The 144,179-nt window shown below is 46.2% G+C and overlaps 1 protein-coding gene across 1 annotated transcript; it reads left to right on the plus strand.

Annotated features, from left to right (window-relative positions):
- Nucleotides 1–23,566: 23,566 nt before the first annotated feature.
- On the plus strand, nucleotides 23,567–76,747 carry LOC146343644 (uncharacterized). Its single transcript, XM_084860205.1, has 6 exons — nucleotides 23,567–23,693; nucleotides 40,066–40,157; nucleotides 57,690–57,764; nucleotides 70,432–70,568; nucleotides 72,583–72,680; nucleotides 76,526–76,747. The coding sequence occupies exons 1-5, from the start codon at nucleotides 23,578–23,580 to the stop codon at nucleotides 72,628–72,630; spliced, it is 468 nt and encodes a 155-aa protein (XP_084716331.1). The 5' UTR covers nucleotides 23,567–23,577; the 3' UTR covers nucleotides 72,631–72,680; nucleotides 76,526–76,747.
- The last annotated feature ends 67,432 nt before the right edge of the window (nucleotides 76,748–144,179 follow it).

The following is a 144,179-nucleotide window of genomic DNA, read 5'->3' on the forward strand; positions in this document are numbered from 1 at the left end:
ACTGACTGCTCCTGCCATGAACTTCTTTCTCTATGAATAGATAGCTCCCTGCTTGACCATTTGCCTGTTCATTGGCTTCCCCAGAGTCTGACCCAGCCGAAGAAGGACAAAGTGGTTTGTACAGAGCAGGAACAATCAACATGTGTCTAGGGATGGGTGAACCCCCCACCTCCTGTGTCTGCCCTGCTTGCTGGATGCCTGCCAATTACCTGACCCTGTTTGGCATTCCAGGCATGCCACTGGACAGTCTGTGGGTGCCCCGCAAGCCGTGCATGGCTCCTCTTCTTCCTGTGAACCACCGTTTTGTGTAGAAATTGTGAGTAAGCTACCTATGTAAATCGTGATTTTGGAAAAATGGTGGCTGTAAATAGCACCTTTTACAGAAAACTGCTGGTATAAATGGTCTAATTTGACCATTTACACCTGTAATTTTGCATAAATGGTGCTATTTATGGCTGCCATTTTGCAGAAATCCTGACTTACGTTAGTAGCTTACCTGTGATTTCTACACAAAATGGTGCTGATGGGTAAGTGCAGATCCCTGAGCTTGCTCGACTCAGTGTGCCCTGAGCTGGGCAAGTGTGGGGATCTGTGGACTGGCATCTGGGGGGGGGGGGCTGAGCTGCTGAGAAATCACCAAGCTCCAGTCCCAACCAGCTATCCTCCAACATCCCTACTTGTGTCTTCTCAGTGCGGTATTGTCCAGATAGTGGACTAGGGGGCGATTTTGCCATGCCAATGGATTAGCCAGATGGCCTAACAAAGTTGGCACCATCTTGCAGCTGGGTCTTCAGTTCTGGAGAAAATGCACCAAGGCAAAGCATTACATAGAAATATGTACAGTTGCATATTACATATGTGTTACATTGTTGTTGTTCAGTCGTTAAGTCTTGTCCGACTCTTCGTGACCCCATGGACCATAGCACGCCAGGCCTTCCTGTCCTCTGCTCTCTCTTACACACCCCATAACAATATTGCAGGGTCCCTGTATTTGTATTCCTCTTAACATGAGAGAAAACCAAGCCACTGCCAACACTGATGTGTTTATGGGGAGTGCAGGTTCTGAGCTGTTTCTGCAAGCTGAGGCCTTTTTGCACCAAGCACGCTCTAACCTAATTAACAATGCAGTCCTATGCATGTCTACTCAGAAGTAAGCCCCATTCAGGTTAAATGGGTTGAACTACCAGGTCAGTGTGTATACAATTCCAGCTAGAGATGGGAGAACCAGGGAAGCTTAAGCTCGCTGAAATTCTCTGAACTGTACAAAGCTCGGTTTGGGTCACTCTTGTTCTCATCTGCAACCTGTTTTTCAGTTCATTCCAACTGTGCATTTTTAAAGTTCAAGTTTTGTGAATGAGAATGCAAGTTCGGGAACATTTTTGGGGACCATGCACTCCTGTTCGTGTTCTCATGCATCCCTAATTGCAGCTTCCCTATACCTGATTTCTGGAAAGTAAGCCCCATTGAATTCAGTGGTGCTTACTTCTAAGTAGAAATACATAGGACTGTGCTACTAGTTTACCATTCCATTTCGGGACTATCACAATTTTCAGAGCTGGACTTTTTCATCATGCACCCAAACATCCCCACCCCATTTTTGTTTAACATCTAGATGAAGAGTTTGGATGAACTTGAAAATGAGCTCAATAACTTTGTGACCATTTAATTGTTCTTAATAAATTATTATTTAGAGAGGTTTCCCCCCCCTCTCTCTAATGGACTAATATTTCTACCTGCGTATTTAATCCACTTGGAACTCTCTCTCTTACACCTTGAACATGGGCACCTGGAGGAGGGCCTCAGATGAAGATTTTAGTGTCCAGGTAGGTAAATTTATTAGACTGGTTTAATTAAAACATTAGATTTACTAGACTGATAACTCATCATTTGAAGACCTCTTAGCAGCGTCATGACATCCAGTGGGGGGTTGTGGTTAGAGTGTTGGACTGGAACTGGGAAGATCTGAGTTAACCTACCTCACATGGTTGTTGTCAGGATAAAATAGGAGGAGGATCATATATGCTGCCTTGGGATCCTTGGAAGAAAAGGCAGGATATAAATGCAGCAAATAAATATGGCTATTGGATTCCATGCAGTGCACAACGGGACAACTTCAAACAGTCAAGTTCCCCTTTGTTCCTATCACCATGTGAATGCAAAGATCACCATTCCTTCTGAATAAGATGGATATCTGAATCCACCCAATGGGAGTGACTCATTTGTTCATTATTCAGCAGAAGCAGAAACAGCAGTAACTGACAATAGTGTAGGGTACTCTCCAATTAAATGTGTACATCTTCAGAGCTGCCATTAAGATGACTTTTCCCTTGTTTCCAATTAATTAGATTTCTGCTTCTTCTCTTTTTTTGGCATTCCTTTTACCTCCTGTTCAGTCTATCTGGACAGTCTAGGCCTGTGTTGGCACAGATCAAGCTCTGTGATTCTGGATCTGAAAACACTGCTAAGCCTGGCTTCTGGTTCCTGTCAGTCTGGATTGCCGAGTATCATCATGCATTCACGCACTCTCCCATACGAGCAGCAATACATCCCATCGGGAGCAGCAACATTATTGGAACCAGGCCGAGGTCCCCAACTTTTGGTCCTCACAGCTTGCCTGCCAAAGCTTTTATTTAAAGATCTATGGTAGGCATTTGTTCATTTGGTGGTGTAATCACAAATAAGGATAATACATGCTAATTGTCTAGCATTTCCTCAAGCGCATTGGGGACTTGTCTAGCATGTCCTCCACTCACTTCCTAGGCACTACCTGGAGGTGAGTTCGCACAAGTCCTCTACGACTTGGGACCAGCCTATCTGAAAGACCAGCTCCCCATATATGAGCCTGTCTGGGTTTTACAATCTTCTTTCAGTCCCTCCACCATTGGAGGCATATTTGGTGGAGACACAAGAGTCGGCTTTCTCAGTGGCTGCTCTCGGGCTCTAGAACTCCTGGCTGAGGGAGACTAGGTTAGCTCCCTGTCTGTTCTTCCACCAGCAGGCAAACTTTTTTTATGCGTAAAAACGTAAGCCTTTGGCATGTAAGTTGGTTTGTTTCTGAAGGAAGGCGGGAGGGGCCATAGCTGTGATAGAGCATCTGCTTTGCATGCAGAAGGTTCCAGGTTCGATCCCTGGCTTCTCCAGGTAAGGTGAAGGAAGATTCCTGCTGAAACCCTGGAAAGCCACTGCTGCCAGTCAGGGTCGACAATACCGGGCTAGATGGACCGATGGTCTGAGTCAGCACAAGGCAGCTTCCTATCTGGTTGTGTGCTGTTTATTTCTCTGTTTTGGGGCAGGGGTGTGTGTTTTAAATTGTGTGTTTAATTGATTTTCTGAAATGTTTTAAACACGTTTCTGGTTTTATTGGAATTTTATTATTGTTTGCCACTTTGAGTGCCATTTTTGGTGGAAAGGCAGGATATAAATTTAATAAATCAATAAGTAAATCCTTTCACCTGGTGAAGAAGCAGCTATATGAAGCTCAATATCTATGAAGGTCCATTTAGGGTACAGTCCTATTGGATCAATAACCATTAGGCAGAAGGCTCCATGGGTATATGCATTACCTCCTTTTTGTATTAATTGTGTCCATACATGGACAGACATCTTTTAGGTGCATGGCGGAGAGAGAGATGTGTTCCTGCCCCTCCATCATGCAAAAGGATCAGCCAGTCAGGTAAACACAGCTTGAATTAAGACCCTGTAATTCTTATAACAAACCCATAAACTAAGCCAGCCCTGCTGTCCTCAAAAAAACAGTTAGGGATAAGAACATGAACTGAGGGTCACACCTTGTGAAAAAAAGGATTGGACACTGAGAGCATATACAAATATCAATGCATAAGTTCCATTATAATATTATAGTGCCAACGATGTTCTGAGCACCTGAAAATCTGAGCATGTGACACTTCTTTTGTGCCGGTTATATTGGTTACTAATTCATTTCTGGGCTGATTTCAAAATGCTGGTGGTTACCTTTAAAGTGTTGAATGGTCTGGGCCCACGTTACTTAAAGGACTGCCTTCACCACCCATACAATTCTGCATGTATGCTTAGGTCACTGTCAGCAATTCTGCTCATGTGCCTACCAGTTAGAATGGCTAGACTGGGAACCTCCAGTTATGGAACTCCGTTCCTGCTGCTATTCACCTTAGACTTCAGCATAAGAATGCTTAAAAACTTATTTGTTCAACTGCCAGACTCCTAAGTAGGCACTTAATATATGTGTTCCACTCTCAACAACCCCAGACTTCACCTAATTTTCTCAATTTTGATCATGCTGTATTTATTTTAAGCCTCTGAAAAGTGGGATATGTATGTTGAAAATATATTTGTGAGCTGTTTTTAACTGATTTTATTGTACGCATGTATTTGAAAAAAAGTAAGTATTATTTCTCCCATCGAGATTCCCGATCACATTCACATCTGCTTAGCTTTGGTAATGCTGTAGTCTAGTGTCTGGTGTTCCCTGACCTTTTAATGGGTTGGTGGTGGTGTTACTAATGGAATTGCCCATTCCATGGTAGTTCACACTTCCTCAACTTACTTGCCCTCCTGCTGATGTTCCCTGGCAATGTGAGTGTTGGGTGTGCTTTAGAGGAGACTTTCAGTTTATGCTGGTTAAAGATGAGGTGCAGCACACCAGCTTGAAACAAGTGCTTGACCAACATGTCCCAGAATCCTTTGCAACAGGCAGAGGTTCATCAGTAGGCCAATCAATGAAAGGCTTCCATGAAGGCAGAAAGTTTGAAAACCACTGATCTAGATATATTTTCAAGCACATCTTTAATACATGGTGAGTCCCCACCCCACTCCCAAAGGTTTAAGACCAGTGTGGTGTGTCTGGCAATTAAGCAGACAAAGTGATGTTACAGTATATTACAAATCTTAAGCAGTCATATCCAAGGTAATGGCTTTGCCCATAATGATTTGTCATGCAATTTTAGCTTCAAAGCTCAGCATTAATTACAAACAAGAAACAAATCACACTGTTAAAACATACATTACAGACAAATTATGCTCTCAAAATAGGTAATTTACAGCTTGCAAACAGTAATTGATAAACCTGAAAGCGTTCCTAGACATCATTTGGAAAGGCAGAGCTGAATCACAGGATAATTTAAGGCCACTTTGCACAGTCACTCTGGCTGTGGCGTGGTGGGGTATGTCCCAGCCCCAGCCCAAATGGCACCCTCCACATGGCGAACGGGTTGTCAGAGGTGTTTGTCACAAGCACAGGTCACAAGTTTGCACACCATGGCTTCCTCAACCCTCAACAGAAAGGTTTGCATGTCAAATGTCTGGCATCATGGGATGGGAGTCACATGGTTGCCACTCACCCATAGTGCCATCCCATGCTGCTCCAGTAACATAAGGTTGTAGTGTGTTGCATGCATGTGTGCACCAGGGAAACCATTATATAGGGCAGTGCTATTTAACCTCAAGCCTGTGGGCCAAATCCGGCCCTCCTGGGGTCCCAATCCAGCCCTTCAAGGTTCCCCAGCTGGCCACATCCCCTTTCCCTGGCCACACCCGCTTTCTGCAAATTGTTGGTTTCCTGCCCCCCCCCCCCATTCTAAATGGTTGAAATGGCTCTCCTAAGGCTTAGTTACTGACAGGAAGAGCTTCAAGGCAAAATATGCTGGTATTTTTCTGGTATCTTGCCCCCACCCCCTTCTGCCTTCAGCCTCACACCACTGCAATGTGGTACTCCCCTGAGAGCTGCTCCAAAATTTAGTTCTTCCCATTTATTTTATTTATTTATTGCATTCCACCCAATAGCCGAAGCTCTGTGGATGGTTCATAACAATTACAACCCTAACATACAGCATGATAAAACATAATTTAGAAGTTTAAAACTATGGTATAAAGCCAAAAATAAACATAAAAACCAGCAACAGTATAAAGATTTAAAATACAGTAACCGATTTAGAAACAACAGAAACTGAAAGACTAAAATGCCTGAGAAAACTAAATTCCTATGTGATCCTCCTCAGCCCTTCTTTCTACACTCATAGCCCCCCTTCCCACATACATAGATTCTGAGCTGCATCTCTAAGGTTCTATGCCTGTGGTATGTGTGAATACCGCAAACACATGGATGGAGCCAGCCACTCATCCATGTGGGAAAAAGTCCCAAGAAAAATCTTGGGAAGAAATCCCAAGAAAAAGCAAAATGCTGTGACACCATCTTAGATCTGCAATTATAAATACAAGGAAAAAATAATAATGTATTTCATTTGTATTTATTATTACATTTATATCCTGCCTTTTTCCCTCTTACTAGGAGCTCAAGGCCTATATGGACCTCCTCCGCTCCATTTTATCTTCACAAGAACCCTGTGGGGTATGTCAGGTTGAGAGTCAGTGACTGTTTGAAAGTCACCCAATGAGCTTCATTGCTGAGTGGCAATTTGAACCTGGGTCCCCCAAGTCTCCGTCCAACGTTCTAACCACTCCACTGCACGCTATATTTCAGACAAGCTAACTAAAGCCATTACGGCAGCAGGGTTTTTCACATGTTAAACCGCTTCAGACAAGTTACTTCCTCTAGATTCCCACCACTTGTTGATGGAGATGTATGTGTATGTGTGTGTATATATATGTATGTATATATATATATATATATATATATATATATATATACACACACACACACACACACACACACGTGTGCACACATACACACACACCCCATAGTGGGAAGAGGGAAATGGCTGTGTGAATCAGCCCGAAAAGGATGGCTCACGGCATGGTCTGGAGTAGAAGTATGCAGTGCATCAACTGTAAGATTCAGCTCTCACCCCAAATTGGCACTTCAGAAAATAGCCTGATTCTGCTCAGACTGATTTGGAGGCTGTCTGCTTTGACTCAGACACCGAACCTGAGTTGAAATTCAGAAATCTGAGGCTTCATGCCACCTGTTGACTGTCATGAGAAATTGAAAAATGACAATAGCTTGATTTATGTTTGTCAGATGTGGATGGGATTTGCAGGCATAGTAGCCCCTTCAGAGGATATTAAATCTACCAAATATCATGAAAAGAAGTGCAGTGGTGTTTGTGCTATGCACCTAGGGATGGCAGCAGAGTCCAGTTGGGGGCTTGATCTCGGCAGATTACCGCCAGCTCGGCACCCCAGACTGGAGTCCGCCAACAACTGCACTTGCTTGACTTGGTGCGCGCTGAGTTGGGCAAGCGCAGCGGCCCCCACAGCTCCAATGAACCGCCATTCTGCACAAAATGGGCAGCTTGGCCTTTCCTGTAGAGGCTAATTTTACATAAATGACAACCATAAAGAGGCCCATTTACTCAACATTGCAGACGTATGTGGTCTATTTAGAACATTTATGCCTGTAATGTTGTATAAATAGACCCCTTACCGAAAAGGCCAAGCTGCCCATTCTGTGCAGAATGGTGGCTCAATGGAGCAGTGGGGCCGCTTGCCACATGCCCATGGACCACTCAGCAGGTCTCCGCATGCAGCGAGCAGGGTCGAGCAAGTGGCAGGTGTTGGGCACATGGCACAGATGGGGATCAGTTTGTCCATACCTATATGGGCCTCTATGTTTTGATTTTTTTTTAAGGGAACTGCCATTAACTTTAATTTCTTGGCAGAAGTGGATGAAATTTGCAGGGATAGTTTCCCCTTCTAAAGGGATACAGCCTTCCCAGTTTTAATGCAGAGCACTTTAGTGCAGAGAATTTTGTACGAAAACACATTTACATGTTGATGGTGTGCAAACAAGGAAGTCTTTATCCCCCTATGTTCCTTGTTGACCATTCCTCTGAAAATGACAGATATCACAGAAGTGGCCTTAAGTAAGAAACCTGAAACGTTTCAGAAGAATTGGTGCATTGGTTTATGTGGAAGGGGAGTCCTCAAATGGGGGGCGGGGAGATTTGCTTCCTCCCACCATAGTATGTGTGTGTAAAGTTTGTCTCTGATATATGCCATTTTCACACATGTCTCCAGGCAAGAAACCTGAAAAGTTTTAGATGTATAGGTGCAAGAGGTAGGGAGTTATGATGATTGAAAACCAGATGAAGGCTTTTTTCCCAGTTAAAGCTGGTGGCATTGAAAGAGTGTCCCATCTCATGGTCCCACCTTTGCCCTCCCTCAGTGCAGAGTGATTGGAGAACCCCTAGTAAAATGTGCCCTATGAGAAGAAGGTGGACCTGTCAGTCATGGACATGGGCATGATTTGAATGTTCAAGTACACCAATCAGTGCAATTACAGTATTCCTAGAGCCTAAATGTTAATCCAGTCCCTGCACATGCACATTTCAAAGACAGAGGTTGGGTCCAGACTTAGTCATGGTTAGAGTAGACCCACTGAAATCAACTGGACAAGTTATTCTTGATTTCAGTGGGTCTACTCCAGATCCAGCCCAGAGATTCGACAATTTCTACGGGCTGCATGTTCAGTTTTCCCTACAATTAGAAAGCATTTCTGAATTCCCAGCCCAACTTTCCTTTGCTAGGACATGAGGAGCCTCCTTCCCCCCACCCTTGTCCTTTCTACAACAGCCCTAGGAAAAAATGCTGACAATGAAATTCATGGGCCTGAAGCAGTTTGTATTTTGTAAGCCTGTAGGAGAATTTCATTCTTGCTTGCAAAACATACCCGGTTTGGAGCTCTGAACACAAGTAGAAGCATGTGTCTGCTGAAAATATTTGCAAATTGTCAAATGCGTGCTCATGTTCATCTTGTTCCCAATTCCCAGTCTGATTTGAGCAAATTTCCTAATTTATGCAAATTTCCTCAGTAGATGGACTCAGCCCTACTTTAGTCTATGGGGGAGATTTGAACAACTGTGGGAAGATTTGTGCAAGTTTCCCATTTGTGCAGAGTGAGCAGCAGTGGGATGGTGTTCAGAGTACCCTGGCCATCTTGAACATTGCTCATGCATGCACCCATCCCTAGTTTTTTAGGACTGGAAACTTCCAGCTAAGAAACCACCATCCCTAATGTAGAAGGATGTCCCTCTTCTATGTCAATGGACATACAGCAGGTATTTATTTATTTATTTATTTATTTATTTATTTATTTTTGCTGGTTGGAGAAAGGAAACACAGTTGTCCATCAGGCAGACTTGGGGAAGTTCCCAAAAGAGGTTTGAGAGGGAGGTTCAGAGCATGGCAATAAGGGAGAGGGCATTATTGGTGGTGGCCCCCAGTTTTGGAACACTCTCCCCAGTGAGGTCTGGCTAGCACCAAGTTAAGCCTTTACTCCCAGGCATTTGACATTTGCGGGTTGGACTCGATGGCCTTGTAGGCCCCTTCCCTCCCTACTATTCTATGATTCTATGACACCATATGATAAGTTTTTAACCAGTCCCAGGATTTCTGTTGTTGTGTGTTTTGAATTGTTTTTGTATGTAACCAGTTTTTGTATGACATTTTATTAGGGATGTCATGGGAGTTTGAGAGGGGGGTGGAGTCCAGCAGAATCCTCCCTCACTTGGCCTCCCAGACTCAAGTCCACAGACCAGCACGCTTCCCCGACTCGGGGCGCACCAAGTTGGGCAAGCGTGGAAGTCTGTGCTGGTCTGCTGAGCTGCCATTTTGCATAAAAATGGTGGCTTGTTCTTTTACGTACAGGGCCTTTTATACAAATGGTGGCTGTAAAGCAGCCATTTTCACAGAATTATAGGCATAAATGGCCCATTTACGCCTGTAATCTTAAGTAAATGGCTGCTTTACAGCTGCCATGTGCATAAAAAGCCCTTTACGTAAATGAACAAGCTGCCATGTTCATGCAAATTGGCAGCCCGCTGAGGGATGGGGCAGCAGCACATTGCTCACCAGGTGCCCTCGGACCACTCAGCAGCTCACCACACCTGGCGAGCAGGGATGGCCAAATGGCAGGGGCCCAGCAAGCAGTGCAGAAGGCAGGCTTGGGCGAGTCTGTCCATCCCTATGAAAGGTTTTAATCTTTCATAAATTGCCTAGACAGCTTTTGCTATTGGGCAGTATAGAAATGTGATGATAGGGGTGTACGAAACCCACTTACCGTTCCGGTTGGGGGCGTCTGCACTGGGGGGGAGGTGATCCGTCCCTCTCCCCAGAATCCTGCCCGGCCAGCTCCACTCTGCAGCAAGTCCATGGAGCTGCCGGCCTGGCCCATCCGCAGCCAGACTTCTGTCTGCTGCCGGGCTGTGGCTGCAAATGGCGTCCGGTGTAGGGGACGCCATTTGCATCCCTACTGTTGTCGGATGATAGGCTATGTAAATATTTACATAGCCTATCATGGCAAAGAGCAGGGATGCATATGGCGTCCCCTACACTGGACGCCATTTGCGGCCGCAGCCCGGGGCAGCGGATGGACAGCAGCAGTGGATGGACCCGGACCGGCCAGCAGCAGGAAGGGTCCATCCGGCGAGGATTTCGGGGGGGAGTAGTCCGTTCTGCCAGGGACTCCGGGGGGGGGGATCCTAAAGAATCCGGCCTCATTGGAATCTGAGGCGGATTTCTCTGCCATCCCTAGATGATGATGATGATGATACGACTCAGGAGGAAATTGGTGTGACCATCTCTGTTTAAAATGTAGCCTGCCACGACATTATGCTCCATGTAAAAAAGAAAAAGGTGTGTGTGTCGCTAGCTCCCAGAGAGCTATCGACAGACTGAAGCTTCCTGCCTACTCAGCTGCTGGGAGTACTCAGGCCACCCCCCCCCACACACACACAATGATCAGTAAGGTCCCATGGCAAGTGATGCTAGCAAGAAAAGGAGTCCAAGATGGGTGGGAGCTTTTAAAAAAAGAAATTCTCAAGGCACAATCACAAGCAATTCCAACAAGAAGAAAAGGTGGAAGACAACAGAAGAAGCCAATGTGGCTTCACAAAAAGCTTAGGGATGACCTGAAAACAAAAAAGGACAAATACAGGAAGTGGAAAGAAGGCCAAGTAACAAAGGAAGAGTACAGGCAAGTAGCACAGAATTGCAGGGATGGCGTCAGGAAGGCTAAAGCTGAGAACCAGCTGAGGTTAGCAAGGGATGCTAAAAACAACAAAAAGGCTTTCTTCAGCTACGTGCATAGTAAAAGCCAGAGGAAAGAAATGGTGGTTCAGCTATTAAATAAGGATGGCAAAACGATAACAGATGACAAAGAAAAGGCAGAGGTGCTCAATTCCTACTTTGGCTCAGTCTTCTCCCAAAAGAGGGTCTATGACCCCCCTGGCAAAGGCAAAGTACAGGCTGAAGGGGCAGGATTGCAGCTTGAGATAGATAGGCATATGGTCAAGGAACACCTAATTACTTGGAATGAGTTCAAATCTCCAGGGCCAGATGAACTGCATCCTAGAGTAATAAAGGAACTGGCAGAAGAACTCTCAGAACTACTGTCTATTCTCTTTGAGAAATCATGGAGGACGGGTGAAGTGCCAGATGACTGGAGGAGGGCTAATGTTGTCCCTATCTTCAAAAAGGGTAAGAAGGAGGAACCTGGGTACTACAGACCAGTCAGTCTGACATCAATCCCTGGGAAAATTCTGGAGCAGATGATAAAGCAATCCATCTGTAAGCACCTTGAAAACAATGCCGTGATTACTCGAAGCCAACATGGATTTGTCAAAAACAAGTCCTGCCAGACAAATGTGATTTTATGTAGGGATGTCAGAGAATTTCACCACAAATCTCGGGGAGGCCGAATGCCAGCGCATTCGGCCCCCTGAAATGGGTGGCGAAATGGTCTGCCCCCCCTGCCCCCCCCCGGGACGGGACTTACTTTGGGTGAATCTCCCTGGCGGTGGCGGCTCCGGTGGCAGTTCGGTGGCGGTGTGGCGGTGGCGGCGGCCGGTCTTCTGACTGGCCACCGCCACCGCCATTTCCAAGTTTAAAAAAACAAAACAAAAATGTGATAGGCTACGTAAAGATTTACGTAGCCTATCACAGCTAGATTTTTAAAAAATACCGTGATAGGCTACGTAAATGTTTACGTAGCCTATCACGGCTGAGTTAAAAAAAACACAAAACCACGCGTACACAAATGGCGATTTGCATTCCTTATTTTGGCATGTCTAGTCTACGTAAACATTTACCTAGACTACGGCGAAAATAAGGGGAACGCAAATAGCGTAGACGCTACGCTATTTGTGTTCCCCTTATTTTTGCTGTAGTCTATGTAAATGTTTACGTAGACTAGAGCTGCCAAAATAAGGAACGCAAATGGCGGCGCCCATGGGCGCCACCATTTGCGTACGCGCGGGTTTTTTTTTTTAAACGCAGCCGTGATAGGCTATGTAAACATTTACGTAGCCTATCACGGCTGACTGCAGGGATGCAAACGGTGGCGGCTACGGCCACCACCATTTGCAGACCCAGCTGGCCAGGATTCGTGGCAGGAGGGATGGGGTGCCTCCCCCCCAGCCAGAATTTCAGGGGGGAGGGACAGGATGCCTCCCCCCCAGCCAGAATTTCGGGGGGAGGGACGGAGCGCCTCCCCGCCATCGCGAATCAAATTTTGTAAAAGGTAAGTGACTTTTGTACATCCCTAAATCAAGTCACCTCCCTTGTGGACCGTGGGAATGCTGTAGAAATCATATACCTTGACTTCAGCAAAGCTTTCAACAAAGTGCCCCATGATATCCTGATGAGCAAACTAGTTCAAAGTGGGCTAGATGAAACAACGATCCGGTGGATCCACAGTTGGCTACAGAATCGGACTCAAAGAGTGCTTATCAATGGGACCGTCTCAAACTGGGGAGAGGTAACGAGTGGGGTACTGCAGGGCTCAGTCCTGGGCCCAGTGCTCTTCAACATTTGTATTAATGACTTCGAGGAGGAGGTGCAGGGAATGCTGATCATATTTGCAGATGTCACAAAATTGGGCGGGATAGCTAATACTTTGGAAGACAGAAACAAAATTCAAAGTGATCTGGATAGACTGGAGCACTGGGCAGAAAGCAACAGAATGACATTTAATAGGGATAAATGCCAAGTTCTGCACCTAGGAAAAAGAAACCAAATGCACAGTTACAGGATGGGGGATACGTGGCTCAACAACATGACAAGCGAGAAGGATTTTGGAATTGTTGTCGATCACAAGCTGAATATGAGCCAACAATGTGATGTGGCTGCAAAAAAGGCAAATGCTCTTTTGGGCTGCATTAATAGAAGCATAGCTTCCAAATCCCAGGAAGTACTAGTTCCCCTCTACTCAGCACTGGTTAGGCCTCATCTGGAGTACTGTGTCCAGTTCTGGGCACCACACTTTAAGAAGGATGCAGACAAACTGGAGAGGGTTCAGAGGAGGGCAACAAAGATGATCAAGGGACTGGAAACAAAGCCCAATGACGAGAGACTGAAAGAACTGGCATGTTTAGCCTTGAGAAGAGAAGACTGAGGGGAGATACGATAGCGATCCGCAAGCCCTTGAAAGGTTGTCGCAGAGAGGAAGGCCAGGATCTCGTCTTGATCATCCCAGAGTGCAGGACACGGAATAATGGGCTGAAGTTACAGGAAGCCAGATTCCAGCTGAACATCAGGAAGAACTTCCTGACTGTTAGAGCAATACGGCAATGGAACCAATGACCTAGGGAGGTGGTGGGCTCTCCCACACTGGAGGCGTTCAAGACGAGGCTGGACAGCCATCTGTCAGGGATGCTCTGACTTGGATTCCGGCATTGAGCAGGGGGTTGGAATCGATGGCCTTGTAGGCCCCTTCCAACCTTACTATTCTATGATTCTATGATTCTATGTGTGTGTGTGTATGTGTGTGTAAGAAACACAGAAATAAGGTAGCCCCTCAAGAGGTGTGTCACAAACAGATGGAAGGAGTCAATGCAAGTCAACCTTGGAGATCTAGAATGATTTTGACAGGTTACTTGGCATTTCATTTTCAGCACCATGGAGAGCAATCTCAAAGCTCTAGCAATCTGGGAATGATGGTTGTTCATGTCCTTTGCCATCATCTTGTATCTCTTCTAGATATGGTGATTTGCAGGTTCACAAATGGGTTTGGGTTCCAGTTCAATGGAATGAGTTTATCCACCCAGAAAGCTTCTGTTATTGGGCAGTATAGAAACCTAAATAAAATGGCTCAAAGTAAAACTAAGTTGCTAATGTGAGGGAAACAGCTGAGGCATTAAGGCTTCTGCCTGCCCTAGGAAGAGACATGGGTTTCTTCCTAGGCCCGGGTAGATAGATTAGCTGATTAAAGTCAGGATGTGATCACAAGGCAGTTTCTGAAATAATTACTTTATTAAAATTGAAAATTGAAACTGCATTGATTTTTAGGAGGCTACTAGCCACATTTCCCATGAGGGATATGCAGATCCCTTTCTGGGTTGTCACTGAATTTTGCTTAAAGTGAAATTTGAAATGAAGTATTTGGAGCTTCCTTCCTCCTTGAGCAAGACAGCTGAGGAATTTTCATGATGACTTTAAAAAGTGACTGTTGATACAAACAACCCAATGGACCTCTGTACTGGGTCAAAATGCCAGATGTACATATCCCTTTGCATTTTAAAAAATGGAGACCTTTCAATCTGTGTCAATAACATTACTACAGTTATTGTGAGGTGTACAAATAGCAATTTTGATAAGTGCTGTTAAAACACACAGCGTTTCCCAATATAATTGTGAATAAACCCACCCTATAAACTGTCTGGTCAACTTTGCCCTTTTCAAATGTACTCTGAAATGTTCATTACTTTGCTGCACAGAACAGGACACTTATGTTCATTACACTTCCAGTTTCTCTGCAACGATGTCACATGTAAACTCCAGCCTCTGGGTTTCTGTGTCCTGAAGGGCTGACCTATCCCTTGGGCAGGAGCATTGTAAAGGCTGTGTTTGGGATGTGACCTTTTAGCAGTTGAATTGGAATCACTGGAAATGTGTGAATCCTCAATCTGTCAATTGTTTTCTCTCAGTTTCTTATTTTTCCTGTCTTAAGTTCAGTTTGTTCTGAACTTTGAGAATTTTTTTTTAAAGTTCACATCAAAATTTGTATGCACTTTTGTTATAAGTGGGATCCCTATACTTATACCCAGCAAATATTTCCAAAAAGTAATGCTTTGTTTCATTAAAAAAAAAAAAAATGAGGGGGGGGGGTTCCTTTTCACCAAGAATATATTTGAAAAGGATGCAACTTCCAATTAATGAAGGCAGGTTCGGTTTTCCAGATCTAGCTATGTATCATCTGGCCTATTTGCTGACCTCTACAAAATTTTGGTATTTTCCACTCAGATTATTTATTTATTTATTGCATTTATATCCTGCCTTTTTTCCTCTTGCAAGGAACCCAAGGCGGCTTACATTATCCTCCTCCTCTGCATTTTATCCTCACAACAACAACCCTGTGAGGTAGGTTGGGCTGAGAGTGTGTGACTGGCCCAAAGTCACCCAGTAAGCTTCCATGGCCAAGTGGGGACTAGAACCTGGATCTCCCAGCTCACTGATTTTCTACCTTGGTCAGTGTTGGAATCTTCTTGTCTGCAGCCTCTCTTAAAATGGATGGCATTAGGTTCTTGGCATATTAAGGCAGACAGAACTCCTACCACAATTTTGGCAGTTAGAGAAGTGTGGCATATAATGTCATGTCAATTACAGTTTGACCCATTTTCCCATGCTAAATTGACTTTATGGGGAAATCCAGATTTAAGAACTGGAAAGAAAATGTTTTTATGGCAGACCTGGACAGATAAAATGAACTTTACCCTGGAACAATTAGTGGGGGTTGATAATGAGTTCTTGTTATTTTCAACTTTGTGAGATCAATTTGATTTGCCTTCTACAGCAGAATGGCAGTACTTGCAACTGAAACATTTGTTGGTATCTAGATTTGGTCCTGCTGCTTTTACTGCCTCGGAGTCTCCTGGAAATACTAATTGAAGCTGATCAGATATATCGACCTATGATTCATGTTTATAAATATTTATTATCAATGAATAAACATAATACAAGGAGTTTACAGCAGGAATGGAACAGGGAATTGGAACATCCTATTTTGTTTAATCAATGGACTGCTTTTTTGGCATCTGTATCGGATATCTCAACAGATCTTCAGTTATGCCTTATTCAGAAAAACTTTTGTTTCAGGTCTATTGGATGCCACAATGTCTTTTTAATAAAGATTTGTCAAATTCAGCAAATTATTGGAGGTGTAATTCAGTCAATGCTTCTCTTATGCATATGTTTTGGAAATGCCCAGTAATTGCCCCCTTTTTTGGAGGAAGTTATTATATGGACAAATTTTGTATTGGAAAGCTCTTTAATATTTACTGATGTAAATGTTCTTTTAAATTACTTACCTGTTTCTTGGGATGTAACACATGGTCAGCGTAAATGATTTTATGCACCCTTTTGGTTGACAAAAGACTGATACTACGAGAGTGGAAGGATAAAAGCTCACCACCCATAATGCAATGGACGGAAGATTTAAGAACACTAGCAACATTTGAAAGAGTGGTATATAGGCATTACTTGCAAATGGACTTATATGTGGATATTTGGTCTGCTTTTATGGAAATTAAGGTGTAACCTGTCCTTTCCCCCTGCCCTTTTTTAACTCTTTCTAGAATATTATAATAATTCAAAACTGTGGGTTTTAGAATGTTGTTATACTTTTTTTTCTTTTTGGTATTGTTATGTTGTTTTTTCTTTATTTTGTTTGTTGAAATTCACAATAAAAAATTGACAACAAAATTTGTATGCATTTTTGTGTGCATCTCTCCTAGTGCACACATTTTCCTAATATAATGCATTTTAGATGTTATTTTCAGTAAAATATGCTTGTTGAGTGTACTTTTCCATAATATACACATTTCTGTATTCAATTTTGATTCAAGAACTCCATTGCAGAATTCAGAGAAATGAGAATTGCAAAGGATATCTGAGTTTTGGTTTGCGTATTGGTTCAAAGTGCAAAACGAGGTAAGTTCTCATTAAAATGTGAACTGAACACATTTCTCCCCATCCCTAGAATCCTGCTCCTGAGAAATTATGATCTAAAGCTGCCTTTAGATTTGTATATGTAGCTAGATCACATGAAGAGTTAATAAGATAGGGAGGGAGGGAGAGAGAGAAAGAGGTTGTACTTGCATTGTTCTGTAAAATAAATGAGTGGCCCCAGGGAGTATTTTTACTTCTTTTTTGTCATGTGAAATTCTCAGATCTGAAAAGTTAACACAATTTGAAAGGCTCTTTTATTTTCCCTGTCAGTTACAAGTTCAGACTGCTTCTATGCATGCCAAGCAGTCAAACCCAAATTTCACCACCTGTTCTATAATTCTGGGTATAGACAGGGTATAGCTCTATTCCATATGGGCAATGTGACTCTATGAAGTTCCAATCCGGTGTAGTTATATGCTTAAAAAAACAAAACAAAAACACACACATTAAACCTCAAGAGTTAATCATCCATCTGGGTGTAATCATTGATTCCATTAAGCCTTATGGCCTTGTCAGATTATCAAACATTTTAAACAGTGCTATTTTTTCCTCCTCTCAACAAGAAAAAGAATTTGATAATGAAGGCCACAATTAGATCAAAGTTTTGAGCCCTGTTAGAATTTTCAGTACTCTTTGGCTACTTGCACAAAGGATGCTTAAATGGTTTTTGAAGTTTTTATTTTATATGCCCACATAAATACATGGTATTAACCCAAAGGGTATATTCCTTGATATGCCATGTCCACCATTTTCTATCTGGGAGAGGCCTTCAAAGCCCTAAATGGTTTGGGTCGAGGTTACTTGAAGAACTGTGTTCACTCAGACCAGCTTGCCCGCACTCTGAGATCAACATTGGAGGCCCTGCTTGTGTGCCCACCTGGTCAAGCAATGAGGCTGGTGGGCACAAGAGGTAGGGCCGTTTCAACAGTGCTCCCCTGCTAGTGGAACTGTGTTCCAACTGATGTCTGCCAGGCCTCACCATTACAGGCTTTCAAGTGGGCCCAAAAGATGTATTTATTTACCTTGGCTTACAACTGAGTTAGGACTGTATTGGGTGCCATTGTGTATATGATGTTACCTGATTTTCATTGTTAATTTTGATTTTATTGTTGTTTTTTATTATTGTTTTATAGTCCTTTATGGTTTTTAATTTTGTACACTGCCTAGGGTGGGTTTTCCCTAAAATGCAGCTTATAAATATTTTAAATAACTACATCCCCCCAGGATGACAACCTTGATACTTGCTTACTCTCTGGCAGTGGTTTTCAAACAATGGCCCAGGATAGGGTGGGGTTCCCCAAAAGCCTACGAAGATGTTCTTGAGGGAAAAGATTATTAGTGGCAAGAGGAACTGCCTAAGAAGAGACATTTTATCCACCATTACCAGTCTTCCCCTGAGTAAGTAGAGGGTAAGTTTGGGTGTAGTCAAATGTGCTGTCAATTTACAACAGCCTTTCCCAACCTGGAACCCTCCAAACATTTTGGATTACAACTAGGATGCTGGAGAAATTTGAGACAGACTAAAATGAGCTCAGATTTCTAAGAATCCAGCCTGCAGAATCCGCTGCAGACTGACTTCCTCAGGCTGAGCGGAATCTGTGGACTTGGGGACTTTTTTTTTTTTCCTTTTCCAAAATTTATGCATATTTATTTGTAGGAAAATATGCAAGTTTCTGCTGAGACTGGTAAATACACGCAGGAAAAAGCTGAATAGAATTGGGGATGATACACTAAATGCTATGTACCAAGGTAAATTGTGTAAATTCTTGTGAACTCTCTTATGGAATTATTTGCATATTTTCTCGCATAACGAAAAACATCGAATCCGTCTGTGAGCAGACGATAGAACAAAAGGTGCCTGACAATCCACAAAAAACAGATGGAGTGGATTTTATACAATCCATACATCCCTAACTACAGCTCCCATCACCCACATCCAGCATGCCCAATGGCCCCATCTGGTGTCTGCTGGGTTGGGGAAAGCTGGTTTACAAGGAGCAACAGCTATCTGTGATAGACCTCATTGCTATCCCACACAACGGGATTATACACCAGGAAACACATATCAGAGTCCTCTACAACACACAAGGATCCTGTGAGAGGCAACTAAACAAAAAGGTTTTTTTTTTCTGAGAGCAGGATGTTTGCTATAAAATGATATAGGATATAAACCAGGGGTGCAGAACCTCAGGCCTGGGGGCCAAATCTAGTCCACCTCAGCTCCCAATGTGGCCCTCTGTGGTTTCCCAAAAGACCATGCCCCCTTCCTCCAACCCCTTTCCCTCAACCACTAACCATTTGGTGGTCTCCCGGCTTTTGTGCAGTTTTTCCCCATTCTACAAGGTTGCAATGCCTCTCCTATTTTGGCTCCTCCCACCACTGGGATGTGGCTCCTGAAAGCTTCTCCATAGCAGAATTCAGCCCTTGGGCTGAAAGAGGTCCAGCACACCAGATACAAGCAGTGATCCTTCATGGACATTGTCAAGGCATTAGCCTTAATGCCTGGTCCAAGTGATCTATGCATGATATTTCGTCACACTGGGCACAATCTGTAACTTTCTGCCACAACATGTGGTTATAGTGATGAGCTCAGAAGGCTTTAAAGGGGTGGTGGGGATAGACAAATTGATGGGAGGAGGAGAGGTCTGTCAACAAGGATTAGTCTTGATGGATTAAGGTGCCCAAAGGTCCAGACGCAATACGCTACTGGACACCAGTTGTTAGGGGTCAGCAGTGGGAGAGGCCTACTGCTTTCAAGCCATGCATGTGGGATTCTCAGAGGCATCTGGCTGGCCACTTATGGGAAACAGGATATTGGACTAGATGGGCCATTGCTCTGATCCAACAGGGCTCTTCTTTTTTGTTTTGTTTTTCTACCAGAAGAACTGTTCTAAATATGATGTGTGCTACCATTTACATAAGGAGACTGCAACATCATGGGCTCATCAGTTCAGCTACTGTGTCTTGTTAGCTTAACTAAATTTCACACTCCTCAAGGAACAGCATTTTCCCCTGAAGTTATTAAAGAGTAGATTTCTTTTAATTAAACTCATTTGCATGTCTAAATGAGATGTAATTGCTACCATTCATTTCCCTAATACCTCTCTTTGATTGGAGAAAAGCAACTTTTGTAATTGCTTAAAATGGGACTAAGTACTTCTTGCTGGTTTGTACTATAAGAAAGTCTTTGAATCAAGGGAGGAATAATGAAAGAGATGTTGGGATATTACCAGCCTTCCCAGAGCTTTGAAATACTGTGATTGGTCAGATGCCAGTTAGAAGTAGCTTAATCTCAACATTTCAGTGAACATGTGATGCATGCCACCTTTTGGTTTTCATGTCCTGAATTTCAAAACTTTCAGACTTTGAACTTCCATGACACACAAAAAAAGCTCATAAAACTGTGTTCCACCACTGTTTCTCAAACGTTTCTGTGGTTGACTGGAAAATTAAACATTTGGAGTCTCTAATGTGTATATCGCTTTGGAATGTCAAAGCTACACACACACACACACACACGTGTTGTGCTGAAAATTTCTCCATTTTTTTCAACCATTCCCATTCAATTTGATAGAAGAGAAATTGCTTTCGAAAAGAAATTCAAAGGTGGATAAATTTTAGAGAAATTCTCATGGGTTGAGTTTGGGGTTTGGGGTTATTGGGCTTACCTTCCTTCTGAGGTGGCTGAGGAATGCGCATGAGTGACCTGTCTGTCATTGTACAATAATCTCTGTGGCAGCCTGTAGCCTACTCGGCTTCCAGCACTTCAGTGAAAGCCATCGTGAGGACGCCATCGTGAGGCCATTCCTCGCATGGGGCTTTTTCAGTTCAGAAAGTGCAGGTGGCTGGGGAGGCTGCAGAGCAATTGAAAGATGTATAATAGAGAGAGAAAACACACACAGCACCCTCAGCCACCTCTCAGGGATTAGGTAAGCTCAAAAACACCACCAAAAGAAATTCAAAACAGTTGATGCTGATGCCACCTACACACACTGCTACTCCCAGCCATGTTTTTCCCCCTTCTCCAGAGTCTTCCTTTTCATGTAGTGCCGGGGTGCAGAACCTCTTTCAGCCCAAGGGCCAAATTCTATTTCAGAGAAGCTTTCAGGGGCCACATTCCAGTGGTGGGTGAGGCCAAAGACAAAAGGGGGCTGGGCAAAAAAACCACACACCCAACATAAGTTAGTTTAAAGCTCTGACTGCCAGTAACTAAGCTTTAGAAGAGGCAGTTCAACCTTTAGGAAGGGGCAGGGGGACTGCACAGACACTGGGAAACCACCAAACAATTGGTGCTTGGGATAAACAGGGTGGGGCCTGGGGAAGGGGATGTAGCCACCTGGGGAACCCAAGAAGGCTGGATTTGGACCTCTGAGCCTGAGGTTCTGCACCCCTGCTGTAGCGGCTGTAGGTCCCCAATGTACTTACAGAGCCATACATTAGACGAACATAAGAAGCGCCATGCTGGATCAGACTAAGGGTCCATCTGGTTCAGCATTCTGTTCACACAGTGGCCAACCAGCTGCCCATGGGAAACCCACAAGCAGAGCATGAGTGCAACAGCACCCTCCTGCCCATGTTCCCCAACAACTGATGTACACAGACATGCTGCCTCTGGTACTGGAGGTAGCACATGGCCATCAGAACTAGTAGCCATGGATAGTCTTCTCCACCAGGAATTTGTCCAACCCCCTTTGAAAGCCATCCAAATTGGTGGCCATCACTACATCCTGTGGTAGTGTAATTATGTTTAACTATGTGCTGTATGACGCCACTTCAAGACACTACTTCCACCCCCCCATTCCCTATTGCCGCTAATAGCAAGCTACTTTGGATTCTGTTCTCTAACCCCAGCATCTTACAGGAGGGAATAAGGGTATGCAACTGTGGTTACTAGGAAGCATGAAGCTTCTGGATTGATCAGCCCTGAAATAAACATGAAATGCCTGGTTCCTCTGCCCTTGCCTGGTCAACAGGGCAGAATATTTTGCTTGCTAGCCCTTCACGCGCCAGGTTCTCCAGCTTAAGGCCATTGTTCCAACTCCAGCAATTGATTTCATGACCCCTCCAGGTTTAGATGTGGATAGGGCTGCTTATGCTCCCTCCTGACTGTGACTTGGAAATACCTCATATATCCTGAGTCCAGACTTCGAGTTATCTGGACCTGGACCAATATCTAAAAAAACACATATTGTTGAGTTGGAAAAAAGTGCAGAAAAGGGCAACTAAGAAGATCAAGGGGCTGGAGTGACTCCCCTATGCTGGGAGGAGGATGCAACAGCTGGGATTGTTTAGCTTGGGAAAAAGGAGGGTAAGGGGAGACATGATAGAGGTGTACAAAACTGAGCATGGTGTGGAGAATGTGGATAGGGAGACATTTTTCTCCTTCTCTCAAAATACTAGAACCTGGGGTCATCCTATGGAGCTGATTGGTGGGAGATTCAGGACAGATAAAGGGAAGGCCTTCTTCACACAGCACATAGTTAAACTCCTAGTCCTGATGGCTCTATGCTACCTCCAGTATCAGACGCAGTATGCTTATGTATGAGTTGCTAGGGAACATAGGAGGGAAGGTGCTGTTGCACACATGTCCTGCTTGTGGGTCTCCTGTCAACAACTGTTTGGCCACTGTGTGAACAGAATGCTGGACTAGATGGACCCTTGGTCTGATCCAGCAGGCTCTTCTTATATTCTTATGCATTTGGATTTCTTTGCAGCATACAGTATGTGTAGTGCTGCTGTGTGATGGGAAGGCATCATTTGGGCATAATTCATAGTACTGTCTCCCCTGCCCCAATAAGCATCCATGCTCTTGCCTTTGACAAACTGAACCGAGCTCTTTGAGATTTGCTGTGGAGGCGGAAGTGTCCCAAACTTCCAACAGCTTCTTAATGGCCATTTGAGGGGCATCAAGTAAAAGGCATCCATGTATTCTGATAGAAGTACTAACAGATGTTTTTTTCTCCTGGATAAAACATGATTAACAAAGACCCCTTGGCCGGGAAGCATCAGTTCTGTTCAGTTTGCTTTCCATGCAGAGAACTGTAAAGGTACATTAAAGGCTGACGGTGAAGGCTGTGGGGTTAATAAAGCCAGCTTTCCAATTGCCATTAAGATCACTTAAAAACCCATTCCATGAGATGGTTGTGTATCTTGCCCAAGGGGGACTCTTAAAGCATTGTGAAAAGCATTTAGGGGGAGGGCAGCATGGGAAGGACTCCGCCAAAGGGTAGAAGATGGGGAGACGCTGATAAGAAATAGATTTCCAAATGGCTTTGTTGGGATGGGAAGGGGTAACTCACTGGTACCCATGCTAAAAGGATTTGTGCCTCCGCAGTTGTTGCTTCGTAGTGTCCAGTCTCATGAACTAGTTCAGGCTAGGGATGGTGCAGGTGCCCGGTTGGGACTTGAAGCCCAGTGAGAAATCACTGGCTCAGCCCCCCAAATGCCAGTCTGCAGACCCCAGTGGCTGCCCAGCTCGGTGCACAGGCATCCGCTCCCTCATGGAGCACCGTTTGCCACTCAAACAGCTGCTCATTCCTTTCCATAAGAATGCCATCTACACAAACGGGGGCCTTAAAAGGGCAGTGTCCACAACATTACAGGCATAAATGCCTGAAATGTTGTAGACATTGCCCCTTTAAGCCCCCCCCCTTTGTGTAGATGGGATTCTTATGGAAAACAATGAGCAGCCATTTGAGTGGCACATGGTGCTCCGTGAGGGAGCGGATGCCTGCACGCCACTGCCGAGCACCCCTGAGCCACCCAGCAGCTCGCCCCATGCCGCTCGCCTGGGTCAGGTATGTGCTGGGGATTCGGCAAGCACTGCACAGGGCAGGCACAGGGCGGTCCATCCATCCCTAGGTCAGGCCTGCATGACTTGTGGCACTGCGAGTCAAGTCCAATCCACCAGCAATCTAATCTTAGGCACGAATCAAGACCTGGAACTTTAATGACTTCCCAGCCAGGCACTGTAGATGGTTGAAAACAGTGGACTGTGTTTGACTTGGTGGGCAATTAGCGATACAGGCCTGCAGCACATGTAAATTGGGTATTGTCAAGGGTAACTGGGGCCTGTACAAAAAGGTGGTACACACAGAGGCCTGAATTTTTGTGGGCCTCCACATGTTCTGGCCTACACCTCCCATGATCACTCGCTATTGGCTCTGCTGGCTAGGGCTGAAGAGAGTTGTAGGCCAAAACGTCTGGTGGGCCACAAGTTGCCCACCCCTGGGCTAGATAGACAAATGGCCTGACCCTGGTATAAGATAGTTTCCTATGCTGGAAGTGGCTCTTAGATTAGCATTTGCAGTTGTGTGGATGCGTGCAGCAGACTTTGCCATGTTGTCCTGTCGTGACATGATTATAGGGTTGCTCACTTCGTCCAGCTGAAATAGTCAACTTGGTGTGTGTTTGGAGCATTTCTCCTGTGAGTTTTTATTTGACTTCAATATAACATTAAAAAAAAACCCCACACAAATAAGTCCCCCCCTCAAAAGAACAAACATAATAATATAACAAGATCACTAAAGAAATAAAGACACTCACTCATGATCATACTTAGGCTGTCACCGATATGTTTAAGGGGCAGCTAGCATAAAACAGCCTAGTTCGAAGCTCATTATCTAAGGAAAGAATGAAAATATAAGTTATTTAGCATATATAAGTGTGTGTATGAGTGTGTGTGCGTGTAGAGTTATTGTGTGTGTTTTCTTCTGAGATGAACCTCTCCAAAGCTGTCCTGTACTCTGGTGTAATCTTTAGATCCTGCTTTCTCCCAAGGAAAAGAAAGACCCAGCTTACAAAGGGCTGGATGCACCTGATCTTGTCTGATCTCTGAAGCTAAGCAGGGCCAGCCCTGGTTGGTACTTGGATGGGAGACCGCCCAGGAATCAGGCTTCCTTCATTGAACAGAGGGTTGGACTCGACGGTCTTGAGGCCCCTTCCCACCCTATGATTCTGACATTGAGCAAAGGGCTGGATGTGCCTAACCTTGTCTGATCTCGGAAACTAAGCAGGGTCAGCCCTGGTTGGTACTTGGATGGGAGACCGCCTGAGAATCAGGCTTCCTGCACTGAGCAGGGGGTTGGACTCGATGGTCTTGTCGGCCCCTTCCAACCCTAGGATTCTATGATCTATGATCTATGGTCTACACACAAGAATGCATCATAATGCAATTAATATGTGCCTGCTGATGTAGCCCCTGGCAGATGGGCAGGGCCAGTGAGACCTTCTCCCTTCCTCCACCCACTAGGCTCTGGCTAGTTACAGTGGACGTTCTGTTGGTCAGCTTGGATGGCGGCAGTAGAGCCAGGCCAGCTGCTGGCATCTGTGGCAGGTGCGGCAACTCGGCTGGCTTCCTCCAGTCCTTCAACTCCGCGTCCTGCCGGTTGAAATGGAATAATGAACACACCAGAGCACTCCGATGTGCCTCTTGAAGCTCGCAAACGCCACGTTGCTTTGTACTGTCTTGTATAAATTATATACAAAGCTCTGATCATTCCTGTATTTCATACGGTTTGTCATTTTGGGCAAGAAACTACAGCACCTGTAGATCTGACGGCTGCTGTGGAGCTGGCCATGGCGCTGGCTGGTGAGGCTCTGCCGTTGATAGGGAAGCATTCGAAGGTGACAGCTGTCAGAGACCAAAGCTGAAAGATACCCTGGACATGTTCAGTGTGTACAGGAGACAGAGCACCTATAGGGAGGAAGTGGATTTTTGAAGTCTGCTTCTTGTGCTCTCTACAGGCATGTGACTGAGTTATGCAATGCATAATTAAACACCGCTAAATCTGAAGTGTGTTTAGAGCACAAAATATTCACAGGAACTGAGGGAAAAAAATTAGTGTTTATGTATTGAGGAGTTTTTCTTTCATGCCTCCCTAATTCCATTAGTAATGGAAGGATTGTATAATATAATAGAAATGATTACCTTTAATTGCACTCCGTTGCTGGGGACAGAGACGTGTAATTAAAAACCTGACTTGCCTAGTGACTTTTTGTTAGAGCTGTTTATACAACAGCATGCCTTTGAAGAGGAGATTCCACCTGATGAGGCCTGCCTCCCCACCACCACCACATCTCTATATCTACTTTAAGGTCTATAACAAGGGTGCAAAAAAGCGTGGCCCATGGGCCGCAGGCAGCCCTCCAAACCTTATCTGGCAGTCCCCAGCCCCCCTGCTGGAAAAAGGGGGGAAAGGAAAAAAATGCACACTCTTGCTACAGGCGCTATTGTTCCTGACATAGAAACTTCATCCCTAGAGTGTCCCTGGAGCATCCCAGGAAGCAGTGCTTGAAGGTTTCTACCAGATTCCCAGTACACTGGGGTGCTCTAGGAATGAGGCATCTATGCCAGGAACCATAGAGCCTGTTCCTAGAGTATTTTTCCCCCCCTCTATTTTTGGTGGTTGAATTGGGGCAACTGGGGAAGGGAGGGGGCTTCAACACCTGGATGCTGTGACAAGACCAAGATCTGTTGCTGCTGGGGCGAATCTCAGGGTGGATAATCTTGCAAACTGGCTGCCACAAATCACACATTAGTTCAAATATCTTACCCTTTGGAGCTCTAAAATCCTAGAATTTTGGTCAGTGGGTGAAGCGTTGGTGTGCAGTTGATCTCTCAGGAGGAGCTGTGTGTTGAGCGATGCATCCCAACATCCTGTGATGAATTGCTTAAGCAGCTGCACCTTCGTGTTTTCTGGTATCCACATCTTGGGTTCTGTCACAGGGCTGGGCAGACTTCAGTCTTGTGGGAGCTTTTTTCTTTTTATGATCCACCAACCAGAGCCTGGTGCAAAGACATATTCTTAGAATTAAAGACATCAAAGCCCAGGAATTAGTGCTATTAGTTTTAATTGAATGGTGCTCCCAAAATTTCCACACAAAAATCCACCCCTGGATACCCCAAACTTTCTTTCAGCAGCTTAATTCAGGATGGGTGGAGGCTTCATTTTGTTGCTGCTGTTATTAAACTATTGGGAGTCAGGAATCCTGGTTAATCTATTGAAAATCACCCAGAGGCCTACCAGTAAATCTGCTTTCTTCCTTGTTCTGGCACTTTCCTCCAACAACAATTTAATGCTATTTAGAACTATTTAGTAGTGTGTGCTGAAAGAGCTGTGCATCCTTGGTCTGTGACAGCTGTATGGATCCTGCACATAAGGTTCCTAAATCTTATTGAGGTCAATAGGATTTAAGCTCAAAGTGTCTTTCATAAAACAGAGGATCTCCCTTCCTTACCCCTTCCTTGCTACTTCTCCATTTCTCCCTGGCACTTGAAAGGGAGCCATGAAACCCAGGCAATGGAGTTTCCTAGGGTACCTGACTCTTGGGTAGAGTCAGGTACCCTAGATTTCCCCATTTCTCCTGGGGAAATCACATTTCCTGGAGTCATCGGTGCCTGTGATGCTGAGGTCCAGGTGCCAGAAGCAGGAAGGAAGATGAGGAGGGAAGCCTCTCCATTTTCCTTCTCTTCTGCTGCTTCTGTTAGTATTGCAGCTACCCCTACCACCACTGCTACCTGGCCAGGTAAATGGGAAGCGGTAGTGGGCCAGGAGGGACATGCATGGACGTAAAGCCCATCGCACTCCTGCTGCTATCATTAGGAGCTTAAGGGTGTTTCTAATTTTGGAAGCAGGCTTAAGAGAAAAAAAAGAACTGTTTATCTGATCTTTCAGGGAAACGAGCCCAGTCATGTATTATGCCCAGGGAGAAGGTGTTCCCGTCTCTGAATGGTATACCAAAGAAGGCAGGGGCCATATTGCTTATTTATTTATTTATTATTTGCAACATCTGTATATTGCTCCTCATGCAAAACAGATTTTGGAGCAGTGAACATAAGAGGTGCAATAGTAAAAGATTTTTTTAAAATTAAAACACCATATTAAAATTATTAAAATCAGAATTCCAATAAAAACCATGGCTGGTCATTCAAGAAATGCTTTCTGGAATAGAACTGCTTTCAGGAGGTGCTGGAAGCAATATTGTGTTGGTGCCTGCCTCCAGGGCAGGGAGTTCCAAAGAAAGGGGGCCATCACACTGAAGGCTCTTCTCTGGATGGAATCCAATCAGGCCATAGGTCGATGTGGAACCACCAGGAGCATGCCCTCTGATGACCTCAGTGATCAGGCAGGTTGGTAAGGGAGAAGACAGATTCTTAGGTACCCTGGTCCCACGTTGTTTAGGATGGGGTGAGTTCCTAAAGGCTTTGAAAGCTGTAGACCAGGGGTGGGCAGAGGGTGTATCCAGATCTACTGGTAGATCTCAGTGTGATTGGCAGTAGATCAATGAGGGTTTCTGGCTCCCAACTGTTTAACAATAGCTGTAACAAAATAACTCCCCTTCCACCCTAATGTACACTGCAGAAATGAAAACAGCTTGGGGTAACCAGGAGCAGATCTCTGTGTGGAAGGACTGTGAGCTCCATGCAGTTCTGGCACTCAAAAGAATCTCTGGGCTTAGAATTCTTTGATTCTAGGTGGGCATCTTTTATACCAGGGTCCAGCTGGTGGATCTCAGGTTTCCAGTAAAAAAGCAATCTGCCAAAGTAGATTCCACAAGCCTGAAATCTTCCCACCCCTGCTGTAGAGAAACCCTGGAACTCTGGTCAAATGTGTCCATTAGAGAGTAACAACCTCCGCTCTGACTTATTGTTGTCATTGGGCATAATCTGATATTCCGAGTATGTATGTAATAAGCATCAAGTCATGATAGTTTGCTCTGTGTTTTCAAAGTTAGATTTAGCTGCATCCACTGCCATTAATAACAGTAATAACAATAATTCTGTCAAGGGAGGTACTGCACAGACTATAAGTGGTTTCTTTGATAAAGCCCCCATTGTACTTTCCCACTGACTTCTGTCTGCCTATCACAGGCAATTATCTCATTGTAATGGTTTGTTCTGATGATCATTAAAGCTGTTCCCTGCTCCCCCCTTTGGCTTCTCCTTGCAGCTTCCAGTAGCAAAGGAACGCTTGTGAGAAAGAAAGAAAAAGGCTTAAAAAATTGAATTATACCAGATGCGAGCAATACTGTTTTTATTTGCTTCATAGAAAGCTAGAACTGACTGTAAGCTATTTATATCCCTGGTCAGAAATTAATTTTAGGAGAGGAGCATATTTTGAATTGAGTAAGGGCCAGAGAGCCACTGGCACCCCCCCCCCTACTGGTTCCCTACAGTACAAGTGAGGGGCCTTTTAACACCTTCCACCTCCCCCAAAGAACACCAACAGAGGCTTTGGATGTGACCTCTCATGATTATGGAACTCTGTCATGTGTCTGTGTCTTGTCTCAGTAAAGTGGGTGAATTGCTAACAAAGGGTGGTTACTTGAGAGCTGGGGCTATATGTAGGGTGGCCACTTGTGAATTGCCAAAAAAGAGGAGCCAAGTTTGCATAAAGTTTGCATATGCTCATGTATATGTATAGATGCCAATTCAGAAATAATTACTATAATTTAAAAAGAAATACAGTATATTTCACCATAGTGTGGAAGACAGTGACCAGGTGACCTGTCTACCTTGCTCAGTCTGCTGTCCAAGTGCTGTTGTTGGGCAACTTCAAGGCCCAGTTCTTCCTTGTGATGGTTCTTTATCTTTCAACTGGACTTAGGCCAGACAACCTTTCCAATAGAGAATGGCTTCAAAATACAGGACAATCCCCTGACACCTCTTCAAATAGAGGACTGTCCTCTGTAAAAGAGGACACCTGGCCACCCTAGCTATGCAGGGGGATAGATGGAGTCTGGATCAAGCCCCTTGGCCACCAGTTGCCTGTCCCTAATGTAGACTGTTGGGGCGTGGATAAGGAAGATGACTGGTTAAAAAATGTGGAAATCAAAAAATGGTGCTCAAAATGGGAGAAGAATATGTTGGGGAAAATAGCATGCCCAATCTGTCTTGGGGGCGGTCTTCATGAGCAATTTAGTGCAAAGTTAGAGCAGTCTGAATTCCTTTGTGACATCACCAATCTGCTGCCAACCAGCTACTTCCCTCTTGAAAAGCCGCATTTTCTGAAACTCCTTTTACTCTGACTTTTTTTACTGAAAGTGACTCCCTGGAAGTTTTACCACAGTATGCCATGTGTTCCTCCTGCCCTGCATTAAATCCTGGGAGTGCCTCTGTGAACTGGCAATGACATGGTCAAGGGGGTAGGATGCCCCATTCCCACTTGTTTCCCCAATGGAAGTAGTTTTTCCCATTGAGAAAATCCCCAGGAGCGTAGCAGCAGCAACCCCTCCCATTACAACAGTAGCAGGAACACTCATTCATCTTAGCTAGCCTGCTTTTAGCATATATCCCCCTTTCTGTGCATGTTTACTCAGAAGTAAGAAATAAATCTCACTCTCCTGTAGTGAAAGGGTTAAAAGCTAATTTTAGTAACTTGCCTAAAGTGCTCTTGCACTTCTCCGATGCTCCCTGAAATCACTATTGCGATGCTGTCCTTCTTTGATGTTCTGTAGTTTCTCTGATGTCTCTCTGTTTCTCTGTTGTTACGTAAAGTCCCTTCTCCACTTTATCGCAGTAACGGTCTTTCAGGTTTGCTGGAACTTACAAGCAGGGTGAAGGAGAAAGGGGGGGGGGTTGGAAGCAATAACTCTGTGACAGAGTGCTGGAATGGGGCAAAATTGGGGGGCTGAGCTGCTCTCGGGGCAGGGGGGGGGCTTCAGATGCTGCACTCAAGAATCGAGGATTTTGGCTTCTCAAGGCAAAAGTGCACACATGGGGAAAAAATGGGCAGGGAGCAATACCCCAAGGCAGATTGTCAGAATGGGGCAAAAATGGAGTCTGGGGAAGCTCTCTGGGGGAGCCTTCAGATTTTGGCTTCTTCAGGGAAATCTGCACACATGGGGAAAATAAGTTGCTCCCCATTCATAATAATGTAGTAGTGGGGCAGGGGGGGAGCCTGGAGAGGGGTGGGAAACAATCCTCTCTCATTTGTTGAGCAGCCCCTGCCAGTTTGATGACATTCAGTTCTACTCCCCCCACCCCACCTGGAAGTACATTCCTCTCAAGCATGATGTGACTCATGAAAACTGGATTTTAAGGGTATGCTACACTCAGCTTATCTTGCTTCATGTGTCCCTAATGGACCAAAGCCAATTCCATGAAAATATGGGTAATACTCCAATGCGCTTCTCGTTCTGTTGTTGTGAAGATCCCCCCTTGGTGACTTGCCTTTTTCAGGGGCAAAAGGATATAATTCTACTTTTTGTGACAGTTCCTTGAAATCATGTCATTACTTGCTAAATTCAATAATTTTGCACCTTCATTTGGAGATGAGGACTAAGGGGAAAAGCTGGCAACAAATCAGACTAGGTGACTGAAAAAATCATGGTTTTCCTAGGCCCACATTTTTTTCCCATTCCAGTCTGCACTGAACTCCTAAGGAATTTGTGATGGAAAAACGTGAATCTGGACCTCTGTTTAACGGTGGCGGCAGCAAGGGAGGTGGCGAGAAAAGGGGGTGTATAGTAGAAGACCTCAGCTGCCTCTTTCATGCCCACCACTTCTCTCCAGCATATCACCTCTGCTTTGCAGCAGTGAAACTTCATTGGCAAGTAATGGCTCTTGAGTGAGCAATGGCTGTTCTGGTCTTCTTGTGTGAATAATGGTTGTTCTGGGCTTCTAGTGAGAGTAATGGCTATTCTGGGCTTCTATTGCTACATTCCATTGTGTGATCTTTACAGTCTGCTTAGAGCAGATTCTTGGTGGGAATCTTTACAAGGGCAATTGAGGGATGGGGCAGCCACCAATGGTGTCATTTCTCAAGCTCAAATTGTGCCAGGGGAGTTCTGCCAAATCTTTCCATTGCACAAGCAGTTGTGCAAGTGTAATGCGCAACTGGTTGTACAACCACGTGCACAAACATAATTTTCGTTGGATTCTCCTCTCGCACATAGTTTGGAGCCTAGTTTCTGCCAGCGCAATGTCATGCCCATGGTTTAGACATGCAATGCGAGTTTGTGGGCCTGCGGCTGAATTCGTGGGTGGGTCCACATGGGAGATATGCACACTAACAACCTAATTCATTGGATAGTAATGGCACTTCTTATGGGCACTAGGCCACCGGATAGCCAGAATTCACCGCAAATCCTCTTCCTGACCATAGCTGTGCAGCTCTTTCCCCCCTCTGAATACAACAGAAAGGCTACAGCTATAGAGATCTGAAAGAATATTTCCATAAGCCCACAAGGAGTTTTAAAAAACACACATTAAAAATGTAATGTGTGATTGCTTATCAAAGCTGGCCCATTTGAATTACTGGTAGATGTTTACACACTGACAGCTCAGAACTCACAGCACTAGGAAGAATAGTGACAACATCAAACCTGAATTATCAAGAAGGCAGGCAGGTAAATTAATGATAAAGCGCTCAAGTCAGGGGCACTGTCAAGAACATTTCAATTACTCTCTAAGCAAAAAGGAAGCCCTTCCAGTAGAGCTTCTGGGTAAATGCATCACACACTTGGATACACCACACCTTTCGCAAATTCCTCTCAAGAAAGAAGCCAGTTGTGGAACAAAGTTTTCATTAATAACTTAGAAAGACACATTCATTACAACAGCCTTCCCCAACCTGGTGATGGACTCCAACTCCCATCACTCCCCCATCAGCATGGGAGATGTAGTCCAACACATATGGAGGGCAGCAGGTTAAGGAAGGCTGCATTAGATGTTTCAAAACATAAATGTACCACAGAACCACAAAGGATTATGGGGTGCACTCTCAACCTACCATGCTGGAAGCCACATGTGAGGCGGGACTCATGCACTGCTGCCAAGACAACAAGCCTCACTTGAATAGGTCTGCCCTAGATGACTGTCTTTCTGTAAAGCTAATCCCAACACTGCATTTTGGGAGCCTTCTGCAGTTCTGCTGCACCCGTTCCACCAATGAAGACCCATTTCAGACTGGATCCCAGACCTAAATGGATCCAAATGAGGCTCTTAGAGGCTTCTAGTGTATTGGTATGAATCAATGGGATCATTGCTGGTTGCAAGGACCTAGGTGGTAAAGACTGCCTCAGTTTCAAACATGAATGGGGAGCTTCTTCTCTGCCTCCCGTGGCTTCTCATGGTTTCTAGGGTCTCCAGGGTCAGAGAAGAATCAACCAGGGCAGGCCTCTGTTGGGAGCTGGCATCACCAGGCATTTACCAAGGCCCACCCCAAGCAAGGGGCTCACCATTGCCCCCCCCTGAGCCACTTGGCCTTGCACCTCCTCCTTTTTCTTGTGTTGCTGCCTGTTCAGCCACCCTCTCCAAGTGTGCAAAGCAGTGCAAGCCCTTTCCAAGTGTGCAAGCACTTGTCTTGCCCTCGCTTTCTGGGCACTGGTGTGAATTTGTCCCAGAGGGATAGAGAAAGCAAATGGGCAGTGAGGGCAGGGGCAAGGAGATCAGCCCATGCAGGGAGGAGGCTCCCTAAAGGCATTTTGCCCAAAGGTTCCCCAAAGTCTTGAATTGACTCTAACCCAAGGCAGCAGGGTCTTCAGTCCACAGGTCAGTATCTTGGCCCAGAGACTAAAGGCCCAACTTGGACTTGATCTACTGTCCTGCAGGACACCATTGGAAATGTCTTCCCAATCTGATATTAATACATAAGAACAAAAGACCACAGGAAGAGCTGTGCTGGATCAGTCCATCTAGTCCAGCATCACACAGTGGCCAATCAGATGCCCAAGGGAAGCCCACAAGCAGAACATGAATGCAACATCACCCTCCTGGCCATGTTCCCCAGCAACTGGGGTACATAGGGATACTGCTTCTGATCCTGGAGGTAGCATAGAGCCATCAGGACTAGTATCCATTGGCCCTCTCCACCAGGAATTTGTCTAACCCCCTTTGAAAGCCATCCAAATTGGTGGCCATCACTACATCCTGTGGTAGCGAATTCCATAGCTTATGCACTGTGTGAAGAAGCCCTTCCTTTTACCTGTCCTGAATCTCCCACCAATCAGCTTCATGGGAGGACCTCGGGTTCTAGTATTATGAGAGAGAGAGAGAAATGTCTCCCTACCTATCCAAATCCTCCACAACATGCATAATCCACTTACTAAAAGTGACTGCATGCATTTTTCCCTGGAAATGTCTGTCTGTCTGTCTGTATTTATTTTCATTTCTAGTAGCCAAAGCTCTCTCGGCGTTTCACAAAAATTAAACCCCCAAAATGCAGGATAAAACAATATAAAATAATTATTTGCCCGCCCCATGGAAGTTTCTTGTAGGCCATATTCCTTGAACCTCCATAGGAGGGTGTCACGTGAAGACGAAGTCCACGTGCTTAATACAGAGCCCCAAGTGTGTCCTGATATGCACAAAATAGGCTGTAGACAATGTTAGTCCTGCTTAAGGAAACCCATTAATCAAATGGGACTCAAGTTAGGCTAACATTGGATACAACCCAAAGGAACACATTTCTTAAAAACTGAGGACTTTGCATGTCCATTACATTTTGGCACACCTATTTCGCATGGAAAACCATGACAGTATTGAGAAATGGCTTTGTCTTGGCCTTTTTGGAAGAGCAGAGAAAATTTCTGAAAAATATTGCAATCTCCCATTTACTCATGAAAACGTGGTTTGAATCAAACCTCTTCTTTCAGCTTTTAATTTATCTCATTTACTTGTAACTGAACAATCAAAATTCTTATTAGGAAATAAATCCCAATATATTATTTATGCTGTTACAGGATTTGCTCTAGCTGCAAATGAGATTAAAATTAATATTGACAGTTTGGATAATGTAACATAATTTTGTTTTGATTAAAACTCCCTCTTGGATTATATACTGTACAATATTTGCTTATTTTCTGTTCCCTGCCGTATACTGATTGTTTTAATTGTTAAAAAGTGAGGCGTTATTCACATAATACTTTTTCTGTCTACGCAAGGAACCCTGACCATCCTCAAGCATGTTCTCACGTTAACAAATAAAACAGGAGAATTACACACTGTCTTACCATGAAATCCTTTACATGTATATCCACAGGTAAATCCCATTGAGTTCAATGGGGCATATTTCCAAAGAAGTGTGCATAAGGATTAGGGATGTACGAAAGTCACTTACCTTTTTGAAGGGTGACATTCACGGTGGGGGAGAGGCGCTCCATCCCTCCCCCCGAAATTCTCTCCAGCCGGCTCCACTCTGCGGCGATTCTGCGGAGCCGCTGGCTGGGGCCACCCGCAGCCAGACATCCGGCCGCTGGGCAGCCTGCAGGGACACAAATGGCAGCTGCCGTAGTCGCTGCCATTTGCGTCCCTGTATTTTGCCATGATAGGCTATGTAAATATTTATGTAGCCTATCATGAAAAAACAACAACAGCGAACGCAAATGGTGGCGGCTGTGGTGGCCGCCATTTGCGTTCTCTTTTTTTTTGGCCGTGATAGGCTATGTAAATATTTACATAGCCTATTACAGCAAAAGAGATGGGCACAAATGGCAGCCACTACACCATTTGCGCCCCTCTCTTTTCCCGTAATAGCCTACGTAAATATTTACGTAGGCTATCATGGCCAAAAAAAAAAGGGAATGCAAATGGCTGCCACCGTAGCTGCTGCCATTTGCGTTCCCTTTTTTTTGCTGTGATAGGCTACGTAAATACTTATGCAGGCTATCATGGCTTCCGCAGGGATGCAAATGGCATTCCTGTGTTAGCTGTGATAGGCTACGTAAGTATTTACGTGGCCTATTACGGCTATAGTGAAGAAGTGAATGGCGGCCGCAGACGCGGCCGCCATTCACAAAGCAGCACGAACGGCAGCAGGTAGGTGTCCCGTTTCACATGCCTTTCGCGAGGAGGGGGGCTTCGTTCCACCATGGATTTCGGGGGGCCGAATGCACTGGCATTCGGCCTCACCGGGATCCGTGGCGGAATTCTCTGACATCCCTAATAAGGACTGTGCTGTTAAAGTGCTAAACAAATGTGGAAATTTCCATAATCACCACTTTTCCAGCCTATGAAGAACCTTAATAACACAAAGATGCAGGTCTTGGTGCAGCTAAAATTAGTTCCATTGGAAGCAATGGTAAAATCCAACGTAAGTCCTACTTAGAGTAGACCCATTGAAATGAATGGGGCTTCAGTTTGTCATGACTACCTTAAATCCCACTCATTTCAATGCATCTACTCTAAGTAGGACTTACGTTCGATTTTACCCAATGGGACTTATGTTATTTTGAATGGAATTGTTTCATTGTTTTCAACAGGCCATAGACACAATAAACTTAAGCTGGATTTGAGCCATGGGATTTCTTTTCAAAGATGCTGAATTCTGTGTCCACTGTCAAATTCTGCACTTGACGGGTGAGGATCCTCAGGGGAGGGGAAGTTCAGCCAAATCCAGCCTTTCTGGGGTCCCAATCCAGTCCTTTGTGCACTCAGAGTGGCTGTTGAGGTACCGTCTTCTCTGCAACTACCTTGAAATAAACTTGGCCACTGTGTGAACATATTGGACTAGATGGACCCTTGGCCTGATCCAGCAGGGCTTTTCCTATGTTCTTAAGGCTCTGTTGATTTCAGTAATAAGGTTGCAGAACAGGGACCAGAATTTTACACTTTCCTGTCTAACAACATCGTGTCACAAATGTTAACGGTGGTGCAAGCTAAGGTGCTGAATTTAAACAGCTGATGGATACCTGCACAGGGAAAGGGGGAAACAAAAGATGTTATGGGCTGTGAAATATCCTGCATCTTGAGCTGAAAAGAGACTAAGGGCGCAATCCTAACTAGATAGGTGGCCACCTCCAAACTCGGAGGTGACCACCTATCCAAAGCAAGGCAGGAGAGTCACAGGAGGGGATTGTTCCCTCTGCGCCTCTCCTGCCTTGCTATTTTTCGCTAGACAGCCATTTTCTGCTGTCTAGCAGTGGCAGGGGTGGGGGGAAGGGAGAGGAAGCTGCCATACAACACACTGGATATATCATATGCACAGCTCCGCTCTCCCCACCCTGGAACACCCCCCCCCCAGAATGCCCCTTTTCATTCACTCCGTCCTCCTCTTCTGAGCGCGGAGGACAGAGCTTCTCCGTGCTGCCTCCGAGGCAGCATGGACAAGGGGGGAGGTCGGTTTTCTGGGAACCGACCTTGGAGCATTGGCTCTGAGGTTGGTTCCTGGAAATGAGCATACCACATGGCCCTCTAGACAGCATCTAGTGGCCATAGGATTGCTCCCTTAGAGAGTGCAAGACCTCATTCTCTCCTCTCGCAGGTTGAGTAGCATAATTCCACTTGCTCCTACAAAGGTGCTTTTACTTTACCTTTCTGTAAAACTCAGGAAGGTGCAGGTAAGTAGATTGCAATCTGGCACACAGATGGTCCCAGTGCACCTTAACCGTAAAGTCTTTAATCAACATAATGCCCCCAACACATTTTCAAAGTTTGGAAGGTATTGAACGGCACAAAAGTCATCTCTGAAGCAGAGTAATGATAGTAAATTTGGTGCCCCTGTAAATGTAACACAACAAACTATCCCATATTGTATTGCACGGGTTTTCTGCTGTTTCTTTTACCTACATTTCCTTGGCAAAAACTAAAACTAAAGTTGGGGAAGAAAATTAGTCCGTTTGAATTTTAATGTGACCTTACCTAATTTCGCACTCTCGAACCACTATGTCAACTGAAATTCAGTTATCCTTCAAAACCTGCATGTCTCCAAATTTTGCAATCTTAAAAATAAAAAATGCATACAAAATTGTACATATTAGGGAAAATAATTTCAAAAATGCATTATATTGGGAAAATTGCTTGCAAACAATGTTTACATTAAGCAAAAATGCTTACAAAAAATCCACAAATCCACAAATGTGCACAAAGATACTTATGAATTTTCATGCAAGCTTTTAAGAAAACCCTCAGTGTTCAGGATGAACTGAATTTATGACTGGAGAAATTCTCAATGTTCAAGACAGACAAACCAAACTTAAGACTGGAAAAATGAGAAACAGACAGATTCCATCCCTAACCAAAACTGAGATACTCTTAACCTGGAATGTGGATTCTTCGGGTCAAAGGAAGCTGAAAATCATGGATATTATTAGCAACAAAAGAAACTGCTCATGGATAGCTTGCATTCGGTGGCCAAGGGGGAAGCCAGGGGACCATGCAAGTTGTATTGCTCTACCAGGCCATTCTGACCACAAGCATGGATAGAGGAAAGACTCATGCCCAAGACAGCATTTGCAGGATGAAATTCCTTTGTAAGAGGTAGGACAGCCACTCCCAACTGTCTGCTGGAATACGCTAGTGTGCCATGAGGAACCAATTCATTGGGTAATTAAAGTATCCTGTCCTGTGAGCTCAAAGAACCCACCCATACGGGAGGCTGCCAGCCATATCTCCTTGACGGTGGTGTTGCTTTTTTCTAGTCAGCCTATGTTGCCATGCTGCTGCTTTGACTCATTCAGTCACCCCCATGACATTTACTTTGTATGCCAGAGTGAGATTTTAGGTGCTTAATCACCAAGGATGTGAGATGGCTGGCATCAAGAATTGGTAGAAGACCTGCTCCATTCTGCAGTTACTAGCTAGTCCAGCACGGGGGTGGTGAGGACTGAACTGGGGGAGGTAACTTTTGAATCTGAAGAGCCACGTCCTCTGGTCTGGAAGGTACCAAAGGTTGGACAGTGATTCTCTGGAGGATACCTACTCCACCTGCAAGTCTTCCTCTGAGCCAGAGGGGGGATCAAGGCCAGAGAACATGACAAAAACAGCTCTCTTAGGGCACAATCCTATGCATGTTCAGGCAAAAGAAAGTCCTACAACTCCCAGCATGGCTGGCTGGGGAATACTGGGAGATGTAAGACTTCTTTCTGTCTCAACATGCACAAGATTGTGCCCTTAACTGGACAACTCAGGGGCTGAGCCTGAGGGCGTCATAAAAGCAATGCCTGATCAACCACTGATCCATGAGCAGCCCCATCCATGTTCAAAATATGCCCAGTAACAGCCTTGGCAAGTCTCCAAAAGGAGGGAGGTAACAGCAGCGCTGCCACCAAGAATGCTTCTCTGCACACCCAAGCATAAATGGGTCTAAGGAGAAACCTAGGTTGTTACTGAAGAACATGATGGGATATAGGGAGGAGCAGGCACCTTCTCAGCATATAAAGCAGGGGTACAGAATGTCCGGCCTGGGAGGGGGATGTCTGGCCCACCCAGTGTCCCGGTCTGGCCTGCCAGTATTCCCTAGATAGACATGCCCCTTCCTCTGGCCCTGCCCCCTTACCCTGGTCACTGATTGTTTGCTAGTTTCCTGGCTCTTGTGCAGTTTCCCCTGCCCCATTCTAAAAAGTTGAAATGCCTCTCCTAAGACCAGGCAACTGACAGAATGAGCTTTAAACGAAAATATGTTCGTATTTTTGGTTTTCTGGCTCCACCCCTTTGGCCTTCAGCTCCACCTACCACTTGAATGCAGCCCTTGAGAGCTACTCTGAAATGGAATTGGGGGCCTTAGGTTGAAAGACGTTCGACAACCATGAGATAATGCAATAAGGTTTCCAAAATACCATGGGTTTTCCTTTTCCCAGAAGATCTTCCAAGAGGACCCAGGTGAGTTGCTTCATTTTGCTGGTTCATCCCCATGTATCTCTCGACCCTGATGTGCATGAGGTTGTTAGCGCACCCTCGTCTTCTGTGGGTTGCTTCCTGTTTACCTTCCTGTTTACCTCCACTGCCCTGTATTTTGCTCACTCACAAATAGCTCTGGTTGTTTGCTAGCACTTTTATGGCCATTCTCCCAAATATTAATAGGAGTGAATCTCTACTACTTAAGTTATGAATGTAATCAATTTTGAGTCTTTAATTGTAATTTTTTTCCATAAAATTCTTTTAATTTAGTCTAATATAATGGCACATCAAGCAGTAATGGGTACATTAAATTGAATCATGATGTTCATATACACATTTTATGACACAATCAAATATCCTAATGCATTAATTCATGTCAATCAGTTAATAAAAATCAAATAGGAAACATTTTCTCTGCCGCTCCTAACCACACTGGGCCCATTTACTGAGCTTCAGAACTCTGTAGACCTTAACTGTTTGTAGAGTTCACTGTACCGAAAAGGTGTAAATAGATGACACATGTTTGCTTGTTGACAGACAGTTAATGGCTAAAAAAAAGTGCTGGTTTTATGCTGTTTAGAACAATGGAATTGGTCTCTCTTTTCCTGTAGTTGGGCAAAAGTTCAACTGACTTTCAAACAGCTCAGAATTCCACCCCTTCTCTCACTGGTGATTGGTTGGCTCTTCTCCCCCAAGAATACAGGTAATGTGAAAGTCATTCTAAAAGTCTAGATGGAAATATATCAAGTTTTCTCTCGTTTTGATTTGCTCACCTCCGATCAAGGGCAAAAGTTTTAACACCCACACTCCTTCATTAGCGGTGAGTAAATTAAATTTAAAACAATTGTAAAATGCAGATATTTTGAGCAGGCTCTTTGGACTTCTCATCTGCATTCCATTGACAGTTTATGGCTTTTTTCCCACCTCCTCTTTTACAGTGTAGGGACATTTGGCACCTTCCCAGCATCACCTTCTCAAATTAAATTTTTTAGACCCAACGTTGTCATGTGGAATTCAGAACAAAGCCCCCTGAAGGGGGTGGGGAGGGAATCCCAAAGGGAGGCTCCCCAGCTTCGAAAGTGAGGAAAGGGATGAGTCCCAATCTCTTATTCCACATGTACAGTTGACACATACATGTTGTTGCAAGGCAGGCTGAAGACAGAAGTTGCATTGAAAAATTGAGCTACCCTGTTGATAGATACTTCTGCTGCTCTATAACCATGGTGGTCAGAAGGCTGGAAGGCAGTACTGACTCTGCTCTGCAGGGACATTATCCTGAGGGTGTGTGTGGGGGGGTGTCAATATACATGGTGACCCCCTGATGGATATAGTGCAGGGGTGGGGAACATGCAGCCCTTCAGGTTTTGTTGGACTGCAGATCTCATAATCTCCAGCCAGCATGGCCATTGGTGAGGGATGATGGGAGTTATAGTCCAACAAGGTGTGGAGGTTCATATAGTCTCCACCCCTGGCAAAGGGGAATCCCAGGAGTATCACCATTGCCCCCAAAGCACAGTCCCATCCCTGACTCCTGACTGGGTGAAGGAGAAGCCAGGCTGTCAGGAAGCAGGACTAGGTGAAGGAGAAGCCAGGCTGTCAGGAACAAGTAAGGATGTATGGATTTTGTTAAATCGATTCTGTCGCAGATTGTCAAATGTCTTTCATTCCAACAGAATTGGGGGGGGGGTTGTATGAGAATTTCATTTGCACTAATGCACACTTGCGCGAGTGTGTATTTGCAAATGAATGAAATTGCACAAATCCCCCCAAAACCTAAAAAAAGAAGACACCCACAAGTCTGCAGAATCTGCACGACTCAGAAAAGCCAGTCCACTGAGGAATCCACAGGTCAGATTCATAGAAATCGGAACTCATCTGAATCTGTTGTGGATTTCCTTAACAGCCCTAGGAGCTGATTCTCCCACAGTTACAAGGACGGTGCCTGTCCATTGTTCAGGCAGCTGATCAAGGTAGGAAAAAAGGCATATTTTTGAGTGTAAGAGCCAAACTACACATGATGTTTGTCATATGGGCAAGATTTTTTTTTAAAAAAAGAAGAAACAGTTAGTATGGGAGGTCCTGAGCCAGACTGGAGACATGGCCTGGAGGGAGGGGTCCTTTAACCCTTTGCCTCTACCACAGCCCCAATCAGAACCTCCCCACATCTGGCAAGGGGAGAAAAGCTCCCATTGGCACCAGCAATGGCCTTTCTCCCCTTCCAAATAGCATGTGCATAGAGGAGGAGATGATTCCAATCAGCAGGACTGCAGGGTGGAGGCAAAGAGATAAAGCCCTTACCGCAATATCACCATCCTGATCCCGTTTGAGCCACCCACTGCCAGCCATTTGAAGAAACATCCTGCCTGCCAGGGCTAACCACATGTCAAACATCTAATCTGGCTCTAAGAGTGAAGTGCGCATGGAGTTTTAATAAGTTTTAATAATTGTCCCCAAGTTATCAAAGTTTGGGAAATACTGGATAGAATGCACATTGATGTGCATGAAATGTGGATTGCAATCCTATAAGCATCTACCTGGGAGTATGCTACATTGAACTAGGGCGGTGTTGTGAACTGGCGGTGTTCTCCAAGCATTAAATCCTCCTACAGCCGTGGTGTTAAACCTCGTCCGTCCCAAGGGCCAAATTCAATTCAGTTTCGGAGAAACTCTAGAACCACACACGTTCTAGTGGTGGTTGGGAGACAAAGTCAAAAAGATGTAGGGCCAAAAGCCAAAGGGTGGGTGGGGGGACACCAAAATACCAAAAGTACCAGCAAATTTCAGTTTAAACCTCTTCCTGCCAGTTACTGGGTGTGGGATTCTGGGAGCTGTAGTCCAACACACCTGGAGGGCAACAGGTTGGGGAAAGATGCTTTAGGAGAAGCATTTCAACATTTTAGAATGGGCTGGGGGGGGGCTATGCAAACGCCGGAAACCACAAAACAATTGGTGGTCAGGGGGAAAGGAGGTGAGACCAGGGGAGGTGGACCAGACTGGGACCCCAGTTGGGCCAGCTTTGAGCTGCAGGCCTGAGGTTCAGCAGCCCTGTCTTGCAGCCAAATTACAGTCAACATGCCAACCCAAAAACAATTTTGATGATACTTCTTACCCTATTGTTATCAGTGCTATTGTGGTACATTTTGAAGTGCAGGAGCTCATCATGCTGTGTACTGCTGTACGCGCGCACACACACATGCACGCAGGCACACACCCCGCCCCAGGGCACTAGCACATACCACAATACCCATTAATTAGGATCAGCATGATTGTAATCCCACGCATAGTGATCTGGGACTGGGAGTAAGAAAGACCCACTGAACTCAGTGGTGCTTCATTCCGACTGCATAGGTTCAGCTTGTAAAACACACTGAGCTTCAGCAAAAGATCTTCAACCAACTGAAAGGCAACCATTAGCTTTTAATTAGACATGCAAACGATCTTGCAAAGAGTGAAGTAGGAACCCATCGAAGAAAAGGAAAGAGATATCCAGCCTTTTCTTCATTTTTTTCCTCATTTGCTGACTTCCTGTATGTTAACTTGTCACAAACAATAATACATCTGAAAAGCCTCATTATCCTCTCATTGACTTTCCAGAGCAAAGAAGGCCCATCATTTACCCTAGAGCTCTGCCATGTGACATCACTGCTCCTGCTTGGGAAAAGGCCCAGACTTGCACTTCCCCTATCTTCCCCCATCTTCCCCCTCCACCACACCACTGATGAAAGGGTTTTTCCTAGTACCTTTGGGAGGGTCCCTTTTTCCTGAGGCTGAATGATGTGGGACTTGTCTTCTCTGTGGAACTTAAAGTGAGCTTCCTGGGACAGTTGTTTTATGTATACTCACTGGCCATAAAAGACTGGGTTTGATTCCTCCACCACTGTAAGGTCGATTGTGGGATATGAATATGTTCCCATCCCATCCCTTCTCTTCACCTAGGACTCTATACAGCCCTTGGGGCCAGCGCTAATGTGTGTTGGAGCCAGCACCCTGAGATATTTCCCCAGTGAAGAGGTATCATACCCCGTCATGAACACTTTGTGAATGGAACATCCATAAACTAGACTGCCAACTAATCAGACCATAAATTAATTTTATTTATTTATTTATTTATTTTTACATTTATATCCCACTTATGCCCTCTTATGAATAGGGATGCTGGAGAAATTCGAGATGGACTAAAATGAGCTCAGATTTCTGAGACTCCGACCTGTGGAATCCACTGCGGAGTGACCCCCTCAGGCCTCGCGGAGTCTGTGGACTTCCGGATGATTTTTTTACTTTCCCTAAATTTACGCATATAGATTCATAGGAAAATATGTAAGTTTCTACGAGGAAATGTTGAATGGAATGGAGGACAATACGCCAGATGTTACATACTAAGGTAAATTATGTAAATACTTACGTAAATACTTACATAATGATTACGTAATTATTTGCATATTTTTTCACATGATGGAAAAAAAATTGCATCCGTCTGTGGGTGGACGATGGAACAAAAGGCACCTGACAATCCATGAAACGCAGATGGAGCTGATTTTACACAGTCCGTACATCCCTACTTCTGAGGAACCCAAAGCAGCTTACATAATCTGCCTCCTCTCCATTTTTATCTTCACGTCAACCCTGTGAGTTAGGTTAGACTGAGAGTCAGTGACTGGCCCAAAGTCACCCAGTGAGCTTCATGGCTGAGTGGAGACTGGAACCCAGATCTCCCGAGTCCCGGTCCATCACCATCAGGCACAGATGGGCTTGAAAGAGGAATCAGGTGGATCAGGTGAATCAGACACTGGCTGCCAGCTCTCTGTCGTACCCTGGCTGCTGGTCATAGGGAGGACTGGCAGGCAGCTTGCTTGCTTATTTATTTATCATCATTGTCATCAAAATCTATTGATCAACTGACCACAGTATTGTTTGTTTGTTTGTTTGTCATCCCATAGCCTATGTTTTCTGGGTGACATACAATTAACCAGTTTAAAACATTAAAAAAAAATACAATCCAATCAAATGCTAAACTCCAATAAAGCCAACCAACCAGAACCAATGAAAAGTGAATGTAATCCTGGCCATTATATTTGACCTCATTGTGGAGAGAGCTTGGACAGTCAAACCACAGCCTATAATCCTCCTGCCTTGGAAAGTCAAGGGATACCAGAAAACCACTGACTTAAGAGTTGGGCTGAAAGTGCACACTTTTGGGGAGTGCTGGGGTGAGAAATTCACTTATCCTTTCCTTTCACCTGCTAACAGCCCCTATCTTGTTTCCCCCATAATGTCCTTCCAAATGACAATGTGTCATCACACATAACAGCATTTTCAGGACCATTGTGGGGGGAAATTATTCCTGCCAATGGCGGTGGAAGAGTCAGCATCCCTCCCCAGAATACCCATAAGAATTATAAGAGGGACCTTATGGTGGAAACAAAATGGCAACAGCATGCAGCTGGGCACCAGAAAAATGCAATGCAGCCAGAGATACATTTGCCCCCTACTCTGAAAATCATCCCCCTCCAATCTCCAAAATGTCCCCCACTTTAGAAATTTAGATTAGAACATTCTCACTACTGGTATTTTATATATGGTGTTAAAATATGCCTGGAAAGTGGGACAGAGGCATTGTGTTTTGATCCCTAATATGATATCTTGTCAACTAGTTACACCAGCATGGAGAAAAACATCTGATCTGCATGAGTGGCTTGTTGCATGGAAGCCATGAGGAGAAAGTTAAAGCAGAGGAAGTGAAAGTGACTGTCCCAAAGGTACCATGGGGATTTTTAAAATACCAATCAGCCAAGAGACATCACCCAACATGCTCTGAGTTGTTGTTGTTCAGTCGTTAAGTCCGACTCTTCGTGACCCCATGGACCAAAGCACACCAGACCTTCCTGTCCTCCGCTCTCTCCCAGAGTGTGCTCAAGTTCATATTCATTGCATCGGTGATGCTACCTGGCCATCTCATCCTCTGCCGTCCCCTTCTCCTTTTGCTTTCAATTTTTCCCAGCATCAGGGTCTTTTCCAGTGACTTTTCTCTTTGCATTAGGTGGCCAAAATATTTGAGCTTCAGCTTCAGTATCTGTCCTTCCAATGAGTACTCAGGGTTGATTTCCTTTAGGATTGACTGATTCGACCTCCTTGCAGTCCAGGGGACTCGTAAGAGTCTTCTCCAGCACCACAGTTCAAAAGCATCAATTCTTCGGCGCTCAGCCTTCCTTATAGTCCAGCTCTCACAGCCATACATTACTACTGGGAAAACCATAGCTTTGATTATACAGACCTTTGTCGGCAAGGTGATGTCTCTGCTTCTTACTATGCTGTCTAGGTTTGCCAGAGCTTTCCTCCCAAGGAGCAAGCGTCTTTTAATTTCATGGCTACAGTCACCATCTGCGCTGGTGATCTTGGAGCCCAAGAAAATAAAATCTGTCACTGCTTCCATTTCTTCCCCTTCTATATGCCAGGAAGTGATGGGGCCAGATGCCATGATCTTCGGTTTTTTAATGTAGGGATGTCAGAGAATTTCTCCACGAATCTCGGGGAGGCCGAATGCCAACGCATTCAGCCCCCCGAAATTGGCGGTGAAATTCTCCGCCCCCCCGGGATGGGACTTACCTCCCTCGAATGTCCCTCTCAGCGGCGGGTCCCAAAGGCGGTTCAGCGGGGGCGGGGGCGGGGGCCGGTCTTCTGACTGGCTGCTGCCGCCGCCATTACAAAGTGAATTAAAAAACAACAACACAAACCTGTGATAGGCTACGTAACGAGTTACGTAGCCTATCACGGCTAGATTTCTAAAGTCAATTTCCAAAGCTATTTGCGTTGCCCTTATTTTCGCCGTAGTCTACGTAAATCTTTACGTAGTCTACCCAGGCCCAAATAAGGAATGCAAATGGCGGCGCCCGTGGGCGCCACCCTTTGCGTACGCGCTTTTTTTTTTCTTCAAAGTCACCCGTGATAGGCTACGTAACGATTTACGTAGCCTATGACGGCTGACTTTGGAAATCTAGCTGTGATAGGCTACGTAAATCGTTACGTAGCCTATCACAGCTGTGTGTGTGTGTGTTTTAAATTCACTTTTTTATTTCGCGGCCGGGGAGACGGGGTGCTTCTCCCTGGCCTGAATTTTGGCTGGGAGAGGCGGGGCGCCTCCCCCCCAAGCCTGAACTTCGGGGGGAGAACCGAAGCGCCTCCCCCCCACCGCGAAGCAAGCTGCGGGACCAGGTAAGTGACTTTCGTACATCCCTATTTTAAAGTTGAGTTTCAAACCAGCTTTTGCACTCTCCACTTTCACCCTCAACAAGAGGCTCTTGAGATCCTCTTCGCTTTCTGCCATTAGGGTGGTATCATCTGCGTATCGGAGGTTGTAGATAATTCTCCCGGCAATCTTAATTCCGACCTGTGATTCATACAACCCGGCGTTTCTCATGATGTACTCTGAATATAAGTTAAATAAGCAGGGTGACAATATAAAGCCTTGTCATGCTCCTTTCCCAATTTGGAACCAATTGGTTGTTCCATGTCCGGTTCTTACTGTTGCTTTTATGTCCCTCGTACAGGTTTCTCAGGAGACAGGTAAGGTGGTCTGGTACTCCCATCTCTTTCAGAATTTGCCACAGTTTGTTGTGATCCACACAATTACAGGCTTTAGCGTAGCCAATGAAGCAGAAATAGATGTTTTTCTGGAATTCTCTTGCTTTCTCCATGATCCAGCGAACGTTGGCGATTTGATCTCTAGTTCCTCTGCCTCTTCGAAACCCAGCTTGTACTTCCGGTAGTTCTCGGTTCACATGCTGCTGAAGCCTAGCTTGTATGATTTTGAGCATAACCTTGCTGGCATATGAAATGCCACCGCAATTGTACGGTGGTTTCAACACTCTTTGGCATTGCCCTTCTTTGGGATTGTAATGTAAACTGACCTTTTCCAGTCTTGTGGCCACTGTTGAGTGTTCCAAATGTGTTGGCATATTGAGTGCAGCACTTTAACAGCATCATCTTTTAGGATTTTAAATCCTATTCCAGCTCAGCTGGAATACTGTCATCTCTGCTAGCTTTGTTGTTACTAATGCTTCCTAAGGCCCACTTGACTTCACTCTCTAGGATGTCCAGCTCAACTTCAGTGACTGCACTGTCATGGCTATCAGGGACTTTATTTATTTATTTATTTATATACCGCCCAATAGCTGAAGCTCTCTGATCTTTCTGACATTAAGATCTTTCCTGTATAGTTCTTCTGTGTATTCTTTCCACCTCTTCTTAATCTCATCTGCTTCTGTTAGCTCCCTGCCTTCTTTGTCCTTTATCATGCCCGTCTTTGCACAAAATGTTCCCTTGAGATCTCTGATTTTCTTGAAAAGATCTCTAGTCTTTCCCATTCTATTGTTTTCCTCGATTTCTTTGCATTGTTCATTTAAGAAGGCCTTCTTGTCTCTCCTTGCTTCTCTGGAAATCTACATTCAGTTGGATATATCTTCCCCTTTCTCCCTGCTTTTCACTTCCCTTCTTTCCTCAGCGACTTGTAAAGCCTCATCAGACCACCACTTGGCTTTCTTGCATTTCTTTTTCTTTGGGATGGATTTTGTTGCTGCCTCCTGAACAATGTTACGGACCTCTGTCCATAGTTCCTCAGGCACTCTGTCTATCAGGTCTAATCCCTGAAATCTATTCATCACCTCCATTGTATATTCATAAGGGATATGATTGAGGTCATACCTGAATGGTTTAGTGGTTTTCCCTACGTTCTTCAATTTAAGCCGAAATTTTGCCATAAGAAGCTCATGATCTGAGCCACAGTCAGCTCCAGGTCTTGTTTTGACTGACTGTATAGAGCTTCTCGATCTTAGGCTGCAAAGGACATAATCAATCTGATTTTTATATTGACCATCTGATGATGTCCATGTGTAGACTCGCCTCTTGTGCTGTTGGAAAAGAGTGTTTGCTATGATCAGCATGTTCTCTTGGCAAAACTCTATTAGCCTTTGTCCTGCTTCATTTTGTACATCAAGGCCATGCTTGCCTGTTATCCCAGTTATTTCTTGACTTCCTACTTTAGCATTCCAATCCCCTATGATGAAGAGGACATCTTTTTTTGGTGTTAGTTCTAGAAGGTGTTGTAGGTCTTCATAGAACCGATCAACCTCAGCTTCTTCGGCCTCAGTGGTTGGGGCATAGACTTGAATTACTGTGATGTTGAATGGTTTGCCTTGGATTCGTACTGAGATCATTCTATTGTTCTTGAGATTGTACCCCAGTACTGCTTTTCCCACCCTTATGTTGACTATGAGTGCTACTCCATTTTTTCTAAGGGATTCTTGCCCACAATAGTAGATATAATGGTCACCTGAATTAAATTCGCCCATGCTTGTCCATTTTAGTTCGCTGATTCCCAAGATGTCGATGTTCAATCTTGCCATCTCATGTTTGACCACCTCCAGCTTACCTTGATTCATTGATCCTATTTATTTATTTATTTATTGCATTTATACCCCGCCTTTTTTCCTCTTGCAAGGAACCCAAGGCGGCTTACATTATCCTCCTCCTCTCCATTTTATCCTCACAACAACAACCCTGTGAGGTGGGTTGGGCTGAGAGTCTGTGACTGGCCCAAAGTCACCCAGTGAGCTTCCATGGCTGAGTGGGGACTAGAATCCGGATCTCCCAGCTCCTAGTCCAACACTCTTGCCATTACACCACACAGGTTCCTAAACAATATTGTTCTTTACAGCATCGGATTTTCTTTTCACCACCAGACACATCCACAGCTGAGTGTCCTTTCGGCTTTGGCCCAGCCGCTTCACTCTTTCTGGCGCTACTTGGAAATTCCCTCTGCTCTTCCCCAGTAGTATATTGGACACCTTCTGACCTGAGGGGCTCATCTTCCGGCGTCATCTCTTTTAGCCTTGTGATACATTCCATGGGGTTTTCTTGGCAGGAATACTGGAGTGAGTTGCCATTTCCTTCTCCAGTGGACCACCTTTTGTCAGAACTCTCTGCCATGACCTGTCCATCTTGGGTGGCTCTGCATGGCATAGCTTATGGCTTCACTGAGTTACTCAAGCCCCTTTGCCACAACAAGGCAGTGATCCATGAAGGGGATGCTCTGAGTAGTGATGAGCAAACACACTTGGAAAGTTACAAATCTAATGCTATAAGTTCAAATTAAAGTTCTGTGTTACTATGTAATGTTGTAGTAGCTTTAAATTTTTGTGCCTGCATGTCATCAAAGTGCATCCTGGGAATGTGGCATGCATAACATAGCACTCTTTTTCTGTGCTTTGTATCACAACATCATGTGTCATGATGACACACCCTTCTCTGATTAGCTAATTATTTACAATTGTAGATCAGCCTGGAGACAAAGGTGGAAGCAGCAGCTGCTGAAACAGAACAAGCCAAAGCAGCTGCAAAAATGCCTGTTTAACATGGGTCTGGGCATACTGGCAACATTGGCCAGTGTTTATTTTTATATTAATCTTTTAAATTGTGATTTTAACAAAACAAAACAGAAACAAATTATGCAGAAAAAGGGGGAAAGGACAAGAAATTACACACATAGAGATATGGATATTCCAATAAATACAACATTCTAGAGAAAAAACAAAGAAATTATGCATAAGCTTCAAGAAAAGCTAACCAAATATCCATATATTTATTAGGGTTGTGCACCGCTTTGGCCCAAGGCCCGAACCCCAAGTCAAAACGGGCTGCTTCGGGTCACTTTGTGCCCCTTTCGAGATGAAGCGGAGGGGCATGAAGTGACCTGGAGCAGGTCAGGGGCTCACTGAAGCACTCGGTGCGTTTCAGTGCTTTGGCCCCCAGCCCAGCCCAGCCCCCCCCCCAGTTGTCTTCTTCCAGGGAGTCGCCATTTTTAAATTTTTCATTTCATTTCTATACCGCCCAATAGCCGAACTTCAAGGAAGCAGCTTCCGAGTCAGATCAGGGGGTCCCTGCACAGCCCTAATGTTTATCCATTTGCAAGTGGTGCCTATATACCACCCATTAAAATGTCGATAGTGTTGTTGGGTCCTCAATTCATTGCGTTATAGGAGGTGAACATTTTTCCTTCCAGTGTTGTAATATCATTTTTTTAGCTGTCAAGAGGGCTCAGAAAATCCATTTGCGCTGACTGTATGTTAACTTCCAAGAAACCAGTAAATAGTTTAGGAGGACATGTACAACATTCAGTATTAAAAACTGTTCCAGTACAAAGTTTATCCATATTATGACCTCCTCCCAAAAGGTAGTGACTATTGGGCATCGCCAAAACTTATGAATAAAAAAAGCATAAGGTGTATTACATTGCGAATAGTTATGCAGATTAGACAAATCCGTATTAAAAAGACATTGTGGAGTCCAATAAATCCAAAACAAGATTTTTTTGCTAATTTTTTATAGCCTAAGGTGACACTGTCAAGGGTGAAAGTAAAATCATGTTGTGCTTGTGCATTACTTTGGAATCTAAAGGCTTGCAGCAAGGATTGACAACCTCAACCAACTTTCATACATTTCTCAGCCTAATTTCAAAAACCCTCTGCACTTGATCAGTTCAGACCTTTGGCAAGAGGAATCTGTCCCCTCCTTGGGCAGAAAGGAAGAGAGAGAGAGAGTGTGTGTGTGAGAGAGAGACAGACAGACAGACAGACAGACAGACAGACCGAGAGAAAGACAGAGAGAAGTGGGTGGGTAGAAAGGGAGAGAAAAGGAGGAGGCAGAAATAACAAGAGAAAAAAAGTGACCCACACACTTTTGCCACTGGCCCTGCCCACTGCTGGCTTTGGCCCTGCCCACCATCAGCATGGAAACCCTGAGAGACTACCCAAGAGGGAATGTTGCTCTCAACAGAAAAAAAGTTTACCCACCCCTGGGTTACAGCAGCGAACAACTGAACATGCTCAATGATGGCAGCATTTGGCTTATTCTAACCATGTAAGCCACACTGGCACAGAAACTGGAGATTAACTCATTATCAATCACGGTTTGAATAATGTCAGCATTGAATTTTGAAGGAAATACATCAAGGCTCATTCTATATTTGAACATCACAAACCTAATAGATCTGACTGGCATACCGACTAAGTTTGGATGTTGGCAGCATCATTACAGAAAACGAAATGCTTCTGCTAAAACATTCAAAAATATTCCTACTGTTTAGGGAAGGAGGTAGTGCAGAATGAAATCAGGAAAAAATATTAATGCCTTGATATCAATGCTTCAGTTCTGTTGAGTGGGTCTGAATCTCTCTATGCCCTTGTGTTTGAATATCAGCCAGTGTTAATGTTGATTTGAGAAACAAGGCAAAATGACAGCACTGTGAAGCTGGGGAGCATGTTAAGAACGAGGTAGAGAGAATGTTGCCTGTGTCTGCGACTGGCATAGACGAGAGATCCCTCTGCTGATTAGACACTGCAGTAAATTCAAACTGCTTGCAGATGGCAAACAATTATGTTTTACATATTGGCGACGAGAAGAACCCATTGCCACCATCCTCCCCCCACCAAACAACCGTCGAAACATTATCCCATTTCGCTTGCCTGGCTGTAAGGTAAAGAGGACTCTAATCTATAACATATGCAGGTGCATAAAGTCACTTGAAATTAAAATTAAAAATACCTCCAGAGGAAAAAGGATGCTTTCCCTTTATATTCCAAGCCTTTCATACAAAAACAATTTCCAATAGAGCAGAATGAACCAATTCATAGCAACTGAGGACACGAAGGTCAGAAATAATTTTTTATGCAGGAGATCATCACGTTGAGTTTGCTTGAAGTTTTAGTGTTTCCCCATTTTTCCTAGAGATGTATCACAGAGAAGGGAAGGGAATTTACAGTGCAGTCCTACGTGTGTTTAGCCTGATTCAAAGTGCTGGTATTAACATTCAAAAAGCCCTTAACGGATTGGGGCCAGGTTCTCTGAAGGACTGCCTACTCCCATATGTGCCTGCTCAGACATTAAGATCATCCTCAGCGTTCTTCCTCCGTGAGCCCCTGCCAAAGGAGGTGAGGCAGGTGGCTATTAGGAGGAGGTAGGGGTGGACGAAAGTCCCTTACCTGTCCTCGAAGGACGTTCGCGGTGGGGGGGAGGCGCTTCGCTGCTCCCCCCGCGAAGTTCAGGCCGGGGGGGAGGCTTCCCGCCTCGGCCCGGCCGAAATTCAGGCCGGGGGGGAGGCTTCCCGCCTCGGCCCGGCCGAAATTCAGGCCGGGGAGGAGGCTTCCCGCCTCGCCTGGCCGCGAATGCGAAAGGTTTTTTTTTTTTTAAACGCCCCGATAGGCTACGTGACGATTCACATAGCCTATCACGGCTAGATCTGCAAAGTCAGCCGTGATAGGCTACGTCAATCGTCACGTAGCCTATCACAGGTGACTTTAAAAAAAAAAAAGCGCATACGCTAATGGCGGCCCCCATAGGGAGCTGCCATTCGCGTTCCTTATTTAGTCGTTGTAGTCTACGTAAATGTTTACGTAGACTACGGCGAAAATAAGGGCAACGCAAATAGCTTTGCCCTTATTTTCGCCGTAGTCTACGTAAATCTTTACGTAGACTACAGCGACCAAATAAGGAACGGGAATGGCGGCTCCCTATGTGGCCGCCATTATCCGTACACACTTTTTTTTTTTTTTTTAAGTCACCTGTGATAGGCTATGTGACGATTGACGTAGCCTATCACGGCTGACTTTGCAGACCTAGCCGTGATAGGCTACATGAATCATCACGTAGCCTATCAGGGGGCATTAAAAAAAAAAAAAAACTTTCGCGTTCGCGGCCGGGATTTGCTGACTTTGCAAATCTAGCCGTGATAGGCTACGTTAATCGTTACGTAGCCTATCAGGGGGCGTTTTTTTTTTCATTTATTGCAATGGCGGCGGTGGCAGCCGGTCGAAAGACCGGCTGCCGCTCCCGCCCCGCTCGAACACCCGCCGAACCGCCAGCCGGACCCGCCGCCGGGAGGGACATTCCGCGAAGGTAAGTCCCGTCCCGGGGGGGGGGGTGCGGGGGATGGGGGGGTTCGGAAGATTTCTCCCCGAAACTTGTTCAGGGGGCCGAACACGTTGGCACTCGGCCCCCCGAAGTTTCGGGGAGAAATTCTCCGCCAACCCTAGGAGGAGGGCCTTTTCTGCTGTGGCACCCCGGCTGTGGAATGAACTACCTAGAGAGGTTTGCCTGGCACCTACATTGTATTCCTTCCGGCACCAGGTGAAGACCTTTTTACTTTCCCAGGCATTTTAGCATTTTAGCTTTCTAGACTTTCAGCGTTGCTGCTTTAAATCTGTATTTTAAATCCCTGCACTGCTGCTAGGTTTTCTTCTAGTTGTATTGTTATACTGTGGTTTTACTGTATTATATATTTTATATTGTTTTATTGTGTGCTCTTTGGTTTTAATTTTTGTCAGCCGCCCAAAGAGGTTCAGCTATTGGGCAGTATAGACATGAAATAAATAAAAAAATAAATATTAAAAAGTCCTACAACTCCCAGCATTCCCCAGCCAGCCACGCTGGCTGGGGAATGCTGGGAGTTTTAGGAATTTTCTGCCTAAACATGCATAGGATTCCACCCTTAGGGCACAATCCTATGGAGAGAGTCAGCAGCCTCTGAAGACTGAGGCTACTGAGTATCCAAGGCAGGGTAGTAGGAGGCAGGAGCATGGAGGCAATCCAGCCATGCTCCAGCCGTCCTGCATTTCTGCTAGATGGGCGATTTTGCCTCTCTAGCTGCAGTGCTTCCAAGAGGGAGGGATGGAGGCTGAGGTTTGCACAGGAAGCTGTGTAACACAGATTTCCTGTTCCCCTCCCCACCCATGAATGATCCCTTCTCCATCCTCCATTTCTGAGCACAGAGATGTAGCTGGCGCAGAAAGAACCGCACCGGCGATAAGGGGGTGGGGGCAGGGATGGGGTGCACGCGTTTTGGGCTCTGACCCCAGAAACCGTACAATCCTATGTCCCCCCAGACACTGTCCGTTGGCTTTTCTAGAAGGTTTATCACATGGAATGAAATTTAGGTTAATTAATTAAGGCTGGAATGACATATTATGAGGCAACCATGGGGGCCTGGGGGAAGTGCATTTACTGGGAGAATTTGCAAGCTCCCCCCTTCCAGTTTCCCCTTTCCAGTGCCCCCACACAATAGACTACCCCCCTGCCACCCCTCAAAACCCCCCGGGACGGACCCTACCTGGTGGCGGCGACTGCTCCGGGTCGTTGTCTTCATTCCGCAGCCATCCGCTGCTGGGCTGTGGAACGAAATGGCGGCCAGTGTAGCGGCCGCCATTTGCGTCCCTGCCCGTGGCTATGATTGGCTATGCAAATATTTATGTAGCTTATCACAGCAAAGAGCAGGGACACAAATGGCGGCTGGGTAGCCATCCATAGGGATGTACAGATCCCCTTACCTGGGGTCTGTGGGGGGGTCTGCAGGCAGGGGGAGGACTGGATTGCCTCCCCCCGGAATCCTCCCCAGCCAGCTCCACTTTGCAGGGAGTCTGCGGAGTTGCCGGCTGACTCCGGCCAACTCCGGCCACTGCCGGACTTCCGGCTGCGGCCGGTCTGTGGATGCAAATGGCGTCCGGCGTAGGGGATAGGGATGGACGAAAGTCCCTTACCTGATCCTGAAGCTTGCTTCGCGGTGGGGAGGGAGGCGCTCCGTCCCTCCCCCCGAAATTCTGGCCGGGGGGGAGGCGCCCCGTCCCTCCCCCCGAAATTCTGGCCGGGGGGGAGGCGCCCCATTCCTCCGGCTGCGAAACCTCCTCTCCTGCCAGGATGCAAATGGCGGCGGCCGTAGCCTCCGCCGTTTGCGTCCCTGCAGTCAGCCGTGATAGGTTACGTAAATGTTTACATAGCCTATCACGGCTGACTTTTAAAAAAGCGCATACGCAAATGGCGGCCACCATTTGCGTTCCTTATTTTGGCACGTGTAGTCTACGTAAACATTACGTAGACTACGGCGAAAATAAGGGGAACGCTATTTGCGTTCCCCTTATTTTCGCCGTGGTCTACGTAGATATTTACGTAGACTACACGTGCCAAAATAAGGAATGCAAATGGCGGTGCCCATGGGTGCCGCCATTTGCGTATGTGCTTTTTTTCCCCAAAGTCAGCCGTGATAGGCTACGTAAACATTTACGTAGCCTATCACGGTGTTTTTAAAAAATCTAGCCGTGATAGGCTACGTAAATCTTTACATAGCCTATCACGTTTGTTTGTTTGTTTGTTTGTTTGTTTGTTTTTACTTGGAAATGGTGGCGGCGGCAGCCGGTCAGAAGACCAGCTGCCGAACCGCCGCCGAACCCCCGCCGAACCACTGCCGAACTGCCCCCGGAGCCGCCGCTGCCGCCGCCAGGGACATTTGAACAAGGTAAGTCCCGTCCCGAGGGGGGGTGGCGGGGGGGTGGCAGACCGTTTCTCCACCAATTTCAGGGGGCCGAATGCGCTGGCATTCGGCCTCCCCGAGATTCGTGGAGAAATTCTCTGACATCCCTAGTTGGGGATGCCATTTGCATTCCTGCTGTTAGCTGTGATTGGCTACGTAAATATTTATGTAGCCTATCATGGCCACATAACCATAGCCTATCATGGCAGGGACGCAAATGGCATAGAGGACACCATCACATTGGCTGTGACTGGCTATATAAATATTTACGTAGCCAGTCACGGCCAACAGCAGGAATGCAAATGACATCCCCTACGCCAGACGCCATTTGCATCCGCAGACCGGCCGCGGCTGGAAGTCCGGCAGCGGCCGGAGTCGGCCAGAGTCAGCCGGCAACTCTGCAGACTCCCCGCGAAGCGGAGCTGGCTGGGGAGGATTCCGGGGGGGAGGGGCGATTAGATGCTGATATCAACCCCACTGTATGACTTTCAGCCTAGCCAGTAATGGAGGCAGCAGGAGTTTTCAACAGTGCAAGAAGACTATTTGCTTCAGGGGTGAGGAGCCTCTTTTAGCCCAAGGGTTAAATTTAATTTTGGGGAAACTCTCAGGGACTGTAAACCAGTGGAGGCTGGTGGCTCTGATGTCAGTGGGACTGTGAATTCACTCCGGCTGACTCCGGCCAACTGCAAAAAGAAAAGGCCTATTCAATTTGGGGGCCACTTCAGAAAAGGCCTGCTCATGAGTAGCCATCCATAGGGATGTACAGATCCCCTTACCTGGGGTCTGTGGGGGGGTCTGCAGGCAGGGGGAGGACTGGATCTCATCCCCCCGGAACCCTCCCCAGTCAGCTCCACTTCATGGGGAGTCTGTGGAGTTGCCAGCCAACTCCGGCCAACTCCAGCCGCTGACGGATTTCCGGCCACGGCCGGTCTGCGGACACAAATGGCGTCCGGCGTAGGGGATGCCATTTGCATTCCTGCTGTTGGCTGTGATTGGCTACGTAAATATTTATGTAGCCTATCATGGCCAAAGACAGGGACGCAAATGGCATAGCGGATGCCATTTGCGTCCCTGCCATTGGCTGTGACTGGCTATGTAAATATTTACATAGCCAATCACGGCCAACATCAGGGATGCAAATGGCGTCCGCTACACCATTTGCGTCCCTGCTCTTTGCCGTGGTAGGCCACGTAGATATTTACATAGCCAATCATGGCCAATGGCAGAGACGCAAATGGCGTCCGCTACGCTGGACACTATTTTGTTCCACAGCCTGGCAGTGGATGGCTGAGGAGCAAAGAGGGTGACCTGGACCAGCCACCGCCAGGTAGGTTCCATCCTGGGGGGATTTCGGGGTGTGGCGGGGGGGTAGTCCATTCCGCCACGGACTCCGGAGGGACGGATTCCAAAGAACCAGCCTCATTGGAGTCCCTGGCGGATTTCTCTGCCATCCCTAGCCATCCACTGAATCTCAGTATGTGGGTGAACTTGGAGTAGGGCCTCAGATGATGATCTCAGGGAACAAGTAGAAACATGTGGGAAGAGGCAGTCCTTTAGATACTGTGGCACCAAACCATGTTAGGGGCAATTCAATTTGCTACATGACATCGTAAAGCTAATTCCAAGGGAAATGCTTCGTGTCCTCACTTCGAATGAATTGACACTTTTGCCTCCGTTTGTAGGTTCCCCCAAATTACTTCAAATAGAGAGGAGCTTTTCACAGAGGGTGAAAATTTCCACAAAAAGCTACATTTCAGCTCGGCACCAAGTCCCACGTGATGGAAGTTGTCCTGGCCAGTTAACGTAAAAGCTCTAACCACTGGGTATCTTCATATTAAATGGATTGCATTCAAATAATTAACCATTTTCTCTGCTTCCTTTTTGAAGGTTTCTGTAAATGGTTGGTCTTCTTCTGCTGCTTCTTCCCAAAGGCATCGCACCAGCCTGTCTACCAAGAGATAAGTAAGTCTATAAGTACAACTCAGGGGAAGCAATATAGGAAAGGAAAGTTGCTCCCTTCTAAGGGGTTGGGAAATGAAATGAAGACTGCGCTATGATTCGTGACCCCTGATATTCCTTTGTACAAGCGACTGGAAGCAAAAGGTGAACAAAATGTAGGGGTGCACGAAAGTCACTTACCTGGTCTCGCAGCTTGCTTCGCGGTGGGGATAGTAAAGATAGTCTACTATCTTTACGTAGACTACGGCGAAAATAAGGGCAACGCAAATAGCGTTGCCCTTATTTTCGCCGTAGTCTACGTAATCTTTACGTAGACTACAGTGACCAAATAAGGAACGCGAATGGCGGCTCCCTATGGGGGCCGCCATTAGCCGTACGCGCTTTTTTTTTTAAAAGTCACCCATGATAGGCTACGTGACGATTTTCGTAGCCTATCACGGCTGACTTTGCAAATCTAGCCGTGATAGGCTACGTTAATCGTCACATAGCCTATCACGGGGGCGTTTTTTGTTTTTTTTACTTTTCTTGGAATGGTGGCGGCGGCAGCCGGTTGAAAGACTGGCTGCCGCCCCTGCCCCTGTCAAAGCCCTGCCGAACTCCGCTGCGACCCACCACCGGGAGCGACATTCGGGAAAGGTAAGTCCCATCCCGGGGGGGGCGGGGGGTGGAGAATTTCTCCCCGAAACTACTTCAGGGGGCCGAATACGTTGGCACCCGGCCCCCCGAAGTTTCGGGGAGAAATTCTCCCCCATCCCTAATAAAATGTTGGTATCAGACTTGCCAAAGCTTTGCAGGAACATTAAACAGACACATTATAATCCCAATGCTTTTGAGCAGCTTTCATTCCACATTATCTAACCTCTTTCATTGCTTGTCCTCTGAGGTTTTGCTTATGAGGAACCTGGTTTTTGTTTTTCCTTCCAAAAGCACCCACTACTGTTCAGGAATTCCCAAGCCTTCTAACATGAAACAAAAGTGTACAATAGTTCTATATTAAACTACAACCAAAACTCTACCCCAGGAGAGGAAGCCTGTACAATATGAAAGTTCATCTTATTCAAAAACCTGTTTTCTCACAGTGTACAGAAGCCCCGTATTTATTTATGTATTATTTATTTCATTTCTATACCACCCAATAGTTGAAGCTCTCTGAGCAGTTCACAAAAATTAGATAACCAGTAGATAACCAGTGAATCCCTTCTGCATCCCCTTTCATTTTTTTTTTTCTGTTTTCTTAGGGGCAATTCATAAAACAAAACAAAAACTTTGTGAGTTCAACTTGCACAGCTAAGTGTACTCCTGATATTTAATTTAGGTTGTGTGCTTTTTTAAGGCTTAAAGAAATCCATGACATCTGTTAGCTCAATACCTGAATGTTTTCTAAACTGAGAGCTAAATAGAACCCAGAGGGTTTGATCCAATCCTTCCTTCCTTCCTTCCTTCCTTCCTTCCTTCCTTCCTTCCTTCCTTCCCTCCCATATAAGTAGGTCCCAGGGCATGGTCTGAAGGCACATGAGGCAGCCGCCTTGCTGAAGTTAAGCAGGTCTGGGTCTGGTCAGTGCTCGGAGGAGACCACCTGGGGACCACATGTAGCCACCTTGAGTTCCACAGTGGAAGAAAGGTGGGGTATAAATGTAATAAATAAATAAATAATTACATAAATAGTTCTTATACTGCTTAACACAATAAAATCTCTAAGGGTGCAATCCTATGCATGTTTAGTAAGAAAGAAGTCCTACATCTCCCAGCTGTCTGGGGAATGCTGGGAATTGTAGGACTTTTTTTCTGTCTAAACATGCGTAGGATCGCACTCTAAGCAGTTTACACTAAAATACATATGCAATATGATATAATAACAATGTAACAATAATAAATAATAAATAATCAACCATTTCCATAAATAATCAGTAGTCCATTACAAGCCAGGGAAAGCCTGTGTAAACCAAAACATCAAAAGGAGTTTGAAGCTTGCCACAGTTTCTGCCTCTTGAACCATGAGTGGAGGGTGTGTTCCAGTGGAGGGTGCCACTATTGAGAAGGCCCATTTTTGTGATATTACATGCCGACATTCTGGTGGTAAGCAGGGATGTTGCAAGCGCTTGGTTGGGTCTGGGAGGCCAGTGCACTCCACCACACCTGGCCCCACACACCCTGCTCACTGAGCTATGGGGCACTGACAGACCTGGTTGCTGAACACCCTGGGGCTCAGTGAGTGGCTGGGAGCAGCCCAGATTTCCAGCTGGTGTGCACACAGTGACAATAACTCATCCTGCCCCCACCGGCTATTAAGGGTTTGACAGCTGGCGGGGGCAGGAGGACAGGAGTCCCCATCACCCTGCGCACCCCAACTGCTCTCGCCATCTCCTCCTTGCAAGGATGAGACGGCAAGAGTTGTTGGGGCACGTGGCAACAAGGACTCAGGCAGTCAAGCCCTTGTGCGCATAAAGCCCTTGTGCATACAAGGGCTTGACTGATGGAGTCCTCATTGCACAGAGGGGTGGCTGTGGGCACATGGCTCGGTGGGTGGGAGTGATGCTCCTTTCTCCCCCTCCCATCCCAGATACCATAGCAGCAGCAGCACCTTGACAGGAGGCAGGTGAGAGGGAAGCCTGTTGCCCTCACGGAGCCAGGATGGGAGGAGGGGAAGTGGGTCAGGAGCTTGACAGGAGCTAGGCTTGAGGGTCCGGCCAGGCAAGACAGCTCGCCAAGTGCCCGGGGAAACCGGGACGGAGGTGAGTCTGTCCATCCCTACCAATAAAACCTCTTCTGCCTCCTCTGAAGAACTCAAGGGTATATATAGGGGAAGGCGGTCTGCTAGCCATCTGCCAGTGCTGCCCATCTGCCAGCAGAAGAGAAACCACTCTTGGAACAGAGCTCCCCTCCCTCTACTTCTCCCATGCACCCCCCCGAAATCTTCTCTGGAGCAGATTTGGAAGGTGCACATGGGGCTGCAGAGGGGAGGAGAACAAGGGTGTTGCTAGGTACTTAAAAGGTTTTGGGCTCAGCTCACTAATCTGCATAAGATTTGCATATGCTGATTTATATCTAAATATGCAAATGTGGAAATAATTAGTAGAATGTACTTAAACTTCACAGAAGGCAAAGCCATCCAATTAATTTCTCATCCAAATAACCTGGAATGAAATAAAATTCTTCCATTAACTTTCACCCCACCCCAATCACCCCCAAATCAGTAGTACTTCTTCAGTTAAAAATAATCTGCAGTGGTGTGTGTGGTGGTGGGGGGATGTAAAAACTAATGTGGGTAGTGAGTTTTTTATGAGCCCTTCTTTTCTCTCTCACACAAACATATCTAAAAATGGCAACTTTTGCACCAAAATGGAGTTTCAAACAATTATCTTAGGGGTCTGGGGAATACATCTGGGGCCCTGGGAAATAGAACATACTCTATGCTGCAAAGAAATCCAAATTCATAAGAATATAAGAAGAGCCCTGCTGGGTCAGACCAAGGATCCATCTAGTCCAGCATTCTGTTCACACAGCTGCCAACCAGCTGCCCACAGGAAACTTACAAGCAGGGCATGAGTGCAACAGCACACTTCTGCCCATGTTCACCAGCAACTGGTATACATGACTTACTGCCTCTGATCCTGGAAGTAGCATAGAGCCATCAGGACTAGTAGCCACTGATAGCCTTTTCCTCCAGGAATTTGTCTACCCCCCTTTTAAAGCTATCCAAACTGGTGGCCATCGCTACATCTTGTGGTAGTGAATTCCACAGTTTGACTATGTGCTGTGTGAAGAAGTAGACCTGGAGCCATAGGCTCAAGCCAAGCAACATCCCTGGATGGCAGCAAAGAGAAGCACTATTGCACAAGTACACATCTACTCACACAGCGGTGGATTTAACCCACTGGCAGCTGACCTTCGATATTCAGATGTTTGAGATACAGATGGCATATGTCCAATGCATGAGGTTTTCACAGGCCTCTGGCTGGTCTATCCAGGCAGAAGGGGCTGTAGCTCAGTGTTAGAGCCTCTGCTTTGCATGCAGAAGGTGCCAGGTTCAATTCCCACAATCTCCAGGTAGGACTAGGAAGGAATCCTGCCTGAAACCCTGGAGAGCCATTGCTGCCAGTCAATGTCAACACTACTGGGCTAGATGGACAAATGGTCTCACGCAGTATACAGCAGTTTGCTACGTTCCTAGGTAGACCTTTGATCTGAGCATGGAAGGCAGTGGTTTCTATGAAATAAGCCCCCAACCACAAACAACAAGAAACAGAATCACACAAAAAGGAAGTGCACTAGCTTGAAGTACAGATGTGTTGCAGCGGGCAAGGGGGAGAAGAGGAGAAGAGATCAGCCCACTTCCATGTCTGGCGTTAGAAATTAATTTTAATCTTGTCATTTCTATTAACACTTCCCCCTTTGTACATGACTATTTTAGTCAGTTACTTATGTCTGTTTCCATACATTGAAGATGTGCCTTGACCCAGAAAACCTCTTCTTATGGGGAAAAATGTGGCAACGTCTAAAGACACTCCGAGATACCAGATGGTTGCTCATGTTGTTTTGAAAGAGAGACAGCACTGAGGTGCCAGCCGTGGGGGCTCACTGGTGTTCCAAGGCCTTCATTTACAAATCAACATCCTTATTTCAATAGGGGCTGTTGCTACAGTCTTGGTTGTGGCTGTATGTGCTATTGTAATACTTTGGAGTTCTATGTTCAGCATGAGAAAGGGCAAAGTAGCAATCACTCAAGAGAGATATAGATATACATATAGATATCGATTCTTAGATGTATGATTTTCAGTGAGTAGCAGTATTAACTAGGGACGTCAGAGAAATCTGCAATGGAACCAAATGAGTTCAGACTTTCATGAATCCAACCCATGGATTTTGCAGCAGATGGGCTTTTCCCCTGTCGAGTAGGGATGGCAGAGAATTCCGCCACAGATTCCAGTGAGTCCGTGGCAGAATGGCCTCCTGCCCCCCCGCTCCCCGCAGAATCCCCCCGGGACAGAACTTACCTGAGGCAGATGCGGCGGATTCGGCGGCGGCGGTGGCAACAGTTCCGCTGGTGGCTGCGCCGGCTGTGGCGGCTGCGCCGGCGGCTGCAGCTCTGGCAGCAGCGGCTCCGGCGGCTGGTCTCCTGGCTGGCCACAGCCGGGCTGCTGCCACCGTCATTGCCGTCCTTTCAGCCGTGATAGGCTACGTAAGAATTTACGTAGCCTATCACAGCTACCCCCCAAAAAAAACCCAGCGTACACAAATGGCGGCGGCTACGGCAGCCGCCATTTGCGTTCCCTATTTTTCGCTGATTTATCTTACGTAAATATTTACATAAGATAAAATGGCGAAAAAAAAGGGAACGCAAATAGCATAGTGGGCACTATTTGTGTTCCTTTATTTTTTGCCATTCTAGCCTACGAAAATATTTATGTAGGCTAGAACAGCGAAAAATAAAGGAACACAAATAGCACCCACTACACTATTTGCGTTCCCCTTTTTTTTGCCGTTTTATCTTACCTAAATATTTACATAAGATAAATGGGTGAATAATAGGGAACACACATGGCGGCCACCATAGCCGCCGCCATTTGCATATGCTGGGTTTTTTGGGGGGGCTGGTTAGCTGTGATAGGCTACGTAAATTCTTACGTAGCCTATCACGGCTGCCTGGCTGGATGCAAATGGCGGCCGCTATGGCAGCCGCCATTTGCGTCCGCAGCAGCCCGTACAGGCCGGAAATCCAGCTGCGGACGGCAATGGCCGACTGCTCTGTGGTCTGGCCGCAGAGCGGAGCAGAGCAGTCCATCGAGGATGGCCAGCACCTCCCCCCCACCGCGAAAGATTTCGCAAAAAGGTAAGTGATTTTCGTACATCCCTACTGTTGAGTGGATTCCACAGATTTGCACACCATTCTTCTAACTTTCCAAAAAGTTCCAAAAAAATATGCAAAATAAATAAACCCTGGCCAAAAATGTGCATTTCCCCCGTAGGTTAAAGTGCAACAATGCGCATTTGGGGAAACTTGCGCATTTTCTCAAGTGCAAATTTGCGCAAATTTGGGAACAGAAAAAATCCGATTCCATGGATGGGTGGACGATGGAACAAAAGGCATCTGACAATCTGTGAAACACAGATGGAACAGATTTTACACACGATCTGTACATCCCTAGTATTAACTAAATAACAAATATACAGCTATACAGACCAAATGCAGTTAACTCTATCCCTAAACCACACTTAATTAAAAATACAGTGTTGCTGATATTAGCACTGTCAAAGTCCTGAGAGTGTAAGGGGAAATAGGCAAAACAGTGCACGCCTGCGCCTTTTGACCCTCTCCTTCCTGTGACCTTTTCTGCTACCATCAGATGGAAATGGTTTCTCCTCTGTTGCCTCTAGGGATGTACGAAAGTCACTTACCTTTTTGAAGGTTGACATTCGTGGTGGTGGGGAGACACTCCGTACCTCCCCCCGAAATCCTACCCTGGCCAGCTCCGCTCCAAGGCGACTCTGCGGAGCCACCAACGGGTGCATCTGCATGGCAGGTCTGCAGACGCAAATGGCGGCCAGCGTAGCAGCCGCCATTTGCGTCCCTTCGCTGAGCCATGATACGCTATGTAAATATTTTCATAGCCTATCATGGCAAAAGCGGGGACGCAAATGGTGGCTGCTGCACCATTTGCGTCCCCGCTTTTGCCATAATAGGCTATCACGGCTCAGCGAAGGGACGCAAATGCTGTAGCGGCCGCCATTTGCGTCCCCGCTTTTGCCGTGATAGGCTACGTAAATATTTACGTAGCCTATCACAGCAAAAGCGGGGACACAAATGGTGGCTGCTACGCCATTTGCTTCCCTGCTCTGAGCCATGATAGGCTATGTAGATACTTACATAGCCTATCATGGCTTGCCAGGCACGCAAATGGAGGCTGGCATAGCGGCTGCCATTTGCAGCCACAGCCCGGCAGCAGCTGGAGCTGCTGCCGCTGGAGCCACAGCCAGGTAGGTTCTGTTTCGCAGGGCTTTCGCGGGGTGGTGGGGCGGGTTGCTCCATTCCGCCATGGATTCCGGGGGGCCAAATTCACTGGAATTTGGCCTTCCTGGGGTCCGTGGCAGAATTCTCTAACATCCCTAGTTGCCTCCACCAAAAACAGCCCTAAAACTGCCTGGATCTCAGGCATCTACTTCAGGTAGTGTGGGCGTGGGTAACCTGAAAAGATAAGAGACCACAAAGTTTCAAATGACAAAGTTTAAACATTCACTGAAGAAAAATGTTCATAGGAAAAAGTTTTAAAATCTGAATGATACACACGTGACACACACAAAACCATCTGAGCATAGGGTAATAAAATAACCAGGGATAAATGCATACTGCTACCCTAACCAGATGGGATTTTATCCAGATCCCATATCTAAACAATATCTTATTGTCATAGTTCCAGAACTCTCTCACCTAGTTCTCTACATCCAGCAGCTCTGACTCTGTCTATTATCTAAGACTCTGGCCTTCCTTCCTTCCTTCTCTTTCTCTTTCTCTTTCTCTTTCTTCTCTCTGTATCTCTGCCTCTTTTTCCCTTTCTGCCATAGGTTTTTATGTCTTAACATTAGTTTTTTCCCTCCCCAACTCAAACCAATTAGAAGTATAGTTTCTTGTCCATTTCTGCAACCCAAATTTCTGTTTCATAACTTCCCCTTGTGACCTTCTATTGAACATCCTGCAACTTCATAATCTCCTGGCTTCCTGAGCAAACTTTTTGACTTCTGCGTTCTAACTAAACTTTTATCCTTTTGGCTGTAACTGACCAGTACGCATACGCGCATGCTCATGCACACGTGCTTGCACACCCACACCCAGATTTAACGGTATAATATCCAAACCCTCCAAAATGGAGGACAATGCTTCTGTTTCTTCAAAAAGATAATGGGAGTCACTTTCACTGAAGTCTGGGATAAATATGATTAGAATTTCTACTAATCTCATATACTATGGCTTGGGAACCTGTGGCCCTCTGGATGCTGTTGTACTACAACTCCCATTTCCTAACTATTGGGCATGCTTGCTGGGGGTGAAGGGAGTCCAAGCCCAACAGGTTTCCCATCCCTCTGCTAAACCTATTCCCACCAGTTTATTCCCTCCTACCCTCCACCATCCTTCCTTTCCCTCTTCCAACCAACCAAAGTCCCACCTCTGTCATTCCATTCTCCTCCAAACACCCCCTCCCACTTTTCTTAACATTTCATACACCAAGCGATCTTTCATCTCCCCTACCCCCAAGTCATTCTAAACACAAAACCCAAACATGTTTTTTAGATATATATTCCTGAAGAGTAATGACATGCAGTCTGGAACACAGTGTGTGGTATAGTCCTCCTGAAGTGGTGACTCTGTGTTCTTTTCCATAGAGGTCTATGGGAATCTGTGTGAATAGAACGCTGTACTAGGAGCTTTTGTACATGGGGCTGTTAATCTGCTGTATTTACTTCTGGTTTCGTTGCAGAATTGAGATCTGAGTACTGCACAAAAGAGTGTTTCCTTTCCTGACTTTCTGCTACATAACCTCTAGGAAATTGTCAATTGTGCTTTCTTTCTCCATCAGAAATAATACCCCATTTTCCTCACTCTAAAAAAAACTTGCTGATAGTGCTGTTTAAAACAGAAGCGAAACTGGAGGGTCACAGCATCATCTGAAGAACCTGTAAACAACCACGAGCAGGGAATGACAAGCACACAATGAATGTCTCATGTGGAAAAAGGTCTCGATGGACCTTTGATCTAACCCAGCATGGCTGTTCTTATTTTCTTAATCGGAGAGCAAGTAGTTTCAGACTGTGGGCATTTTATTTTATTAGCAAAATATAACTAATATTCTAAGTACATGAGAGGATGGTTGGCATGTCAGAAATGATCACCAGAAAAAGTGTTGCATTTCAGCATGGAAATGAATGCTAATAATTGTTACGATTCATCTTTCTTTTATTAATATAATTGATATCAGAATTGACCTAAATCATGCAAATTATATGTGAAGACCTTCTTTTATCCTGTCCCATCATCATGATAATCACCTGAAGAAAATGTGGAATTTTGAAAGACCAAACCAAAGATTAATTTTTAAGAATGCACCCATACATAGCAGTATACAGTGTCTCTGCTTTTGTGACTTGTGAAAATCTGATTTATTATGAACATTATATTAAAGATTTCTAAATGTAGCCAAAATGAAGTGAGGTTAAACTTTTCCCCATTAGTATTAGATTTACAATCACAATGCGTTATGATAACACTAATAAATGTTACTTTGGGGATAATGAAATTGCCATCAAGGCTCTCTTAATCAGGATGGCTTTATAATTGGAGATGTTCTGCATAGAGAAATGATTATGTTTGTTCCAAGCCTGAGAAACTAACAGAATGACAATTCAACATTCAGTGCAGATGGGTGGTTTTAAAAAAAATCTAGCATCTCGGAACCAAGGCTGGATTAATCATTATTCTAAGTATGCTATCGAGTAGGAGCTCAGACAAACTGGATTGCCTGCAGTGGTGATTGTTTGATAGTGACTCTTCATGGAGCTGAAAGGGAAGCAGTGACCTGATCTACAGAATTTAAAATTCTGGTAATGTGAGCTCTCTGTACCTCAGCAGATTTCAGATATGGGTTTGCTGTGACAATGGGAGGATATTTACTTTCTTCTTGTTTAGATTTATTACATTTATGTATTAATTCACACAACCAACAGGAGTCCAGAAATGATTTACAAAGAAATTATTAGGGATGAATGGATGCCTACCCCCCATCCAGGTTCTCTGGGCACCGACCCAGTGGCTGCCCCCACTCACATGTCCCCAGACCCACTCACATGCCCCCCCCATGCTCACTGAGCCTCCTGCACCTACCCTGAGCCATTTGCGAGAGCCCGTTGTTCCTACGGTGGCCATTTTGTGAAAAAAAATGCGACTTGGCAACTTCTATAAATTTAATATTGCACACATAGCAGCTGTAACCACCCCATCTATGCAATATTACAAGTGTAAATGGCCCATTTGCACCTGTAATGTTGCATAGATGGGGCCGTAGAATGTTGGGCCAAATAATCTTACTTTTCTTATGTAATTATGAAGGCATTTTCTCATGAGCTCAGTGATTTATCAGATTTGGGGGCACATGCACAGAGAGACAACTGTATTCACTTTTGTTCCCTCTCTAGGATGCAGTTTATAGAGAATATGAAAGAATGGACAAATCTGTAGATCAGCCAAGGAAAGGAAAAGGAAAAGTTCCTCCTGTGCAAGCACCGGGTCATTACTGACCCCTAGAGGGATGCCGCTTATGCTGGCATTTTGATGGCAGACTATAGCAAGGTGGTTTGCCATTGCCTTCCCCAAAGCAGAAGTTAAAGTCCAAAAGCTGCAGGGTTAAATGTTTGATGATAAAGCCCATAGTAATTGCTCTCAGAGCAGGATGTCTTCTACTAAGCATAATCCTGGTTTCCCCCACAGGCCCTATTCACCAACTCTTTGCATTTTGGCAGTAATTACCATCCATGTGAAAACATCTCCGACTGCAGCACAGGTCTTGTGCAAAGCATAGCACATCAGTATTACTTCAATGTATTAGGGTTTTGTTTGTTCCAGCCTTGAATCCAACCATAGGACACCAAAAGGTATAAGAAAATGTAATATCTGCAAAATAGGACCATCAAGAGTTGGGAGGCCAAATCACATAGGAAAAAAAATGTGCAAGAGAAGAGAAGTCTGGTCTCAACCAACTGGTTTTTGTCACTGAGATCAAGTCTACATTGGATTTGTCTTGACAGTACCTTGACTGCTTGCCACTTCAGTGCATGCTTCGAAAACATGTCACAATTCAGCAAGTTTGGGCCTTCATCCAACACTGCATGAGTGGACTTCCACTCTTGCAATGGACCTTTCCCATCGTCTCTTCCACCCTGCAGCCCTCTGTGTGTCCTCAATATTTGCTCTGGAGGCAGTGCAGGCTCCAGGTTTTGAGGGCCCTTGGGCAAGGCCTCTTCCCTCAGTAATTCTACCTTCTCACTGCTGTCATCACCAGCTGCCCTTGCTCCTTCTCCTCTTTCTCATCAATGCTTTCGCTTGCTTGCTTGCTTGACAGCCAGAGAGCCAGTGAGCAAGGAGGCTGTGGCATCTCCTCCTCCTCACCACCACCATTGTCTGGGCCAGAGTAAGAGGCAAGTGAACAAGCAGGTTGCAATGGTGAAGAAGAGGAGGAGCAAGTCCAGGGGGCTCTTGTCAGTGGGCCCCTTGGCAAGCACCCAACCATACCTACCCTTGATGCCATCCCTGTCCAGAATGATCCCCCAACCCTCCAGAGCAGATTGGGGTTGCACAGGGAGGAGGGATCTGCTGCACTGGCAGATGCTGTTCTGTCAGCGACTGGACACAATTCGCCATCACCCTTACAGGTGAAATGCCAATATTTCAAATTTGGAAATATAAACAAGAGTCTATTGATTTGTGTCTGAGACAAGATGTTCCCAAACATCACATGTACTCAGCAACAGAAATTATGAGCAAAAATACAGTTCTCTCTCTCTCTGTCACACACATACACACACACTTTTTCTAGCAGATATAATAAAATCTGCCACGTGATCCATCTCCTGGCTTATTAATGACTATAACTAATTAAGTTTGGCCACCCCACACCCACCCAGAAATATTATTTGTGTATCAAATTCTTTAGACTTCACTCAAAACCCTACAGATATTTATTTGAGCCAAAGCTCCCCAAATTCTATTTATACATAAGTTATCCTAACCTCTGAAGTGTTCAGAGCAACATATAAACCTTCTCCCTTTTCCCCATACAACAACACTGTGAGGTAGGCAAGGATGAGAAAAAGTGACTGGCCAAAGGCCTCATGGATGATCAGAGGCTCTGGCACTCCGCTGTCTCACTCCCATTCTCTTTCCACTACACCACTCTAGTTCTCCAAATTTGCTCGAGTTTTGCTTTAAGCCAAATTTAATAGCAACTTACTGATGCAGGAAACCCACCCATTAATGTTTTCCAAATCCTATGTAATTTCTTTCAATATTCATCCAGATGTTTCTCCTGAGCAGAGCTTCTAAATCAGGGGTGGGCAACACATGGCTCAGGCACAGGATGTGCCCTCACCACCCCGTGCAGACCCTGCCACCCCCCACTGCCCCCTGCCATGCCCCTGAATACACACATACACACATACAAATGTAATGGTGCTCTGTAGCGGCCACGGAGTGCTAAGAGGGTCAAATGTAGCTTGGTTGCAACAAGCTAAATTTGTCCGATAGCATTTAGCCACTACAGAGTGCTAAAAGGGTCAAATTTCACTTGAACACAAGTAGAATGTAACCCATTTAGAGCGACGAAGTGTTACAAAGTGGCTTGCCATTGAATTTTGGTGGCAAACCAGTGATTTTTTAACAAAAATATTTGTGTTTATTTTAAACTAGTGTGGCCTGCCGGGGAAGGTCTGGTGGAGTGAAAAAGGCACTCAGACCCCCTGCAGCTGTTCTAAATTCAGTTTAGATTTCACTTTTGGTAAAATATAGTGGCAACTCAAGAATTTCCTGGCACCGTTCATTAGATACTGAATAATCACTGGCTGTTGCTCATTAGGATTGGCTTCATAATACAGCCCAAGCAGCAGTAATGATGTTCCTCTTCTTATACAGACAACAGGTCCAGCTGGGCTTGGCCATGGAAAGGAATTCATGGGTTGTTGCACTGTAGACTATTGAAAATTCCCCAGAGCAAGGATGGAATTGGCTGTGGACTTTCAGGATGTCGTCTCAAGAATTTAAGGCACCCTGTGAGTATTTATACTTGTGACTGGAATGGAGCAGGAGGAAGAAAAGGAGTGGGCGGTTTTACTGAGCGCTCATCACTGGGATTAGTTGCCTTTCACTTCCAGGATAGTAGTTCCAAAACAGCCATTATTCTGTAGGGATGTCCGTCATTGGGAAATCCGGCCCTTTATGGGCTCGGCGGACCTCCGTGGCATGCCCGACCCAGTCTGTGTTTGCGAGCCAGCTGTATGTTTTTCCCAATCCTAGGGATGTTTTACTTTGGGGGGGTTGCAGCTGTAATTTGTGCAAATACAGATTTGCGGACATTACGTGCACAAACTGTGCAATTCACACCAGCAATTTGTGCAAATTGTGCAAATTAGAGTCAAAATTTGCAGAACTTGCAGAACTTGCAGCTATACTTTGCACATTTGCACATATTACGTGAATTTACACAAATTGTGGCTGAACTTTGCACAAATTCAAAAACACCAAAAGTCCATTCGCTGACCGGAGTCAGGCAAGCTGGCTGAAGACGGAGCAAACTCCAGAGGGCCAGGCCAATGAAAGCTCATCAAGCTACACCTCCCCAAATGGATTCCTCTGACATCACTATTATTCTGCTAGTGACAGAATAAGCAGACCATTTGTATGACTGCTTGGTGGCCGGTCTTAAATATGTTGGTGGATCTAATATGGTGGTGTCCAGTAGGGCTGTGCACTGCTTCAGCTCAAGCCCTGAAGCCTGAGTCAAAGCAGGCTGCTTCGGGCCCCTTCCGAAGTGAAGCGGAGGGGTCAGGAAGCAGCCCAAAGCAGATCAGCGGCTCTCCAAATCACTTTGGTGTTCTTCGGAGGTTTGGCACCAAGGCCCAGCTGTGCTGGCACCTTCAGCTCCTTACCTGAGCTGCCAGTCATTGTCGCTGCCACCACTGTTGCCACCACCACCTCCATTGCTGCCATCGCCACTGCCTCCTTAGCTACTATCGCCACCACTGCTGCCACCCCCATCCTCACCTCTGTTGCCTCTGTCACCACTTCTGTCTCCACCTCTGCTGCCATCGCTGCCGCTGCTATTGCGGTCACCATCATCATCACCATCAGCTCCTGAGGCCTGGATGAATGCCAGCTCTTCTTATAGGCAGTCACCATTTTTAAAACGGCAACTTCCAGGAAGCTGCCATTTTAAAAATGGCGACTCTCTGCAGAAAGAGCTGGCGCAGGTCCAGGGCTCAGGAGCTGGCAGCAGCAATGTCAGTGGCAATAGCAGTGGCAGCAACGGCAGCAGAGGCAGTGGTGGTGATGGTGGCAGCAGCGGTGGTGCAGGTGGTGGAGGCAGCAGCCGAGGAAGCGGTGTCAGAGAAGGAGGCGGTGGTGGTGGAGGAGGAGGAAGCAGATGTGGTGGCCCAGGTAAGGAGCTGAGGGAGCATCAGGGGGGCGAAGCGGGATTCAGCCATCCGAATCCCAGTTCAGGTTAGGGGCCAAGTCAGATCAGCCCCCCCCAATCAGCCCGAGCCGAATCAGGCCCACCTCGGAAGCCACAAAGCAGCTTCCAAGTCGAATTGGGGAGTCTATGCACAGCCCTAGTGCCCAGTCATGTCACAAAACTCTGGTACCACAACTAGGGATGTAGGGATTTTGTTTAATCTGCTCCAATGTATTTTGCGCATTGTCAAGCATCCTCCGTTCCATCATCCACTCATTGATGGAATTGGATTCCCCCCCCCCCAATTTGGAAAAATACGTGAAAATGTCAGCCACAATTTATGGAACTGTCGCTGGTATGCAATGTTATGCATGTTTTTGTTAGTGCTACACAGTGAAGGCTGAAGAGGGATTGGAGATGTATAAAATCTCAGGGTAAAAAAAAGCCACATATATTAACATATTTTCCAGTAACTTTCATACAGTTAACTTTGGAAAGGGGGGGGGGAATTGTCCGGAAGTCTGTGGAATCCACATGATTTGGAAGATGCCGGTCCATTGTGAAATCCTCAGGTCAAATTCATGGAAATCTGAAATCTTTTGAATCTGTTTCAGATTTCTCTGACATCCCTAATCACAAGTGACACCAGTGTCCTCCTCTGAAGAGACCATAGCTTCAATCCCCACAGGCACTCCCAGGCCCAGCAAACCAGGCAAGACAACAAAGTCTTTCTCTTCCTGACTATTGAGTGCAGTATTGCTTTTGTAGCTCTCCTTTTATTGGCAAGTGCCCCTATTAATTTAGAAAGTGTTAAACGTGTATGAGGTCATAACAAACACAGGATGAATTTCAAGGTTCAGCCAGTTTCAGGGACAATGACATAAGTTACGTCAGAGAGGCCACTGATGTAGCTCCTTCCCATGCGGAGAGCAGGGTTGGCAGCTCCCTCCCCACATGACTTTAGACATTCCATATTGCAGCAATATGGATAGGAATCATGATGCAATGGCTCACACAACAGCTGAAATGATGTGAGAATCAGGTGTGAGCTCATGTGTATTCACAACTGAGGCACAGAAATGTCAGGCGTATATGTTACGTGACTGATGTAGTTGCTACTTCCCTGTGTCTGGATTTGCATGGCAATCTGGTCATCTCTGAAGAATGGAATCGCATGAAGTTGACAGGTTCACTTGGTTACTTTCTGCATCAGCATCGATAGCTCAGGTGTGGAAGACACCATTGGTATGAGTAGCTCCTATGTCAGGGGTGGAGAACCTGAAGACCTCCAGATGGTGTTGGGATACAACTCCCATCATCCCTGACCACAGGCCATGTTGGATGGGCCTGATGGAAGTTGGACCCCAACAACATCTGGAGGGCCACAGTTTCCCCAACTACTGTCCTATGTGATCTGCCCACCCCCATGATTCTGTTCTGTACTGCTGCTCCCTCTTCCTGATTGCTGCCATGGATCATGACCTCTGGATGCCTTTATTTACTTATTTTATTTATTTATTACATTTATATCCTGCCTTTTTTCCTCCTTAAGGAAAAACATAAACCTCCTCCTCTCCATTTTATCCTCACAACAACAACCCTGTGAGGTAGGTTGGGCTGAGAGTCTGTGAGTGGCCCAAAGTCACCCAGTGAGCTTCCATGGCCAAGTGGAGACTAGAACCCAGATCTCCCAACTCCCAGTCCAACACTGTAGCCACTACACCACACTGGCTTTCAGTGGCCTTTGACCTGTCTTTGAACCCTCTAGTCCTTGTTTGCCGCTCTGAAACATGTTGTTGTTGTTTATTCGGTCAGTCACTTCCGACTCTTCGTGACTTCATGGACCAGCCCACGCCAGAGCTTCCTGTCGGCCGCCACCACCCCCAGCTCCCCCAAGGTTGAGTCCGTCGCCTCCAGAATATCATCCATCCACCTTGCCCTTGGTCAGCCCCTCTTCCTTTTGCCTTCCACTTTCCCTAGCATCAGCATATTCTCCAGGGTATCCTGACTTCTCATGATGTGGCCAAAGTAGGGATGTACGAAAGTCACTTACCTTTCGTGGATTATGTTGATGGGGGGGGAGACGTTCCATCCCTCCCCCGGAATCCTGGATGGGGGGGAGGTGCTCCGTTCCTCCCCCCCAGAATCCTCCATGGCCGGCTGTGCTCCGCGGCAGCTCCGCGGAGCAGCCGGCCAGGCCCAGCCAGGCCAGAGCTGTCTGCAGCCGGATTTCCAGCCGCGGAGGGCTCTGGGGGGAAAAAACAAAACAAAACCGTGTACGCAAATTGTGGTGGCTACAGCCGCCACAATTTGCGTTCCTTATTTTTGACGTCTTAATCTACATAAATATTTACGTAGACTAAGACAGCGAAAATAAGGGGAATGCAAATAGTGTAGTGGACACTATTTACGTTCCCCTTATTTTCGCCATCTTAGTCTACGTAATTATTTATGTAGACTAAGACAGCCCAAAATAAGGAACGCAAATGCGTACGCCTTTGCATACGTACATTTGCGTATGCCTTTTTTTTTACCCAGATGTTTTAAGCTATGTAAAAACTTACGTAGCCTATCACGTCTCTGTAAAAAAAAAAAAAACTGCAAAAGGCGGTGGCAGCAGCCGGTCGGAAGACCAGCCGTAAGTCTCGTCCCGGGGGGATCCACGGGGGGGCGGGGGGGCAGGCCGTTCCACCACAGATTTCGGGGGGTCGAATGCACTGGCATTCGGCCTCACCGAGATCCGTGGCGGAATTCTCTGCCATCCCTAGGCCAAAGTACTTCAGTTTTGCCTTTAATATCCTTCCCTCAAGTGAGCAGTCTGGCTTTATTTCCTCGAGTATGGACTGGTTTGATCTCCTTGCAGTCCAAGGCACTTTCAGAATTTTCCTCCAGCACCACAAAGTTCAAAAGCATCGATCTTCCTTTGCTCAGCCTTCCTTATGGTCCAGCTCTTGCAGCCATAGGTTACTACAGGGAATACCATTGCTTTAACTATGCGGACCTTTGTTGTCAGTGTGATGTCACTGCTCTTAACTATTTGATCAAGATTTGTCATTGCTCTCCTCCCAAGAAGTATACGTCTTCTAATTTCCTGGCTGCAGTCAGCGTCTGCAGTAATCTTTGCACCTAGAAAGACAAAAGTCTGTCACTGCCTCCACGTTTTCTCCCTCTATTTGCCAGTTATCAATCAAGCTGGTTGCCATAATCTTGGTTTTTTGAGGTTTAACTGCAACCAAGCTTTTGCACTTTCTTCTTTCACCTTCATCATGAGGTTCCTCAGCTCCTCCTCGCTTTCAGCTATCAAAGTGGTATCATCTTCATATCTGAGATGGTTAATGTTTCTTCCAGCAATTTTAACTCCAGCCTTGGCTTCATCAAGCCCAGCACGTCGCATGATGTGTTCTGCGGACAGGTTGAATAGGTAGGGTGAGAGTATACAACCCTGCCGTGCTCCTTTCCCAATCTTAAACCAGTCCATTGTTCCATGGTCTGTTCTTACCGTTGCTACTTGGTCGTTATACAGATTCCTCAGGAGGCAGACAAGATGACTTGGTATCCCCATACCACCAAGAACTTGCCACAATTTGTTATGATTGTCTGAAACATGACCCCTGCCTATTTTGGACCACACACTAGGGATGTATGAGAATTTCATTTTTGCTTGCAAAATATGCAGACATGCCCCGTTCAAAACGTAAGTGCAAGCACACATCCACTGAAAATATTTGCAAATTGTCAAACACACGCTTGTGTTTGTCTTGTTCTCGATTCCCAGTTTGATTTGTGCAACTTTCCTAATTTATGCACATTTCCTCATTAGATTGAATCAGCCCAACTTAAGTCTATGTAGGGGAGATTTGGGGAGATTTCAATCACTGCTTGATTTGCACAAGTTTCCCATTCACACAAAGCGAACAGCAATCACAAATGCGAATGGTAACTGGGCATGAGACGAATGTCAAGGTGATGTTTGGAGAATCCTAGCAATCCCAAATATCACTGGTTCACCCATCCCTACCACAACCCACTTCTGGATCATGTGGATGGATGGCCAGCTCCCTGGATTCCAGAACCTGACTGCCTAGAACCTGCCCCACAGAGGCCTGACACCCAGTCAAAATGCAGAATCCATCTTGACTGCAGGGACAGCGCCCATCCTGACTGCAGGGACAGTTCAAGAGAGGTATGGCCCCTGCAAGCTTGGAATTGTGCAGGGCAACTACTGGTCCCACAGCAGTTCACGTGGAGGCACCATTTTTCTGAAGGTGCCTCCAAGTTGGGGGCTATACACATGACCACAACAATTGGCAAGGTTGCTGCTGCTAGAAAGAAAGGCATCCTAGGGTCAGAGTAGCATTTACTTTGAGAAGAACTAGATCTCATGGCACAGAGATGTTTGCTTAGTCTCACCCCATCTTTAATGTTTAATTGTTGTAAGTCTGTACAGTTCAGGACTCAGTCTCAGAACGTCTCGGGCTTATGGCGTGGCTGTTTATTATTAATGCGGACTACTCTTTTTCCTACTTTTCTTACCTTTTTCTTACCATTTGCCCACAGTGAAGGAAGTTCTGTTATGGGCATGAATCATCATCGATTACACCATGGCAAATGTTCCAAAAGCGGACTGAATGGCCAAAAATGTTTCAACCATGGGATAAATTACAGGGGGGAGGGGGTGGGGGGAATGAAATATCTGCTGTGGGGGTGGGGGCGGTAATTTACCATGGTGAGAGTTTTTGTTTTTGTTTGGAATAGACCTGCTTATAAAATGAAACAGGCAAAACACCGCTTCTGGGTTTGTTTGTTTGTTTGTTTGTTTGTTTATATAGCTGTTGTTGTTTTTCAAAAAAGAGAAGTTGCTTTTAAGGCAAGTGCTTCTGTCTTTCTGAGCGAAGAGGAGATCATCTTTGCCTGACTTCATTCACACTTGCAATCCCATGAGCCTTTACTGACGCAGAGGTTCTGAGAACAATCCCCCAGCTGGACAGGGATTGGCTAAGGCTGCTTTCAGCTTGAATCCTGCACAGCCGGCTGAGGCATCTTCGCAGGTGCCCAGGGCTGCCCTCTCATGAAAGTGGGTTGCCATTTTAGCTCGAAGTAATTGACGGCCAATAGAGACTGGCTCTTTGTCAGTTCCAGTCCTTCAGACAAAGCCTGACAAGTTGCCGGCAGAGAAGCTCCCTCTTTCCCAACAGGAAATCTCAACATGTCGTTCCCTTTGGACAAGTGATTGATTCTGCTGTAATACTCTTAAATGGAAGCTGTATGGGAAATGGGCGAAGGCCAGGGATCGACAAGACAAGGTCTTTAGCAGTAATTGGGCCACCCTGTGCCAGGTGAATTCCTCGGTTTATGGGCTGAATGCAAATGTCACATTAGGTGATGATTATGGGGGAATAAAGCCAGCCGCTTGTTTAGAGTGCAGGTTTTGAGCCACGTGTCCTTGAAAGCATACACCGACCAACAGGGTCCTGAAATCATTGCTTTTGACAGTAATGGTCATGGATCAGAAAGACAGAAAGGCAGTGATGGGGGCTGTGTCCCCTCTTTCCTGTGTATGTACCAAAGGGAGATGTGCTAGCACTGGAAAGTGAGGCCCAGTTTGGATATTACCTCAACGCCATGGGAGCTGCTGTGGCGGGGCTTCTTCCCAGGCCACTGAGGTAATGTTGGAAGCTCAAAGTCACATGAGAACGGCTACTGAAGTGTAGGGTAGCCACCTCACAATCTGGACATTGTCCATAGCTTTTAAACCTCTCATTAAAGCAGGAGGTGAGGTAGATCTCTCCACAGGGCCGCCATCCATTTTCTTGAGTGAACAGGGAGGGCCACACAGCAGGTGGGGAAGATGGGCAGGACTGAGGCAGCCATGGCTGGGAGGAGCCAGGGATAGGCCCAATCTCCAGCCTGCCAGGTGGAGATTCTACCTACGTGGCTACTTCACATGCAGTGTTATCGCCAATGGAGGCCGGTGGCTTTGGTTTCAGTGGGGCTGTGAATCCATTCTGGGTTTTGGTCAGAACCATCCAGAACTGTAAAGGAGCTATCCAAGGTGCTGAACCCTATCCCCAAAATAGGTTGAGCACCTTGGATACCCATTTAGAATTCTGGATGGTTCTGACTAAAACCCAGAATGGATTCTCAGCCCACTGAAATAGGAGACACCAGCCTCCACTGGTTACCTCTAGCAGCCCCACCCATGTGACTTCATGGCATGGGAGTGAATCACCCCCCCATTTCTGCATTGGGAATGATGGAATGCTCCAGTCACACTCAATGCACAGAGAGAGACAGCAGGAATTTTATCTGTACCCAGTGGAAGCTGATTGGGAGGATGCAAGGCCAGAGAAATAAAAACAGGCCTCCTCTGTGTTAGAACTGTGCCCCAAATTTTGATTTTTCCATTTTTGGCATTCGGGGTGTGTGTGTGTGTGAAAACTCTGACAAAAGAGGCCAGGAGAAGTGAGAATTTCAGAGAATTTTCTCTTTGGGAAGGGGGACAGAGTTTGTAGCTACATTTTTAGGTCTAGGCAATTCTTGAAGGGTCTTCTTTCTTTCTTTTATTTTTCAAAAAACATTACCTGCACTTGCAGGAGCCCAGGCCTCTTCTCCAGCCCAGCAGCTCTTTCTGAACTCCCAGGAGACCATGTGACTTCACCCTCTCCAATAGGCATTCAGGAAGAACACCTGGCTGGAAAAGAGTCCTGGGCTCCTGCAAGTGCAGGGGGTGTTCTTTAGAAAATAAGAACTAGTAAGAACACCCCTCAACAATAGTCTACACTTTAAAAAAAGGTATGTGGAAACCCTGTCCCCCTCCCCAAGAAGAAAATTCTCCCAAATTCTCCCCCTCCCTGCAAAATAGGCAGAAAAAAAACAATGCCTCTTTCCCAGGGAGAGAAAGAGTTTCTGAAAATAGGGGACAGGATTCAGCACAGAACTTCTCTGTGTACTTTGAGCTTTCAGGGTCCTATAATTATTGAATCATTTTCTTACTTGCAACACTGTAGCCATTCTTTTATGTCATGCACACCATTTGAGAATTATTGCCCAGTTGTTGTCTAGCTCTTAACACACACATTGTTACTACATAAATGGTAAGCATTAGTACCAAAGATAGTAGTAGTAGGGTTCCCCCACCACCTTTAGAGCGAGTATATTATTCTTATTCCACAGCACAGAACATTGTGGTTAACGCTGATGTCCTGAGGAATATCAGGTACGTGGTTTCTTGTTTTGCAGAATTGATATCCAACGAAATCTCCTCATTTTCTTTTAATTGCCTGTTGGCAACATGCGGTCTCTGCTAAAAAGCATATTTTCTGTCAAGATTGCATTCATCATTTGGGCTAATTTTTCTTGGCCCTCCACCCATCAGAGCTTCATTGGGAAGGCAAACAGCAGCTTGTGGGTTAGCAAATGCCAGGAGGCTGAACAGGGAAAGAGAGAGAGAGAGAGAGAGCAGGATGAAACAGGGGGAGGAAGAGATGATCCCTAAGTCTGTTCCAAGACATTTGCACACCAAATTGTAAAAAAAAGCTTTGAAAGGATTTCTCCTTAGCCCATTCACCCATCTATGTGGCAAATGTTTAGGTGGTGGTTTCTGAAATGTGACACCCTGGAGGCCCTACAGCCTGTACATAATTCAAGCTTCAGTCTTTTGCAATGGATCAATTGCAAAATCATTTGCAAAGACAGCTTGCTTATACTGTCACTGTGCCAACGCCAGAAGCTCACTGGGTATTTTTGTCTTGGCAGATGCCCATTCTGTTGTAAAGGTCTGTTCAGCTCTCGCTTCCCTTTCTTTCAGGTAATATTCAGCACTTTCATGCACACACAGAAAAAAAGGTCTCTGATTATCCAGTATTATTACTTTGGGCTTCTTTTTCTCCATGTCTCACAGCAGGAAATTACTCTGATTTTGCTTTTTGCACATTACAATGATTGCATACCCAGATGTATTACTGTGTGCTCCACCTGCACTGAATATGCTGTGGTTTTGATTTGGGGGTTGAAAATAGCAATTTGGGGTGGGTGGTAGAAAAATATTGCCTGAAACTAGGGTTGACCTGAAATGCACTCCCTCAGTTGTCATTGTCCTATCCATAGGCAGTGAAAATGGGAGGACATTTTGACAACTGAAGGGCAAAAGGGACAATCTTCCCAATGGCCACCACTTGGTGATCACCATTTTTATTTCCCATAATTCGCTTGGGAACAACACTGCATAGTGTTGTCACCAGGGGGATTACGGGAAATAAAAATGGCTCTAGCCAACTAGTGGCCACCAGGAAGAGTTCCACTGCTGTTGCCACTCCTGCTACCACTGTCACATTCCCTTGGCCCCCACCTTCCTCACGCACACACACAAGAAGAGAGGGTTCAGTCTCATGCCTTTAATTCACTGTCAACAGGTTCATTACAGATGCAAATCCTCGAAGACTCTCAGGCTACAAAGGAACGACAACAGGGGATCCAAATGGGAGCTACGATGTTGCCAGCAGTTTGAAACATGAACTTGCTGGCTAGAATGAATAACTCAGGGAGGGATGCCCCTCCCCTCCAGTGATGCTATCTTGGGTCGACCCTCACGCATCACCAGCTGGGTCAACCATCTGAGCTCTGCCTCTAACTTTTCCCTCTTCTCTCTGCGCCGCAGGCTAGCATCCCTCAGGTCACAGCCCACACTCTCCTCCTCCTCTTCCTGGGTTCTCATGGAGGAGGGGGGGGGCTTCAAGCCCAGCCATCTGGGTGTTAGCATTCTGAGAAGCACGCCTATCCATTAGGGATGTAATCTTGTTCTGGTCTGGGGCATCCGTGGCGGGGGAAGGCGATCCATCCGTCCCCCCGGAATCCTCCCCAGCTGGCTCCGCTCCACAGCAAGAACGCAGAGCCATCAGCCAGGGCCAGCCACAGCCGCATTTCTGGCCACTGCCAGACTGCTGCAGCTGCAAATGGCGGCCGTCATAGTGGATGCCATTTGCGTCCTTGCATTAAGCCGTGATAGGCTACGTAAATACTTACATAGCCTATCATGGCCTAATGCAGGCACGCAAATGGTGGCCGCTATGACGGCCGCCATTTGCGGCCTCAGCAGCCCGGCAGTGGCTGGAAGACGAGCCGGAGCCACCGCATCCTCCACCGCTGCCGCATCTGCTGCCAGGTAGGTCCGTCCTGGGGGGATTTCGGGGGAGGGGGGCCATTCTACCATGGACTCTGGGGGGCCAATTCCAAAGATTCCTCACTGGAGTCTGTGGCGGATTTCTCCAACATCCCTACTATCCATATCTGAACTGGCTTGGGAAGATGCCTCCTCCGGTTCTGGCTGTTCCCCTTCTGAATCTGAACTGCTAATTATCTCCATACACTCAGAATCAATCCTGACAACCACTATGAAACTGGCAGTGGATAAAAAGGGTAATCTGGAGTGGTGGTTTCACTCCCTTTTTATCCTTTGACTCTAAAAAGGTTCAGCCAAAAGTTCTCACTGGAGAACCATTTGGCCCAGCCATTATCTAGGGATGTATGAAAGTCACTTACCTTTTCGCGGATTCTGTTCATGGGGGGGGGAGGCGTTCTGTCCCTCCTCCCGGAATCCTCAACAGGGGGGAGGCAATCCGGTCCTCCCCCCCAGAATCCTTGACGGCCAGCTGTGCTCCGCGGCAGCTCCATGGAGCAACGGGCGAGGCCCAGGCCAGGGCCATCCGCAGCCGGATTTCCGGCCATGGAAGGATCTGGTTAGAAAAAAAGAAAATCGCGTACGCAAATGGTGGCGGCTACGGCCGCCGCCATTTGCATTCCTTATTTTTCGCTGTCTTAGTCTACATAAATATTTACATAGACTAAGACAAAGAAAAGAAAGGGGAACGCAAATAGCACACTGAGCGCTATTTGCGTTCCCTTCTTGTCTTCATCTTAGTCTACGTAAATATTTACATAGACTAAGACGGCAAAAAATAAGGAATGCAAATGGCGGTGGCCGTAGCCGCCGCCATTTGCTTATGCGTTGTTTGTTGTTTTTTTACTCAGATGTGATAGGCTACGTAAGTCTTTACATAGCCTATCATGTCTATGGGGGGGGAAAGAAAACACAGACTGCAAATGGCGGTGGCGGCAGTCGGTCAGAAGACCAGCCACCGCCGAAGCCGCTGCTGGAGCCGCCGCCGTCCGAAACATCCGCCCCAGGTAAGTCTCGTCCCAGGGGGGATCCACGGATGCGGGGGGGGGGGGTGGCAGGCCATTCCGCGATGGATTTCAGAGGGTTGAATGCACTGGCATTCGGCCTCACCGAGATCCGTCGCGGAATTCTCTGACATCCCTAATGACTACTTAAATTGTGTGGATATACATTCCCCTGCATCTGTGTTGTATGTCATTGTTTTCCTTAGTGGTGGTGGCTGCTTTGGCACTTTTTTTTTCTCTGACTGTCGCCTCTTTTTCCTTCCTGAGTCAGTCAAATGAGTGATCCTTATCAGTCAAGAATCATGTAATGTATGGGATGATCTCATGATACAACATTGCCCTTTGTAGATTTGGCTACCTGATTACATTACTGAGGGTAATTAGAATGGGTCAGGGCTTTCCAAAGAAGCCCCACTGGTGATCCTTGCCAAGGGTGATCCTAACCAATTAGGGATTTTATTAGGGCTATGCATGGACCCCCCAATCTGACTTGAAGGCCGCTTCAGGGCTTCCCAGGAGGGCCCGATTAGGCTCAGGCTGATTCGGGGGCGGGGCTGAGTTGGTTCAGCCTATAAAGCCACAGTGGGATTCGAACATCTGAATGCCACTTTGCCCGCCCCAACACACTGCCCAGGCTCCAGCTCCTTACCTGGGCCCTTGTTCCATGGGGGGGGGGGCTGCACTGCCAGGGGAGCTACTGCTGGTGCTGCCAGGGAGCAACCGCCGGCACTGCCGCTGGGGGAGCCACCACCACTGCCACCAGGGGAACTGCTGCCGCTGCGGCCAAAAGATCTGGCACCAGCACTGGGGGAACTGCTGCTGCCACCAGCTCCTAAGCCCTCTGGATGCATGCCAGCAGCCATTTTATTGTTTTTTGGGGGTGCCATTTTTAATGCCGCATGGCAGCTGGGCTTCCAAATCTCTCTGAAGCACACTAATGCACTTGGAGCAACCCGCTTCACTTCAGGCCATGATGGGCCCCCTCCACTTCGCCTTGGAGGCAGTCCAAAGCAGACAAAAGCACCCTGCTTCGACTCAGAGCTTGGGCTTCAGGCCGAAGCAGTGCACACCCCTAGATTTTATAGTGGATGGGATGAAATCACAATACAACATAGCCAATCAGATGACATCAATGAAGGCAGCTGAAGTCAACTGAAAGCAAGAGGAAGTCACGGCAATGTAAATGAATAAGGGAACATTTCACTGAAGTCTGAGATGTTTTTGACTCAGTTGAAACCATTCATGAAAAACTGAGCAGTTTCAGCTGAGCCTTATTTTATGCTCTTTAGAGCTGAGGGTCACTGGTTCAAACAAATCTCACTGGCGTTATACAGCAGCAGTTAAGTTCCCAATTCCAGGCTCATGTCAATCACAGACATGCTAGGTGGCTTTTAACAAGGTGCTAGTAGTATCTCAGTCACACACCCCTTGCACCTTGCCTAAGGGCTAGCATGGCATATGAGAGAGTAGGGCTGGGTGAGGATTTAATTTCAGTTTGGCTTTGATTAAGAATTTATCAAAATTCACAAATTTCTCCATGTTTGGGAGAAGGAGAACATGAGATTTTAAAAGTCCATATGTGGGAGAGAGAGAAAAAAACAGGCAGATTCATCTGTCTAGGCAAAGGCCTTTGAGTGCTTTGCCCTTCAGAGTCTGAGTTTGAATCCCTCTGTATTCAACCGTCTTAGTGTTTAGCTGGCATCTCCCTTTTTTGACAGGCTCCTCATCTATATGACAGTCAGGTACAACACAGTCCTCTCCATGGTGGCAACAGCGGTACCTATTGAATTTGGCTGGAAAGAATTTCGTTTCAGTTCATTTTTTTAAACAAGAATTTACCAAAATTTGCAAATTTCTTCATATTCAGGAAAGAAAGAAGTTGAGAGCGGGGGGGGGGGGGCTGAATGGAGAAGGAAGTGAAAGTGACATAAAGTGAAAGTGACAGATTTGCCCACCTTTACTGGAGAGAGGATCCGACTTGGGCCAGGGTAGAGTTGGGTTCCAGTCCCTACTTATCTATGCAACTCACTAGGTGGCCCTGGGGTCTCCATTCTTTTAAAGCCTAACTTACTTCAAAGGACTACAGGTGATAAAATGGACAGGGAAGAACCTTGCACACTGTCTTGAACTCCTAGGAGGAGGGGTGAGATAAAAATGTAATTAATAAATAGGGGTTATTGATATTATTGTGAAGATTTCAAAAATGTACATCACCCTGATGCAAATGTAATTGTTGTTGTTCCCTCTATCTCTGATGTTCAGGCTGTGAGTGCCATTGTTTATGCAGCCAAAACACCATCACCCATGCAGAACAGGGAGATATTTTAACAGGCTTATAACCCCAAGTTTGGCAGCAGTACAAAAAATATTTAGGGGGAAAATTGAAAGGGAGGACTCCCCCCCCCCCCGACAGCCCAATGAGTACTGAGTGTGCTGTGGTCATGGAGTGCTGACCGATTGGGGGGGGCAGAAATGGGGGGGGGAGAGTTGAAATGGAGTGGCTGGAATCCTGAACAGCTTCACTCCACACTGCAGCATTTTGTTGCATGTCAGCAGCAGCAGAATGGTAGCCTACGTTAGAATTACTGACATGATTACAGTGAAGGTCTTTAAACATTGGAAGTGCACTATACAGTAGAGCCTGGTGGCTCCAATGGTGGTGGGGCAGTGAATCCACTCCAGGTTTCAGTGAGAACCAGTCACAACTCTAAAGGAGCTATCCAAGCTGTGAAGCACCTTCAGGAGCTCCTTTACACTTCTGCTTGGTTCTGACTGAAACCCAGAGCGGATCCAGCGCCCCACTGACATTGGAGCCATCAGTCTCCACTGGCACTATATGAATGCTGACTGTCAATGGGCAAGTATACGGGGGCAGGGGGAATGATACAGAGAAGAGGAGTAAATAATACATTTGATGATGGTGGTGGTGATTGCATCCACCCTTAATAAACTACTTTGGCTTGTCAAGGAGTTGGTTGCAAGACAAGAAACCCAACATCTTTCTAACACTGATTAGCATTCATTTTAAAACCATGCTTAAATGTTTGTTAGGCTTTGCATGCCTGTCTCCATATGTCTCTTTTCAACTCCATGTGCTGTCAAAAGTGGGGGGGGGGAGGAGAGGGAGAGAGAGAGAATGAGAGAGAGAAATCACAAAGTTAAAAATCACTTGCAGAGATCCAAATTATTGCACTCTGGAAATAAATAAGAAGAAAAGTCTTTTCCTCCACCACCACCCTATAAAATTAAGACACATCAATGTTTTGCTCCACCACCAGTCATATGTCAAGATGGAGTTTTGCATATATATTTAACCTCAGAACACAAGAAAGCTAAAGAGCTTTCTCCAGAGTGTGAATAATCTTCCCATTTTCAAACCCTTGGATGAAACTTCAGGTTTGTATTCAGTCTTCCTGAAGCATGAACAGAACTGAAACTGAACAAGATGAGATGAGGGTGAAGGCTGAGTGGTTTCTAGGATGACAGATTCCAGAATTTAAGTGTACTGGTAAAGCAAACCTTCTGCCCCAGAAGCCCATAACCCATTCAGATAATGTGGAAGATGGATGGGGAAAAGCAAGGGTAGTGTGTTCTCTTCATGCTCAGAGGCACATTTTTCTTCTTCTTTACTTCATATGTACAGTGGTATTGAAACAGGTTCCAGGCTCAAGTCTTAGAGAGCCCCATTATGCCTAGCTGTAGCTCTAAAGCAGAACACATCCTTTGAGCATGTAACTTCCAAGTAGGGATGTACGAAAGTCACTTACCTTTGACGAAATTTGCTTCGCGGTGGGGGGGAGGCGCTCTGTCCCTCCCCCCGAAATTCTGGCCGGGGGGGAGGTGCCCTGTCCCCCCCCCCAAATTCTGGCCGGGGGGGAGGCGCCCCATCCCTCCCGCCGCGAATCCCAGCCGGCCGGGAACGCAAATGGCGGCGCTCATGGGCGCCGCCATTTGCGTCCCTGCAGTCAGCCGTGATAGGCTACGTAAATGTTTATGTAGCCTATCATGGCTGAGTGAAGAAAAAAAAAACCGTGCGTACGCAAATGGCGGCGCCCATGAGCGCCGCCATTTGCGTTCCTTATTTTGGCACGTGTAGTCTATGTAAACATTTACGTAGACTACGGCAAAAATAAGGGGAACGCAAATATGCTATTTGCGTTCCCCTTATTTTCGCCGTAGTCTACGTAAATGTTTACGTAGACTACACGTGCCAAAATAAGGAACGCAAATGGTGGCGCCCAGGGGCACCGCCATTTGCATAAGCGAGGGGTTTTTTTTCTTTTAAAGCAGCCGTGATAGGCTACGTAAACATTTACATAGCCTATCACAGTATTTTTTGAAAATCTAGCCATGATAGGCTATGTAAATCTTTACGTAGCCTATCACTTTTTTTTTTTTTTTACTGGAAATGGCGGCGGCAGCAGCCAGTCGGAAGACCGGCCGCCGGCGAACTGCTGCCGAACCGCCGCCGCCGCCGCCAGGGACATTCACCAAAGGTAAGTCCCATCCTGGGGGGGACGGGGGGGTGGCAGACCGTTTCGCCACCGATTTCGGGGGGCCAAATGCGCTGGCATTCGGCCTCCCCGAGATTTGTGGCGAAATTCTCTGACATCCCTACTTCCAAGTATCTCCTGTTAAAGGTCCAGTTAGCTAGCAGGGCTAATGACTGAAGGACACACGTCTCTACTCCAGTTTAGGATGGCCACTTATGCATGGCCAAAAAGAGGAATTGCAAACACAGGCCCAAAGAAGACAGCAAGTTGCATGACATTTACATATGTACAGTCAGGGCCAGAAAAATTGGAACAAGGATAACTGTTCTGGCAGTTGGCCTCTGTACACCACCAAATTGAAGTTGAAAGGAAACACACCCAGATGGGAGCGAAGTCAGGACTTTCAGCTGTAATTCAAGGGGTTTGACAAAAGTGGGGTACGAATCCTTCAGGAAGGACAGCCAGTGGCATACACACACACCCATCGTTGGTGGCTCATAAGTGATGGAACAAACCAACATCATTTCAAACTTAAGGGTCACCTTTAATACCTGGATGAAAATCCTTTGCAGTCAATGACTGCCTGAAGTCTGGAACCCATGGACATGACCCAGTGCTGAGTTTCCTCCCTCGAGATGCTTTGCCGGGCCTTTATGGCAGCTGCCTTCACCTGCTGCTTGTTTGTGGGTCTTTCTGCCTTCAGTCTTGTCTTCAGTAAGTGAAAAGCATGCTCTATTGGGTTGAGAGCAGGTGACTGACTTGGCCATTGAAGAACATCCCACTTCTTTGCCTTCAGAAACTCTTGGGTAGCTTTTGCTGTATGTTTTGGCTCATTATCCATCTGCAATATGAAGTGGTGTCCTATCAGTTTGGCAGCATTCGGCTGAATCTGAGCAGAAAGTATAGCCCTATACGCTTCAGAATACATCCTGCTGCTTTGATCAGCAGTCAGGTCATCAATAAACACCAGTGACCCGGCTCCATTTGCAGCCATACATGCCCATGCCATAACACTGCCTCCACCATGTTTGACAGATGATGTGGTATGCTTTGGATCATGAGCTGTTCCTTTCCTTCACAATACTTTTCTCTTCCCATCATTCTGGTACAAGTTCATCTTGGTTTCATCAGTCCAAAGAATCTTATTCCAGAACTGGGCAGGCTTTTTTAGGTGTTTGCTGGCAAAGGCTAATCTGGTCTGTCTGTTCTTGAGCGTTACCAGTGGTTTGCACCTTGTTGTGAAGCCTCTGTATTTACATCCATAAAGCCATCTCTTGACTGTAGATGTTGACAATGACATGCCTACCTCCGCAAGAGCGTTCTTGACCTGGCTAGATGTTGTGAAAGGGTTCCTCTTCAGCATGAGCAGAATTCTGCAGTCATCCACTTTAGTTGTCTTCCGTGGTCTTCCAGGCCTTTTGCTGTTGCTCAGCTTGCCAGTTAATTCCTTCTTTTTCAGGATGTTCCAAACTGTTGTGTTGGCCACTCCCACTGTTTTCGCTATCTCTCTGATGGGTTTATTTTGTTTCCTCAGCCTAAGGATGGCCTCCTTCACTCACATGGACACCTCTTTGGACCTCATGTTGGGAGTTCCAGTGAACAGCTACCACATGCAAATGGAACACTCAGAACCACCTCCAGGCCTTTTATCTGCTTGATTGGTCATGGGGTACCCAGGAAACAGGCCACACCTGGCCATGCAGCTGCTTGTCAGCCATTCATTCCATTACTTCTGAGCCACCAACGATGGGTGTGTGTGTATGCCACTGGCTGTCCTTCCTGAATGGTTAGTGCCCCACTTTTGCCAAACCCCTTGAATTATAGCTGGAAGTCCTGACTTGGCTCCCATCTGGGTGTGTTTCCTTTCAACTTCAATGTGGTGGTGTACAGAGGCCAACTGCCAAAACAGTTATCCTTGTTCCAATATTTCTGGCCCTGACTGTAAATGTGTAGGTGTAGGTGCAAATTTAGAAATAATTACTATGATTTAGATAGAAACAACACATCTCACCGTAGTGGAGAAGACTGACCCTGTGACTTGTGTGCCTGCTCAGTCTCATATCCAGGTGCTAAGTGTTGATGGGCAACTCAAAGGCCACCGCTAATCTCCCTCCTGATGGGTCTTTAAACCAGACTTAGACTGGACCACCTTCAAAAACAGGACTGTCTTCTGCCAACTCTCCAAAACAGAGGAGCAGGACACCCAGCCATTCTATAGTCCATTTGATGCCTTGGCTTCCATGATCCTTTCCCCACTCTTCCTTTGCAGTTTCTGAAAGACCTGAAGGACACACTGGAACACCCTTGTTTATTGTCCATGGCACCTCCCTCAGTTTTATCTCAAGATGGAGTTTAAGCCTCTCCTCAGTAGGTTTGCCAAGCCACCATACCATCAAATGCATCAAGGCCCAAGAAAGGGTGCAGGATCCTAGCCCAGCCCTCCTCCCCAGTCCTCCTCCCCTGCCACTTGGCCCTAGAGCAGATGGGAGTGGAGAAGTGGGTGAGAAAGGACCAGGGTAGGAATGGGGTGAGAGGTGCAGCGGCTGCCATTTCATTCAGAACCCCCTAGCACTTAAGAGTATAAGCACTATCTCCAGGTGAGGATTCAGCAGCCCAAACACACACACACACACACACTATATTTCTTCAGGCCCAGTGGTGGAGCGCATGCTTTGGAAGCAGAACATCCCAGGCATCTCCAGTTACAAGGATCAGGGAACAGGTGATGGGAAAAATCTGTGTCTGAGATCCTGGACAGCTCATAGTAGACAATACTGGGCTGAAGGGACATATAGTTTGACCAGGTATAAGGCAGCTTGCTATGTTCTCCTAACCCACCACCTAGCCTTGCCTTGCCTCCTCCTTCATTCTTCATTCTTCTTCATTCCTGCAGAAAGTAGGTCTCCAGATGTTTTGGACTTTTTGGCCCAGCATTCCTGTCACCCCAATGTCTTGTTACAACCTCCCCCACACCTTGTCTTGTTGTTGTAGCCCCACCTGAGTCTTGCTTTCCTGGGGCTCCTTCCTCTGAGCCCAAGGCGGTTCCTCCTAGGCTGAACTTTCTCTGATGTGCATCTTGGGCTGTGGAAGTTGTGTGTGATCTCCATTTACCCCTAGTTTCACAACACAAGATCACTAGACCAAGGATGGGCAGAAGGTAGATCTCCAGAGGTAGATCTCCAACTTCCATCAGCTTCAGCCAGCATGGCCAATGGACAGGAATGCTGGGCCAAAAAGTCCAAAACATCTGGAGACCTACTTTCTGCCCACCTCTGCACTAGACCATACATCTATCCCAGGACCTCCTGAGAAGAACCACCAGTTTTGCTTCCATGGACATGTGCTGGCTGCTACGCCTGTGCTGGATCCCTCGGCCATTCTGTCGCAACCCTCCTGAACACCCACAATATGCCTCCCACCCCACCTCCAAATGGTCAGTCACCATGGGATCAGCTGCAAAGATTTATATGGAACCCAGAACATGGAGTGGTATAAATTCTGCATGTAGGGCCCATACCAGATAGCTCCATTACAGTAACAAACCAACTTTGGATGGGGTCCTGTTCTATATTAAATTTATAGAATTTATTGCTAACAGTTAATCCAGTCTGATCTCTCACCTATGCTTCTCTCCCTCTCCCTCTCCCTCTCTTTCACATATACACATACCCAAATGCACACTTCCATAAACCAGAGGAGCTTCATGCCATATTGCCTGCATTTCCTTATAATCCATCCAATACGGTACTTTTTGAATGTGTTACAAAAAGGACAGATTTACAGGAGACAATCTGCCTTCATGACGATTGCATATTGTGGCATTTCTAGTCCATATGGATCAGTAAGACTTGGATTGCAGGCATTTGACCTTCAAAATCATGCAAATGTGAAACCAGACTTCCACTTTTTACAGCTGGAGAAGTCACAGTTTGACTTCTTCATCTTGGCTGGGAACCCTTGATTAAAATACAATTTGACTTAAGAATTCATGGATTGGTATCCCCCCCCACACTGCCCCCATCTTTCGTTATGGCTTTTTTGGAGCCTAGCACTTGCTTGGGTTACCCTCCCCTTAGCTTCACCCCTTCTGGCTAAGCTTCTCTCATTAACACCTATGACTCAATTGCTGATCATTTAAGAGCTAAGTTGCTAATTTAGAGCCACGGGCGAAGTATAAGCAAGACTTGAAACCTTTTTGCTCACGCCAGAGTTAATCTCAAGTAATAACTCCTGAAAACCCTTGAAAAGGTCTGTGTGTGGCTTTCTGTCAGTTGCATTATGGAACTGTACATTTTCACACTAAGAAACCTTGATTGTGCCATATCCGATCAAAACGGCTCCAATGGGAAACGGATAAATCTTAATGTAGAATAATTTCCTGGGCTCCTCAAAACAAGCCATCAGTTTTGTTGGTAATTATCTTGAGGGGGGAGGAGAGGGGAGAGGATATGAGATAGAAGAAGGGTCTGTCAGAATTCAGCGGTCACTCAAGGCTGTAAATTGGAGGGGAGGGCAGAACTACTTCAGGTCAGCTAGGGATGTCATGGGCATCTGGTTAGGGCTTGAGGCTTGGCAATTTCTCACCAGCTTGGCCCCCGGATGCCAGTCTGCACCCCCCATGCTTGCCCGACTTGGCGCACACCAAGTAGGGCAAGCACAGTGTTCCCCACAGCTCTGCTGAGCCACTATTTTGCGGGAAATGGCAGCTCACCCTTTCACATAAAGGGCCTTTTTGCACAAATGGCAGCGATAACTAGGCCCATTTACACAACATTTCAGGCTTTCTGTAATGGTGTATTTAGACCATTCACACCTGTAATGTTGCATCAAGTGGCCTATTTATAGCTGCCATTTCTGCAAAAGGGCCCTTTATGGAAAAGGACAAGCTGCCATTTTCTGCAAAATAGCAGCGCAGTGGAGGAGTGGGAAGCCACATGCCGCTCACCGGGCACCCACAAACAACCCAGCAGCTCACCACACATGGCAAGCAGGGTCAGGCAGCCAGTGAGGGTCCAGCAAGTGGTGTGTGAGGCAGGCTGAGGTGAGTTCAGTCAGCCCTAGCCTCAGGAACCAGCATGATAGCCTGTTGGTTCCTTTCAAACTATAAATATTTCCAAGTCAAACCTAGGTCTGGGTGGAGTAAGGACTCTAGCTTTCTTTGTGTGGAGCCTGAGAGCCTCAGTCTTTCTCTAAGGATGTTTATTTATTAGCATAACTGTTGTCATGGAAGGCTTAGAGTAGGGATGTCACACTTCTTTCAGCACAAGGACTGAATTCATTTTCAGAGAAGCTCTTAATGGTGGCATTCCAATGGTGGGTGTGGCTGAAGTTGAAAGGGGGCATGGCCAAAAGCAAAAGGGTGGGGCCAAATACCAAAAGTACCCCACATGCTAGCATATTGTAGGTTAAGGCTCTTACTGCCTGTAATTTAGGCGATTTCTAACCTTTTAGAACAGCAATAAAACTCTCAAAAGCCAGGAAAACACCAATGGATTGGTGCTCAGGGGAAAGGGGTGGAACCAGGGGAAGGAGACATGGCCATCTAGGAAACCCTGGAGGGCTGGATTGGGATGCCCGGCAGGCCAGATTTGGCCTGCAGGCAGGCCTCAGGTTCGACCACCCTGGCTTAGAGGATACACCAGTCAGGAAGTTAGGTGAGAACTTTATTGTCTCTCTCCAAGAAGAATGGAACAGAAACATGAAAAACCTGACTCCACCCAGATACAGCTGTCTTCAGCACCAAATAGTGACAAAACAATATAACGCCATTATAATGCCACTAAATGATAGAACGCCACAAAATGATTTAATGATATAATGCCACTAAATGATATAATGATATAATAACAATATAAGGATATATTACCACAAAAAGCCACTAAACGATATGATGCCACTATCCACACACTGGTTCATTTGTTGTCTTCCCGCCTACCGCTCACCTGCCAGTGTGTCAGCTTTCCTCTCTGCTTGGTTGTCCTGCTTCCTGCTCAGACATCCCCACCCTGTTCAATGCACCCAGCCTGGGCTGGATTTCTCAGCCGAAATCCTGACTCCTCTGGATCTGACCACAAACTCCAGCCCTGCTGGAACTCATGCTTCAGTTCCTACATTTCTGGCAGCCTGTGACCCAGCACTGGCAGACCCAGGCTTATTCCTGCCTGGAGGCCACATGTTCTCACCTAACCCCTAATTCCAGATGTTCAGGGATAGGCTAGGGCAGCCTTCCCACAATCCAGTGTCCTCCAGATGTATTGGACTACAATTCCCATCATCGGCCATTTAAACCTTGCCAAAAGAAAGGAAATGCACCACCCAAAATATAAGAGGGCAAAAGATTACACAGATTTGGATAAAGTTTGCATATACAAATGTATAGCTATATATGCCAATTTAGAAAGAATTACCATAATTTAAGCAGAAACATAACACATCTCACCAAAGTGGGGAAGACTGGGAACAAGTGGCCTGCATGCCTGCCCAGGTGCTGCTAACTGTTGTTGATGGATAACTTGAAGGCAGTGGATGCTGGTGGCTCTGGTATCAGCACTCCTTTAGAATGCTGACTGGTTCTGACTGAAACCCGGATTCACTGCCCCACTGACATCGCAGCCACCAGCATCCACCGCTTTAAGGTCCCGTTCTGTTTCCTCTTCTTAGCTTCTTTATCTTTAAACTGGACTTGGACTGGACAGCCTTTCAAGTAAAGGATGCCTTCAAACAGAGGACTGTGCTCTCATAGGCTGTGAAGAAGGACATATGGCCAGCCTAGGACCAGCTGTGTATCACTCAGTGGCAAACTCTGGCTTCATGACGCCCTTCTTTAAATTATGTTTTTAAAGAACATTGTTTTAAATGTTTTTGAAGAGATGTCCTGCTAGCGGGAGAATCAAAATCAGAGTTGGATCTTGTAGCCAGACTGCTCAGCCCGGATGAAAATCAAGGTGTTGTCCTCTGCAGCTTCCGGAAGAGCTCAAGAGGCTGCCTGCTCCTCGAGACTCCTGCAGGGACAGGCAGGCTGGCTGGAGCAGCTGTCAGCGTCTCCATGAACGCAGCCTGCCAAACTGGAGGGAGCGCGGCAGATATGCAAAGTACAAATATGTTAAGGCTGTCAGTGTAAAATACTTGCAATCAAAAGAAAGGGGAAGAGAGGTGGGGGGGGGGAGAACGGAGCAGGGATTTGCTTTGTCCAAGTTATCACACGCCTTGCCTGAATCGCAGTGGTCACACGACCTCTTCGGGAAACACCTTGCAAGCGGGCGATATTTCTCAGCACGAACAGCAAGAGTCCAGCGCTTGCCGAAAAGCTTGTGTTTACATTAACTCCCTATGGCTCTGTTCAGCTGGTGGGAACAAATGGCTATAGCCTTGCTATACTGGTCTTATTAAAGGCAGCACTCCCGTTAATAGCAGCTTCACTCCATGTAACCGTTCCAGGAAGCCTGGCGAATCCCTATTCTGGTCTAGTCTCATGTAGACAAGACTAGTCGAGTCGAGTCTATAATCCTAATGTAGTGGAGGCTGGTGACTCCAGCACAGAATGGATTCACAGCCCCACTGAAATCAGAGCCACCAGCCTCCACTGTCCTAATGGCAGATCCATTCTCTGAGTGTGGAGACATATGTAGTGGAAATGGCACCATCCATGCACAGGAGGGTGCAGGATTCAGCAGGCTTTGGGGCAACCCAAAGGTTTGCAAACATACCAAAAAAAACCCCACTTTAGGGAAAACCCCAAACAGCTCAAAGATGATGAAACTTGCTCATAGGGTGCCCAGATGTTCTACTTTAGAGGACTGTCCTCTATTTGAAGACATGTCCAGTCCCAGTTTAATAAGGAGGGAGAGCAGCAGGGGCTGTATATATTGTGAGGGGAAGGTGCCCATCCACAGTTGGATAGCAGGCCAAGCAGGCACATGGGTCATCTAGTCAGTTTCTCCAGTATGCTGAGATAAATTGTATTTCCGTTTAAATTATGGTTATTGTTTCCAAATTCACGTATGCATATATTATGTGAGGCAGTGTCATCCTTCCTTGCCGGTGATGTTTCCTCTGTTCTGGTGATGTGCGAGGGGCCACCCTAATGCTCGGATGCTGTATGCTGATTTATTGTATGCAGATGCTGGATGCTGATGCTGATGCTGGATGCTGATTTACTAGATGCTGATTTACTGTCGGAGGAGATGCAAACCTGCCTGGGGTGGGGGTAGGGGTGAATGGAGTGGCGCATTTGGGAAAAGGGAATAAATAGTTAACTGGCTGGAACCCTGAACAGGAGTAGGCCACACTGCAAAACGTTGTTGCAGGTCCCACTTATTTCTTCTCAGAGTAAGGTGGGTGACTGTGTGGTTACCAGTAAGGCAGCAAATGGGGCTTCTTCATAAACAAGGTGAGATCAGCAAACTGAGGAAAGACTCAGGTGTGCAAAGAAAAAATGGTGTGTTTGCAGTGGATGCTGGTAGCTCTGATGTCAGTGGGGTGGTGAATCTGCTCTGGGTTTCAGTCAGAACCAGTCAGCACCCTAGATAGCTCCTTTAGAGTTCTGACTGGTTCTGACTGAAAGCCAGAGCGGATTTACCACCCCACTGACATCGGAGCCACCAGCCTCCACTGTTTGTTTTTAATATAGCAGCAGTCCCCAACCTTTTTGGGACCAGGGACTGGTCCATGGAAAACCATTTTTCCATGGACCGGGCGGGGGGATGGGACCTGGCCACAGTAGGGGTGTGGGAACCCCCCTTACCTTGGGTCTGCGGGGGGGTGATCCATCCCCCCCCCCCAGAATCCTCATTGGCCCTGAACTTGCCACGGAGCGGAACCGGCCAGGGCAGGCAAGGATTCCAGGGCAGGGGGGAGGGATGGATCGCCTCCCCCCCGTGGACCCAAGGTAAGGGCGGGTTCCCACACCCCTACTGCGGCCCGGCCCCTAATAGGCCACGGACCGGGACCGGGACCGGGACCGGTCCGCGGCCCGCGGATTGGGGACCCCTGTTATATAGCACTGTCTATTTACATGGTGCTTTGCAAAGAGCAGGTATGATGGGTCCCTACCCCAACAGGCTTACAATCTAAAATGCACACAGGGACGCTGTTAATAAGTAAATTAAAAGGAAAACCAACAAAATGGGAAGATTGAGAGCTACACATATGTGCTGCTCTCATCTTGACATCAAGCCCTGGCAGGGCCTGAGAGAGAGAGCAGGAGAGAGAGAGAGAGAGAGAGAGAGAGAGAGAGAGAGAGAGCAGCAAGAAAGAACAAGTCCTGTGCCAGGAGGATGAATGAAAGCAACCGGTCTGCGATCAGGCATGTCTCTATGGGGATTTGCCCTCATAGAGCTTAAAGCAGCCTTCCCAACCTGGTGCCCTCCGGATGTGTTGGACTACAACTCCCAGCATCCCCCAGCCAGCCAGCACATCTGGAGGGCACCAGGTTGGGGAAGCCTGGTTTAATGGGTCTTTGGGTGGGCGGTAAATTGAATCTAAGAGGAATGCACTTCTTTCAATCCAAACTAATTCCCTCAAAGGACTGCTTAAGACCCCTGCCTCCCTCTCTCTAAAAGCTTAAAAGCCTTAAAAGATATGGAGGGAGAGAAATGGGGTAGGAAGGTGTGGAAAGACTGGCACCAAGAGGCAGGCTTCAAATGAGGCCTAGCAATCATGCTCTTGAGAGCAAGGCCCAGTGGCTATGGAAAGACTAATACTGAGGGGGTGGGGGAAGGTGGCCTCAAACAAAGCCCAGCAGCCTTGTGGAGACTGGTAATGGGAGGAATGGTTAAAGCCTGAGGGGTTTTTGCAGGACTATCTACAAAAGTAGTAACGTATGGCTGTGAGAGCTGGACTATAAGGAAGGCTGAGCGCCGAAGAATTGATGCTTTCGAACTGTGGTGCTGGAGAAGACTCTTACAAGTCCCCTGGACTGCAAGGAGGTCAAATCAGTCCATCCTAAAGGAAATCAACCCTGAGTGCTCATTGGAAGGACAGATCCTGAAGCTGAAGCTCAAATATTTTGGCCACATAATGCGAAGAGAAAACTCTCTGGAAAAGACCCTGATGCTGGGAAAGACTGAAGGCAAAAGGAGAAGGGGACGGCAGAGGATGAGATGGCTAGATAGCATCACCGATGCCATGAATATGAACTTGAGCACGCTCAGGGAGAGAGCGCAGGACAGGAAGGCCTGGCGTGCTATGGTCCATGGGGTCACGAAGAGTCGGACACGACTGAACGACTTAACAACAAAATCTACAAAAGGCCAACATGCAGCTGCCTGCACCACACTTTGCACTCAGAAGATCAACTGGAGGCAGTTGCCACAACATTTGGATTTATTTTTTTCTCTTTCACACACAGAATTTGGATTGTAGAATATCTTCCAAACTTACCTAGCCTCAATTACCAGGTAGCGAATTATTAGGGTCCAGATGCAAATTATAGATAGGTAGAGTGACAGGTATTGTTGAGGGAGGGAAAACAGCGTCAGTTTTCTATTTTAATGTCTTTATTTTAAGGCACTGTTCTGTTCTTTTGATTTTAAAATTAACTCACAGACAGAAGTTTTGGAAGTTTCTTTAATTTAGTGGCCATATGTGATAGAATGATTCCCTACTGTGAAATCTGTCATGGACAAAAAATCAAAAACAGAAGGAAAAAAATTACGCCAATATGCCAAGCACCATATGAAAAGAAAAATCAGATTCTTAACCCCTGGACACTGGTATTCAGCAGCAACATATTAAGTGCAACGTCTGATAGCCTCGGAAGCAGAAGAATTCAAAAATTCACATCCAAGAGCTATTTTATGTGCAAGCAATTTTATATTGGTGCACACTGTGGGACTTTTGTGGGAGCTTTAAAAGCTGCTTGTTGTGATGTGATATGAAGGGGCTGCTCTTTGGAAAGTCACACCAAAAGAGCCCGCCTTTGTGTGCATGGAACCTATAGGTACATAGGGAGCGGCCTTATAGAAAGTTGGAACTATTGGTCCATCAAAGATCAGTGTTGCGTGCGTACATGGACTGGCAGAGGCTCTCCAGGGTTTCAGAAAGGCATGCTATGGTCCATGGGGTCACGAAGAGTCAGACTTGACTTAATGACTGAACAACAACAAATCTGGGGCTGAAATTTGGGAGAGTGGCTTGCTTGAGGCTAGTGTCACCGTACTGAGTGAGCTTTGAGTCAGTGGCCTCCAGCTCCCATTTTTAGCCTCTGGATGAATAACTACTAGCCAGTAGTTAGCCACTTGTCGCTGAACAGCATGATCCATTTTTAAATATACCATTGTGTCTATAGTAGGGAATGGCTGCATCCGTTAGTTTTGCTTTCTCACACATTCCATTTTTTAAAAAAGTTTTTTTCCATGCTTTATAAAGAAATTTGTGAATATTGGTAGGTTCTTATAAAAAAACAAACCAAATTAAATTCTCACCTGTCTGCAGTAGCCAGATTCAATAGATACAGCTCTTCCCAGAATGGAGAGGACCATATTATACCTGCCAAAGATGAGGAGCTTGATGGAAAGAGAGAGAGAGAGAGAGAGAGCAAGAGGGCGAGAGAGAGATGACAACCCTAATTCTGCACCAGAAACGTAGTTGAATGCACAGGGGTTCTAACCCAGATTTTAAAGAATAAGCACTCAAAGTCCTCTTGTCTGGATGGATGAATCTGTCAGTTTTGCTTTCTCCCACATTTCAATATTTTTAATCTCAAATTCTTTTCATCCTGTTTATGAAGATATTTGGAAATGCTGGTATGTTCTTATTTTTTAAAGAATTCAAACGAAATCCTCACCCATCTCTAGTCTGTAGCCAGTGTGGTGCAGAAGATTGGGCGGCCTTCCCCAACCTGGTGCCCTCCATATGTATTGGCCTACAACTCCCATCATCCCCAGCCAGCATGGAATGATGGGAGCTGCAGTCTAACATGTCTGGCAGGCACCAATTCGGGTTAGAGTGATGGGCTAGGATTGGGAAGATCCAAGTTCAAATCCTCACTCAGCCATAAAGGTACAGAAGGGCAGACGCCCCTGCCTCCCAGGTCCTCTGGGCACCCACCAAGCCATTTCCCCCACTCGCGCACCCTCGGACCCACCCACCAACCCACCCTGCTTGCCAAGCCACCTGCACCTACCCTCAGCCATCCATGAGCATCCGTCATTCCTGCGGTCGCCATTTTGCAAAAAAACATGGTGACTCAGGAACTTCCATAAATTTAATATTGCACACATAGTGGCCATAAAGACTCCATCTATGTAATATTACAGGTGTAAATGGCCCTTTTTGGTGGGGGGCATGAGCGGGGGCAGTGGCTTAGTGGGCACAGCTCAGGGGCGCAAGTGGGGAGAGTCTGTTGGACTCCTGGACTGAGCTAGGCGTCGGTGCCATCCCTACATGAAGGTGCCTGGAGGATGGCCTTGGGCCAGTCACTATCTGTCAGCCTAACCGGCCCCACACAGTTGTTGTCAGGATAAATTGGAGCTGGGGGTGGGGGGATGATGCATGTCTTGAACTCCTTGGAGGAAAGGTAGGCTATAAATAAAATAAATGAAATAACCATTGATCGATGGAGACAGATTAGGAATGGCTTCTCTTGAATAACCTGGCATCCTCCAAGGGTCTTCACAAATGAAAGAAGAATCCCCTGAAGCAGGAAGAGTATACAGTCTGGACCCTTTTAGCTCTCAAACCTCTGAAATCTGGTTGATGTTTTCATCAAACCATTTAGCTCACAATATGAGACAAGATGGGGAAATTCCTGCCTGGATGAATGTAATTGCATGGACAGCGTCAAGTCCATTCTACTTCTTATCAACTGCTTTTTGGACTTTGCTTAGTTGTACAGAGCAGCCAGCAGGAAGAACCTGATAAGGCAAGGTAGGGATACTGGATCAAAATGCCCACAGTGCAGAACTGTGGTTTCTCTGGTGCAAAGTTCTACATAGCTGTAGTATTCTGGAATATGTGGTATCCAAATTGTTCTATGCAGCCATACTAGCCAGGAACAAGGCCTTAAATAAAGAGCCAGATGGGAGACGTAGACAAATCTATTAGGGAGGTTTATGTTATTAGTATAAAAGAAAGAAAGAAAGAAAGAAAGAAAGAAAGAAAAAGAAAGAAAGAAAGAAAGAAAGAAAGAAGAAAACTGAGCACTGAAGTCAGTTCAAACACAAGAATACTGGTAGAGGCTGTAATTCTTGCAGGTTTCAGGAAATATTCATTGTTTGGTTTCTGACTCCATTATATTCTTATTCTTACTCATTTATTCAGCTATCCATTATGCTACAACCTTATGAATAAGGTATTTATAAATGGAATAAAATAAGTAAGAGAGCAATATTATGGTCCCAGGAGAGCCTCTCAGGGGCCGTCAGATTCTTTGGAGTCCTTTCTCTGAGGCCGTAGACACTGCCACGACCTCAGAAGGGGGACTCCAGTATCCAATCCCACCTCCGCCCCCACCCCCTTGCAGCCTCCGTGGCTTCAGAGAAGTAAGAAAGGGGGCATTCCAGTGGGAAGGGATAGGAGAGGAGCAGAGGAATCCTTGGGCCTCTCTAGCCCCGGTCCTGCCCCTTCTAGTGCACCCTCTCTTGATAGGCTCAGAGGTCCATCTAGAGACAAATGCAAAACATGGAGGACAGAGAGACAAAGAAGTGGAATTCCATAAACTATGGAATTTGCTACCACAAGATGTAGTGTAGTGTAGGGATGGACGAAACTCCCTTACCTGATCCCGACGCTTGCTTTGCGGTGGGGGGAGGCGCTCCGTCCCTCCCCCCGAAATTCTGGCCGGCGGGGAGGCACCCCGTCACTCCCCGCCAAAATTCTGGCCGGGGGGGAGGCGCCCCGTCCTTCCCTGCCAAAATTCTGGCCGGGGGGGAGGCGCCCCGTCCCTCCGGCCATGAAACCTCGTCTCCTGCTGGGACGCAAATGGTGGCGGCCGTAGCCGCCGCCATTTGCATCTCTGCAGTCAGCCGTGATAGGCTACATAAATCTTTACGTAGCCTATCATGGCTGACTTTGAAAAAAACAAACAAACGCACGTATGCAAATGGCGGCGCCTATGGGCACCGCCATTTGCGTATGCGAGGTTTTTGTTTTTTTTCAAAGTCAGCTGTGATAGGTAAAGATTTACATAGCCTATCAAAGATTTAGGTAAAGATTTACATAGCCTATCAAAGATTTAGGTAAAGATTTACGTAGCCTACGTAAAGATTTACGTAGCCTATCACGGTGTTTTTTAAAAATCTAGCCATGATAGGCTACATAAATCTTTACGTAGCCTATCACGTTTGTTTGTTTGTTTTACTTGGAAATGGCAGCTGCGGCAGCTGGTCGGAAGACCGGCCGCTGCCGCCGAACTGCCGCCGGAGCCACTGCCGCCAGGGACATTCGAGCAAGGTAAGTCCCGTCCCGGGGGGGGCGGGGGGGCAGACCGTTTCTCCACCAATTTCGGGGGGCCGAATGCGCTGGCATTCAGCCTCCCCGAGATTCATGGAGAAATTCTCTGACATCCCTAGTGTAGTGATGGCCACCAACTTGGATGGCATTACAAGGGGGTTAGACAAATTCCTGGAGGAGAAGTCTTTGAATGGCTACTAGGCTTGAGGGCTATGTGCTACCTCCAGTACATGAGGTGGTATGCCTATGTACACCAGTTGCTGGGGAACATGGGCAAGACAGTGTTGTTGCCCTCATGCCCTGCTTGTTGGTACCTGGTCAACAGCTGATTGGCCACTATGTGAACAGAATCTGGACTAGATGGACCCTTTGTCTGATCCAGCATGGCTCTTCTTATGTTCTTAGGTTCTTAAGTGGAACACTGAAGAGCTTCTTACTCTAGAACTGCCTTCTTGGTGGCTGCTTTGGAAGTTGGAACAAGTCCCTGCCAAGTGAGGCCAGGCTCGCTTCATTTCTATTATCCTTCTATTTTTATTCAGGCAGGCTTTTGGCACTTAAACTGATTTGCTTATTTATTTTTTACTTATGTGCTTTTATTTATCTTTTATGTGAGTTTTATTGGATATGTTTTTAACTGATGTGTTAGTTATATTTAGTTTAATTATAACGTTGTCATTGTTTCTGTATTTTATTGTTAGCCACCTTGAGTGCTATTTTAGTGAAATATAAATCCAATAAATAAAAAGAAAAATAAGTTCCAATAATATCAACTGGACAAATATATACATAAGTCATATTTATGCCAGTATGGCTCTTGATTTCTCTTTTCAGCACTTGACAACTTGGAGAAGAAACTCCATGTACAGTTGACATTTGAAGTGGCTGTGAGAGCTGGACTATAAGGAAGGCTGAGCACTGAAGAATTGATGCTTTTGAACTGTGGTGCTGGAGAAGACTCTTACGAGACTGCAAGGAGGTCGAATCAGTCAATCCTAAAGGAAATCAACCCTGAGTGCTCATTGGAAGGACAGATACTGAAGCTGAAGCTCAAATATTTTGGCCACCTAATGCGAAGAGAAAACTCACTGGAAAATACCCTGATGCTGGGAAAGATTGAAGGCAAAAGGAGAAGGGGACGGCAGAGGATGAGATAAATACGTAAATACGTAGCCTATCACGGCCTCCGCAGGGATGCAAAAGGCGTCCCTGCATTAGCTGTGATAGGCTACGTAAGTATTTACGTAAGTATTTACATAGCCTATCACGGCTATGATGAAGAAGCAAATGGTGGCCGCAGGGCGGCCGCATTCGCAAGTCAGTGCAGACGGCAGCAGGTAAGTGCTCCGTTTCGCGCACCTTTCATGGGTTGGGGGGGTGGGGGCTTCGTTCCACCATGGATTTCGGGGGGCTGAATGCACTGGCATTCGGCCTCACCAAGATCCATGGTGGAATTCTCTGACATCCCTACTCTAATGTATCAGGAATGTAGAAGCGCTAGTAAAGCACGGAATGGCAGTGAGGTAGAGGAAGAGAATATTATATTATTATATAATAATAATAATAGAAAAATTAACAATTAAAGCATTTCAATTTACAACATAAACACCACACATTAAAACATGAAAACAGCAGCAGAAAATAATGCATCAGCAATACAAATAATTAAAATAATTAAAAGAAAACAGAGACAGATTAAAAACAGCAAGTTAAAATATACCAAATGCCTTCCTAAAAACAAGGTAGGCATTTACCAGCTTCCAGAAGGTTACCAATGAGGAACTGAGATGGCCTTTCCTTGGAGCCCAAGTGAGATTAAAATGCAAAACTGCACATGCTCATAGTATTTCTTGCATTTTCTTTTTTAACAAGGGGCTCGCAAACAGTTTTTTTTTTTCCTTTGTAAGGGGGGCATTCCTCTAATGTACTGATGTATGAAAGTCACGTACCTTTGTGGAGCTTGGATTTGCAGTGGGGGGGAGGTGCTCCATCCCTCCCCCCAGAATCCTTCCTGGGCCGGCTCTGCGGAGCCGGCAGCCAGGGCCGTTCATAGCCGGAGTTCCGGCTGTGGATGGGTGGCTGCGGAGGCAAATGGCGGCCACCATAGCAGCTGCCATTTGTGTCCTGTGAAGCTGCCGTGATAGGCTATGTAAGTAGTTATGTAGCCTATCACGGCAAGCCAAAAAAAACCACAACAGCATACGCAAATGGCGGCAGCTACGGCAGCCTCCATTTGCATTCCCTATTTTTAGCCGTTTTAGCCTACGTAAATATTTACGTAGGCCATTACGGCGAAAAACAAGGGGAACGCAAATAGCATAGTGGGCGCCATTTGCGTTCCTTCCCCCCCCCCTTTTGGCCTACGTAAATATTTACGTAGGCTATTACGGCGAAAAAAATGGAACACAAATAGCGCCCAGTACGCTATTTGTGTTCCCCTTGTTTTTTGCTGTAATAGCCTACATAAATATTTACATAGGCTAAAACGGCTAAAAATAGGGAACGCAAACGGTGGCCGCCGTAGCCGCTGCCATTTGCGTACGCTGTTTTTTTGGGGGGGGGGGGCTTGCCATGATAGGCTACGTAAATACGTAGCCTATCACAGCCTCCGCAGGGATGCAAAAGGCGTCCCTGCATTAGCCGTGATAGGCTACGTAAGTATTTACATAAGTATTTACGTAGCCTATCACGGCTATGATGAAGAAGCAAATGGTGGCCGCAGGGCGGCCGCCATTCGCAAGTCAGCACAGACGGCAGCAGGTAAGTGCTCTGTTTCGTGCACCTTTCGTGGGTTGGGGGGGTGGGGGCTTCGTTCTGCCATGGATTTCGGGGGGCTGAATGCATTGGCATTCGGCCTCACCAAGATCCGTGGCGGAATTCTCTGACATCCCTACTCTAATGTATCAGGAATGTAGAAGCACTAGTAAAGCACGGAATGGCAGTGAGGTAGAGGAAGAGAAGAGAAATAATAGCTGTGAGCTTCCCAACTGAAGTAATACACATGGCTGTCTAAAGCTCCCCCATCACCATTAAGTAAATCCATTAAGTCCAGAATCTAACATTACCAGTGGAGGCTGGTGGCCCTGATGTCAGTGGGGTGGTGAGTCCGCTCTGGGTTTCAGTCAGAACCAGTCAGAACTCTAAAGGAGCTATCCAAGGTACAAGCTCTTTTAGAGTTCTGACTGGTTCTGACTGAAACCAGGAGCGAATTCACTGCCCCCTAGGGATGGCGGAGAATTTCTGAGAATTTCTCCATGAATCTCGGTGAGGCTGAATGCCAACGCATTCGGCCCCCCGAAATTGGCGGTGAAATTCTCCACCCGCCCGCCCCCCCCGGGATGGGACTTACCTCCTGCGAATGTCCCTCCCGGCTGCGGGTCCCAGCGGCGATTCGGCAGCGGTTCGGCGGGGGCAGGGGCAGCGGCCGGTCTTCCGACCGTCTGCCACCGCCACCATTACAAAATAAAGTAAAAAAAAAAACTGTGATAGGCTACGTAACGATTAACGTAGCCTATCACGGCTAGATTTCCAAAGTCAGCCGTGATAGGCTACGTTAATCGTCACAGAGCCTACCACGGGTGACTTTGGGAAAAAAAAATGCGCGTACGCAAATGGCGGTGGCCCATGGGCGCCGCCATTTGCGTTCCTTATTTTGGCATGTCTAGTCTACGTAAAGATTTACGTAGACTATGGCGAAAATAAGGGCAACGCTATTTGCGTTGCCCTTATTTTCGCCGTAGTCTACATAAATCTTTACATAGACTACCCGTGCCCAAATAAGGAACGCAAATGGCGGCGCCCATGGGCCGCCACCATTTGCTTACGTGCTTTTTTTTTTCCAAAGTCACCCGTGATAGGATACGTGACGATTAACGTAGCCTATCACGGCTGACTTTGGAAATCTAGCCATGATAGGCTACGTTAATCGTTACGTAGCCTATCACGGTTTTTTTCCCCCCACTTTTTGTTTCGCGGCTGGGGAGACGGGGCACTTCTCCCCGGCCTGAATTTCGGCCGGGCGAGGCGAGGCACCTCCCCTCTTGGCCTGAATTTCGGCTAGGCGAGGCGGGACGCCTCCCCCCCCGCGCCTGAACTTCGGGGGGAGAAGCGAAGCGCCTCCCCCCACCGCGAAAAAAGCTGCGGGACAAGGTAAGTCCCTTTCGTACATCCCTACTGCCCCCTGATGTCGGCACCACCAGCCTCCACTGAAAATTACCTAACTCCACCACTGGTGAATGGACTATCGCAGGCAGAACTTTCTGGAATGTGATGTCAAGATTGCAGTAGTGGGACCTGCCCCCATATGTCCCCTTTTTTTCCTGGACTGCCCTCAATTTTTAGTTCAGTCTGAGTTTTTTGCCCAGATTCCAATTTGCCATCTAAAATTCTGCTAATCTAGATCTGAATGCTGCTGTCATATGTATGGATTAAGATTAGGTTGGGAAATGAAATGCAGTGTATTCTGGGAGCTGGAGATCCCTCCCTCTCCCCTCCTACCTTCATCTCTCCCTACTGGACTATAAATCCCAGCAGGCTTTGAATGTGTGCGGGGATGGCCTTCCAGTGATGACGGTGAGCGCAGATTTCTTCAAAATGATGCTGATCAGCAGGCTGCCAAGGGAATTGGGGAAAAAAAATAACTGTAGGAGAGAGAGAAATGGAAAGAGGAATAGACAAATGGAGTGGAAAGTGGGAAGACAGAGGAAGCTGTTTGGAGGGAGATGAGAGGGGGAGCAGGGCAATTTCACCAGCCCTGCTAAAAGAATTAATTTCCCCCCTCTTCCCTCCTCATTCCTTTTTCCTTGTGTGTTGTGTTTTCTTAGATTGTGAGCCTGTGGACAGGGACTGCCTTGCTGGCTTGATTATCTGTAAGCCATTCTGGGAACGTTTTTGGCTGAGGCGTGGCATGAAAAACACTTCAAATAAAGTAAAATTACTTAATTAATACAAGGATGGGAAAGGTGGTTGATGGAGGACAGAGGTCCATAAGACGGCCTCAGGAAGGGGAAAGAAAAATCGTGGGGTGGAAGGGGGAAAGAGAGCTAGGAGGCATACAGTCAGTCTGGAGATGAAGGTGGGATCAACGCTGACAACACAAATCCGATTCCACTGACCTCAGGTTAGGTCCAGGATTATGTGAAAGTGGTTTACCCTGCCCCCCCGACCCTGTTCATTCATGCACAAAATGACTGCCTTCCAGTCTTTCTCATATGCCATTGCCTGCAGACATTGCTTGCATTCCCTCCCGCATCATGGAATTGGCAGCAGTTGCTCCTTTACCTTTTGTTCCTTACTCTCCCTCTGGCACTGCAAGATGGGCTTCTTTCATTGCTTCTGCTGATCAGTGAAAGTTGTGTGTTGTGTGTGTGCTAATGCCCCTCTGAAGGGGGTCTGGAGGACACAACCTTCACCCCAATCATGATTTGCATTGTATTTCTATCTAAATTATAATAATTATTTCTAAATTTGCATCCATTCATATAAATTAGCACAGGCAAATGTTTTGTCCTCGTTCTCAGTGATGTAAGTCCTCCTTTTTGGTGATTCCTATCTGGCCATCCCATTCCACATGTTGATCATACCTTGTATAACAGAGACTCCCTGAAAATGGAAGCTCTGTACATAAGATTTGGAGTTTTCCACATGAGGCTGTTAATCCACTGTATCTACTTTCGGTTTCATTACAGAATTGAGATCTGAGCTCTACTACGTAAAGAGCTTTTCCTTTCCTGCTTTTCTGCTACATAACCTTTAGGTGGCACTGTGGTAGAGCAGAATAGTACAAATACGCAAGTGGGAAAAAAGCATTTTCTTTTGCTTTCACAAATAATACCACATTTCCCCTGCTCTAAAAAAACTTGCTGAAAGTGCTGTTTAAAAACAGAATTGAAACTGGAGAGTCACATCATCATCTAAAGAAACAACCATGAGCAGGGAATGACAAGCGCACAATAAATGCTTCATGTAGAAAAGGTCACAATCAATGTGTGGAAGTAAGGAATGAGGCCTGCCACTGTGACTTCAGTTGTTGTTGTTCAGTCGTTCAGTCGTGTCCGACTCTTCGTGACCCCATGGACGATAGCACGCCAGGCCTTCCTGTCCTCCGCTCTCTCCTGGAGTGTGCTCAAGTTCATATTCATTGCATCGGTGATGTTATCTAGCCCTGTGTAGGGCTTTATAGCCCAAGCTGTGTAGGGCTTTATAGGTTAAAACCAGCACCTTTAACTGAGCTCGGAAGCATATAGGCAGCCAGTGCAGGTGCGCCAGAGTCAGTCTTATGGGTGCGGATCTTCTAGTCCCAGTTTATCAATCTGGCTGCTGCATTTTGCATGAGCTGCAGCCTCTGAACCGCCTTCAAAGGCAGCCCCACATAGACTGCACTGCAGTAATCTAACTTGGAGGTTACCAGAGAGCATAGACAACTGAAGCCAGGTTATCCCTGACCAGATAGGGGCGTAGCTGGGCCACCAACCGAAGTTGGTAGAAGGCAGTCCATGCCACTGAGGCCACCTGAGCCTGAAGTCACAAAGATGGCTCCAGGAGGACCCCCCAGCTATGGACCTGCTCCTTCAGGGGGGGTGCAACCCCATCCAGAACAGGTTGAGCACCCTCCATCCAGTCAGAAGAACCACCCACCAACAGCATCTCATTCTCAGTCTTGTCAGTCCTGCACTCCAGTTGATTAGCTCTCATCTAGGGATGTATGAAAGGCACTTACCTTTCGTGGATTATGTTGATGGTGGGGGGGGAGGCGCTCCATCCCTCCCCCCGGAATCCTGGACGGGGGGGAGGCGCTCTGTTCCTCCCCCTCCCCCCAGAATCCTGGCCGGCCGTCTGTGCTCCACATGGATTCTGCGGAGCCGCTGGCTGGCTCCGCCAGCAGCTGGACATCCAGCCGCTGGCTAGTAGGGACGCAAATGGCGGCGGCCATAGCCGCCGCCGTTTACGTCCCTACAGTCAGCTGTGATAGGCTACGTAAATGTTTACGTAGCCTATCACGGCTGACTTAAAAAAAAAACAACAACGCATGTACGCAAATGGCGGCGGCCATGGATGCCGCCATTTGCGTTACTTATTTCGGCACGTCTTAGTCTACGTCAAGATTTATGGCGATTTTACAGCAAAAATAAGGGGAACGCAAATAGTGTAGCGTACGCGCGTGTTTTTTTTTTAAGTCAGCCGTGATAGGCTACGTAAACATTTACGTAGCCTATCACTTTTTTAAAAAAAACCTAGCCGTGATAGGCTATGTAAATGTTTACATAGCCTATCACGACTTTTTTTTTTTACTGGAAATGGCAGCGGCGGCAGCCGGTCAGAAGACCGGCCACTGCAACCGCCGCCGCCGAACCGCCGCTGAACCGCCGCCGGAGCCACTGCCGGAGCCGCCACCGCCAGGAAGATCCGCCCCAGGTAAGTCTCGTCCCGGGGGGGGGGCTGGGGGGCAGACCGTTCCACCACAGATTTAGGGGGGCCGAATGTGCTGGCATTCGGCCTTCCCGAGATCCGTGGCGGAATTCTCTGACATCCCTACCCTCATCCAGCCCATTGTCACAGCCAGGAACCAATCTAGCACATCCACCCGATGAAGATGAAAAGGAGAAGCAGAGTTATGTGTGATCAGCATATTGATGACGACACCCTCCAAAACTCCGGATGACTGCACTCAGTGGCTTCATTTAGATGTTGAACAGCACGGGGGACAAAACTGACCCCTGCAGAACCCCACAGTGGAGAATCCATGGGAAATGTTCCCCAAGCACTGCCCTGTCTTTCTCCAGACATAGGTCATCATCATACAGGGCGACCAAGGCTGTTTCTGTGCCAAAACCTGGCCTGATCCCCAACTGAAATGGATCCAGATAATCAGTCTCATCCAAGAGTGTCTGGAGCTGGCTTATTGTTGCTTTTCTTGTTGTTCTTAGTATTAGTATCTGCCTTGAACTCCTAGAAGAAAAGGCAAGATATAAATGGTTTAAAATGAACTAGAAACAAATATATATTTTGGATTATTTTTAACATAGATTAGAATTCAGATCCAACCTAAACCTGCAAATCAAAATCAGCAGAGGTGGTTGGCTCACACCACAATCCCCCAAACCTTGTGGAAACATTAATTGCTGAAAAGGTTGCAACGTCCCAGCTTTTCCCACCACCCAAGTATTGAACAGTTGGTACTGTTTTGTTTATCTTGCATGAATGCTACATTTCCAAAAAAAAACCATACAAAGCTAAGTATCTGTATAAGAGTCTGTAAATGGCTCTGAAGGAGCAGCAATCGGTCCACTGAGCGATCATTCCACATTTCCAAACCTAAATATGCATTTACAAACAGCTCCAGAAGACTCATTATATTCCGTTGGGTCAACCCTCTGCATTTTCAAAAGACCCTTAATATATATTTACATAATCTGCATTTTTAAAAGCCCTTAATTATGTATTTACATGACAGATGATAATGGCTCCAAAGGAACTACAGCAGTCATCTGTGTCAGTCCTAATATTCTTCCTACAGGGATGAGTATTTTTTCCCCCTTTTTCAAGCAACTGTTTGTGAAGCAAAACCAAGCGTTTGGTTTAAAAGTGTGGTGGGGAGAGCCTTCTATAAATGGCTAATGACAATATAGAGATTATTGATGACAGTTGTAGCTTGAATCATAACTCATGGCCTCGCACTTCTCCACCTTATTCGTGGACAGAGAAATTGGACAGAGGTCAAAAATTTTCTCCAGGGCAATGGGAAATTCTCCAACAGTTTCTTGTGGCAGTAGCACAGCTTTCTTCTTTTTTCCCCCTAAGGGTTTGGTGTGGTCAGCCTTTTTGCATCCCCCACAATGCCCCTGACCTGGCCTCATTCCAGGGTATTATGGAAGGAAAATGGCAGCTGCCGGCACACAAAAATGGTGGAGAATATCTTGAAAATTCTGCATTGTGGCCTTCTTTTTCGACTCGGATGGACAGTGAGAAAAAGAAGAATCTCAGACATTTTCTCAGAAAAGAAGTCTGAGAAAGGTCTGTTCAGCTCTTGTCATAATCCACACAAGCAAAAGAGCTTGGACTTAAGCTAGGATTGGGCAACTTCAGGGGTCCAGGAGCCAATTAAAACCACCCAGAATCTCCCAAGGTCCTGCTGCACACCACTGCTGAGCACCATCCCCATCGCTGAACACCACTGAATTTTGGTGGTGACAGCCCCAAAACAATTGATAGTTTGCCACTGAATTTCAGCAGCAAAATGCTGGTAGTTTTGCCACAGCCTCTGCTTCCTCAGTGGCAAATTTGGCAGTTGTGGTGGTGGTGGGGGGGTACACTTAAGGCAGGGAGACACATGAACCTCACAGGCAGTAGTGTAGTGGCAAATCCAGAAGTGTGGGGTCCCTTCGTGACAGTCACAGCCACGCCCCCTCACAGCCATGCCCCTTCTAAGATTGTACAACTGTGTAAGATATACAGCCTTCAACTGGGATTCAAAAACTGCAGCTGAGAGTAAGGCGGGGTGGGTATTTCAATGGGATGTCTGAGGAAAAAAAATGCAGGAGTGTTAAAATCTTTTTCACTCACTCACTCACTAACTCACTCACTGAAACACAAACATTTTAGGTTTCCAGAATATGATACTCTATGACAGCTTCACCATTTCAGCTCAGCCCTTATGGACAGATACCTTCTGATTTAAACAGCCCCCTTGCACCCTGCCTTGGTACCCCCAACATTACCCATTAGCCTTCCCTAAGCTCCTTCATTATATCTCCCCCCTCCCGCTGCAACAGAAACGTCTGCACACCCAGCTGGATTGAACTACCTACACACACACGCACACAGTGGTGTAGCAGTAAATTTGGAAATGCAGGACCTCGTTGTGACAGTCTCCAAAGGCAGTCCAAAAATTTCAGGCAGCTGTGTCGATCCATATCAACAAACCAGTTCTAGGAGTTTTCATTTCCACCAGGAGCACATCTTTGGTAAAGAGAAGAGGTCTTAATTGCCCATTCCAGACCAAGTCATCCCAAATACTTTGCATTCCAACATGGAGCAATATATTGTTGCTTGGAAAATCCATTCCCCCCACAGCTACAGTGAGGATCACTGCTAAGCTCAGAGGGAACAGGGAATCCTGAGGGGGGTGGCAGATGACATCAGAGTCCCTGCTAATGAAAAAGTGCCAAGGCTGCATCCCTGTGAGCCCTGCCTCCACTACACCACTGCTCACAGGCCATGTATTGTCCACTCCTGATTTAAGCCAATTCACAGCCTGATCCACACACAAAAAATGCTTTCAAATACATGCTTTGGACGAGGTGTATCAATTGCTACACCAGGAACGTAAACCACCACTGACTGCATTTGGTCACATTTGTCCATCTTCCACCTTTGTCTCTTCCTCTCCTCCCACCGTTCTCTTCCATTTTATTTAGAATGGAAACTCCTCAGGGGCAAAGAGGTCCTGTTTTGGCCTATGAAACTCTGTATGGTGCCATGCCCACAAATAATGTCCCCTGCAGTGTCGGAAAGATCCAAAGTGTACTTCCTTGAAATTTCCAAGTTGGAAAAAGCTAGAAATGCCTCCCACAGTAAATTTATTTACAGAGAGACATGTTTACAGTCAGAAGGCCAAACATGCCCCTGAGCTGCAGGCCAACCATGTGCATGCATTGCAGCCAACCATGCATGCCAATGCACTGGTCTCAGAATGTAATGGCACTGTTATTAGCATATTAGCAGTCTCATTCTGCCATGAAGGAAAACCACTTTTCTCTTGAAATCCAGAGCTCTTCAGAGAGAGAGAGAGAGAGAGAGAGAGCGCTACTGATTAATAGGAACAGTTATGTTAATTCAGTTGATGATGTTACTCAGGCAAGGGACCTGTTCCAATGTTTGACCACACAACCAAATTGTGCTGTGTTTCCTGGAAATCAAGCACAGAGCCTGCAGTTGTTAGTGTGGATATGAGGAGGGAATGTGGACCTCAGTGGGTGGGAAGGAACAACCTTCCAGGAGCCCTGCAATGGTACGTCCTGCCTCACTAACCTTTTAGAGTTCTTTGAGAGTGTCAATAAACATGTAGTTAGGGGTGATCTGGTAGACATTGTTTACTTGGACTTCCAAAAGGCTTTTGACAAAGTCCCTCATGAAAGACTCCTGAGCAAACTTAGCAGACATGGAATAAGAGCAGAGGTCCTCTTATGGATCAGTAACTGGCCAAAGAACAGAAAGCAGAGATGGATGTGTGCTACCTCCAGTACCAGAGGCACTGAGCCTATGTACACCAGTTGCTGGGGGACATGGGGGGGTGCTGTTGCACTCATACCCTGCTTGTGGGTTCCCCATTGACAGCTGGTTGGCCACTGTGTGAATAGAATGCTGGACTGGATGGACCCTTGGTCTGATCCAGCAGGGCTTTTCTTATGTTCTTATGGATTGTGGAAGTGGCGATGAACCTTTTTTCCATCAAGGGCTGCATTCCTTTAGGTGTAATGTTGGGGTCCATGTGGCAGTGTGGGGGGGGGAGCAGACAGTGAGTGAGAGAGATAGATGATTGTGATCCTGAGAGACAATTTTGTACCCCCATCTTTTCCCGTTTTTTCCCGTTCTTTTTATCGCCATGCTCTCTTAATGTTGTGGAAATGGCGCTTTCCGGACACCATTTTGCACAACAATAAATCTATGAAAAAAATAGAGCCCCATCTTGCATAACAGATGGCGGCTCGCATAGAGGAGCGGGCAGCTGCGGCATGCTCCTGGACAGCTTGCTGAGCACTCCAGGGGCTCATGCAGCCTGGCTCATGCGGGCAGGTGGCAGCAGCGGCCATCGAGCACCCACCAAGCACAGTCTGCAATGAGTTTGGCCATCCCTAGCTTGGGGGGCCTTGTGATTGGTCAGTGAGAATGGTGATGGGAGGGGGTGCTGGAGTGAGTGAGTTAAAAGAGGCAGTCTGAAGAGAGATGAGACAGAGACAGGGATTTGATCTCTTAGATAAAATGTCTCCTGGGGATAGGGAGTGGTGGTTAGTGGTTTTAGGCCATAGTTTAGATTAGCTTAGGTTAAGAGGATAACATATAAAGTAACTAAGAAAAATAACATCATATTCAAGAAATAGAGTTCAAACTTTAAAGTTTTTAAATTTCAAACTTTATAATAATCTAAATAAATTATTTTGCTTTTTTTTTTACCTTGAGTCTATACTTAAGCCTTCATCATGCTACTTAACCTAAAAAGGGCACAATGCACACACACAATTATACTCTAGGAAAAAAGGAATATAAGAAAGGTGATTAAAGGTGGAAACCTGAGGTGGGTGGGAACAACCTGCCTAGGTGGAAGCAAATGTGACCCTCTCCCCGCCTGGTCTTGAGGGACTGTAGGCTGGGTGAAGAGAGGAGGGGTTTCATCACAGGGATGTATGAGAAATTCATTTCAGTTTGGTTTTGATCAGGATTTTACCCACTTCACACCCTCCAGACTGAGGAGATGCAGTCTGTGGCCTCCAGATGCATCTGTGGCTGAAATCTGTATATTTGCGAGCTCAATGTGATTCATTTACCACCCCAAATGCATTCAATAGCATGCATACATTTGAAAAATGCATGTGAAAAAATGTGTACTTTTGAAAAATGTGCACAAATACCCTTTAATCAATGGGGGAAGAATATATACATTTCAAAAATGTGCACAATTAATGTGTACATTTAGAAAAATACACATGAAAATACTCACCAATTTTCATGCAAAAAGAAAAAACCAAACTTCACAATCCTACATGGCAAGGGATTTTCCACAACAATACCAAATAAAAATCCCAGTCCTGATAAAATGCTGGTGTATTGAGCTTCCTATGATCTTTTGCATGGTTACAAGGTAAAATAAAAATAAAAAATAAACAAAACAAAATCAAGGGCAAAGATGTGCAAACACTATCAAGGAATAAAAATAGCAGGATGCATCTCTAGTTCTCCTGGCTGTCGCTTCCTCAGGATTCTAATAACTCAAATAAACTGCCGGGACAAACAACGCTGCTACAAATGTGTCTGGAGATTCTGCATCTGCCTTCGTTAATCAGCTTCCTTTCCTGAATATGAATTGGAATAATGAGTCAATTAATGTTCTCAAATGCCAATGAGATGCAAAAGAGATTGGCAGTGGAGGTGGGAGCGGTGAGATTCGGGAGCTGTTCCAGTGCCTGGATTTTTAACAAGCATCGAAAACTGAGAGCACAACTGATTATTTATCGCACACAAATGCGGTTGACTGGCACCTCTTCGCATCCAAACCCTCCCCCAGCTCAACCCAGGGTGGGGGGAGATCTCCATTTTTTAGTCAGGCGGTTAGAACTTTAATTATGCAGGGCAAAATAGCATTAGGCCATAAATTCTCTGCGTTTTAAGACATGTACGCACGGCTGTTTCTTGCATTCTGCCTCACAGCCTAGGAGCAAAGGACCTGGAGAAGTCAGATACTTCTCTCCTGGGATGCTTGGTGGTCCCAGGAGGAAGTTATTCATGCAGACCATACAGACCCAGGTTGACACAGAATTGTCACTTGGGGTCTGTGAGGTGGAGCCAGTCAATGACGAGCTCTTAGTTGGGAATCCACTGCTCACCTGAGGTGGCAGGACCAGTGCGAACCAGAAGGGCTCAAAATTGCCCCTCTCGGCTATGTTGATCAGACTGAAGTATGCAGGCCATGCAAACTGGTGCAGGACAGCCAAGACCCACTATTACAAGGAGAGAGGCTGGAGACTGGAGGCACTGGATGCACAGACATTCAGGACTCTACCAGAGCAGAGCCTGGGTAGCAGTGGCAACTGCCTCCTTCCAGAGCGAACACTTTTTTCTGTCAAGGGCCACATTCCGTCAGGGGGTGGCTAATCTTGGGAGCCACATGATAGCAGTGAATGGGACCAGAGTCAAAAATGGGTGGGCCCCTTTCTCTCTCTCTCTCTCTCTCTCTCTCCTGCCCCCTTTTCTCTTTCTCTTTTTGGAAGCCAGTGCATCCCAAGTCCAGTTTAAAACTAAAAACACTTGCACTGCCAGGTAGGGATGTGCGAATCAGCAAAACTTGAGCTTGCCGAAGCTCTCAAAATTCCATCTTGAACTTTGTTCTGACTCAAGTCTGCATTAGATTGCGAGCGCTGTTTCCTTCTTTTTGCGTGAAAATCCATGCGTAGTTTTGTGCATATTTTTCAAAATGTATGCATCAGTTGTGTGCATCTTTGAAATATATGCATTGATGCTATTGAATGCATTTTATTTTATTTTGTTTGTTTGTTTGTGAATCACTGTGCAAGCTTGGAAATGTATGGACTTTGACCACAGTTTGCTTCTGGGTTCATGTTTGGTCCGAAAGGTGCAAACCGGGTAAATCCTGATCAAGCATGAATTGAACTGAATTTCTCATACATCCCTGCTATCAGGGTTGAGGGGGCCTGGGGGCACAATGTATGGGAGGGCACACACACTCCTGAACACTCCCTCCCCTCATTTCACTGTCCCCCCTTGTGCTCTTTCTATTTCTCTGTTCTCTTTCTCTCCTCCCCACCACAGTGCTCTTTTTCTCTTTGCTCTTTCTTCTCTCCCCACACCCAGGTGCTCACTCTCACCAGACCAGCACCTCTCTCCCCACACTTCTCTCCTTTCTTTTAACTTTTAGAGATGTTAAGTGGGTGTGTTGCAGAGAGAAGCTGCAGTCGCAGTCAGGAAGCTGATTGCGTCTTCCTCTGCAATGTGTCTAGCCTGTTTTAAAACTTTAAGAGAGAGAGGGAGAGAGAGGGAGAGAGAGAGAGAGAGAGAGAGAAAAGAAGAAGAAGAAGAAGAAGAAGAAGAAGAAGAAGAAGAAGAAGAAGAAGAAGAAGAAGAAGAAGAAGAAGAAGAAGAAGTGCCACTGGACTGGGAGTGAGTGACTGGACCACTGGGGGGGGGGGTAAATGCCAGTGTCAGGGGTAGCATCAGTGTGTGGGGGGAGTACTGAGTACAGAGGGGGATTGTATTTGAGGGCGCTAAGGGCTGCAGGCCCCCTGCCCAGTGGTTTTACCCTAGCGGTGCCATTGGATAAAGAACCATAAGAAGCCAGGGGAGCAGAGGCCTTGAGGCTGCCCATCATAACTTAGCATCTGTCAGCATTCGGAGCAGCAGGCACACAGGTCACCTGGCCACACTCTTCCTTGATATGGAGAGATGTCTTCTACTTCTGTTTGAAATATAGTTGTTGTTGTTGTTGTTCAGTCGTTCAGCTGTGTCCGACTCTTTGTGACCCCATGGACCATAGCACGCCAGGCCTTCCTGTCCTGCGCTCTCTCCCGGAGTGTGTTGAAATATAGTAATTATGTCTAAATTTGCATCTCTACATGTAAATCAGCATATGCACATTTTATGCAAATCCGTGTTCTCTTTGGTCCTCCTTTTTGGTGATATCTTACCTCTTCTTTTTGGCAGTGTGAAAAGCCCCCCTAGTGAAGGGAGCCTGTGCCAGCACTGGATGCAAAGGTGTAACAAGTTTAAGGAGCCTTGCTTATAAGAGGACTTCTGAGCAAGTATGTTTAAGCACATTTTCCCTGAGCACATAAGTGAAAAGTTTGGGGAAGTTGCATTCAAGTCCTGACTCTACCCAACAACGTCTACAACCTATTTGCAGCCCTGTGAGGTATACATTCACCCCCACCCCCTCCATCATGTTATACAATTTAAAATCATCTATGTTGTTATCCAAGGAAGCAAATAGGTAATGGTAAATACTTCAAGAAAATATCCTGGTTAAGACAGGCAAAACTTTCATTAGAAGTTGAGTATAAAAAGGGAAACAAAACAAAACAGTCCTCTATTTACGGCTAAATTAAATTTCTGTGGCATTTTTTTCTCTGGCTTCCTATATATCTGATTATGATGAAATGGTCGGGTGACCTGACCTTTTGTTCATTAAATTTCCTTCTTAATGAAGCACAGATTGGCAAGAAGAACAGAAGCTCTAATAAACTGTCTGCCTCTGAATTGAGCAGAGAAAAATATTGTTGGCGAGTGCTAAACCCAGGTGAGTGCTAAACCCAGAGCCAAGTTATTTCGCTATTATTATTTAAAATATTTCTCTTCTACCTTCCAGCCAAGGTACCTTCCAATGTGTGGTTATGGATTCATGGAACATATAAAGAGTTGCGTGCATTTTGTGGTTCTGAGATGCTGCTGCATGTATGTGGAATTTGGTTTTGCTATGACAAATTCAGCAGCCAGCTTTTCATCTAAAAAATGTTTTAACTGATTAATCACTTGCCTTTTAACCAGTCCATTCATTCAACAACTGAACTTCAATATATGGGCCTTTTTGAGATATGAAAGGAAGTGTCATTAAAAATTGCCCATCAGCAGTTCTAACTGGACCACAATGAATAATCCATTAACGGTGTAAGGTTGAATCCAGGATCTGCCTTCTCCTCAAACATCCCTCTTTCCGATTTTTGGGATCCCGCCCAGCTCACCCCATTCAGCAGGGTCTCTGTGTAGTATTTTCAGGGGTGGCTGCCATAGGAAGGAATGGGGCAGCGGTTTCCACTTCCACCACTATGGTTGATCTTGTATAAATCTGGATCCAGCACTATGTGTATAAGATTGTACTACAAACCTATGCATGCTCACCTAGGAGTAAGTCCCATTGAACCCAATGTGGCTTACTTTTGAGCTGACATGTATAGGATTACACTGGAAGCGAAATCATTTTATAGGATCCCATAATGTATAACTTACTTCTGTTATGCATAGTCCTGGTAGAAATTGTCCCATTGATGTGGCTTCTGTTGTACAGGAGCCCTTTAAGAGCTGCATAATAGAGGGAGTGTTTTCCATTAATACAGAATGGCAATGCTCTGTGCATGCTTTGAGATCTTGGGCCTTAACAGTCACTTTAAATCAGGCTTTAAAACAAAAGCCTGGCCTGTTCACCAAGGACACAATGAAAGGCACCTGTCCTCTGCTCCATTTTTAGGAGACCAAAAATGGTCCCCTTCAGGTTAAAGGCAATCTGTGGATGGTCAAATACTTATAGCATAATGCTATGCAAATTTGGTGTAGTAGTTAGAGCAGCTTTCCTCAACCTGGTCTCCTTCAGGTATTTTGGACTTCGATTCCCAACAGACCCAACAAGCATGGGCAATGGTCAGGAATCCTGGGAGTTGTAGTCCAAAATATCTGGAACAGCAAGTCGGTGAAGGCTGGGTTAGGGTGTCGGTCTAGGGCTGGGCAGAGCCAGGTTCACATCCCTACTCACACAGGAAGCTCCATTAGTAACTTTGATCCATTCATTATCTCTCAGCCTAACCTACATTACAGGGTTGTTGTGAGGATAAAACAGGGGTAGGGGAGAACTATATATGTCACCTTGAGCTCCTTGGATGCAAGGTGGGAAACAAATGCAATAAATAACGAATAAATACATGTTTACTCAGAAGTAAGTCCTACTATGTTCAAGGGGACTTAGTCCCATGCATAGGTTTGTTGTATCAGTCTAATGTGCCAGAATGTTTGAAATTGGCAACCTTAGCCAAAAAGAATCAAACCCCTGCCCCTTTTCCCACCTGAAGGATTGTCTCCTCACATATATACCTGGCTGGTCCATAAGCAGTGGAGGCTGGTGGCTCCGATGTCAGTGGGGCAATGAATCTGCTCCTCAGGGCTGGCCCAAGACATTTTGCTGCCTGAGGCAAAAGAAAAAATGGTGTCCCCTCCCATTCCATGTAGAAAAGCTGACTGGACTGGCAGATGAATCTGCCTTCAACCCTAATGATGGGAGATCGTTGCCCACTGAACTTGAAGGAAGCAGGCTACCATGGGGGATACAAAGCAGGGTGCAGGTGCTTTGCACATTGGATAGGTCTTTTAGAGTTCTGACTGGTTCTGACTGAAACCCGGAGTGGATTCACCGCTCCACAGATATTGGAGCCACCAGCTTCCACCATCCATAAGATCTTCATCAGAGGCCTTTCTCCAGGTTCACCCACCTCATGAGTTGAGCTAGGCAGATAACAGCGAGAGCACCTTTATGGCGGTGGCAGCCCAGCTGAACCTCCCCAGAGAAGCTCAACTGGTGCCTTAGTTCTGGTCTTTATTCTCCCAGACTTTTAGTTATATTATGTCCTTAGTGCATTTTAGATCATTGGCACTAATCATTTTTCCCCTTGCTGGTTTTTCAGCTCATTTCATACTGATTTTCTGCTGTTTTCTGCTGATTCTTAGGCTGGGTTTTGCAGGTGTTATTGCTGGTTGTATTGGTATTGTTTTAAATCCATGTTGATGTTATTTGATTTGATTTTGCATTTTATTGATTTATACATTTTGTAAACCACCCAGACTTCTTAATTTCTGGGTGGTATAAGAAGTTAATAAAATAAAATAAAATAAAATAACACAGAGAGTGCTTTGTCCAGTAAGGCAAATCTGGTCTCTCCCAAACTATTGGTCAACGAAGCACTTGGACAGAGAGCAGGATCTTTTTTCTTTTTCTTTTTCCCCGAGCAGTCAATGAACCTGGAGCCAAGTTCCAAAGGAAGCTTAGGGAGCAATCCTATGGCCACTAGTCAGTGGCTAGACAGCCATAGGATACATTGGTTTCTGGGAACTGACCTCGGAGCCCACGCTCTGAGGTCAGTTCCCTGAGAACCGACCTCCCCCCCTCCCACGCTGCTTTGTAGGCAGTGTGGAATGGCCCTGTTCTCCACGCTCGGAAGAGGAGCATGGAGCGGCAAAAACAGGGTGTTCCTGGGGGCGTTCCGGGGCAGGGAAGGCGGAAATGCCAGTACATCCAACGTGTACATCCAACAGTTCATCCGGCAGCCACTTCCCCCTCTCTGCGTTCCCACAGCTAGACAGCTGAAATAGGCTGTCAAGTTGCAAATGCAGGGCAGCTGAAGCACGGAGGGGACAGTCCCCTCCATGTTTCTCCTGCCCTGCATTGGATAGGTGGTCACCTCCAAGTTCGGAGGCAACCACCCACCCTGGTAGGATTGCACCCTTAGTTTGCAAAATTATTTTGGAAGAATTATCCTCAAGTTTAGCGCCTCCATTTTTGTCTAAACAGCCCAGCAAATGCTATTTTTCCCCTGCAAGAAATATCTGAACAGTGATATCTGTGGGGGTTTTTAAGTCCTCTACAAAGTAATAATGAATCATACATCCCAATTATTAGAACTGAGAATTGCAAACTTAGAAAGGAGAAGCATCTTCCATTGGCCCCTTCGGTGCACTTAGAGATACTCCTCGGCTTCTGTTTTAAATGAGTTTTAGCTAAATACTTTTGAATGCTCCAACAGGAGCATTTAAACACATAAAAGGTGTCCAAAAAGTTCCCCTTTGCATTACCTCGTCCCCGATTGCTTTCTCTTAATTAGGAAGCCCTACTTTTCATTGCTGCTGTAATGGGGTCCCAGAGGGGGGGATGATAGAAGATCAAATAAAAGATGGGATGAGTCTAAAATTGGGTGAGGGGATGAGATGGGAAAAGTAGGTTCTGAAGGCAAATTTCGGCCTAGCCCACTCTGAGATAAGGTATCTTTGCCCAGGCTGTATCACCGGGGGCTGAAATGACTATGCTCCCCCATTCAAAATGTATTTATTTATTTACTTGCTTATTGTTTAAAGCATTGTAACCCCACTCTTCAAAGTCTCCCAGAGCAGTCCCTGCCCTCAGGCATGCAATCTAAAACCAATGACACAAAAGGAAAAAGGGAAGAGGAGGGAGGAGGAAAATTGCAAACTCAGGAATCAGTTCTTAAAGTTATAGAGTACTTTTTATGATCAGCTGGGGTGGAAATTGCTCAGGAATGGGGGGACCCAAAAGGAACTACTCCCATAACAGAGCTGATGGAGTGGCCCTGCTGGCCATCTCTCCCTCTGCTGAAGCCCATTGGAACGGCTGCATGTTAGTGAAAGTTGAAGACAGATGGTCTCTCAGCAGAGCCAAAGGATTCCAGGTTATCTTGGTAGGTATATTTTACATCCTGAAATGTTCAGGCAGATGCGATCAGCTTATGAAGTCTGTATCTGGAAATGTAAATGTTCAAGGGCTAACAGATCATTCACCAACATTCAGACATCATAAGCTGAACTGAAATTTCTTGCCTGAAATTTCTTTTCTTCCTTGGTATTTGTACTCCCTGGAACAGTGGCTGTGTTTGGATGTAATGCTAAACAATAGCCCAGCTCCATGAGAATGAGGCTATATATCTGCACATAGATAACTAGCTTCTCAGGGAGCATGTAGGGATGTACAAATCCCTTACCTTGTTAGGTTGTTGTGGGGCTTCCATGGTGGGAGGGAGGCGCTCCATCCCTCCCCCCAGAATCCTCCCTGGCTGGCTCCACTCCGTGGCAACTCCGCAGAGCTGCCAGCCGGGGCCGGCCACAGCCGGACTTCCGGCCACTGCTGGGCTGCTGCGGTCGCAAATGGCGGCCGCTATGCCGGCTGCCATTTGCGTCCCTGCCAAGCCGTGATAGGCTACGTAAGTATTTATGTAGCCTATCCCTGCAAAAGGCAGGGACTCAAATGGCAGCCGCTACGCCATTTGCGTGCCTGCTTTTTGCCATGATAGGCATAGGCTACGTAAATATTACGTAGCCTATTACAGCAAAGAGCAGGGGTGCAAATGGCATAGCAGCCGCCATTTGCATGCCTGCATTAGGCCGTGATAGGCTACGTAAATACTTACGTAGCCTATCATGCCATTTGCGGCCGCAGCAGCCCGGCAGTGGCCAGAAGACAAGCCGGAGCCGCCGCCGCCACCACTGCATTCGCTGCTGCATCCGCCGCCACATCCACCACCATGTAGATCCGTCCCGGGGGGGGGATTTTGGGGGGTGGCAGGGGGGAGGCCGTTCTGCCACGGACTTCAGGGGGCCAGATTCCAAAGAATCTGGCCTCACTGGAGTCCGTGGCGGATTTCTCCGACATCCCTAGGAGCATGCTAGAGAAGACCCTTGCTTCCTGACATGCTATTTTGGTATGTACAGGAAAGGATTTTTTTTCATATTGAGGAAGGTTCCATCATATAAGCTGCTACCTGTAGTCTGAGGGCTAAACTACACATTACATGGGAAATCTGTGACTGGATTTCCATATATATATATATATATATATATATATATATTTAAGAAATGTATCCATAGAGAATGCCATTTCTTTATAGCAGTAGCACTTGGGGAGCGGTATTGAACACTTTCCCCCACGTGCCATTTCCCTGATCTAAATTACTCCTGTGCCATTTCCCTGATCTAAATTACTCCTGTGCCATTTCCCTGATCTAAATTACTCCTGTGCAATGTAGGCCAGAGCCCCGCACAACTTATTGGCTTGGGGGGTGAGGGGTGGGGAGAGACATACATACAAATACTAGGAGGCGCTCTCATGCCCTCCCCAAATGGGATATCTCCCCGTGATCCAGTTAAGGGCATAAGAACCTAAGGAGAGCCATGCTAGATCAGGCCAAGGTGCTCTTTAGTCCAGCATTCTGTTCCCTCCATGGCCAACCAGATGCATGTGGGAAATCCACAAGCAGGACAAGAGCACAAGAGCCCCCTCCCACCCATGTTCCCCAGCAATAGGTCCTGAGAGGAATAGTGCCTCTGATGAACCATCCTGACTAGTAGCCATTGATAGCCATATCCTCCAGGAATTTGCCTAATCCACTTTTAAAGCTGTCCAGGTTGGTGGCCATCACTACATGTTGTAGCAGCAAATTCCGGAGTTTCACTTAGGGGCGCAGAACCTCAGGCCAAGGGCCCAATCCAGCCCTCCAGTATTCCCCAGATAGCCACAGCCCTTCCTCTGCCACCATCCCCTTCCCCCTGACCGCTCATAATTCAGTGGCTTCCTGGCTTTTGTGCAGTTTTGTTCCCCATTCTGAACAGTTGAAATGCCTCTCCTAGGAGGAAGAGCATTACTGGCAGGAAAAGCGTTCAGTGGAAATATGCTGGCATTTTTTGGCCCCCACCCTTTGGCCTTTGGCCCCACCCACCACTGCAATGTGGCCCCCGAGAGCTTCTCTGAAATTGAATTTGGCCCTGGAAAAGATGGGCTGGAAAAGATTCTGCATCCTTCGTTTAAGTAGTCCACTATGTGCTGTGTGGAGAAGGATGTCTTTTTGCCTGTCCTTATTCTCTCACCATTTGGATTCATTGGAGGACCCCGGGTTCTAGTATTGTGAGATGGGGAGATATATGTCTCCCTATCCTAAGGATTGACAACGTGTGGCCCTGCAAATGCTGTTGGAATGCATTTAGTCAGGATGGACTAAAATGAGCTCGGATTTCTAATAATCTGACTTGCGGAATCCGCTGCAGAGAGACCGCTCAGGCAGTGCGGAATCCATGGACTTGCAGATGATTATTTTACTTTCCCAAAATGTATGGATATAAATAAGTAAGAAAATATGTAAGTTTCTGCTGAGGAAACATTGAATGGAATGGGGACAATATGCTAAATATTATGTACTAAGGTAAATTATGTAAATACTTACATAAATATTTACGGAAATACTTACATAATTATTTGCGTATTTTTCCACACAACGAAAAAAATATTCGCATCCATCTGTGGACAGACAACAGAACAGAAATCACCTGACAATCTGTGAAACACAGACGGAGCGGATTTTACACAGTCCATACCCCTAGTTCCAGTCCAGCAACATCTGGATGGCCACACCATCCCCATCCATGCTCTGTCCACATTCTCCACAGCATGCATAATTTTATACACCTCCACCATGTCCTCCCACACATACTTACCAGCCTTTTTTTCCTGAGCTACCCCGCATCTGTCATGGTCCCAGGTGTCCTGCCGCCACCAGAGTCATCCTCAGAGAAGCAGCCAGAACCATCAGAGCCAGCTGGCCCCTCAGGAGACCCTGGAACTAGCCAGGACAGTCTGGGACCCTCAGGGGTGATGCCTTTGAATATGCCTCCTAGAGAGGTGGAGAGTTGAGCTTCTCAGGCAGAGGGAGATGCTGAGCCACCACCTGGCCCCCGAGAACCCCCCACCTTAAGGTCCATGATAGGATGGTTGCCAGGCAAAGGAGTGCTCGCTTACTGAAGAGGATTACTCACGAGTTGGGCCCTCCTCATGAGGAGGACATCTGACAAGCCTCTATCAGGAAGCAGCTAGGGGTGTGCGAACCCACTCCCATCCGGGTTCTCCAGGCACCTGCCCAGCCCCTGCCCCTGCTCACCAGTCCCCGGACTGTGCTTGAGCCCCTCCCACATTCAGCAAGCAGCCCACACTCACCCTAGCAGCCTCGTCAACCTCCGCAATCACCACTTAAAAAAAATAATAATATGGCAATAGCAAAAATGTGTATGTCTTTGTCTGCACGAAAACACGCATTTTGTGAATACACATATTTGCATATGCGAAGATACGCATTTGTGGAAATGCACACATTTGTGTATGTGCAAAACTGCATTTTTTGTGGAAATGCAGATTTTGCACATATGCAAATATGTGCATATGTGAGTATGCACATTTTGTGCATACACAAATATGCACATTTTTGCAATCACCATTTTATTTTTCAAACAATGTCAACCACGGAGCTTGATGAGGCTGCCGGGGTGAGTGTGGGCCGCTTGCCAAGCAGGGGCAGGAGGCTAGCAGGGGCAGGGGCTCAGCGAGTGGGGCTCGGGGTGTGGGCAGGGGAGGTTCCACCAGCTTTCCAGATGGAATCAGGCACCTGTGCCATCCCTAGCAGCAGCTGAGCACCTGGTGGGGTTCCAGTAGCTTTAGCTATATCAGCTCTCACTGGTAACTTGAGAGCTGCTGGAAACAATGCCTCTGCTAGTTCCAGTATCTGCTGCCTTGTCTCCTGTGCCTTGCCTTGAGATGGAAGCTCTGTGCTACTGACCCTGGACTGTTTCTCTCGACTCTGCTTCTGAATAGGGATGTTAGAGAATTCTGCCATGGATCTTGGTGAGGCCAAATGCCAGTGCATTCGGCCCCCCAAAATCTGTGGTGGAACGGCCTGCCCCCCTGCCCCCCCGCAGATCCCCCCCGTGACGAGACTTACCTGGGGCGGATCTTCCGGGCGGCAGCGGCTCCGGCGGCGACAGCTGGCCTTCCGACTGGCTGCCGCCGCCACCATTTGTCTTGTAAAAAAAAAAACAACGACATGATAGGCTACGTAAAGATTTACATAGCCTATCATGGCTGGGTTAAAACAAAAAACAAAAAAAACGTGTACGCAAATGGTGGTGGCTGCAGCTGCCGCCATTTGCGTTCCTTATTTTTGGCCGTCTTAATCTACGTAAATATTTACGTTGACTATGACGGCGAAAATAAAGGGGAACGTAAATAGTGTAGTGGGCGCTATTTGCGTCCCTTTTTGATTCACCGTTTTAGCCTACGTAAATCTTTAATTTGCGTGGCCTATTTTTCGCCGACTTATCTTACGTAAAGATTTATGCAGGCTAAAACGGTGAATGAAAAAGGGACGCAAATAGCGCCTGCTACGCTATTTACGTTCCCCCTTATTTTCGCCGTCATAGTCTACGTAAGTATTTACGTAGATTAAGATGGCCAAAAATAAGGAACACAAATGGCGGTGGCCATAGCCGCCGCCATTTGCGTACGCGGTTTTTTTTTTCCCCAGAGCCCTCCGCAGCCGGAAATGGCTGGGCCTGGCCGGCTGCTCTGCAGAGCTGCCACGGAGCACAGCCGGCCGTCGAGGATTCCAGGGGGGAGGAACGGATCGCCTTCCCCCCCATCGAGGATTCCAGGGGGAGGGACGGAATGCCTCCCCCCCCCCACCATCAACATAATCCACGGAAAGGTAAGTGACTTTCATACATCCCTACTTCTGAACTCAATAACATACCTGACTGATTTACTGTCTGCGCATTTCTGTGAATGTGCATATTCTCATGTGCAAAATGCGCATTTTGCGAAGGCTCACATTTGTGTGTGTGCAAATATGTGCATTTTTGCTATCGCCATTTTATTTCTAAAAAAATGACGACCGTGAAGCTCAACGAGGCCGCTGGGGTGAGTGCAGAGCATTCACCAAGCACGGGCAGGGGGCAAGCAGGGGCTTGGCGAGCAGGGCTCAGGGGTGCAGGCAGGGGCAGTTCCACCAGATTCCCGGACTGAATCAGGCGCCCACACCATCCTTATAGAGCAGGACATCATCCTAACATGGACAGGGTTTTGCAGTTTGGGTAGGATATCTTTGCCAGGCAAATTTGTACCTCTCTTAAATGGTATAGAAGCAAATGGGCATATGGCTAGGTAATTTTGGTTCATAAAATTGACACCCACCAGCAACACCCCTATCAGTAACTTGGAAAGAAAAGAAAAAGAGAGAGAAAATGATGACAGAAGGATGAAACAGAATGCCAACATCAGACATAAGAAGATAAGAAGAGCCCCGCTGGGTCAGACCAAGGATCCATCTAGTCCAGCATTCTGTTCACACAGTGGCCAACCAGCTGTCGACCCGGGACCCACAAGCAGGGCATGAGTACAACAGCACCTTCCCACCCATGTTCCCCAGGAACTGGTGTACAGACCCATTGCATGATGATGCACAACAGGCAGTGGCATACAAATGCAGCAGGAATGGATTTAGATTGCAGTGCTGGCCTGCCTTTAGAGCCTTTGCCAAGTTGTTGCCGTTTTCAGCACCTAGTACACACTTCCACAGGTTGGCATGGGCCCAGGTTTTGCCATCTGATGCTGTTGCCCTTTTGTCTTCTGTCAGGGCAGGTCGCAGATGAATCGATGGAAGTACTTGGTCAAAGTAGAAGTGACGAGTGGTTGTCTCAGGGGCAGAGGTACACCTGTTTTTACAAAAGACATCTGCTTCGGCTGCAACCGGAGAGGTAACAATTCAGCTGTGAGTGTGTTGCTTGAGCTCTTTGTTTTTTAGCTAGCAACAATTGGGGGGGGGGGTCTCAGAAGGACCAGAGGGGTAGATCCAACCTTGATAACTACTTGGAAGTAGGGTAGTTACTTACACCTCACTGAAAAAGAGGAAATGGATCACCTAAAAGAGGACAAAAGGGGGGCCCAATTTTCATGTGCAAATGTGTACATACGGATGCAAATTTGGAAATAATATCTATAATTTATTTATTTTTTAAGTACATCACATCGTAGTGGGAAAGACTGTGACCAGGTAACCTCTGTGCTTGCTCAGTCTGCTGTCCAGGTTTTTAACAGTTGATTGGCAACTTCGGGGCTCCAGCTGCTCTCCCTCCTTATGGCTTTTTGGTTTTAAAACACACTTGGACTGGACACCTCTTCAAACAGAGGGCCCTTTCAAATGAAAGATTACCCTCTGACAGCCTGACAGGTCTCCAAGATAGAGAACTGTCCTCTGTAAAGCAGCACACCTGGCCACCCTACCTTGAAGATTGAATCACATTTGTCAGGATGCCCTGGTGACATAAAGCAACCCCAGCCAGCCAACCATAAGAAAATAAGAGTATAAGAAGAGCCCTCCTGGATCAGACCATTTGCAAGTTACACCTAAATACCACCCTTTCAAATGTTGCCAGCATTGTTAAGTCTTCAATCCATTGCATTATAGGCGGTGAGCTTTTATCCTTCCAGTATTGTAGTATTCCCTACATGGAATTACAATGGAATTCCCTTCATGAATCACTGCCTTGTTGTGGCGAAGGGGCTCGCGTAACTCAGTGAAGCCATAAGCTATGCCGTGCAGGGCCACCCAAGACGGACAGGTCATGGCAGCGAGTTCTGACAAAATGTGGTCCACTGGAGAAGGAAATGGCAACCCACTCCAGTATTCGTGCCAAGAAAACCCCATGGAACGTATCACAAGGCTAAAAGATATGATGCCGGAAGATGAGCCCCTCAGGTCGGAAGGTGTCCAATATACTACTGGGGAAGAGCAGAGGGTATTTCCAAGTAGCGCCAGAAAGAATGAAGCCACTGGGCCAAAGCCAAAAGGACACTCAGCTGTGGATGTGTCTGGTGGTGAAAAGAAAATCCGATGCTGTAAAAGACAATATTGTTTAGGAACCTGGAATGTCAGATCAATGAATCAAGGTAAGCTGGAGGTGGTCAAACATGAGATGGCAAGATTGAACATCGACATCTTGGGAATCAGCAAACTAAAATGGACAGGCATGGGCGAATTTAATTCAGGTGACCATCATATCTACTATTGTGGGCAAGAATCCCTTAGAAGAAATGGAGTAGCACTCATAGTCAACAAAAGGGTGGGAAAAGCAGTACTGGGGTACAATCTTAAAAATGATAGAATGATCTCAGTACGAATCCAAGGCAAACCATTCAACATCACAGTAATTCAAGTCTATGCCCCAACCACTGAGGCCGAAGAAGCTGAGGTTGATCGGTTTTATGAAGACCTCCAACACCTTCTAGAACTAACACCAAAAAAAAAGATGTCCTCTTCATCATAGGGGATTGGAATGCTAAAGTAGGAAGTCAAGAAATCACCGGGATAACGGGCAGGCATGGCCTTGGTGTACAAAATGAAGCAGGACAAAAGCTAATAGAGTTTTGCCAAGAGAACATGCTGATCATAGCAAACACTCTTTTCCAACAGCACAAGAGACGACTCTACACATGGACATCACCAGATGGACAATATCGAAATCAGATTGATTATGTCCTTTGCAGCCAAAGATGGAGAAGCTCCATACAGTCAGTCAAAACAAGACCTGGAGCTGACTGTGGCTCAGATCATGAGCTTCTTCTTGCAAAATTTCGGCTTAAATTGAAGAACGTAGGGAAAACCACTAAAACATTCAGGTATGACCTAAATCATATCCCTGATGAATATACAGTGGAGGTGAGGAATAGATTTCAGGGATTAGACCTGATAGACAGAGTGCCTGAGGAACTATGCACGGAGGTCCGTAACATTGTTCAGGAGGCAGCAACTCAATCCATCCCAAAGAAACAGAAATGCGAGAAAGCCAAGTGGCTGTCTGATGAGGCTTTACAAGTAGCTGAGGAAAGAAGGGAAGCGAAAAGCAAGGGAGAAAGGGGAAGATATACCCAACTGAATGCAGAGTTCCAGAGAATAGCAAGGAGAGACAAGAAGGCCTTCTTAAATGAACAATGCAAAGAAATCGAGGAAAACAACAGAATGGGAAAGACTAGAGATCTCTTCAAGAAAATCGGAGATCTCAAGGGAACGTTTTGTGCAAAGACGGGCATGATAAAGGACAAAGAAGGCAGGGACCTAACAGAAGCAGATGAGATTAAGAGGAGGTGGAAAGAATACACAGAAGAACTATACAGGAAAGATCTGAATGTCCCTGATAGCCATGATAGTGTGGTCACTGAACTTGAGCCGGACATCCTCGAGAGTGAAGTCAAGTGGGCCTTAGGAAGCATTAGTAACAACAAAGCTAGCGGAGATGACAGTATTCCAGCTGAGCTATTTAAAATCCTAAAAGATGATGCTGTTAAAGTGCTGCATTCAATATGCCAACACATTTGGAACACTCAACAATGGCTGCAAGACTGGAAAAGGTCAGTTTACATTCCAATTCCAAAGAAGGGCAACGCCAAAGAGTGTGCAAACTACCGCACAATTGTGCTCATTTCACATGCCAGCAAGGTGATGCTCAAAATCCTACAAGCTAGGCTTCAGCAGTATGCGAACTGAGAACTACTGGAAGTACAAGCTGGGTTTCAAAGAGACAGAGGAACTAGAGATCAAATCGCCAACATTCGCTGGATCATGGAGAAAGCAAGAGAATTCCAGAAAAATGTCTATTTCTGCTTCATTGACTAAGCTAAAGCCTTTGATTGTGTGGATCACAACAAACTGTGGCAAATTCTTAAAATGATGGGAGTACCAGACCACCTTACCTGTCTCCTGAGAAACCTGTACGAGGGTCAAGAAGCAACAGTAAGAACCAGACATGGAACAACTGAGTGGTTCAAAATTGGGAAAGGAGTACGACAAGGCTGCATATTGTCACCCTGCTTATTTAACTTATATGCAGAGTACATCATGAGAAATGCAGGGTGGAATGAATCAGAGGTTGGAATTAAGATTGCTGGGAGAATTATCAACAACCTCCGATATGCAGACGATACCACCCTAATGGCAGAAAGCGAAGAGGATCTCAAGAGCCTCTTGTTGAGGGTGAAAGAGGAGAGTGCAAAAGCTGGTTTGAAACTCAACATTAAGAAAACTAAGATCATGGCATCTGGCCCTATCACTTCCTGGCATATAGAAGGGGAAGAAATGGAAGCAGCGACAGATTTTACTTTCTTGGGCTCCAAGATCACCGCAGACGGTGAGTGTAGCCATGAAATTAAAAGACACTTGCTCCTGGGGAGGAAAGCTATGGCAAACCTAGACAGCATAGTAAGAAGCAGAGACATCACCTTGCTGACAAAGGTCCGTCTAATCAAAGCTATGGTTTTCCCAGTAGTAATGTATGGCTGTGAGAGCTGGACTCTAAGGAAGGCTGAGCGCCGAAGAATTGATGCTTTCGAACTGTGGTGCTGGAGAAGACTCTTACGAGTCCCCTGGACTGCAAGGAGGTCAAATCAGTCCATCCTAAAGGAAATCAACCCTGAGTGCTCATTGGAAGGACAGATCCTGAAGCTGAAGCTCAAATATTTTGGCCACCTAATGCGAAAACTCTCTGGAAAAGACCCTGATGCTGGGAAAGACTGAAGGCAAAAGGAGAAGGGGACGGCAGAGGATGAGATGGCTAGATAGCATCACCGATGCAATGAATATGAACTTGAGGACGCTCCGGGAGAGAGCGGAGGACAGGAAGGCCTGGCGTGCTATGGTCCATGGGGTCACGAAGAGTCGGACACGACTGAACGACTGAGCAACAACATTGTAGTATTAGTCTTTTACTTACCACAAGGGCCTGAAAGATCCATTTATGCTGACCATGTGTCACATTCCAAAAAACAGGTAAGTAATTTAAGAGAACATTTACATCAGTACATATTAAAGAACTTTCCAATACAAAATTTATCCATGTAACTTCCTCCCAAAAGGAGGCTACTATTGGGCATTTCCAAAACATATGAATAAGAGAAGTATTGACTATATTACACCTCCAACAATTAGCAAATTTGACAAATTTGACCTTTGTTAAAGAGGCGTTGTGGCATCCAACTGACATTGTGGCATCCAATATTACATGATATTTGGTGACAACTCTAATCCGCTTAGTGTATTGTGTGGTGAGTTTCTTCACCAGCCCTAGAACCCCATCAGGATGTTGCTGAATGGCAGATGCAGGGCCAGCCCAAGATACTTTGTGCCTGAGGAGAAGGACAAGATGTTGCTGCCCAATCCCCCATTCCACCTACGGAAGTCAACTGGAATGGTGGCTGCCATTAGCCTTATTGCAGGAAAATTACAGCAGTAAATGGCATATTGTACGCCATTTGTGGCTGTAAAACACTTACTTTTACCTAAATACAGCCATAAAAAGCTGCAATTTAGGTAAAAGTAAGTGCTTCATGGCCACAAATGGTGTAAAATACACCATTTACGGTTGTTATTTTCCCATGGTAGGCTAGTGGCAGCTGCCATTAGCGTATAATATTTTATAGGAAGCCAGAGACCCACTCCGCCAACTCCAGCCGACACAGCAGGGCTCCAGAGGATTCCTCAAGTGGCCCGAATGACCCTGCAACAGACCCACCCTCCCGGACCAGACAGTGAGGGGGTTCATACATCCCTTCCTACTGTATACTACCCTGGAGGTCTTTAATAAATGGTTGTGTGTGAATACTGTCAACAGTCAGATGCTGGTGGCTCCAATTTCGGTGGGGCCATGAATCAATCCCATGTTTCAGTCAGAACCAGCCAGAACTCTGAAGGAGCTGTCCAAGGTGTTGAACCCTATCCCCAAAATAGGTTCAGCACATTGGATAGCTCCTTTAGAGTTCTAGCTTGTTCTGACTGAAACCTGGAGTGCATTCACAGCCCCACCACAATCGGAGCCACCAGCCTCCACTGACTGTCATGTTATGATTTAGTCCCTAGATGGCGCTGACCTTGGTTGTCTCCGGAGTTTCCTCCTGCCTTTCTCTGTTCTTGTGGGAGAGAGACAATAACGTTCTTGCCCAGCTTCCTGACTGGCGTGTCCTCTAAGCCATCCATGACAGGTGATATAAAACGTGTTTTAAATAAATGAGCAAGACATAACATTATATTCTCTGTGGGCTCCAGGTAGGAAAATGTGAAACCTCCCTCAGAGATTTTGGTCATACTGAAAGCATTTTTGCTTCTTTACAAATTCCTCTGATGTTTCATCCAAGCAGGAATCTCCCAGTATTGCTACAGACATGCACTCCTGCTGAATTTAGGTGGCGCGGCTTCTTGAGAACATGCCAAACTTTCTGGGCCTGCCAAGTGAAAAGGACAAGGGAAATACAGTAGGAAGTCAGTGATGGAACAGCATACTGAGAACTCTACAGGGGCTGGCTGAGGAGTCATCAGACTGATCCTGTGGTGAAAGGCAGGGCCTTCCACATTTAGCTCCACACAGATCCAGATCACAATGCTGCCTTCCCCGATATGGGTCTGTGCAGTCACTAAGGGCATTGGAGAAGGCCTTGCTGGTTCTGTCACAATGTGCGGATTGTCATGTGGCGGCTTCTCTGTGGTGGCACCCACTTTCTGGAATGCACTCTCCCCTGGTATTCAGGAGACACCAGCGGTGTCATGTTAAAAACCCACCTCTTTTCCCAAGCCTTCCCTGCATTCTTGTGCTGCCCAGTTAGTTTGTTTAGTACTTACTGTATTTTAGTTTTGATTTTAAATATTTTTACGGATGAGCTAACGTATTTATGATAATGTGTTTCAGTCTGTGATTTTGTTAGCCATGTAGAGATTTTTCTTTTAGATATGGTATCTGTAGGCCGCCCTGAGATCTTAATGATATAGGGTAGGATAGAAATGTTTTAATAAATTAAATAATAGATAGATGGACAGACAGACAGACAGACAGACAGACAGACAGATTAAATAAATAAGCTGACAGCTGGAAGAATATGTTGGGCTGCCCCAAATGCTGCTGAAGTGATTCAATTCTGAGCCCTTAGCTAAACGTATCAAGGAGCCAAGTACCATGATCAGCAAAATTTTGTGAGGCAACTTGTGCAGGACTGTACCACTTCAGAGCAGGTGTAGGATCGTATGTTTGAATATTCTCTCATACTGAAAAACACACACACACTCCACTCCTTGCACATACAAAAATGCTACGCTACACTTTACTCAATATAATGGAACCCCTTGAGTCTCCTGTTGTTGCAATTCCTTGGCAGTCAAACTGAAGGATCACCAGGCTCAAAATGGGTGTGCGTTTGATAATGGAGGCTATTCAAGGGCTGGCAACACTGATCGACCTCACAGGTATCCTGACTAACGCCACACAGTTTGTGGCTCAGTGATAAAAAAGGAAATAGCTGCTAGTGCATTTGAGAACCACATCGAATATGCTGTAGCTCAAGTTTTCAGTTAGGTAGAAATGTGTCATGAAAAGACACTCAGATTGCACAAACAGTCGCCTTTCCCGCCCAGTACTGTTGGTAATATTGCTTCCTCTAGAGGGCTTCTTCTTCTTCTTCATGCCACTTATTCTCCTGGGTATTGGTTCTCCTGGCTAGTCAGACCTCATCTGGAATACCCTGTCCAGTTAGGTGCCTCACTTTTAAGAGGAATGTAGACAAACTGGAACAGGTTCAGAGGAGGACAGGAGGTTAGGGGAATGGAAAACAAGTCCTATGAAGAACTGGGTATGTATGTTTAACCTGGAGCAAAGAAGATTAAGGGTGCAATCCTCTGCATGTTTAAACAGAGAAAAGGCCTACAATTCCCAGCATTCCCCAGCCAGCTTTGCTTCTGCACCTTGGATAGCTCCTTTAGAGGTCTGACTGGTTCTGACTGAAACCCAGAGTGAATTTACTGCCCCAGTGACATTGGAGACCCCAGCCTCCACTGATTAAATAGCCTACAAGTTCCCCACCCCACAAAAACTCTATGATTCTCCCTCCTTCTTGAATTATTCATATAGATGATCCCAGAACATCAGTAATCACGTACTGAACATATTAATGCAATTATGTGACATCTGATACCACCAGACATCAGGAAATAAAACCTTGTGGGTCAACAGAACCAATCAGTTTTGTCTGATTGCTTAGGGCAAATGAGGGTAACTGAAAATGAGGGCAAGTATAGAATCATAGAATCATAGAATAGTAGGGTTGGAAGGGGCCTATAAGGCCGACGAGTCCAACCCCCTGCTCAGGAATCCAAGTCAGAGCATCCCTGACAGATGGCTGTCCAGCCTCGTCTTGAATGCCTCCAGTGTGGGAGAGCCCACCACCTCCCTAGGCAGTAAGGGCAATTAAAATGAATGCGTGAACATTTTTGCATGGAGTGACTCAAAATGCTGAAAGGGGAAAGCATTTTTCAGTGTTTCTAAAACTGTTTAAGAACAGGAATACTTTGATCTCACTCACTAGATTCTCTCTTGAATCTTGATCTACTTTTAAGGCCTAATAATAACAGAATGCATGCAAGAGGCTCTTGCCAGCATCAAGTCAACTCTATGTTTTACCTCTGAACATCGTGACCTCAACCTATTTTTGGCTATTGAAACCAAATCACACTAGTGACAGTCATCTAACCCTTGTGGGTCAACTCATCACACTCTGTGCCATCTGTCACTGCTGAAACCTTGTAATTAAAAGCAGACTGAGTGCCGGATCAGTTAAGGAGGATTCATTTATATGTAATTAGTTGTTATAGCAAAATATTGTTGGGGGAGGGGATCAGGTTGCAGAGTTTAGAACATGCAAACCAGCATCGTTACAAAATTGATTTTCCGTGGCCCAGTTTACTCCTGCGATGTGGGCCACTGCTGGGTGATACTTGCGAGTTGCAACAACTGGTTATATGTGCAACTGACATGATTCACAGCATGGTATTTGCTCTTTCTCAGGCAGCTCCAGTTGTGCAAACAGTGGCTACACGTAGAAGCACTAAGGCTGTTCTCTTTTTGTTTCATGGCAGGGTTCGCAGGAACTTGGGAAGGGGAGCATTTCAAGGTGAATGCCCAAAACAAAAGGAAAGGAAAGGAGAAATGGTTTGGGAGGAGGGGAGGGGGATTACAATTACAGTGGCAGGGGGGAGAGCATCTCACTTTTTTTCCCTGCCCCCCTTTTAAAATAGTTCCTAATGCTACCAGCTTTGCCATTGGATTTGGTGGCACAGGAAAGATGCCAGCACCTATGGACACAAGTAATTCTGCAGCATGTGTAACCAAGGCCTACCACTGTTTTGCTTGAAAGTCTCTAGAATTTGATCCATCTTTCTTTTTATAAGTGGGGGAAGTGCTTCTATTAACCCACCTTATATTGAGCCCAAAGTGTCAAGCCCTCCAATCTCATGCTAGCTACAGTGACTGGAAGCAGATTTCCACGGATGGAGGCAGAGGTCCTTCTTGATGCAATCACTTGGAATTAGTTCTCCCAAACCAGGCTGGGAAATGGACATCAGGAATTCCTAAAGGCCACTTCAAATGGGAAGGATACTTTTAAAGCCCCCCAATTCTTTTCAGGCTTGGGTTAAAATCCAGCCCAGAGCAGGTCCGAGCTTCCCTCAAGCCCTTTCTGATCCCTCCCAACAAGCCCTCCACTTATCCCAACACCTTCCTCACTGTGGGCAAGTAACATGAACTCACAGCTGATGTATGCACAAGAATTAAACTTCAAGAATGGACACAACAACATTTTAACAGAGTGGTTAACCAGAGGCAGTGATCCTATGTACACCAGTTGCAGCAGAACATGGGCAGGAGGGTGCTGTTGCGCTCATGCCCTGTTTGTGAGTGTCCCGTGGGCAGCTGGTCAGCCACTGTGTGAACAGAATGCTGGACTAGATGGACCGTTGGTCTGTCTAATCCAGCAGGGATCTTCTTATGTTCTTACGGTAAAAGATAAACTTCAAGCTAGCAGGACAGCAATTTAACTGTCATATACAAACTTCTGAATCTGAACCACTAAGCATCTCCAGACTCTCAGGATCAATCCTGACACCACTGAGGAGGTGTCAGTGGGGGAAGCAGAGCCGAGGATTCCCCCACTTCCCTTCTACCCCCACCCAACTCAGGCATGGCTGTTCACATCATCACTCCTCAGACCTGTGACCCATTAGAGAAGGGAGGTCTCCTTCCCTGTACGTGCCGCAGCTGCTCTTGCTCCAGCCTCCTGTCCAGGCAAGACCTTAAGAGGAAGGGGGGAAAGAGGAGGGTGTTTGGGAGGGGGGCTGGCAATGGGCGTGTTTTGGGGATCCGAGAGGGCAGAGAAGTGGAGGGGCTGAGCCTCAGATTGTATTAGAAAGTGTTGGTTTATTTCTGAGTTAATCTGAGTCCAAAGGGAGCAAATGGTCCATCTCTACTCAGAATCCCAGGATTTAACCTGAAGCCATCTTCTTGCAAAGCATGTGCTGTAGCACTGAGTGGGTGGCCTTGGGTTTTCTTTTACAGAGGAAAGTCCTGTATTTGAAGGGCTGGCCTGTCCAGTTCTGGTTTAAAGACAAAGAACCATCAGTGTTGCCTCTCAACAGTCCGTACCTGAGCAGCACATCTGGTCCACATGGTGGTGGGATGTACTGTATTTCTAATGAAATCAGAATAATTATTTCTAAATTTGCCTCTATTCATATAAATTAGCATGTGCAAATGTTATGTCAATCACTGCCCTCCTTAGTTTGGCGATGCATTTCCTCGGGGGGGGGTCATTCATAAGTGGCTACCCCAACGATGAGTCCTGGTCTGCCCATGGAGTAGAATGAGATGGAAGAGTCCTGATGTGGTAGGTTGAACTGTACCGCATCAGATCACAGGGTGGAATCACATTTATGAATGCTTCAGTAGACAAAATACCTTGTCAATAGAAAACTAGGCGAACAGGGAGTTGGCTAGAACCAGTGGAGGCTGGTGGCTCCGATGTCTGTGGGGTGGTGAATCCTCTCTGGGTTTCAGTCAGAACAAGTCAGACCTCTAGAGAAGCTATCCAAGGTGCAGAGCATGTGCCTCAGAAGGCTCCTTTTGTGAAGCACCTTGGATAGCTCCTTTAGAGTTCTGACTGGTTCTGACTGAAACCCGGAGCGGATTCACCACCCCACTGACATCAGAGCCACCAGCCTCAACTGGTTAGAACCGTTCTCCCTAGCGTGATAAGACTTTTTCTGATTAAGCACATTCAGAAATGATTCCCATTCCCCCACACGCAGTCTGCAGTTGTGTAGTCCACTCTGTCACCTCCTGGTTTTTCCACCTCATTAGGTTGTGTAGAGTAGGCCTCAGTTAGGCTGCCTCTAGCGCTAGTTTCCATTTCAATAACAAAATATACATTGACTACATTATTTCCATCTTCCAGGAGGGTCTTCCTAATTAAGATGGGAAGTACAATGCTCTCCTTTAGCTTAGCATTTAGGAAGCAATTTGCCACCTTCGTGGTGGCTGATATGATAGTTTTTCAGGCAGTAAACTGTGCTAACTGCTCAAAAATGCACACAATTTAGGAGCTGACAAATCCAATTCGGAAGCAGAGGAGGTATGCTGTGAGGCCTTGGTTGGTGCTGCTGTTCGCTCTTGGCTCATTTGACTGCCCCGTCTGTGGGAAATATGTTAATAGGTTCTTGATGTAGCCTTTGAACTTCCAGGGCAGGTGAGAGCCAAGATGCCACCGGAGTGATGGCATGGCCCTTATTACTGTTGATAGATGCAAATTGCTTTGGCTTTGATGTTTCTGTTTGATACCCAATGCATCAAGAGGATTATTTATATATTTTTTTAAAAAGAATATAGCAGAACAAACTCATTTCAAAGGCTTCGAAGGACTGAAGTCTGGTGGCAGGACATACCCATCATCCTTAGAACACAGAACTAGAGCAATGCTGTTGTGTGCAATGTCATTTCAATGTCAGGAGAGCAGTTAAGCTTCAGACTAATGTTTTTGTCGTCAGATGCAGGGCCACTATTTAGGGAAGGCAACAGGGCTGGTGTCATGGCTAGCCTGGACCCCTACCAAGGGACCACACCCCAGAAGGGACCCACTAACAAGAGCCCCCTGGAATTGCTCTTCTTCTTCACCATTACAACCCGCTTGTTTACCTGTGTCTCACTTTGGCCCAGACAATGGAGGTGGTGAGGTAGAGGAGGAGGAAGAGGAGGAGGAGGAGGAGGAAGAGATGCCATGGCCTACTTGCTCATTGGTCATCTGTCAAGCAAGCCAGTGGAAGCAATGATGGGAAAGAGGATGAGGAGCAATAGCAGCCAGTAACAATGGCAGTGAGAAGGTAGACTCACTGAGAGGGGCCCCATTGAGGATCTCTTGCCCAAGGGCCCTCAAAACCTGGAGCTGGCCCTGGAAGGCAGGGGAGGCATTATGCTTCAGACCACATGTGACTGTGGCTCAAGAGCACCTATATCTCTAGCTCTTAGGAGGCATCAAAAGGGAAATGTACACAGCAAATACTCTTTGATGTACAGCAGGGGTTGGACTAGATCACCCTTCCACAGCCTGATGCTCTCCAGATGTTTTGGACTACAGCTCCTATTTTTCCTGACCATTGGCCATGCTGGCTGGAGCTCATGGAAGTTGTAGTACAAAACATCTGGAGGGCACCCAATTGAGAAAGGCTGGACTAGATGAACTTTGATTCTAAAATGCACAGCTCTCTCTCGCTCTCTGCCATGTACAGTGCTGTTCTATACATGCCTACTCAAAAGTAATCCACAGTGAATTTAATGGAATTACTTCCATATACATGGGGAAAGGATTGCAGCCTCAATAAATATATCCAAAAGCATTTAAGGAATGCTAGGGATGGGGGAGAAATTTGTCCAGTTCATATTTTATTGAGAACTTATCTAATTTTGTACATCCAAACCACTATGTGAAGTGAAATACAGTTAACCTTTGAAATTCACACTTCTCCAAATTTTGCAGTGGAGTTCTCCAATCAAAAAAATGCATACAAAAATTCATATATTAGGAGAAATGTACACAAAAATGCTTATGAATTTTCATGGAACATGTTTTTTTAAATTCTCAAAGTTTGGGATGAACCAAATTTAAGACTGGAGGAATGAGAAATGGAGAGAATCCAAAATTGATTGATTTGCCCAACCCTACTCCCCAACCCACACCAACTGCTGCAAAATGGCTTTCCACCAAGTCAGTGTTTTTGGATTGGTTTAAAGGGACAGCCCAATGGAGGTATGGGTAGCAAGAAGATGGAGGGCAGCAGACACAACCCAACCCATGTCTCCCCCATCCTTCCTTACTCTCTGTTGTTTTAATCCCCCTGCCTTGCCTTACCCCTCCATTGATTTCCGTGCCCTCCAGATGTTTTGGATTTCAACTTCCATCAGCCCCTGCCAACACAACCAATGGTCAGGAGTGCTTGGGGTTGTAGTTCAAGACATCTGGAGGGTGCCAGATTCGGGGACGTTGTTCCTCAATGATTCTCAGTAGACTGGCAAAGGTTTTGGATTCCTAATTGTTTAACAGCAGCAACAATGAAAAGGCTTTTCTCCACACACTAAATAGGTCATTTAGAATCCCTGACCTGTAATAACTCAGATGTAGCTTTGTACTTGTATATGCAGATCCTCCAGTGTACAGCGCAAAGGGATGCAGTAGGTCATTGACTCTACCTCTGCAGCCACCATTTTGCATTAGGCTCCGCCTCTTCAGCCACTATTTACACCTGTCTCTGATTGGTAGACCTCAAGGTTCTGGTAAACACCAGAGTCAATTCAGAAAGCCTGAAATCTGCCCATGACAGCTGCATAGCACCATGTGCATTTATGTCTCTCTGTATTTTGTCTTTTATTCTTTTAGCTTTTGTAATCTGCCCAAAGAATGCCTGTTATTGGGCTGATTAAAAATATAAAAAATATACAATAAACACACACATTAATTTTACAATATTTAAAAGATTATCAGAAGAGCCCTGGTAGATCAGGTGAATGATCCAACTAGCCCAGAATCCTGCATCCCTTGATGGCAAAAGAGGTGCCTCGAGTAAGCCCACAAGCAGAGCCTGAAGGCAATAGCTCTCTCCCACTGTTGCCCCTCAGCAACTGGTATTCAATGGGCTTACTGCCTGTGAACCCAGTGGTTCCACTTAGCTATGGCTAATAGCGTTGGTGCAATGGCAGACTTTGAAGTTTGAGGCTTTTTTAAAAGAGCTTTTTAGAAAGGGAACCACCTCTAACTTTTTGAAAAGGATTTTGGCAGAATTGATTAAATTTGCATAGCATCCTTGATCCATCTAAGCAGATGAAGCCCACCCAATTTCAGATGCCCTTAAAGGTGATCTGTGCGGGGACAGATCTGCCACTTCTGCCTCTGCTGTTCCTCCCAGAAGCTGCCTTGGGGGCCACACAAGCTTTATCATGCTCCAGATTCATCCACTTGATTGAAATTTGAAAGTATACACTAATGTTGAAACATGTTTTAATTCTTTTAACCTGTTGTTTTATTCTTTTATCATGTCGTTCTCCGCTCCAAAATCTTCTGATGTGGAGCGGTATATAAATATTGTAAATAAATAAAATAAATAATAATGTTTTACTTAGGCACACTGGAACACTCTGTGTGTGTGTGTGTGTGTGTGTGTAATAGAGGTGGGGGATAAAGCCATTGCATTTACATTTTAATGTGAATTTACCTAATTTCACACTTTCGAATCAATGCATGAACCAAAACTCAGTTACCTTTGAAATTCTCCAGATTTTGTGATGGAGTTCTCCAGTCATAAGAATGCATACGAAACTGTATACTAGGCAGAAGTGCACCCAAAACTGCATTATTGCTTTTTAAGAGTTCACATTTGAAAAGTGTACATTTAAAAATAAAACTACATTTTTTCAGTTTGAAAAGGGAAAAAATGCTCATGTTCAGAAACAGGAATGAAACAAATGGCGTAAACGCCTATATTCTTGCATATATGGGCTATTCACAGCCCCTTTTGCGCACAACTAGATGTGCGCATATTTTGTGAGCACCATTTTTTCATGAAATGGCGTTTGCGGCACCTGCTGACGGCTCCCAGGTGAATATGGGCAGCTTGGGCAGCGTGGGGGGGGGTGCAAACAAGGGCCCGGTGGTGTGCAAGCAGGTGCAGGGGCTGGGCTGCCAGCTGGCAAAAGCAGGTGGGGGGCACCCACCCATCCCTATCTATAAGCCTAAAGTTTGCCCATGCCTGCTGCAGACCACATCAGATTAAACTGGGGAGGTGCGATTTTTGAATGCTCCCCCTGTTAAAAACCAAAAAAACAAATCAAGGCAAAATCTAACTAAGCAGTGAGAGAAGCCCAGTCCACTTACTGTGTGCAGATTTCCACTTGCAAGGAGCCTATTATGGAGGGGAGCATTCTAAAGTGTTTTTTTCCCCAATTCCATTCTACCACTTCTCCATTCTCTCTCGTCATCCTGCTGCAAGTGCCTAACAGACTGAGCAACAAATCAGGACATCCCCTGTTCAAATCTCATCTCTGCCATGAACTTACTAGGCAGCCATAGGCAAGACCCTGTGTCTCTCTCCTAGCCTCAGGCCCCTGTTTGCAATATGAGGATATGTAACACTGACCTATCTTGCAAGGTTGTTGAAGGATAATAGCAGTAGAATGAATAGGAAGTTCTCTGAACACGCTGAAGCATTATACGAATGCTAAGTATTATTAATATGTTCAAGGGCACAGACTTGCCATGATCATAGCAGCCAAAGCTTTCCCTAAGCACGTGGAAGGATGCAAAGGCAGACATCCAAAACCCAGGGCAGCAGCTGTTTCGAGATGAGCTATAGCAAGCATTGCGAAGCACTATGTAAAGCAGGGCTAGAAACCGCTGGATTTGGGGGAGCCATATTGCCGCCATGGGCTGCCTCCATTACCACTGCCACCACCACCACCACCATCACTGCAATGGCCTCCAAATTTTAGTGGTATGGCAGTGGCAAAAAAAGTGGTGATTTTCCTTTAGAACAAGGCATGTGAGGAAACAAAACTGCACTCCCTGGAGGCCTCTGAAGAGTCCAATTCTGTTCCTAACAAGGCACAATTGCCACTTTTTTGCTGGGGGGGGGGGATGCAGCTGGGGGGGCATGCAGCCCACCCCGACATAAAGTCTGTTCATTCTACATTTCAGTCTCTTGTGGCATCCAGGTGGTCAACTTTGCCACAATGAATATTACAGAATTGACCAAGCCTTCTGGGAAAGGATGGCATAACGTCTGAAATTCAAGCTGTGGGACAAGAAGTGCCCATTCAGATCTCACCTCAGCACACCTCTCAGCCACAAACTCATGTGGGGGAGGCATAGGCAGAACACTAAACCATGACTAATGGACAGGACTAGTGGTCATAGAGATCACTGGGTGGTCATAGGTAAACCACTTCTTCAGACAGCGCATAGTTAAACGATGGAATTCGCTACCACAGGAAGCAGTGAGGGCCACCAGTTTGGATGGCTTTAAAAGGGGGTTGGACAAATTCCTGGACAAAAGGGCTATCGGTGGCTGCTAGTCCTGGCTGTGTGCTCCCTCCAGTGCCAGAGGCAGTGAGCCTATGTACACCAGTTGCTGGGGAACATGGGTGGGAGGGTGCTGTTGCACTCATGCCCTGCTTGTGGGGTCGACAGCTGGTTGGCCACTGTGTGAACAGAATGCTGGACTAGATGGACCCTTGGTCTGATCCAGCAGGGCTCTGCTTCTGTTCTTATGTTCACTCTCTCTCAGCCTTCACCCCCCACACACATCCACGATCCCACTCCCCACTACAATATGAAACTCATACCGACCCACCTTTGAGGGCTGTTGTAAGGTTCACTGAGACAGTAATACTCCAAACACTCATAAGGTGCTACAGAAGTGCTGAATAGTAGTTGTTTTCTTCCATATGAATCTGTAAAAAAGATAGGGAGGCTGTTTTAAACTCCTCAGCTTGGGGGCAAGGACTGTAAATCAGAAAAAGAAAAGAAAACAGGCCTGCTTCCAAAGGGAAAAAAAAAACCCAACCAGCACAAGAATACTACCAGGAGCGAGAAAATGAAAATGCTGGTGCCCCAAAGTAGCTCCAATTCTTTCTATCGGCTCCCCTCCCTCTTGTTCCTTCAGATTTTGCTTTGCAATGAAGGGGACACAGGGGGCAAGGGGGCACAGTACATTTTGGAGTTGCCATCGCTTGACCCCATCTGCTGTATGGAGAACCAAAGGGAATGTCAGCAGGCCTGCCGGCCACAGAAACCCAGTGCATTAATAGAACATAAGTGCCCAAGCAATGGCACTGGATTTGTGGCAGCTGTTTGTTCAATGTTTCATGCTTTTAGCCACATCTGCTCCAAATGAGTGTTAATATTGCAATGGTATCCACTAAGAATGGGCTCTGTCAGCTTTGCTGAGCATCACTCTGACCTCAGTGACAGCCAAAGAGCTCCCTGTTCCACAGCACCACTCTGGTGGGTCTTCTTTTTTTAAAAGAAAACCTTTCTTCTGACCCATTTTCATCCTGCCATAATGCCTCTGCTTCCTGCTCACTTCTCTTCCTGCTTCCCCCTCCAAAAAACCCTCCCCTCGCACAAAAGACATTGATTTTTTTTTTTTCCCAAGGAGAAAAATTGCATTCATTTCTAGCACCCTGTCCAGCAATGTCAGATAACAGTTTATTCATCCCCCGGCCCCTGGATGACATTGAAGCATATCAACAGTGACAAAAGTATATTGAATAATTATCTTGAAATTAATACATTATCCCAAACTTAAATAAATGTCATCTGATCAATATATCTTGGAATGGAAAGGGAAGAGAATGTGAAGGGCATCACTTCATTATTCATTAATTTTAGAGTAATGTAGGCAGATGAAATGGTTATTTCAGAGGACTGCTATTATACTCCCTGGCATTTTAAATAACTCCCAAGATTTAACAGTATATATTCCCCTGTCGGAGCAGCATATAGAGATTAACACTGTGGCTTCCAGATTTCTCTACAGATGCTTGCCCATACTGGACATGCAATCTGGGGAGTCTGGGCTCTCCCACTTTTCAGATTCATTTAAATGGGGCTTGTTCCAAAGACATCCCTAGTATATTTTGCCTCTTATAGTTGATTTCATGCA

The sequence above is a fragment of the Heloderma suspectum genome, chromosome 5 (assembly GCF_057233095.1).
Source record: "Heloderma suspectum isolate Gila_16-S chromosome 5, 16-S_ref, whole genome shotgun sequence".
Classification (NCBI taxonomy): domain Eukaryota; kingdom Metazoa; phylum Chordata; class Lepidosauria; order Squamata; family Helodermatidae; genus Heloderma; species Heloderma suspectum.

Coding starts and splice junctions, on each gene's coding strand:
- LOC146343644 (XM_084860205.1), top strand. CDS start 23,578: ATGAGCAGCCATTTGAGTGGCACATGGTGCTCCGTGAGGGAGCGGATG. Junction 23,694..40,065: donor ATGCCGCTCGCCTGGGTCAG/GTATGTGCTGGG, acceptor CTTTTCCTGTAG/TTGGGCAAAAGTTCAACTGA. Junction 57,765..70,431: donor GCCTGTCTACCAAGAGATAA/GTAAGTCTATAA, acceptor CTTCTTATACAG/ACAACAGGTCCAGCTGGGCT.